At 39.1% G+C, this 144,179-nt stretch overlaps 1 protein-coding gene and 1 long non-coding RNA gene across 3 annotated transcripts; one reads left to right on the top strand and one right to left on the bottom strand.

Moving 5' to 3' along the window:
* Positions 1-39,230: 39,230 nt before the first annotated feature.
* On the bottom strand, positions 39,231-143,364 carry LOC122995258 (polypeptide N-acetylgalactosaminyltransferase 10-like). 2 transcript variants are annotated; one of them, XM_044370339.1, is made up of 12 exons: positions 141,528-143,364; positions 102,424-102,526; positions 100,951-101,089; positions 94,934-95,100; positions 75,755-75,940; positions 74,551-74,734; positions 65,130-65,247; positions 57,426-57,533; positions 50,490-50,711; positions 48,490-48,606; positions 44,078-44,227; positions 39,231-42,371 (listed from the first exon to the last, which is right to left on the bottom strand). In XM_044370339.1, the coding sequence occupies exons 1-12, from the start codon at positions 141,684-141,686 to the stop codon at positions 42,207-42,209; spliced, it is 1,818 nt and encodes a 605-aa protein (XP_044226274.1). In that variant the 5' UTR covers positions 141,687-143,364; the 3' UTR covers positions 39,231-42,206. The 2 variants fall into 2 exon arrangements, with proteins under 2 accessions (XP_044226274.1, XP_044226275.1); XM_044370340.1 differs by lacking the exon at positions 141,528-143,364 and adding an exon at positions 102,633-102,804.
* On the top strand, positions 113,903-116,022 carry LOC122995265. The gene is made up of 3 exons (XR_006406770.1): positions 113,903-114,095; positions 114,418-115,014; positions 115,143-116,022. It is a non-coding gene; the product is annotated as an uncharacterized LOC122995265 (long non-coding RNA).
* Positions 143,365-144,179: the final 815 nt, after the last annotated feature.

The following is a 144,179-nucleotide window of genomic DNA, read 5'->3' as shown; positions in this document are numbered from 1 at the left end:
CGTATTCAACTTACACAAATGTGGTGTGGGAACTTGAAGCCTCCAGTGCACAAACACTGAGAATGTACATGCTACATGCTAGAAGACATCTCGTGCCCAGCACTTAAACTTTAGAAATGACACATATTTACGTATTCATAGATTCTGGATATTTAATGAGATAAAAGGAGAAGATGCCATTTTAAGGATTTTTAACAAGGTGACTGAACATTTTTTATGGAAACACAATTTATTATTCCATGCAAATCATTTTTATTTGTCCTAAAACATGTCTGTAGGGGATCTTTACTAAATTTATTAAGAGTAGCCTCGCATGTTGACTTTGCACTGACTCTGTACTGTTCTGGCTCCAACAGCAGCAGCAGCTACAGCTTTAACTTCTTTGTGTCACACGAAAAACTGACTCTTTGAACTCAGAAAATGTAAATGGAAAGCAAATCTGACTGATGTTTGTCTGCGTGACTTACCAGTTGTTGATTCAACTTCATACTTTAAGTTCATTAAACTTGTTATGTCTGTTAACTTAGTTGGTTCTACATCTTCACAACTCACAAGACGACTTTGAACAAGTTTCTCAACTTAAGTTCAGTTAACTCACATTTTTAAATCATCAGGGGAACTTACATTTTGAAGTTGGACCGACATAAAATGGATTACATTGTAACTATTATATTTAAGGTAAGGGTATGGTTAAAACAATAATAGTTTTCTATATATAGCCATTCAGCGATATTGTAGAAAGTGTCAAAACCATTGATATTGGACTTCATTGAACATAATCCAGCATATCAGAGGGGATCTTCTGAATAATTTTGATGTCCATTCTCCATGTGACCCCCCCCCCCCCCAACCCATACTTGGCAGGTTGTCATGTTGGAGCAATTAAAGAAATCCAAAAATGCCCACTGATCTTATCTAACAGGGGCTAGAACCACTTCCAAGAATAAGTACTGAAAAAGATTCTACCTGCAAGTAGAAGTGAAGAAGTTAAGTATCTTCAGCTTCACAATAAATTGGAGCAACTGAGAAATTTCCAAAATACTCAGCAACCTTGTCCAAAAGGGGGTGGAAGAAACACCTGATGAAGAATTTCTCCCTGCCAGGAGAACTAAAGAAGTCATTTCAATGGATGGACAAAGTATTTTCAACTTCAATAAAACACAATAACAAACACAATAAAAGCCTAATGGACTGTTGTTGTATTTTCATCTGATTTTATGGTTATTACTATCAGTAGGATGTAAAGCACATAATTATGTTTGTGTGAAATGTGTTGTGTCAGACGTTATTTACACATAAATGAATCACAGTACTCATGCCTCCAAATGCTGTGAATTTCATCTGTTGTGAATAAATCTGCAAAAGTCACTGGCTGCTAACATTTGAGTAAAACGTCTCGCATCTCATGAAAAACTAAAAAAAACAAAAAAAACAAAAAATCTAAGTGTGCAAACAAGGCAGTACCTAATTCTTCTTTTATCTCTCATATTTATATTATTTGTCATCATGATAATGTTGTGAAGCATGTTGCAAAGTCTGACATCTGAGCAGTTAAAATGTGTGTGTCAGTTTATGAAAACACAGTCAAATCACACTTCCCAGAGTTTAGTACAGGTGTGAAAGCACCTTCATTCATTCGTGAAAGGGATTAGAACAGTCAGTCACACAAAGGAAACATGTCTGCTTACCAAAAATGCCTGTGGGTTGCTGGGATTTTATCTGTTCTCCTTCCAATCTCATTCTCCCTATTTGATTCAGAGAATGGAGGTGGCAGTATTTGTGGCAGTAAGTATTTTGTTATCAAAAATAGTTTTCATTGTGGTGCAGGGAGAATATCCGTCCTTTGATTTTTGTTTTGAAAATAGGACAATCCTCCCCACAAAAACACTTGGGCAGTGGGATAGCTACAAAAAAATAATTGAATTGAGTTTTGGTGAAACTGTGATTAGACAGTTTTATATCAGCTGGGGATTGGAAAGGGTCTTGAACAAAAAAGAAAACAGAAAACCACCTTTTCTACCCAGTGTGCTGCTGTCAGTCAGGATTCAGGTGCCCCATGGAGAAGCTTTGTTGTTGTTTAGAGCTCTTGAATTTGCTGGTGGAGCTCCTACAGAAGCAGACAGAAAGTAATAAAAGGCTAATATATTTTCTGCTGTGGAGTCTGACACTGTTAAACCCTGGAGCCCTGTGTTACCTCCCTGTCCTGTTCTTCATCTCCTCCAGACTCTGCTCCTCTTTTTACCTTTTATTCTGTATCTATCCTTCTTCTTTATATTCCTCTCCCTCTTTCCTGCCTCGTCATCCTTTCTCCCATCCGCCTCTCCCTCTGTCCGTCTGTCTCTGCAGTTACAGTGGGTTTCTCAGAGCCCCCCTGGCTTCCAGTTATCAGGCATTTATTCTCTAATCTCTCCTTCCAGGAGCAGCCTTGGTCTGGCTCCATATGGCAGACAGCTGATGTGGCAGCTGGCCCTTTATCACAGCACAGAGCCCAGCCAGGTTACACACCAACACACATCTCAAAATGCAAAACCCACAAATGCATACACACACAAACAGACAAACACACACATAATTATTAACACAAGTATGGGCACAGCTCACCTGCTCTTCAGCAAGGTCACAAATACACAAACAAAAACACAACTCTGAAGGTTGAGATTTCTGTCCAAATTGCTTTTTGCCAAGAGCGGCTAAAGTACATCGGCCTTTCCATGGACAGGAAAGTTGCAATGCTTCACTGCAAAAGCTGTGTTGTTGGTCAAAATGTCAAGTCAAGTCAATTTTATTCATATTATCCCAAATCACAACATATGTTATCTCAGGGCACTTTTTCCACATAGAGCAGGTCTAGACTGTAATCTTTCATTTACAGAGACCTAACATTTCCCCATGAGCAGGCACTTGGCGACAGCATAAAAGAAAAACTCCCCTTTAACGGGATGAAACCTTGAGCAGAACAGGGCTCTAGGAGGGCGGCCATATTTTCTTGATCGGGTTGAGCACCTCAAGCCCAGTTGCACTGAGTCCAAATATAAAGTCTAAATAAAGCATAAAACTTGAATTACAATGTCTCCAAAAATATAAAACGAAGACATATAAAAGTGAGCTGACCACTTTAATGTTCAAATAAAATTTTACTTAAAATATGAGATGAAATATGATTATTTATTTCATGAATATTTCCTCACAAACCTTTTCCTCCATCATGCTTTATCACAAATATTGTGAAGACTATTGTCTTACCACTGCCAGTAGTCAGAGCACACCATCCTTCAATGGGCTGTGATTATTTAAACACATTTAAAAGAAGAGTCGAGTTTAAAATAGTTTTACTAATTGTTAGTTAGCTGGTGTTTTTTTTCACTGGACAAAGCATGCCACTCTCCAGGGTGAGGTTCAGCACCATGGACAGCGACAACAACCAATAGCACTGCCTATGACAAAATTCAGGACCATGGACAGCAACCATCTCCCAAAGTTCAGCAGCAGAAGGTGAAACTTTAACTGGACATAATTACAGCTGCAGGGCGCTTCATCTAATAATACTACATTACAAGAATACTCAGATATGGGGTTGAATCAGTTCATCAGCTGACTGAAATGCATCAGCACATGAACGCACCACAGCATAAAACAAGTACCAGCGACACAGTCACATTTCAGCCTACAGCAGACTGTTCTATTAATTTGTCAGTGGGATGAAGCATGAAAAATACTGGTATGATGATTGAACAGTCTTATAAAGGACATTTCTTATGTTCCTTTATGTTCTTACTGACAAGCAAGTTGGTAGTTATACATGTGTGTACTTCTGTAAGTAAACTTGATATGTCCAATACATTGTAAACCCAAGCACAGTATCCCTAAGAATAAGAATTTTTAGTGTAAATGCGGGAAGTAGCGTGTCCTTTATGTAGTGAGCCAAAAAGTAAGGGTTTGGAGTTGTTGTTGGTGGATGGCCATCTAGCCTAGTCTGATTTTCACACAGAAGACCAGAGTTTGCATCAAGTCACAGACCAGACTTTCCATAACCAAATCAGAGTGTTTTAATTGCCTAACCATAAAAATACCTTAATCATAGTTTATTTGCCATAAGCAAGATGTTTCCCTCACCTTGCCCATACCATAGTTGTCATGTGCAGATATGGCAGAAAGGAAGAATTTGAAAAACACTAGCATTTTATAGAAAAAAAACCCTTGTCATTGTTGTTAAAAATAGTCTAATACTGATGTTTTTGTATGGCAATAGGGTTGAATAAACCAATTGCAAGTCTCACTTATATAAAGAAAGTAACTATATACAATTACACATAGCTGCAGACATTGTCACTCATTAATGACTTTAGACACTGAGCTCTCTGGGATTTACCTTGCAAGGCAGCTGGATTTGCGAGATCACAACATCATGAGATCATGTGAGAATCCATCTTTCCAGGCACTTGTCTCCAAACCACCGGTGGTTTGGACCAATCAGCCTCATATGAGGATTCTCGTGTGATCTTGTGAATCCAGCTGCCTCACAAGGTAAGATGGTGATAGACAGATGGTTCATCCAATCACCTGCCAAGTAGTTTTGAAAGTATCTGCCCTTTTCCAAACAGTTTCCATGGACAACTTCTCAGATGGTTCTGTGTTACAAACCATCTAGCGCGTCAGGTTACTCTGGGATGTCAAAGAAGAAAAACTCCCCACCTTTAGTTGACACTTTATCAACATTTTGATCACACATGTGAAAGGGAAACAAAAACATAGCATATGTTTGCCTCAGCCTCAGCAGAGATTTTAAAAAGACACAAACAAACAAAAGACACAAACAACCATATGGTTAGAACAGTACTTACAATTACTCTCATTCTCATGTATCAGTACAAACCTAACCTAGAGATTACTTTTATATGTTCATATGCAACATTGATAAATGACTCATTTCTTCCACTTAAAATGGAATTTTGCATTCAAAGGTTTTGCGTCCTAAGCTGCAACCATCAGGTTGACCTTTTTGCATGACATTTAGAATCAAAGAGCTTTTTCCTTTAGTGAAAGTCACATCTTCCACACACATCACAACACACAGATGCTATTAATAATGCCAGTACACCTCTTACTTTGCTCTGTGGAGAACTGTGCACACACAGTAGAGCCATGCAGCTCACTCGTGTCCTTTATTACACATCTGTTTGAAGGTGCCTCTCATTATTCTCCCTCCAGGCAAAGAATAAAAATAAATACACAGAATGAAATAACAATATATTCTCGCACAAAGAACAGAATATGGGGTAAATCAGATGTGCATGGAAGAGAACAATTACTTGAATCACTGAGTCTTGTCTGCACACAGGCAACACTCTGTCCTCTTGCTCTGTACAATATCTGTTTCCATTTGTATGAAAAGTTCTGCTGAAGTCTATTTATATGAACTCTCCTCTACAACAATCAGTAAACTGTTTTCTGTTTTTTTCTTGTGCCAAGTTTCACATCTGATCACAGATGTGTTGGTATTTAGAAACTGGCAAAATCCAGACAAATACATTTGCCCAAAAGTTAGCAAATAGAACAGATGTTAATTGGTGCAGAGCGACTGAATGGAATTACTGTGTTTGGCCCAAAATCACATTTGCTTAAATCACCAGTGATGTGACAGCAATGTGTGATCTGTGGGGAGAAGTGTATTTTTCAGACACCTCTATACTGCTACTGTTGATTTTAAATGTTTATAAATTCAGTTTTTGTGCAAAATGTATTTTTTTAATCTTTTTGAAATTGAGGTTATTATAGTGTTCCCTAACTTAAAGTTGTAACCCTTAAGACTTCATTGCTGGTTGATTTGGTGACACTCTGTTGTAACTGTAACCCCATTTTAATGATAAAGATCCCAGAATGGCCTTCAAAATGTCACAAATATCGACTAATGTTGGCAGCAAACTTGCTGTCAGTGTCTCCTCTGTCAGAAATGCAACAGAAGAAGAGCAATTTTTGTATAGGCACACAGTTACACAGTTCAGCCAAACACATGGTCTTCCATATACAACAGTCTGTAAATAGGTGTTGTGTCGGTTTTCACAAACCACAGTTAGAGCCTGAGGTGATCAGCTCTTCAACAAGAGAAACCATGGGATAAGGGTGGAACACTTTTAATGTAAATCATCGCCAGGAAACATTCAATAAGCACTAACAATAGAAACCTTGATATAAAGAAGATATTAATAGAAGAAACCTTGAGCAGAACTGGAGTCTAGGTGGGCAGCCATCTGCCTTGAACGGTTGGGTTGAGAGAGAAAGAGGGAGGGAGGGGGAGAGAAACGCAGAGAAGCACAACAACAACAATAATAACAATAACAACAACAATAATAACAATAAGTGGTAGCAGTGGGCAAATATGACTAATAATAAGTACACAACTCCAGGGAAGATGCCAAGTTAGTAACATGCCTCAGTGGTACATGACTACGTACAAATAGAAAGGGAAAGGAGGAGAGAGGAGCTCAGTGCATCATGGGAAGTCCCCCGGCAGTCTAAGCCTATAGCAGCATAACTAGGGGCTGGTCCAAGGCAAGCCAGGGCCGGCCCTAACTGTACGCTTTATTAAAACTGGAAAATGGTTCCATAGGAGAGGAGCCTGATAGGAGGAGGAGCCAGTTGAATGATGACATGTATAGCTACATGTCATCACTGGTCAGATTTGGCAGGGGCTCAGAGAAAACTACATAGTTCGACATTGTCTTTGCATATGTACACTGACTCAACATTAATTCAGTGACCTCTGATTGGCATAATTGGGAGTCCTTACCGCCAACATAAATAATGATTTTACCATATTTACACATATCCTTAGTCAGCAGTTTTAAATGGATTCTATGTTGCCTACTCTGGCCCAAGGGATACATTTGACTGTGGTCACCAATGTCACTAACTTCATGTTTCTCACAATGGAGCTGCCAGTAATCAGAGTTGGTTTCTCAGCAGGTGTGTTGCTGAGTGGGGAGAACCTATTAGAAACATGGTTGGTGGTGAACTGTAGGCTTCTGCTTATAAGGCTATGCTTTCTTTGGACAGTCATCAAGCCACCCTGGTTTCCCTGCTGCTCAGGAGCTATACTGGGTCAGCCCACACTAGCTACTGGGGGCTGGCTAACTACAGTAGCTAACAACTGATTTTCCATGTTGCCGAGCAACGCTTCCAATTCACTGAGCCTTGCCTATTACACAGCAAATAAACTACAAAGAGTATATTACAGAGGAGGCTGGTCCAGAGAGGTAGAGGAGGTTGCTCCTTCTCTGTTTTTTGAGAGGAAAGAGGTAGACCAAAATATAAAAAAGAATATTTGAAGAATAGTTGAAATAAACCATTACCAAATTTTAGTATCATTTATAAAATATTTTTTTCTCTCTTCTCTGGAAAAAATCCATTATTGAAATTCTGATTAAAGTGCTTCAACAGTGATACCTGCAGGGCAGGCAGGAGAAAGGGCAGTCTGTGTGAAGTGGTGGTGGGGGCAGTGGGGGGCAGGACAGGCACCTGCTGTCCTCCTCAGGGCGGGACCTCTTACATCAATCTAATGTACTTCATTTTTTTTCATGGTAATATACGATTGGCCAAGACACGTAAAACGATGCTCCAAGGGAGGACGTGTTCCTTAACCAGAATACAATACTGACATCACGTTGGTCCAATGATAGTTTCCAGATTTCATCTTCAATTCTCTTCCACTGTAAGATACGTGAGTGTGATGAACTGGTAAGAGAAGAAGACCGGTAAGATATAGGTAAATTGATGGAGTAACGTATTAGAAAATAAATTACAACTTGCAAATTGCAAACCATATTTTTAAACACATCAGTAAAACATATCTTATTTAAGTCCTTTCAGCAACCAAATTTCCTTTTTTCAGATTTACATTTTTCTTTATTTTTTTTGAGCAGTAAATTAGCTAGCTATTTGCGTAGCCAACACAACAGTTAGCTTTAAGCTAACAGATTTGGACTGGGGGGCTGCCACCGGGGAGCGGATGGAGAGCTCCCCTCCGCAGGCGCAGACTTGGGCCTCGCTGCCTCAGCTGTCTAGGCTGCTGCACTCCGCTCTCAGCTGAGATTTACAATGGTATATGGCATGAAATATTATTTCCTAGTTCCATTTTGTGATTATTAGGTTATATTACTTTTACTAAATAAAGGTAAGACTACACACTGCTCCTAAGTCACGTTTTTTCAAGCTGGGTCCAGGGACTAAAGCAAAACAGGGAATATGCCACTAGAATCATATTAATTTACAGTTCATTGAATATTATCTGAATAACAGGCAAGAAATTTATGAATTGCACATTTGCCAACATTTAGGTTTCAAAAATAGGGAGGTTTTTTCAGGGGGGGTAGTAGCCTAAAGCTCATTAGGCTACTGTAAGTACAACAAAACCTTCACGAGTAGAAAGCCAATGAGTACTTTATTAAACCACATGGTCAACAAGCATAAACACGTAGAAAAGCAATATTTTCAACTACTTTGCCCGCAATGTCCCATCCACCGCCGGTATGTTTTACACAGCGCACCACGAAAGCGCAGGCAGTCTTTCATCCTGTCCTCTGTACTCCACTGCTGATGTGATTCAATGCCTGCAGGTATCGCTTGTAGAGAGAGGAGGTACTGGTTTGTCTCAGCCAGCACAACCACTATACAATACCAGTAACAGGTTGTGATAACGAAAAGGAAAAACTATGAAATCAGGAGATTAACGGGAGTAATTAACAATCAGGAGCACTGAAAGAGAATGGGTTCAAAATACATGACAATCGGGAGTGTTGGCAGGTATGGAATTGTAATCATGAATTTAACTCTTCATATTTGCAATAAACACAATTTTGCAATCAGCCAAAACAAACATTTAATCCAGGTGTCAACTTCCTCTTAGTTTGGAGGGCAGTTAGAAAATGCTGCAAATAAACCAGACTAAAATAAATCCTAAATAAAATGTGTCATTGGAGTAGGCCATTAAATCCTTAAATCATAGAATTATAACATTAAATCTTGTACTTTTTATAGCAAAATTCAAGGCAACATCTCCACTCTGCTCCTTTCTCATGCTCCTGGTGACAAGAGCCACTCTGCCTTGTGACCTTACAAGATCCATAGAAAAGGTGAGTATTCATAGCTCAATTTAGTTTTTTTTCCCCAGTGCTTTTTCAATCACTATTAAACTGCCAAAGCTTGTTGATATTTTACTAGCTAGACTTCCTCTGACCTTACAAGAAGACAGCCAGCCCTTACTCTTCTCTTGCTCTTGTAAGTGAGATCTTCTCACAGCCAGAAGAACTCACAACACACTTCATTTTTGCTTTATTTTTTAATAATTCCAGAATTTCATGGTTTTTGTTTTTCCTTTTTAAATCAGACATTGTTGCGTAAAATTCCCACTGTAATGTACTGGATGTCTTCATAGGTGCTGAACACTGACCCACTTCCTGTTACACTTCACACCCTTAATAAATACTCCTCTGCATTAGGCCTATATGGTTAATCTGGAAACAATAGGAATACAATTATTGTTTTTAAGAAATCTCCATTGTTTTACTGATTAATTTTTCATTGAGCATAAGAAAGTAGAGATAAGTAGCCAACTAGTGTGAAATAACATGACTCCGCTGGTTGCTTTTCCTCCTGTCTTCCCCAATTTTTTGAGTCACCAGCTGCCACTGGTGTATTACATGTGCCATTATCACTAAACGAGGCAGAGGAATAGCTAAACATATGACACACCGAGAAAGACAGAACAGGAGAGTGAGAGGGAGAGAGGGAAGCCATCTCTAACTGCTAAGCTAAACTGCTAAGTTAAAGTAGCTAGCAGATCTGAATAGTGTGTAACCAACTATGGGATTAGCGAGAAAGTTGCGAAAAGAAGGAGAGACTTAAGAGTGCTTGAGCAGAACTTGTGCAATTTTAAATGTACAGCAGGTAATTATCCGCAGTAATGAAGAATATAGCAAAATTAGCAAGTTGAGAGCAGCAAAAACGCTATCAGTAACACATGTGGCAACCGGAAATGAGGCAATATGCTTATCGCAGCAAGTTAGGCAACTAATACGATGTTTCATTATTTGACATTGTATTACATGAACAGACTTCAATATGACCCACTCTTAAGGCCGTTTTATCAAATCTTGATTGCTTCATCATCACTTGCTGATGGAGTAATTTGTTCTGCTACAGCTGTTTAGCTCTATACTCACTGAAAAAAGATGATTAGATAGACATTTTAGGAAAAAGGAAGCAAGGGGACATCAGTGATAATAACCACTGCTGGTGTACAATAACAGGAGTTGAATGAGGGATAATGCAGAGTCTGGCTCATTCAGCGTGCTGTGTTCACGCCTGACCAGCAGCTGTGAGGGACAAAGACCACAAACCACAATGGAAAACACAGAATCCTTAATAACTGTAATGACTGTCCCTGTTCTGTATGGCAGCTTATGCATCAATTTGGGAAGCGGTTGGCAGACTGACCCAAGCCACACAAACAGTTTTGACTCTGTGAGGTTTAAATGATGGTGACGCCACAGCTGCCAGGATTAGCTGTTCCATCACCTCTGAGGCCAAGCAGGCTAAAAATAGACTCTTTTTTGATTGTATGAGACTGCAGAAACACACATACTTTGACCAGTGAATCCAAGGGAATTGGACTGTTCTCGAGTTTAGAGCTGATATTTATTTGTAGAAGACCGTGAGTGCCCCTTTATTTCATATACTTGTACATCCGTTTTCAATAATGACCTGTTTATTGCACTGCCATTTAACCAAAAACTTTTGCTAACATTAACTAAAATTTTGTTGCCTAAACTTAAACACACCTGAGACTCAGGAGGAAAACACCGGTCTCTGGAGTCAAAAAAACAACAACAACAAAAAACAAAGACAGACCTAAAAGAGAGTAAATATTGGACATACATTCACCACGTGGACAGAAACACAACTCCAAATGAATAACAATGTTGCTCTGTAACTACTGGATGTGAAAATAAACAACTATTTGCTATCGAGTTCAACATATCAACTTATCAACGAGGTGATGAAATGTCAGTTGTGGCCAAAAAATCAGTTATGTTTAAAGGGGACATACAGTATTATGCATTTTTTAATTATTTATTATTATTATTATTATTATTATTTTCTATTATTTATTTCCAGGTCTGTATTTTTTCTGGGGCTCTACTCTACTGGAATATCTTTGCATGATTTATAGTTTAAAAAAAAACAACCTTATTTATCTCATACTGGTCCTTTATGCAGCCCCTCAGTTCAGCTTCCGTCTGAAACAGGTCGTTTTTGCTCCTGTCTCTTTAAGACCTGCCTCCCATTGAGCCCATGCTGCTGTGATTGGCCAGTTCTTGGAAGCTGCCCATTGACAGACTTCGGAGGCTACGTCAATAAACCATGCAATAAACTACAGTAGGATTTAACTACTTTTTTTTTTTCTCTTTTTTTACTTTCTCTACTTAGCAACAAAGGCTAAAGATCGGATGGCCGTTTGTAGGCATGTGCGAACAATGTGACTTGTTAGCAAGGTAGAAAAAAATGTTGCAAACTAAGCTTTCAGAGCAGGCTGAAGCTTCAGGCTTTTGACCTGCAAGGAGCATTTCTACATACTGTATGTTCACCTCAAGTTTTGGAACCGGAACCATGTTTAGCATCTGACATCATAACAGTATATAAGTAACCAAAAACATAACGTGTCCCCTTTAACTACTGTAGTTGACATTAGCAGATTTTGTAGAAAAATAATAAATATGATAATTTTCTCATGTCCTCAGTATTGAATGTTCAAAAACTAAGTGTACTCCAAGATTACATTTTGTACAACGTCAGCATCACTTTCTGTGGACAGGGTTGGCATTACTAGTGATGTATCACCTGGTTGTTTTTTTCTGACAGTCATTTTTCAAGAAGAAAACATCACCCCATGTAGCGCATTAATTTTCCTAATTTTACTCCTTCTTATAGCACCCAACCACCCCAAATTTCAAATTTCTTAAAGGGCCGGCAGTGATGGTGTGATGTTTTGAAACATCTGTCTCACTTTTTTCTTTTTAATCTACTTCCTCTCTCTGTTTATGAGGCGGTGACATTTGGAGACGAAAACCTATTATGATATAATTTTGAGACATCTGTTGGTATTTGTCTTTGATTATCTCTCTCTCCCTCACACACACACACACACACACTCACACACACACACAGACACATGCATGCAGTAGCTGCCATTGTGAATCCAGAGCACAGCATGGCAATCCGTTAATTACATAGCTCCCAAAGTTCAATATTTCTGAGGCCATAACTACAAAGGAAAGAATGAAATGTATAAATAATGAATTCGGCATTCTATGTGATTAAAGCTGAATTTCAAACCAATCAGACGGTTGTTGCGGCAGCTGTCTGATTATCATTCTCAGACTTTTTTCTCTGGCTGGAACGTTGCTCGCTTTCCTCAGCTTTCATGCTTAAAACTCCAGGGAAAACAAAAGTGAAGAAATAAAGAATAAGCATGAAATATTTGTTATTCATGAGTTCATTTTATTCAGATTTCCTCCTGTGTGATAGTTCTTGGTCTAATATGGTTTCATGCAGCCGATCATCTCGAGTGCAGCTCTGCAGTTAGTTTTTTTTGTTTTGTTTTTTTTTTTGCCTGTGAGAGAGAAAAACAGACGACTTTGAACTGCTTGCACAGAAAGTGCAAAACTCTTTCACACTCACTCTGACTCACAAGGTCGCACACACAACGAGGAGTGTCAGTCGCAGGCCTGCATCACTTGACTTAGATGAATAATAGATAGCAGCTCAGTTTAAAACACTTTCTGTTTGCACTTCGCCTCTGTCCTCCCACAGCACATGACTGTCTTTGTTTGGAGCAAAAAATATATATTTCAAGTCAATCAATACGACTTCAGGCGTTTGCTTTTCTTCATGCCTTTCCTCTTGCTCTCACCGCCTCCCTCTATCCTCCTCTTTCTTTTTTTTTCTTCCTCTCTGTCTCTCCCACTTCATCCACAGCAAATCTGTCCCTGTATCATTCCCTCCTCCTCTGTTTTCTTCAATCTCTCTCTCTCTCTCTCTCTCTCTCTCTCTCTCTCTCTCTCTCTCTCTATGTATATATATATATATATATATATATATATATATATGTACAGAATGGTTGAGAATGACCAAGCCAAGATCCTGTGGGACTTCCAGATCCAGACTAACAAGCTGGTGATGGCTAACCAACCGAACATCATGTTGATTGACAAACAACAGAAGAAGGCAGTGGTGATAAACGTAGCAATCCCAAGCGACAGCAACATCAAGAAGAAGGAACACGAGAAGCTCTAAAAATACCAAGGGCTAAAAGAGGAGCTAGAAAAGATGTGGGGAGTAAAGGCAACAGTGGTGCCAGTGGTAATTGGAGCACTGGGGGCTGTGACCCATAAACTGGGAGAGTGGCTCCAGCAGATTCCAGGTACAACATCTGAGGTCTCTGTCCAGAAGAGTGCAGTCCTAGGAACAGCTAAGATACTGCACAGAACCCTCAAACTCCCAGAACTCTGGTAGAGGAAGACACACCACCACCCCCATGGAAGGGGGGTGAGAGGGGGATTTATATATATATATATATATATATATATATATATATATATGACTCAAAGTGTCAGGTTTGTATTATAATTAATTATTCAGACTGATGTTTACATATTAAGAGGAACAAATGCAAGTCTCAAGTCAATGTACGAGACAGGTTGTAAAGGAAGTCTGAAGGACCATATCTGAGGCTTTTCAAAATTAAATCACATATACTTTACATTACGTAAACCATTTCCTGAAGTCTACCACAAATTTTGAGATGATATAACATAAATATAAATTAATAGTACACATTTTCCATTGACAAATTGCTGCCCAGTTTGTAAAATTAAAATTAATTAAAAAGTAAAATCAGACTCTGGTTTTATATATGGATTATCAATGCAGTTTAGAGACTGATTTTATGGAATTATTGTTCTGGGGGGGATTAGTATGATAATCATAACTTAAGCCATTTTCCATACTGTTCGGGGCAATTTTTACATTTGAGAGCAGTATAAACACACTAAACACAATTTGTTTAGCCTGAAACTTTATAACTTTTCCAAAACGAAAATATGTCAACCTTTTATGTGCTGTTGTTACACATTTTTGCACATAGAGGGTGCTCTGGGTTAAATTTGACCTGTATTTATTCAAAAATCACCAACAATGTTGTTACATTTGTGGTGGAAAACTGTCCTTCCATGAATAGGCCAGTAATTGTGCAAAGAAAACATTTACATCTGTAAGAGATAGTTCCCAAGGGAATACATAAAGGGAGGATCAGCAATGTCATATTTTAATCTTCTGTGTGTGATGAGTGAAGGCCACTAGGCCATGTGTATTGGGAGAAATGTGGAAGAGGCCAAGTACAACTGACACCTGTTAGAGAAGTGTGAGACACCTTTGTTTTCTGTAGCTGCGTCATGTTTGGATTATTACCAAAGTGTTAAGATCAAGCAAGGTGGGCTTTAGCAAATAAGCACCACATTAGGAGGGGTTATGAGAGGTATATAATTTAATGTTTTATGATTTTTCATTAGGTTCTTTATCCCGGGATCGAGGCTTCGGTTTGCTTTGTATTGCTCTTTATGCAGAGTAAACCTATTCACATTGAACTCTACCAGCTTCCAGTGTATTTCTTTGAGTCTTTCTCTTATAAATTTTGAGTTTAATACTAAGTTGTGGGTGACCTGAAGATTTATTGGCCCATCTGAAGATTTCCCACAACACATTCTTCACACTTGATACCATTTGTTGAAATCATGATGGCTGTTTTCCTGTGTTGGGTAACAACCTCTGTGTGTGTGTGATTTTTTTCTCTCTTTAAACAAATAGCTTAAAACCTAAAGAATACACTGTCTCTGCTCAGCCAGGTCGCCAGAATAGAATGTTGGCATTGTACGTTTCTGCAAACCACAGAAACATTGAATATCTACGTTTCAACATGTGTAATATGTATTATATCAACATTTCTACAAAACGTATCATCTCAACATTTCTAAAGTGACGTAGTTCACATGCGATCTATATGAGCTGATCTTTCCTATTAGGAGGAGGAGGGGTCGGTGGATGGTTGGGAAGTTTCTTGACAGCAAGTTGGAAATCAGCAGAGCACAGTTCGAGACCACCTCAAAACCAATGCCCGCTTCCCGTTTCAACCAACAAAAGCGGGTGGGTGTTTTTAGTGAGATGTCAGGACTTTTGCAGCCGTTTTTTTTATTTTTTTTTATTTTATTTTAACCCAAACCATGATCTTTCCTTTACCCTAACCAAGTGGTCTTTGTGCCTAAACCTAACCAGACCTTACCCACAGCGTTGTCACATAAAACATAAAACATCATTATTCGACAGATAGAAATGTTAATATGCTACATTTGTAGAAATGTTGCTATGATACGTATTACATGTGTTGAAACGTATATATATTCAACTTTTCTGTGGTTTGCAGAAATGTTCAATGCCAACGTTTTGTTCTGGCGATTGAGTTGCTCTGCTCTCTGAAGGTTTAACTGTGGACTAATCACCCACTTATTAATGACTAACATGGTATTTTTAAAATAGTTTAGACTGATTTAAAAACATTTTGCGTTCATTAAGGTACACATAAGTTATGTCCTGGTTCAGGGGCTGGTTCCTCCTGTAGGGACACGGCCCATGATATGCCATTTTCTAATATAGATGTTCATGCCAAGCTGAGCCATGAGCAACAGTGACCATTCAACCCACACTGGCACAGTGCAAATATTATATCCACTGCACAACACAGCAAGGGCAAAGAGTTGTGCAGCACGTGCAGCTAACAAAGCTTTGCTAAGTCTATGATAGAGACATTACATTTCCTTTAACGCTTTCACAATTAAAGTAAAGCCAAACTTTTAATGTGAGGCAGCAGCAGGAAACAGGAAATGTTTGGTTTGTATCAGCAAAGTAACTTAAAGGCATTGTGATGAAACTTTCCATTATGACTGTTGTCTAACAAAATTATTAGAAATGCTATGTTATTAGTTATTGTGCTTTAATTTTGAAAATTGAGGGTCATATGTCCCTCAGTGTCCTCGATGGAAAATAAGTCATTGTGCTTCTCCAGGAATAAGATGGTCTAGTCTCACAGAGTGCTACCTTAAGATCCTCTTTGTTATCTTGTTGCTTTGGTAACTTGCTCTTAAATGGTGAGTTCTATGATAAACCATTTTATATTTCTACTTCTCTGGCAAAAAGTGGTTATAAAACTGCTCACAGTGAGGTCTGTGGATATTATAGAGTTCATTGCTTTTGTAAATAAAACCACATCGTTGCTGTTGCATTATCAGAAACACTGCAGCTTTCTCTCAGCTCAGTAAACAACAGGTCAGTGGAGCCTTCTATCTCAGTAAACAAATAATGATGTTCTTTGTTTAGAGGCTGATGAAGGTATTAAGGCACCAGTGGGGAAGAAATAAGTTCATAAATGAGAGGAAGGCCGGCTGTGATCTGCTCGGTGTGAAGCAAACAACGCAGAGAGAGGATGTGATAGATTGAATTTGCTGCAAATAGAGTGCAAGGGTCTTTACTGTCAACATCCCAGATCCAAGATATTTTCTTATTTACCTCATACCGGCACTCAGACAATCATGTTAAACATCCTGACTGCATTTCCCCCTCACCCAGATAACAACATCATGGCCTTTGTGTGTCTGAAGCCATCAGCTGAACTGGTGACACTGATTTTAATTCTCACTACACATGTCACATTAAATATTCCACCTCATGGCTCCAGTTACATCTTATTACCTCACCTATGAAGAAGTTTGAAATAATCAGCTATTTGATGTAATGTAAGACAATGATGATAGAAGAAGGGATGGAAATAAGACTTAACTTCCTGTTTTCATTTCATCTCTAAGATTTGAAAAGACATGAAGGGATATATTAGGGGGTACTAACTACAGTAATTTCAAAGCTGCTGTGTCACAATGACAATGATAGTATTAGTTTAACTTAACAGAAAAAGGTCTGTACATGGGGGTTTGAGCACAGTCTCTTCCTCATTACTCAATGAAGTCATTGATCTGCCACTCAGAAAGTCACACTGTGGCAATAGTGACAGACTAACTGAACAAACCTCAAAAACACAACACACACACACACACTAAACACTAACTGCTCATTACTGCCTCAAAGCTTTAATGAGACAGTTTTACTTGTTACTCACTGGTGAAAGTTTTCACATTACTTTGGTGCTGAAGTGATAACTATTTTGATAATAAATTCATCAGGAAAGTCAAGCAGATAACAAGAAATTGTCTGAAACCAAAGGCACCAAACCCAAGCAAATGGAAGGACACAAACTTTATAAAATGGAGATGATAAATCACAGGATTAAGAATTTAGCTAAACTGTTTAATGTGAGAAGGAAGAGGATACAAAAAACAAATATTACACAATAATATAACCTGTATACCTTAAAGTATTCCCTGAGCCAAACTCTTTCATTATTTAATAACGTATTTCATTTTTTCTCATTCAAATGTATTATTATTGTTGTTGTTTACTGCTACTTTTTTTCTTTTCTTGTGGGTTTTTTTTTGTTTGGTTTTTGCTTTTACTCTGGGGTGTAGGGATCATGGGGAAGGGAGAAGTATAATTATTGTAAAACTGTTTGATCTTTTTTTAAAGTATTATAAGGGATCATGACTAACAAATAAAGACTATTTTTTTAAAAAATAAAAAAAAAAGAGTACGTCATATATCAAGCAACAAGGCAACAGTTTTCAGCTACTCTACACTATACTTTGAGCTAAAATGCAAATGTCAACATGCTAATATGCTGCCGTTTGGCAGGTATAATGTTAACAATGTTCTCCGGCTCAGTTTAAGATGCTAACATTAGTTAATTAGTTCTAAAGTAAAGCTAAAGACAAAGGGGCTGTCATTATTTTGCAGGTATTCAATCATAAACCAAAGTATTGGACAAATTAAAAACCTCATGATGGCACTAGATGAAAAGTTATCAGGATCATCAAAGTGACTACAGTTCATCCCAAAGGGAACAGGAATGTCTGTGCAAAATTTCATGGCACTTCTCCGTCCCTAAATAACAATTCTTTCCCTCCGATTTATGCACCATGTCATTACATTATACATTTTACTAATGAATATATTAAAACTAGATTTTGACACTGTAATTTAATGGAGCATATGCTGAGACAAATTTGTAATTAGTCAAATTACCACAAACCACACACAGTGATCCTCGACTCTCAAATGTTTAAAACTTGAACTTTGAAAAAAAGTAGTTTAAAACTTACAAAATTATAAAATCCTGACAATTTTCCTGTACACATTCTACTGGTTTGACTATTCCTTTAACAGGATGTAATATTTTGTATTTTAGATTGCCGGCAATGTTGCAAATCACTGAGCTATCTATCAGTTGTGTTATTTGTTAGCTCTGCTGTGTGTTTCATTGTTTTTTGTAAAGTGTTTTGTGTGATAATGCACATTAAATCAATTTTGACTTGACTGAGCTGAAGAGGCAGTATGGTCATGTTAATAATCCTGGTTGTTTTATGATGATTTATATCAAAAGACACCAATGAGACAAGACAGAATAAACCTGGAATGAAAAGTCCATTTCTCCCAGAACACAGCTGCTTGTCGCTGTTCACATCATTTTGTTGTGGCTTCCTGTTAGCAGAGAACTTTCTCTCCAGTGCAGAGCCAGCGCAAGGATTTCTTTTTTTATTCTTTTTTCCCAATTAGTAGTGAAGGGGCGATATGATGGATGCATTTTCACTTGGACGTCCAGACAGCAGAGCTTTCAGCCTGACAGTCCAATAAACAAGGGGTTGAGAGGCTAAAAGCCATCTGACAGTTTGTTCATCATCGCCATCAGAGAGTGAGCAACCCCACGCTGTGCCTGTAATCATGTGACAGGATCCCCTCACAGCGGCAATCAGACACAGAGTGATTTCAGCCACAAGACTCACTGTTCTCCTTCAGACTCCGCACATCTCTTCACCTCCATCTGTGATCACACAAGAACTGAGCAGAAACTGCTTGTTGAAGTCAATACATGAGTGTCTTAAGCTGCAGTTTTCTCTGCAGAGCCACCAAATGGCTGCCACAAGAAAATTCTAAGTCTGTTGAAGGGAGGAAAACAGCTGGATCAACTCCCAAATTTTTACCGTCTATTTTGATATATTTAGATAAGTTTGGTCATCCAGTGAGCTTGCTTATGGAGACATAACGACATTTGAACCCAACTGTTTTCTCAAAAGAAACACAAACTGCTGGCACTATACAGCATATGCACATTGTTTCCTATGTAAGACCCATATCATCATGTACAGTAAGGGTGGGCAATCACAATATTACAATGTGCACTCCAGAATGATATCGTTTTCCATGTCATAATTTCTACGGTCGCTAGATGCCATCTGTTGCTCAAACGTGTAGGTTGTTTTTGAGCGACAGACATAACGACCTATTGTTGTTGATTTTCTTGGGAAGAAAGTTTTGGATAAAGCTTTTCACTGATCATGAGAGGAATTTTTATTAAAGAGGAGAAGTTTTATTCAAGGTCCAACTGAAATCACAAAATCCTCAATTTATGCTGTTAAAAATCTGTATCCAATTTTTTTTTTTATTGTGATTTGTACAAAAATAACTATTATTATTGAAAGGACAAAGAGTGTCACGATCTGCTCAGCCATTCTCTTCCAGTCCACCAAAGACTCTAAGCCTTTTCCCCCTGGACTGTGTTCGAGAAGGCTGATTTGAGTTGTATTTTTGAGTGTGTATCTGGCATGATGTTATTTTATTTGCCTTTATTAGTTAGTCTGTCATTGCTTTCATTCTGGTCTGTACTCACACAGCTTATACTTTTTCTTATTTATTACAGATAAGAGAGGTTGTAGTGTTGTTTGCGTATTGGAGTTGTATTCATGTGTATTCTGTGGTGGTTCTATGTGTGTCGGTTTATTATGAGGAGGATTATGTTTTTCTGGGTTTCGGGTTTTCTGCTGTTTATTTTCCCTCTTTTGTCCATCTACACACCTGCCCTGTATCAGCCTCGTTAGCTCTGCTCCCTGTGTTCCCCCCCAGCCAATTGGCTCCCTGTCTGTTCTCCTGTTTTGTCACTTCACTCCCGTCTCCTGAGCTTCTCCGCCCATCTCCCCACCTGCATCTCATCTCCTCGTTAGTTCAGTTTGTATTTCAGCTCTGGTTTTCAGTTCAGCCTTTGTTCAGTCTGTTCGGCTCGTCCTGTATTCTGTTTTCATCTGCCAGCTTTTGTTTTTGCCTGCATTATCCCAGAATAAAAGAAGCTTCTTCAGATTTGCTTTGCCTGCTGTTCTGCATTTAGGTCCATTCTCTGCTATTCTTTGTGATAAAGGGTCTTTGGAGATGTATCAGAAATGCTCCTTTAGCCCCCAACCCTGCTGTTGAATGTGTTTAATTGACAGTTAAACACAAGGGAGCACACATCTGCTGGTAATTGTAGCTTACAAGCCAATGATAGACAGTGTTTTGCAATGATATTCAAGATATGACCAAACTATTTAGCATCTAAAATGACATTTTCACTTAGGTTTTTAAGCTGTTCAGTGTACTAGCTGACTAACTTACATAATTAAGTTATAAAATATTATACTATTCTGTCCCGGTGGATCCAAAGTCCCATCCAACCAAAGTCATGTGTTTTGTCGCAGCTGTTAGCCAATGATAAAATGGTGACTACTTTTTCTCAGTAGAGTGCACAGGACAAAAAAAGCCACTTAATTTGGACTTGAATAATTAACTTAGATGTTGTTTTGAGACACATTTAATCTAAAAATACATGTCATCTATAGCTGCGTGTACTGAGAAACAAAATATACAACACCTGTAACCTGTACAAGGCTTTAATTTAGTCTTTTTTCATTCCTTCTTCTTATTTATATCTGCATGTTATGTGACTGTTTTTTCTTCCATAGCTTTTATCATTGAAAAGGAAAAGAAAGGCTTCTAAAAATTTAAAAAAAGACAAGTGAAATATTTGAATGCATGAAGAGCAACATGCATCAAAGGAGGTAGAGCAGAATGAGCAGAAGTAAATGAGGATCTGCATTTTTTGTACTGGGATTAAGTGCAGCTTTCACTCAAAGTTTCATAAACTCTGCAATCTGAATCAACCCGTTCTTATTCCCAAGTCAACAAATACCGACTCTTTGTCACTCCCCCGTGTGTCTCATGATAGGTACCCTTTGGCATCTGTATGAGACGCACCGGCCTTTCAACTAAATCCAATGTAAACCCCTCCACGACAACATTAGAAACCAAGAGCAACTGCTCCAGCCGTCCATTGAATCCAATGTTAACCTATAAGACTCTTTGAGCAACAGTCCCATTGGAGAACCAAGGGTGGGCAGACCCGTTTTCCAGACATATTTTCCTCACTGTCAATTCTCATGTTAAAGGGGTCGTTCATATTTTTTGAAGTGGGGTTGTATGAAGTACTTATCCATAGTCACTGTATTACCTGCAGTAGATTTGGGTCGACACACCCCCAGTTTGGAGAAGCAGAATGGAGTATCGGCACAGAAGCTAAGCACTGTACTGCTGTGGACGTGGGCAGCAGCAAAATGTATTTTAGCCACCTAAATAAAGGATCAGTTTAAGTGTATGCTATATTAAGAATATTTTCTCTGCTTTACCTTGCTGTCAGACAGCCCTTCCCTTTGGCACTACATGTTCTCAACCGTAGAACTTCCATATTCCTACACATGCTATGAACTGTATTACGCCACAGCAGCACTCTGTGACCCAAACAGCTGATCTGCGGCAAGAAAAAAGAAAGAAAGAGATGTAGTTATATATATACAGCAAGAATGTAAAAAGAAGAGGCAGGAGAGACGTGAAGGGAAACAGACAGATAAAAGGAAAAAGTGACAAGTAGAGAGACCAAAAGAGAGAAATAACAAGAGAGAAAATTGGTGGCAACAGGTGAAGATCAGACAGAGAAATAGAGACACAGGAGCGTTTCAGGTGGATAAAGTATGAAATAGATAAAGGCAACCAGACAGATAAAGAGACTTACAGCTTCATTTCCACTTGCAGGCCTTCATGCTCAGTTCAGAGTCACCGCTCATATCTAATTTCCGTGGATGATTCTTCACAACTACCTCAGAACGCAGCCAGTTTCTAACTCCAATATAAACTGACAGCGACACGTGTGGGCAGAGCAACAGTAACAGAAGATGTCACATCCATTTTTGTACCGTCGCTTCCCTTCAACTTGTGCTCAAATGCATTTCAGTTCTTCTAGTTGGTGACTGAATTGGGGGCGTCTCCTTGAATACCAATCAAGTTGGCTCCCTGTTTCTTTTTCAGTGTCGTGTGTGTGTGTGTGTCTCTCTCTCATGCTCGTGCTGCCTCAGCCAAGCTACTAAATTTCACTAAAAGTTGAATGATGCAAGGGTTAGTCATGTCAGTGCGGCAAAAAATCTACATGTAGGCATTCAATAACAAGTTCCATCTAGGTTGCATGCCTTAGGATCCAATTTGTACCATTAATCCATTTGGTCAGCGTGGAATTTTGAAAACAAATCTATCATCAGATCTGAGGGACAACACAACCGTGATCTTAGACATAAACAAAGAGGTAATTGAGAAGGGTGTTTCTCTAACCTTAACAAATTGATAATTTTAACCCAAATCATAACCTTTCACTAAATCTAACCAAGTGCTTTTTGTGCCTAACTCTAACCAGACCTTAACCACAGCGTTGTCACATCATAAAACATCATTATTTTTTAACAGTAATTTGTAACAGTTTTGGAAATCACAGACAAACGATGCTGTCCTGTTGGTTACTGCTGATAGTGGCGCCTGATTAGAAAATTCAAATAACATATTTGGTCATTTAATTTGGAGGACTTATCAAGTTGACAAGATCAGCAATAAACTGCAATGATTTACCCTGCTATTCTTCTGTATGCTAGCAAAACCAAAATAAATACACCAATGTTTCTTTGTGTTACCCGCACACAGGTCTGTTGACATTCTTTTTTTTTTTTTTTTTTTTTTTTTTTTTTTTTTTTTTTTTTAAAGGGATAGTTAGACATTTTGGGAAATGTGCTAATTCACTTTCTTGATGCAAGTCAGATAAGAAGATTGATGTCTGTACGATAAATATGTAGCTGGAGCCAGCAGACGGTTAGCCTAGCTTAGCATCAAGACTGGAACCGGAGGAAACTGCTACCCTGCACACTGTAATCAATAAGTCTTGCACACTAGGTGGGTTAATGCACTCCAAAGTTTACACACGTGATTAATTTCACTGCAAACCGTGTCATAGCTTAAGCCTGCCCTGACTGCCTGACTAGGATTTGACCTGAGTAAGGTAAAGTAAAGAAAACGAGTCTGCCCCAAGTCAATACCCCTACATTTTTGCCCACTACCAGTTCACTTGTCAGGGCAAACTAAACAGATAAAGAAACCCCTCAAAAAACTTATAAGCAAACAATGAAAATGGTCCAAGAGCAGCTAATGGACCACTGATGCTCTGCATGGAAACAAATGTTAACAATCTTAAGAACACTTTATTACACAAATATTAAAATACATACTGATTAATTCTTAAAAATTACATGACTAAACTTTAAAATACCTGGTACGTCAACCTACTTTCCTGCCGACTACCAGCAGGGATCAGCTCAGTTCCTGCACTCTTGTCTTCCCTGCACGCCAGCATGGATTGAGGTGTGCACCTACCTCACTCTACCGGCCCGAACCAACACTCGCAAACCAGCGTTCCTCCTGCAAGTAGCCCTATATCCGCCAAACCTCACTAATTGGTGCACCTCCCCTTTTTTTTTTACTAGGTGCCACCTGACACACAAAGACAACAAAATCCGTCTACCAGTAGCTCTAAAGCTAACTAATTGTTATGTTATCATTTTGTTTAATCTGTTCAAAAAATGAATACATAGTGGTATCAATCTTCTCCTCTAACTCTAGGTCAGAGAGTTTGAGACGTTAAACTATTCCTAAATTCTGCTGCACAGCTTTAATTTGAGTTCTGAGCTCAAACTTGACTACAGTCTGAACCTGTCAATCCTAACACTTGGACAGCAGCATGGATAGATTGTGAGGACTGTCATAGTACATCACTGCACTTTTTCATCTCCCTCTCTCTCTCTCTTTCTCTCTCACTCTGCCCACATCTCATTTTCTCTGCCATCCATTACCATCCCTCCTCTCAACAACTCTGCTCAGCAATATATCCATCTGCTCATCCCTCACTCTGCTCTTCTGGATTTTTTTGCCACTTCAATCTCTCATCTGTTGTCCAATTTATACTTGCTTTAATAGCTTCTGGTGATAATAAACCAGTAATAGCAAGCTTATTATCGCTGATTTTAAAGGGAAACTCATGGAGTTCAAGCTGATGATAAAATAACACTTGAGCACTGAGGATACTGGCTGTGCCCTAAAGCAACATTTTATCTTTTTTTAAAATCTTGCCTGGATGATGTTGCACGTTGGTATTCACGCATCAACACATGACATTATCCAGTATTATATTATCATATAGATAGACCCTATGAGCAGCTGATTTTCAGAATAATGAAAAGCTGAATAGAAAATATATTGCACTACTTTTCTAAGTATTCTGTACAATTTTTAAAATGAGTCAGTTTTAAGTTTTTTTTATTTTTTTTATCCTAATTCATTTATCATCTGCAGTACAGTAAACTGCAGCAAAGTTGAAATGTTATTACCTGAATTAAATATTTTGTCTTTGTCATTCAGAAGGAAATTATACTGACTTAAATTAATATAAACTTAATATAACCACTCCATGCTTAAATTCAACCCTTACTTTAACCTTAATGTAACCCTATCCTTTAAAAGATGTTTTAAAATTAAAGGATTTTCCTTGTGGGGACCAAAATTTCGTCCACAAATTGGAGGTGTGTAACCATAAGAGTGTGTGAACAGGTTTCTGTCCCCACAACTTGATTAATACATAACACCCACATATAGACACACACACAGGTTCAAGCTCACCAACATATCAACATACCATTAAGGGTAATTGTATGAAAAGATATTGTAAATTTTAGTTTTAGTCAACTAAGGCAACTTTTACTAAAAGATTAAAGATAGTAACTAACATTATGGACAAAGTTCTTCAGCCCTTAGAGACTGATAATATACTGACACGTCTGTGATGTGATTTTATAATCTTAGCACAAAAAGTAAGGAAATTTGTGTTTGGTAGATTATTTCTTTGTTGTAACAATGCTTCTTGGCAATAAATCTTCTACCGTTGCCAAATCTTCTCTGCCAATGCCAAACAGCTTATTTTGCCATTGACTCTTGTTTGGTGTTTGGTGCATTGGATGATTGAAGTTTGAAGAAACAAGACATATTGACAATTTAACAATTTATTCATTTAACAAACAGGAGCCTCAGTAGCGTGTGGAAGAACCATACACAGCCACAACAGCCCGGCACCACCTCCTCATGCTGGTTACCAGCCTGGTCACAACCTGCTGTGGGATGGCATCCCATTCCACCAAACACAAATTTCCTTACTTTTTGTGCTAAGTTTATATATATGCGGTATATCTATTGATAAAATACAAATTTGACAGTTTTTGTTATTACTGACATTATCCATTTACAACAACCAACGCAAGAGGGGCACTTGTTGCACCACATATATATATATATATATATATATATATATATATATATATATATATATATATATATATATATATATATATATATATATATATTCTGGAAATTTCGTTTGAAAAAATGGGTTCATCATATAGTTGCGGACTAGACTATTATATGTTCACAAGTTGAGCTATTCTTTTTGACTGGAGAGTGTACCACTGCAACAGCGGCTCCTAGAGAGTGTTGCATTATGAGTTGTTTGTAGCCTTATTGTTGCTACACTAGCGAGCAACTTCAAGTCCATTTATAGGGTCTCTTTGAGAGTCAGCCAGCTGTTAAAGTGTTTCTTTTGCTCAGTTTAACCTGAAGGACTTTTTCACAGCTCATCTAACCACAAATTTATGATGAGTAAAAACAGGTCCAAAGTGTCCCCCAACGACTTTACTGCAGAAACAAGCCACTGACTGAATCATCTGTTGAAGTGCCAAGAATTACTGAGGAACTCAAAAGGACTAAAAGACAGTCTGAAAAATGTTAACTGCTGGAGAAAATAACTTTGAGCCTGACAGGAGAGAGTGTGAGTGTGTGACTGATAAAGAAGACGACACCCAAATGGAATGTACATTCTGCTTTAATGGAAGTATTTCACTTTAACAAGAGAAAAGGCTTCAAGGATGAGGACTCTCTTTAATAATAGGATTAATAGTGTCTCAGGGAAACTTTCCCAACGGAACTAGTGTGAAAGTGTGTAGCTTTAAATATTCTTTTTCCAAATCAGTAGTTGGAAATGGAGTGATCGTCTTATAATTAGGGATGTTTTTATATTCAGGCTAATACGGTAAATCTGTGGAAATTAGAAAAAAATAAAATAAAGGAGTTTCAGCCAATGAATTATGTTTAGTAACTTAACACCAGGCTGAAAGGCAGTGTTTAACTGCCCTCTTTAGCTCTGACCACACCCGGCATCACTGTGTGTGGATGGGTGGGGTTAGAAAGTGTGCGTTGTTGCACCTGTAACCACACCCAACAGTGATGTCACAGTGTACTGATACACGCTGGTGTACACTTCTACATCACTGCAGTAAGGTGTTAATTTACTCTTTGAAAATCTGAGATTTTAACTGTTATTTCTACAGTTATTGAGATAATATTTGAATTTCATAGTTTCAAATACAACATGCTTTCTATATATTCTATACATTTTCAAGAAGTATGCGAAACTGAAAGCCTGAGACCGATTCACCAAGAAAAATGGATAAATGGGCCACAGAAGGTTGAGAAACTTTTTAATTTAGTTTAGAAATTTTACTTGAAATTGAGGACTCAGTTGAGCTCATTGTATAAAAGCTCAGTGATTATGTGACTGATCTTGAGTTGCAGGAGTTGGAGCTGCTCTATGAGTAAATCTCCATCCACTTACTTTCCAGGCACTATTTAAATGTCAAACTACTTCCTATTTCTAGTCGTGTCTCCTCTTAATCCTTTCATGCTAAGGAAAAGGATTACTCACTTCTCCAGTAATTAGCATATGTAGACATCATGCTCGCTTCACAATATTTCACAAGACTCTGTTCTGTGTATACAACCAGATTCAGACACAATAATGCTCTTGTGCTGCCACCTAAAACTTTATCCCGGCTCTGCTGTTTTTTAAACAGCCAGAACGGTGATGAATGTTGTTGTCATTTCTCTACATAGCTGCAGCTCTAGCAAGAGAAGAATCAATGCATAATCACTGGAGACTCATCCTCCTCTTTGTATCCCTGCCCCAGCACAGACACAATGACCAAAGCATAAGAATCATAGTGGGGCCCATTCATCAATCAAGCACCAGCTGAGGAAAAAAAAAAAATCCATTCAGCATCAGTATTTCAGATCGTGTAATGGTTCTAAAAATAATGTTCTGACCTTTTTATTTAATCAATGCAGGGAGATAAAACTCACTTTTCATTCTCACCCGCCGAGCTACACAGTTCTTAACGCCTACGCTGCAGTGTCAGAGGTAATTTGAGGAAACTCTGAGGAAACTTCAGACGTTTAGAGATGAATGTTTGCATCAGGGATGTAGCTGTTTGTTCAGTTCATACTCTCAGGTGTTTGTTTGCTTTGCTTTGAAGGTTCAGGTTAGAAAAATTCCTTTCAAGCTCTGTTTACACCAAATAAGACACCTTTTTAGAATGTGATTCTGTACTCCTTTAGGTGTATTTTAAGAGGTTAGGTTGCTGGTGAGGTCTTGTCCACAGACAAGTTTGAGAGCATATTGTTTGTCTTTTCCTCTTCTCCAGTTTGGCCTTCATGGTAAGCAAGCTTGTTCAACCACAAAACTGCTTTTTGAAATCGCTTTTCAAAGGAGGGGGGTTTTATAAAGACAGTTTTGTTAAACAGGAAAGATGAAAGATTTCAAAAATGCTGCATGAATGCAAAGCTGGAAAAACAACCAGGCAAAGCTCCAGCTTGACTGTTTTTACTAATATGTTTGATTGAACTCACTTTGGGAATATGCATCACTAAGGCACAAGATCAATGGACGTACGGGCCAAGGTGCATCCAGCTTTCTTAAAGCCACTATGTGTAGAGGTTTGGTGTGATTTTAGAATCTTTTAAATAATCCTGATATCATTAGCTTTAGCTTTAGTTACTGTGTTGTCTATCACATTGTCTTTTTTGTATCAAAGTGAAGACAACCGCACAGTAAGCACCATGATTTTAATATATGACCAACATTTTGATCACCCTTGGTCTTTCTCAGCTTAGTGTGCTGTGGTCTTCACTTTGATATAAGCACTTAGATCTTGCTGTGCATTCTCCAGACTCTACATTGTCTTTGTTGACCACTAGTCAGAATTTTTCTACACATACTGTAGGGGCTTTAAACCCATATTAATAGATTTTTTTTTTAATCCACATGGAGGCAATGCAACAAGCCACTGGCAAAAAAAAAAACGTGAGCAAACAGTTGCGTATTCACACAGCCAACAGACATGGAACAACATCAGCATTCATTTGGGGTTGTAATTCTGGATACCTGGTAAATAGAAGTCCAATATTTGATCTCCTTTTAGCTCTGTTTTGTTCTCCACCAGTTTTTTCAGTTTCACTTTTCACTGAGTGTTTTTTTTCACTGACAACAGCTGCCCGCTGCACCTTTTTGTCCACTAAGAAAAAAAAAAGATCTAGAAGCTAATATTATGAGGCAATTGCCATTCTACAGATGGAAAATAGTCAACATTTTTAAAAGGCATCTATCAGCATCAGTGCAAAGAGGTAGTGATGGGTCTCTGAAATGGTACCAAAACACAGTGTTAGACACAGATGGCAGCAGTTTAGAGGAAAGCAAAGCAAAATGCAATGTACCACATGCAATCTGCAGCATGGACTTCCATTTCTCCATTTGTTTTTGATTGGTGTATGAACTACATATAAGAAACACAATCCTTGGCTGAAGTTAAAAGACTTTTTTCTTCTTTCTTCTGAACACTGATGTTGTTCTGCTGTTGTTTTCTCTCCACAGCTGCTCTCGCTAACAATGAATTGATGAGGACACTTCAGCTCGAGTTGAGTGTCATTTTGAATTTCATGGACCAGCATCTGTCTGTCTATCTGTGGAGCTTGTTAGTTTGTTTTGAAGCCAGGTTTGGTCAGTGATGTATTATCTCTCAGACTAAGGCTGTATTATCCTTCACTGACCCAAGACCAAGATAACAAGTGGAGCAGAGGGCTGCAAGCTGAGAGAGAAGAAAAGGAAGAAGACAGGCCAAACACAATATAATTTAGTCCATAGCTTTTCTTTGTTGCCTCTTTTATTATTTAACCTGACACTGAGACTGTCGGCTTTTTTCTTCTGGTTTTGTTGCAGTGAATACAAAGGGCTGTTATGCTATGATAGTCAGACATGATTATAGAGTTTCCTTTTGGACAATTGTCTACTGAAATGCCAACTTTGCTTTGAACACATTGATTTTTATGTTTTTAATGTTGTTTTTGTCAAGAAGTTTGGAGAAAATCACTGTGAGTTCAGAGGCGCCTGTTTGTGGAAACTGCCTACTTTATTGTATTTTTCTGTAGCTTCATTTTCAGCAAGTTCTCCAAATTAAAAGATAAAATACATCACTGGTCCATGCTCTCCAGAATGACACACAAGTGTTTTCTGATTTGACACCTCCATCGACATCATTGCTCTCTCCCTTCCAAAACTGTTACATAACACTGTTGAAAAATACAATATGTAGATATATGATATAAAGATACCTTTTTTGATGTGACAGCACTAAGATTAATGACTCGTGTTGACTTAAATTGGTGAACAAAAAGCAATCTCCTGTGTAAAAGTCCATCCATCACTACGACCTCCTCCTTACACAGACTTTGTCGCTCTACACCTGATTTTCCTCCTTTGCACCCGTCATAATTCCTACAGATACTAGAGGGCTTCTGTCACTTGAACATAAATATTCAGTATATTTTGGGGCACAAAATGAGTCTGAATTATTTTTCAGGACTATAATATAGTTAACAATATTTGCCTTTCAAATGGACTCTTGACAGTCTGATGAGATCCTGCAACACATGTGGAGTTAAAAACACAAATGTTCTCTAAAAGGCTGGTTGATGAAAAGTAAAAATGGAAGGGAACTACTTCTTTTTAAAAATGATTTCAAGTAGAGCAGCTAATTAACTGAGCTGAGGAACATCCATGTTCCTGATGGCTTAGTCATTGAAGACCCTGGTCAATGATCGACTTGATCGACTTCTCAGTCGATACTGTTTAGGTTTGACCGCTGATGTTGTTTATTTCGAGTCTTCATCCGGTCCAGGGTCATTGAAAGGTTCAATGATGTAGTTTTTCTCTCAGCTGTTACATGTGATGTGATGATGGTGTGATACACCACTCAAGTTTTCTGTCTTTAAGGTGTAGCAGCAGAGATCTTAAGGAAGTGCTGTCTTAAACCATATAAGAGTAGGAATGGATTCACAATTCATCCCAGTTATCAAAACCAATTAATTGGAAGTACCCAAAGAAAATGCATCTGAAAAGTCTGTTGTATACAGTAAACATCCACTGCATTAAAAATCATATAATGTTCTACTGCAGTAAGTAGGACAAAGTTGAACCAGCTCTATCAAATCTAATGGATGTTTACAGCAGACAGTTTAAACAGTTCCTTCTTTGTCTGTTGGCTAATTGGGTTAAACTCATGATTTGATCTCAAAAAAGGAAATTGATTAATAATGTTTTCCTTTTAACTGCTCTGGTTTGAGGCCAGCAGCCCGAGACCTTCCCTACACATACCCCTTTCCTGTCTCTCCCACGATGGCAGAAAAGGCCAAAATAATCTTGAAAAAAGCAAAGTAAGTTCCCCTCACACAGCCCTGCAGCTGAATCTGTCAAAACTGCCCTGCCCTCGGAAAGTGTGTGCAACCAGAACTGTGACACGCTGTCATTGAAACATGTTTCCATTTTGCTGCGTAATTGGAGGGAGCTGTTAGACGAGAGAGAGAGAGAGAGAAAGAGAGAGTGTGTATGTGTGTGTGTGTGTGTGTGTGGGGGGGGGGTATTAGTGAATTATGGGAGACAATTGGATTGCCTTTTTCTTTTTAGAATGGTGCTGAGCGCAATGAAAAAACTTAATGGATATCTTCAGTGGAACACTGTGCTAATGTAATTGTGTGATCTCTGTCCCTGTTACAGCTCATGAGTCTGAGGGAATGCTGATTATTTGCTAATTAACTGGGAATAAATATGAATGGGAAAACCATTATGCCGAAAAAATAACCTCTGCTGATAATATCAATTTAGTTTGCATACACTGAGAAATATAAAACCAGGGTTTCAATAATAATACATTTAATAAAAAAGCTAAAAAACACAATTTAATTAGTATTTACTGCTAAACTGTTCTCAGTTTACTATGATTGTGTAATTATGAAAAGCTCCAATAACATATAGGATATAAAGTGTTCTGTACCAAACTCAAATGTTCTTCCTCTTTCAGAGCCGCTGTGACAAGTTGAGCATTATGTGATATCCCCAGAGACTCTGAGAAATGGGCCAGCTTGCAAAAGCAATATCACTCCAGCCACAAATAAATCACTGAAACCTGAAAGCTATCAGAGTTAGTAGGTTGCCGAGGGAAATGATTATGGGATTAACATTTGGGGAAAGTGTGTTTTTGCGCCATCAGTCACAGAAGCGATTAAAGTCATACAAAACCAACAACAAGAAGTGACAAGGGGAGGAAATTAGAAAGCTCTGGGCAGCAGACGTCTATGCCGAAGTTATTTAGAGGAGACGATCGCGGCTGGAATGAGCTGCCTCTCCATCCACCTGGTGCTCTGTCATCTCCGCGGTGGATGGGTCGCTGCCTCACACAAATTACAAACCTCTGAAAACAATCTGTGGAGAAAATATGAGAAAGCTAACATCCATTTTTGTTAAATTAATGAGATTTGTGATGTTTGGTGACATTTTACAGGATATTGGTTTTTTTTCTTGTTTTTTTTTCCCCCATTGCATTGTATTGGCCAGCCTGCCCTCACAAGAAAAACGACAGTATAGGTTGAAAATTCAGCCAGCAAAAACAACCTGTAGTTACGTTTGAGTGACAGACGTCATCTGGCGGCCGTACTAATTATGACCTGGAGAAGTGATGCAATTCAGATTACAGGAATATAAAGTGACCAATTACCATAATCAGAGATGGTGAGTTGAGTGGATGGCTAGATTGATAGATGGCAAAAAGTGGACTTAGCTTCAGGAGACCGCTGTTTGCTTCCTGTTTTCAACTACGATTGTTGTGGTGTTTACTGTTGCCATGACGATGGAGGGTTGCCTAACTTTAAGGAAGTAGTAACTGTAACCCACACCATGTTTCAAGTGGTCATTTTAACCCAAACCATGATCTTTCCCTAACCCTAATGTAAAGTGTTTTTTGTGCCTAAACTAACCAGACCTTAACCACAGTGTTGTCCCACCATAGAACATAATTATTTTTTAACAGTGGTGTGTAATGGGTTTGGTGAGCTCCGATAGAGGCGGCGTATTAGAAAATGTTCCTATGGGTTGTTCTGGAGTGCATGGTACAATCAACCTATGTGGTCCTTCAACCATGAGGATGTGTTGGTATTGGCTATTGCCTGTACTTGTGCACAGCAGTGATATGAACGCCAACGTCAGCTCACTAGCATGCTCACAACATAACAATGCTAACATGCTGATGTTTAGCAGGTATAATGTTCACCATGTTCACCATCTTACTGTGGAGTGTTATTCTCCATCAGAAGTGCTTGTTGGATGGTCGGATAGTTTCAGAGACCTCCACACCTGTTCCAACGTTGGATTAGAAGGGTTGTGTATGGCCATTTCTTAAGAAACGGACAATCTGAAATTCCACTTCCTCCTTGAGAAGGAAGCAGGGTTTGAACTTTTCTCTCTAGCTCTCTTTTTTCATTCTTGACACAACTATTTCTTTCACATTTCACCTGAACAATCGAGTCTGACACCATGAATGCCTTCCAGAAAAGACTGTCTGAAAATATGCACTGTTCTCTATGATGACCAACTTTTCACTCCACCTTTTAAGAGTAGCTGTCAGGAATAATTGTGAACACTTTTTTGATTACCAACATGTCGTACTAACTAGTTTCGATCAACCATGAACTGCCCAAACACTTGCTAATAAGCACTAAACACAAAGTAAAGCTGAAGCTGATGACAATGTCGTTAGTTTTGCAGGTATTTTGACCTGATGATGCCGCTAGATGGAGAATTAAGGAATCAACCATTCATCCTGAGCAGGACATGAATGTGTGTGACAAATTTTAATGGCAATCTATCTATAGTTGTTGAGAAATTTCACACAAAATCACAAATGTCAACCTCATGGTGGCACTAAAGGAAACATCACTGCATCACCAAAGTTGGTAAGTTTATCCTCTGAGTACTAGGTGTAACTGTACCAAATTTCATGGCAGTTAATTTAGTAGTTGTTGAGATAGTTTGTTCTGGACCAAAGTGGTGGACCAGCTGACATAATGACATTGATATCCTTTGAACTTGGCTGCTAGTGTGGCTGAAAAGAAAGAAAGAAAGAAAAAAAAACAATTTTAAAGAAGAGAGTTTGGAGGAAAATGGTTTAAACTGTATTTAGCTTTTTTTCCCCTGTTCTCTTCCTCTCTTTTTAGTGAGCTGCAGAAATATTACATGTCTGACCTACAGACTATTTTAGTACACTAGCTCATTACTCACCCATCATGCCAGAGAGAATTTCAGCTGTTGTTTTTGATGTGTTGCCTTGAAAATGTACTGTTAGTGGACCATCTTGATGACAAACATGAGGCCTAGTTAACAATGTCAGCTTTCAATGTTGGTCTGGTGACGGAAACGTTCACTACGGTGGCCCTGAGGTGCAAAACATGATGACAACAGACGACGATATTTTGGGAAACACATGTGTTTCCTGAAATGTTGCTGTGTTTTGTACCTCAGGGCCACCACAGTTCACTTACAGATCTTTTTTTATTCCTGATAAATGTGTCGGAGATTTTCTGCGCTTTGAGTTCACTCTGACACAAATGAAAATGAAGAGATTTAAGATTTGGTCTCTCCAACACTCGTAGGCTGCAGCGAGATCTCATTCTATTCTTCCGACACGACCTTGTCACCACTCTAGTGAATATAGAATCTGCTGAGTATGGAGCCACTTGGTCCCAGTAATTCTCTCTTTCATCCGAGCCAAAGGTATTGCATACAAATCAAGACATGATAGCACACCTGCCTCTCCACTCAAGAAAAAAATGTATCATTGGCAGCCATTTATCCATCCTGCCACGGGAGGGGATGGGAGGTTTTCCACCACATCCTCCAATTCTAATATTTTGCCCTTTTGAACATGAAAGGAGAAACAAATGGGCTCATTGTGGGGACTTGTTCTGGGTTTGGATCTGACACCACTATCATGTGGACGTCACAAAGAAGCTGCTGCTGATTTCACTGAACTCTGGTTCAGAACCTAAATGAATGGTTGTAACAGCCCTGTCACACCTACATTTATTACAGCAAAATCTGCAACACATCCAATTTTTTTTTGGTGTGAATTTGTTCACATTTTTCTTGAAATTTCTTGTCATTTGCACAGTTGACCATTAACACACTGTCCCAATCAGGGCTGGATATTGAACCTCAATAGCTTTTTGGTGCTGGAACGGGTAGCGCAAAGTATTGAGTATCGAAAACATGATCCAAAATGTCTAGTTGGATTTGTTGGATCATACTTTTGTCAGTTTGTTTTCTATCAATTTCTTGACTGGCTGCTTGTGTTCAGAGAAAAATTTGATGTTTGAGAAACTTAACTTGGCTTAAATAAAAAAAGGAGTGTTAGAAAAACACTCAAAGCAAGGTATCAAAAAAGTTTAGTTTTAGTGTTGGTGCAGAAAGTTAGTTATCAAATTGGCACTAGCATCCAAAAATGTCAAAATATAAAGCCTTGACCTGAAATGAAATGAACCTGAATATCAATATCAAAATAGCAGAAATTTTCCATCTTTGTTGTGTTTCTTTCACTTCTTCTCTGGCAAAATAAAAATTACAATACCAAGGTTGCGGGGGATGGTTTGCTAGGATACAGCATTGAGCAGATGGTATAACTGCATTCTGATATGTGGTTTTAGTTGGTTTAGCTATAGTTTGTAATGTCTGCCTATTATTGCAACCTGCCACTGTAACTAATCCCTCAGTCCAGTATTAGAGGACACTTTCAAATGTCACTTATTGGCCTGTAATGATTATTTCCGTTATTCATTAGTTTTACTTTAAGTGCTCACCAATTTTATGTCACTCACGAATCAATTATTCATGAAGAGTACTACTCAGCTTGTGAAAACAGTTGTGCTGCATAATGTCTTCTGTGGCTTTGAACAGAAAGCCTGTGTTGAAACTGATGACTAAAAAGTCAGGATATCTCTGCCTCTGCTGCATCAGTTTTGACCATTCTTTTGTTATTGTGTCTCTCATGTGTCCTCCATCCTTATGTAAGTGCAATATAAAATCACTGTATGCCTTGAGTACACTTTGAACCCACGGTGCAGAAAGTCTATATGTATGACAAATCCCGTCCAAAGTCCATTTTAAATAGCAGCAACTGGAAAGTTTTAGAGGAAGACAGGGAGGTTTCCCCCAATAATGTAATCAAAATCATTTATCCTTTGGCGGTCTGGTAGCCTACTGGACACACCAAGAAACACAACATTTGCAGTTCGATTCTGACCTTTGTTGCATGTCATAGCCCTCTTCTCTACTCTGCTTCATGTCTCTCTGCACTTTCTATCCATCAAATAAAGGCAGAAATGCAGAAAAAAACCCTCTTCAGTTAAATCTATCAAGTGTCTGTGTCTATTCCACGCATCCTCTTTAAAACAAGTTTTGGAGTATTTTTATTCTAAATTTAACAGTTGTAAAAGAAATGAGTATTGAATAGATGTGAATGTGATGTTTAAAAACACATCAACAATTTTCAGTTTTCAGAAGTATGTCTTCACACTGATTGGTCAGTCTGCAATTTCAGCTCTAAAATGTTTTGGTTGCTGTCATCAAGTGAAATTGGCAGCAATGAAAAAGGAAAATGGGGAAAGAGAAATGTTCAGGTTTTCTCCCTCTTTTTTGTAAGAGGTGAACACTGATAATGTGACACTATTTTTTGAGTAAACATGTGAAGCCACAGGTTTTTACAGACATTTTTTCTTCCACCTGGACAGTTTAGACTTTTCAACCACAGCCAAGACTGATAATGAAAGAGAAATCAACTGTCGGGCTGCATTTAGTCAAGAGTGACGAGGGCTTATAATGGACATGACTCACAAACAAACTGCGACTGCAATGTTATTGCTAATTTTAGATGAAAAATAAGAAAGAATCTCTTGGTTGGGCTTCATTTATCTCAGTAAAAGACACACATTAGAGAGGTTTTCATCCAAATATAGAAACCTTTTTTATTTTACAATTCCAGCAAAAATATCATACAATTCCAGTTTAGTTGTACAGTTTGTTAAATATCTAAATACACTTTTACAGTTGCAATATCAGTAGAAAAAAATATTGGATTTTTTTTTTTTTTTTTTTTATGAGATACAAAATGTACACTTCCCTACACATCAAAATTGCACACACATGTACACAACATTGTGTGATGGGCCAACGTTGGCTGTGGACATTAAAAACCTTTGCTCTTATAAAATAAGATTTGTTTACATTGCTTGCCAAATTTCAGTCTGACCACATCATGATGGGGGGGAAAACAACTGCCACGTAAAAAAATTATAATAAAAAAAAGGGCAGCACAGTTACAATCACCATATCCCATTAACTGTGGAAATGTATTGTGAATACTAAAAGTAATGTGTGTATTTTACACATTTATATGGGTATCAATAATATTTTCTTGTAGATAATACACAGTGATATAACAGGTTTTTAACGCTTCACCACAGTGGATAAAGTTCATGGAATTCAGTAAATGTGAATTGCCTGCATGAAGACTTTTAGCTTGATCGAGGTCGAAATTTGATGTAATAAAAACACATGTGCAATTGAAAAGTACAATGTACTCTGAGAACCAAAAAAAACCTTCACAAGCTTATTCAATTTAACAAACTTTACTTCCAGAGATACACTTAGCAACACTTTGGGACATATTTTTGGGCAAAGGCCCCAGAGAAATCATTTAAGTGCAGTGAAAAATTCTTCTCTTTTTTAAAGCTCAAATGAATGGTCTTCTGAATTGTTGCTTAGAAGATGGATTTTCTGTAGAGCACAGTAATGGTACAGAGGTTCATGAACACTTTTTAACTTTTATATTTTACTCCAAATCCACTAGACCACTCCCACAGAACAGTTCATTATCAATACCATCTGCTCTTGTCAGTTCAAACAGGATGGTGTCACTGTTGTTTCTTGATAAGACTCAAAAGTGAGAGAGCTGCACAGACTGAACACTAGCTGGAATAAATTAATTCTCAAGGTCGCTGTATTGTCAACCAGAGCTTTTGGCCACTTAGAGCAGAGGAACTCATTTTATCACCTTATTAAGTTATTGTGGCAAACGTTAGCAAACAACATTACTGTCCATTAACACATCCATCAGACAAGAAGCAACATTGTCATTGGAGTTGTGTTTCTGGCCAACTGGTGAATATGAGTCCTATATTTACTCTCCTTTTATCTGTTTTTCTCTCCACCCACTCTTGAGAAAAATATCACTCTAATATCTGCTAAATACTCCGCTATGTTCACAAGCTAGTTGCTAACTTTGTCTGTCTGCTGCTGTTGATGAGAGCTATAAGACTCAACCATATGTTAAATGTGCCATAAAAACAAAACTGCAAGCCACACCTTTTCACATTACTTGTAGTAGTTTTATATATTGTTAATATAAAAGAAATAAATTACTGGAGTTTAAAGTTATTATTATTGCATGTTAGCTCCTGAAATTGTTTTATTGTAATGGAAAAAAATCACCTGGCAAGGCTACAAATCCTGATGCGACCAAACGCTGCCAAAGCTTCCTGTATCAGGGAAAAGCACTATATAGCAAACTAGCTATACAACAGATGTTAACAAGCTGAAATATTGTAGTTTCATTACTTTTAATTAAATTATCATCATAATAAAACAAGCTGCTCAGTGTGGTATGTGTAAGAATTAATCTCCTTTTTTATCAAAGGATTAGCTGACAGGAATCAAATTACAGTCAAGAAATTGGTATTTGTGGCTGTGGCAATGCTGCACTGTGAGATGTACAGACTCAGGGAAAACCAGATGTTATCAAACTGTTCTGCAGGATGGATGTGGGAAAGGAAAAACAAGAAAGGAGACTTCTACGATAGCTACATCTCTCAACAGGTAAATAACTCTTTATATTTGAACCAGTGTCTCTTTTCAGCCGAAAATGTTGCCTCGTGTATCCACTGCCCTACACAACTTTGTCCACAAATACAGTGTTCGTATTTAACAGTCCTTCACAATAAATCACATGATTTGAAGGCCCAGATTGCACTACTGATCCGAACAGGACTCTGTTCACTTTAAAACACTGTTACCACAGTGACGTGTCAGAGAAAAAGAAGTTAACTGGAATCAGGGTGTAAAAAGATCAGAGGCGTGCTCTGTTTGGTCCTGTAGAGGAAACCTGGCTACAGCAGTGACTCAGTGCTCTGAAGCAGCGATGCCTGGTCACCTCTTAACAATCTGACAATGCACAAGCTGTCCAGGCGTGTAGCTTGAAGGTCTCATGGGAAAAAGACACAAAAACACTGAACTTAATTTAAAACTCTGAGCTCTTTCATTGGGAGTGCAAAGTCAGGATTTTCGTTACAGACTTAGACAGTTGACCATACTTAATAAAATGGTAACAAATGAGGTGTGAGACTGCCATTTGTAGCCAAAATCATATATTATCAACACACATGATACATTTATCATGAAGCCTTAAAACATGGAGGAAAAAGTTACGCATATACTGTTAATTACCATTTTCGTAAACTTTTTTTCAATTTAAACCTCTGTCACCTCTGAATCAGATGAAAAACTTAATGGCAAAGCAAAGTGGACACTTGATTGAAGGGACATCGTGACGTTCAATTAGCAAGTGTAATAACGGTTGAGCCAGCAGACTTCAGCTTTCAGTCTGAAGGATCCATCTTACTGACAGGAGTTCAGATCAATCTTTTTTATTTGAACTGTAGCTGGCCAAATCATTCAGTGTCATGGTGGGTTTAAGTACCAACTATAAACCCAAAACTAACGTGTCCTCAATCTTGCTTTAGAAGAGGAGAGTTCCTCCTCTGGGTGACCCAGCACTGTAATTTATCTGAGTGTAATAATACATTTCTATTTTCAATATATAACATTTTAATAGATGAATGTTTGGACATGTTTGATAAGCTAATATCACTTTGCATTGACAGTTTCAGTGCTCAATAATCTCTTGGCTGCTCTACTGAATTTTGAGTCTCACATTTAAATTACTAACTATGTAGATAAGTCCCTCTACTCATTGTTAAAAACATCTAAAATATAAACATCACCACATCTACTGCTGTGTTTGACAACTCTGCGCTCTGTGTAAGAACTAATGATTGGCATTTTTGTGAAGGATTCATGTTTACGATCACTAACAAGTCTTGGCAGCGAAACTGTCCATATGAGATTGATGTTTGAGTTGGCAATGATAAAGTCTGCAAGTCTAGCCCACATAATGGTACTCGATCATAATGGTACTCAATGTAAAATTTGGAAACTAGCCTAATTTGTAAGTAAGAAATATCTCAACCAATGTATTATCTATGTATTTTAGAGAATACGACTTTTCTTTTTGGTCTACAACTGAAATCTACTGAAGCACAGTATCTGGAACTGCTGATTAAAATGTCACACACTGTACATTGTTCTTCTTCACAAAATCGGATTAGAGAATCGGTGCAAGCGACAGACCAGAACATCCCAAAACATCACATCAAACAGAAGTCCAACACAATTTATCATAAGCTGAACCACAGGATCAAAACAAAGACAGAAGAACATTTCATTTAAAAAAAGAAACTAAAAGTTGGATGGAAAAAAACAGGAAAAAAAGCAATGACAATTCCCTTCCCCCATAAAAGTACTTTGGATTGAACGGGTGGGGGAAAAAAAACACAACAGCAACATGTCATGAAGTTCTTCTTAGGGTTCACTTTTCAAGGCAGGAGAAAATATGGTGGAAAAATGTCTCTTTAGCTCTATTCACAGCCAGCATGTTACATGTGTGTTCATTTAGAAAGCCGTACACGAGTCACAAAGCCAGTGGTGCCTTCAATGTCCTGCATCAGAGTCCAGGTCAATCCATGTTCAATTCCAAATGAGACTTTGGAGAAGATTCACTGTTTTTCAGGAAAAGTCACCTCGTGAATGGAGTGAATTGTTCCCTACATTGCTCTGGACACTTTGGACCACACACACACTTTCCTGCAAACACACACACGCCTACATCTAGTACTCTTCCAACAAGGCACTGAGATTTCATTCAAGTTTAGCATCACACAAGTGCTTTATGCATTTTAAACTTCCACATTCATCTCCCAGAGCTACCTCGGCGAGTCTATTTCCCCCCCCCTCCCCCCATTCCTCTCTCCTCCTGCTCGCACTGTACGCTAAAGTGATGTGTCAGCTCAGCAGTCTGCCAATCAGGCGACCCTGCTGCATGTCCGCCGGCCTGCCAGTCACAAAGCTAGTCAACTCACTACTACGCATTATGATGTGACCCTGCGCTCGGCCGTCTGTGACGAGGTTGTTCTGGCGACTGAGTGGCAGAGCCGGGTGGGGAGCAGCAAAGGGCAGACAGAAACAAGAGGTGTGACAGCAGCTCCCACCTCCATCATCACACCACCATAACAAACAAGAAGCCCTTAGCCAGTGTTAGTTAGCCCCCAAACCCTGGCGTTAAGATACTACTCGCACAGTGACAAACCTGCAAATGATAAGTACACCGAGGAAAAGTAGAGAATGCAGAAAAAAGGATGCGAAAGAAATATCCATTAAGCTTTCTTTGTCAGCTTCCACTTGCTACATTTGAAGTAGCTCTGCCCACATCTGCCACAGAGAGGAGAAGAGCAGATGAGGAGAGACTACCAAGCCGAAAGGGGAGGGAGGTGGTAAAGGGAACAGAGGGTGAATGATGGTTGTAAAGGAAAATCAATTCACTAGGTGATTTTCAGAGTGGTTCTGCCTGGCTTCACCCAGCTGTCAGGATGACTTTGGCTCAGCAGGAGACCCCCCCCCCCCCCCCGCGCGCACCGACCCAACTGCCCACCCCAGGGAGGTTGTCAGCGCTGGAGAGACATAAGGGGATTTGAGAGGGTGAATGGAGAAGGTGGGCAAAGGTGCAGTCATGCGGGCAGATAGAGACGGATGTGCAGGCAGAGGCGGACTGGGAGAGACAGGAGGAGGAAAGAGATGGAGACAGAAGATAAAGGTAGACTGACAGAGAAGAGAAATAAAATAAAAATAAAAAAACAAACATAGAGGGAAAGAATGGCAATAAATAAAGGCAGAGAAAATTTTAAAATAAACAAAAAGATTGAGAAACGAGAGGAAAGTCAGATAACAATCAAGCAAAATCAAGGAGTGAGGCAGACCCACAGCCACAGCGATGCCGTGACAGAACGAAAACATCTCACACACAAAGTCACTTTTAAAACTCAAACCCATCAGTCAACCCAGTCTTTCCTCTAACTGATGTGTTTAACCAACTTCCCCCGCGGTAATCCCATCCTGCCTCACTCTGAGAGCCCCAAAGAGGAACAGCTGTCACCTCAGCGTCAGGTAAACAGGGAACCAGAGTAAGTGTAATACCCCATTTCACAGCAGCAGCAGCAGCAGCAGCAGATCCAAGTCTGCGTACGTCATGAGTCTTTTTCCTCTTAAGACGCCGCGCGGGGCCTCAGTTGGCGCCCCGGTTGAAGCGCTCCAGCACGGTGGCGTTGGTTCTCTCAAACAGCCACTGCTGGCTGGGGGAGGAGGGGTCACACGTGTTCATGAAGACTCGCCGCTCGTTCAGGCTGCTGTCGATACAGCTGTTACTGACGGGGTGATACAGACTCTTATCCTGGAGGATGGAGAGAGGGAGAAAAAGGAAGAATGGTTAAAAGAAGGAAATAAATGTTTTTTTTTTTTAAATTTCCTATCTGGGCCCAAAATTACCCTACCAGTGTTATTGCAGGTTTTAGCCCATTTTCTTGCAATTCTACCTTAATCATGACCATTTTCCATTTGTCAAAGCATAAAATAATAAATTTGTTTTGTTCTTGTTCCTTTAGTTGGATGTTTGAGATTCACTGTGCAGAAGGATGTATGTCTGGAGTTTGTTTTCACATTCAGCTGCTGAAAGTTTCTCAACTTGTGCTCACCTTAAATCTGAGTTTAAGGCGTGTACCTATGAGCAGGATTTGTGACATCACACCTAGTTTGGAGCCAATCCTGGTTTAGTATTCAGTTAACACAAGTGTGATGTGGAAACTTGAAGCCTCCAGTGCACAAACTATGAGAATGGACTTTACGGTGAAGTAGGAGACATCTTGTATCCAGCAGTTAAACCTTTTAAATGAACAATATTTGCATATTCACAGATTCTCGATTTGTTAATGAGGGAGAAGGTGTAGATTTTTAACAAGATTACTGAACTTTTTGCGAAAAAAAAAATGTATTAGACACAAATTCTTATTAAAAGTAGAGTACCATCTTAAAACATGTCTGGGGATTAAGATTAAGGGTAACACTTTATAAATGAACACATACTTTTACTTAAACATGACAGTCTGACATCTAAACTTGGGTATCGTTTTAGATTTTATTGATTCTGATTCTTATTTGTTCCCATTCTGGTTAAATCCTATTTTTTCTGATAAATTAACAACAAATAATCAGATGTGTTGCCTATAAAATGTCGGAAATAGTGAAAAAATTCTCACAGCCCAAATTGCTGTCTTCAAATGTCTTGTTTTGTCCAACCAGCAGTCCAGAACCACAGTTTGCCATCACAGAAGACAAAGAAAAGCATAAAATCCTCACATTTGAGAAGTTGGCACCAGCCAGTTTTGGGCATATTTGCTTTAAAAGAGCCTAAAACGATTACTCAAACTAATTAACTAATTGTTGCAGCTCTAATAGTCACTCTTTCCAGATAATTGATGTATTTTGACAAAAAGGGGTAAAAAGTCGCATTAATCATGCACAAGATGAGTGTTCACTGTTTTTAAACTTGTTTTTTTACTGAGTTGTAGGTGCAAGTAATGGCTGACAGGCACTATGACTCCAACTGGGACATCAAATTTGTTGAACTGCAGAAAGAAAAGACTTCCTCCCTTGCATCAAAATCATTATTTTTGGAAAATGATTACATTTTGTTCTATCACAACTGTCTGGTCATTTTGCTTATGAGGGTTAACTGCTGCTAACAACCTTGTTTGTGACACTGCATTAAATCCCACAATTGTTACATAAATTCAAATGAGGCTACCAGTAAAGCATGTTTCTTTAATAACTGAGCTTAAATGCAAAACGCCAGCATCATAAGTTCCTATAAATATCAACCAGTGCAGTTTCAGCTTTAGGGAAGATTCTGTTCAAACGTGCAAAACTTTGAATGATTAAGCAGCCTTGGAGTCATTTATTTTAAAGCAATTATGTTTGCAGCTTTGCTGTTTTGTACTGTGAGAAGAAGGGAAGAAGAGGACAAAATGTTCAGAAAAGAGACTCAGACACATGGATAATATGTTCGGCTTTGACACTGGTGTCCACTTTCCCGTGGCGTACCTTTCTGTAGCGCCACAGCTGGTTGCCCTTCATGCCGTGACAGTCATACAGGGTGACGGGGCTGTTGTGTGAAATGGCATCGAAACAAACTTTTTTAGTGTGCATGGGGTCGCCCACTCGGATGTCCTCTCTCCAACCGAATGTGAACACCTGCAGGGAACACAACCAAGCTGTAATGTCACATTCTTCCTCATTTCATGTTAAAAAAGTTCAGAGCAAAAATTTTGTCTTTGAACCTTCCATTACCTTCAACTTCCTATTATTGATGCATGAATTTTATTTGCTTCTCTCCTTCAGACTGTGGATTTGACCCTTGCACTACGTTTTATTGGCTGAACAGGAATAAAGCTTTTTGAAATGTTTAGAAAGTTTAAAAAATGTTTGTGAGTTCAGCTAAACCATTGTAGCCTCTCGATATAGAATCCATTTTATAAAACTGAGTGAATAAAAAACATGTTCATCATGACTCGTGAAGGTTCCTGATTATTTCTAAGCAAATTACCCATCTTACAAAGCCTGAAGACTAGCTAAAACCTACAAAGACCAGACAGACCACACATAAAGACTTTCCACCAACTGGCATTGACTTTTTAGTCTTTAACGATCAGAAAGGAGCATAAATCTTATGACCGAGTGATCACACAGCTATTTTACCTTTTACCCTTCTTTTATTTATTTACCGGTACATCTCCCGCGGGTGACACACACGTTATGTCAATGGCCGCCAGTGTCAGTCACAAATATCAAACATGTTTAAAAAAAAATCTTTATGGGAACAACTGACAAAGATTGACTGACAGACGTCCGATTAGAATCTTTACATATCACACGCTAAACAATTTTAACTGCCAACAGTCAACACTGACTGACCCGGACTGGAAAAGACCCGCTCCAACTCAGTCTGATCAGTCATCACCCCTAAATCATATTCATAATCATCTCAACAGTAGTCTTGTGTGTCTCCACCTTAAGATGACACTTTTGACCATGTAAATTGCAGGTATATTTTGGCATACAGCATAAATGAAGAGTCTAATAAAAAATAACTTGATTATAATTAAAAATAAGGATGCTTGTTTTACTGCTATGTGATTAACAGCATGAGAGAACATTCATAACGTCGGTGATGAAGACTATGTGATACAGTCACAAGCTCCAGACAAAAAAAAAATTGTGTTGAGTTGCTTTTGTTTTGCAAAAATACTTTTTCTAAAGTCAAGAATGAACTTGCATGTTTTACTTTTAAGCTAACATGGATAAGATGTCATCAAAGTGATGAAATCATAACTGCTGCTGCAGCTTTCATGTTAACTGATCCAACTACAAATTAATTCATTGATGAAGACTATGTGGCATAGTTGAAAACTCTAGAAAAAGCTAGTAAAGTAGTATTAGAAAATTACAGTTCCCTTGTCCATGGCATAAATTATGTCATTTGACTACGTCCGTGAGGGTCTGCACGCAGCCAAAAATTTAAGACCATGCGGACTCTACCTATGGAGAGTACGCGCCAACAAATGTGTTAAAACTGACACAGACACTGAGGACGTTTTTTGTCAGATCGCTTTGGGAATGACTGAAGTTTCAAGTTCTGATGTTGATTTGTTCAATTTAAAAGATTGTTCCTTTTAATAATTGTGGTGTCAGAACACACATTTTTTTTTTTTTTTACTTATTTTTTATTCTTTTACACATTTATGCATTTTTCATGTGGTCATATGTCTCATCACAGACCCAGAAAAACACAAAGAAGTCAATTATGATTAATATTTTCGCTCTGGTACTAAATTTGTGTGTATGTTACGAAACATACAAACACTACAATACAAGTGCAATGCATACACTATACTGTATATAGTATATTATATGTTCTCCTTGTACCGTGTGTGTGTGTGTGTGTGCGTGTGTGTGTGTGTGTGTGTGTGCGGGTTCATTGCTCTTCAGCTCAACTAAGTTCTCATCTCATTTGCATCTATTTATCTAAAAACTGCTGAAACACTGTGATGACTCACCACACTCAGGAGAGTCTTTCATGACACTTTGATTGATGGTGCCCTTAATGATGGTCCCTTTTTATCTAATTGTCACTGTGCATATTTGATCTCAAGTCAGAGATGATAAATGTGTTTTGAAAAACAAATATCTACAATAATAATAACAACAATATTTTAAAAGATGTAAATTTAAAATTACATGATGGGAGTAGGAACACAGTTTTAAGTAACTAGTAAAATCCAGTTTTTGTATTTAATTTCATGGAGCCAAACAGGCTCAGATTAGACGTTCTACTTGTGTAAATGTGTCTTGATTACACTGAGACAAATTTGTGTGCTTTTTTGCATTTGTCTAATAAAGTAGTAGTAGTAGTTTTCTGTTATCTGAAAAGAAAATTAAAAAAATAAAGCCGTCTTTTAAGTCTCGCCCATCAGTGTCGTCCAAGTGGCTGTCGCTCTTCCAGCTCACAAAGACTTTCTGAATGAGTTCTGCTGCTCATCTTGTACCGAATCAAAAAGCCCTGACAAGGACAGCTGCCAGAGGGCCTCCTGTGATTTGCAGCAAATCCATTTCTCGCTGGCGCTGAATACAGATGGCAACTGTGACACAGATTAAACTACAATGCATCTTCAGATTAAAGCAATTAAACTGTCAGAGCTCTGAGGCACAGTATTTCAGCTGTGGAAACAAAAGGGGACATTCATTCAATTAAAGTTGTATTATGAGCTCATCTTAAAGATCCTCACTGTGACGTGTGAGAGCAAACAGACTCCTTTTTAGAACAATGCAAAGATAATGAAGCTGCTGGTGTGCATGTGTATCTATAAGTTCATTTGACATGTATGTGTTTAGCAGAGGAAACACAATTACTAACGCGACAACCTATCAACAATGGTGAATCTCTAGAGTGGCCTAGTGGTCTGAAAGTCTGTCCCTTAACCAAAACAAATAAATTGGTGGTTCAACTCCCAAACAACAATGTTCCTCCATGAACAGACATGTTTCTGGATAAAGTGTCCTTGCTGCTGAACTCCTATCTGCTTACTGAAACCCCTTGAACCATAAGAGTAGACGTTTTATTGTAACACTTGAGGAATTCAAAGTGACCCTTCAAAAATACAAGACGTGCCAGGTTGATATAAGGGCGAGAGGCACCAAAAGCTAAAATTTTGGACCCAATCTGAAACTGACCTCTTGAAAAGATACCTGAACCAGAAGTACATAAATTAATTGTCAAAGCAAAGAGACTCGATTTTAAAGGGACCCAAGGACAATCAAACATAATAAAAAAAACTACTTAAGATCTAGTTGAACATCAACACTGGCAGCAGTATGATGTGCCACCAATCAATCAATGAGCAGCGGTGATAGAAAAGAGAAGCAACAAGTGTCAATTTTTCTGCAGTTCACAGTTCAAACCCTCATTCTGCATCAAAAAACTTGTTTCCCTGATGATAAAACAACTCATCACATCACATATTTAGACCTGATAGCGAGTCTGCTCTGATCCACTCCGGTATTAGACATATTAACGCAGACTTGAGGGAAGCAGCAGATGAACAGGACCCAACCTGAACCAGATTAGACTGAATAAATTATATGAATTACTAGGAAATGAGTGGACCTCTAGTGCACAAAACTCTAATATTCCCAATATAACGCTGAAATCCCCCTTTTATATTTATAAAAGAAAACATTGCATGACAATTTCGTGGTAACAGCACACTGTATTGTCGTGGAATTTGTCTGAAAACAGGAAACACACATATGAAATAATACACAAAACACTGCTGGGTTGAAGATTAAAAATTATTACTGTACAATAAGGAGACAGAACACACACAGATTTGCATCAGTTCGTGTCAACGAACAAAGAGCAACCCTATTCTATTAGAGTTGCAGAAGGAACAGAGAAATGATCTGTGATTGGTCAGTGTATCAGCTTATATGATTACAGCCACGAGGTATACATTTACATGCACATATATGCTAGATAAGAGCCACATCTCCCAACGACACAGGAAGGCAAGAGCCTCAAGCTGTATGTGGCCTTTGACCCCTTAACCTGTCCTGTTTACTCCAAGACCCAGGATGTTATTTGAGCCTAAGCCAGAATGTAAAGAGGGGAGTTGGCCTCCTAAAGCACATTCCTTCTCTCAAAGACATGCACACGTTAACAAAGCAAACGATCATTGCACAACTTTGCACATTAAAATGATAAGCCAGTCCTTTGGTCTTTCATTACTTTGTTTTGTTTATTATTGTCCTGTTTGTCTTGGACTTATGTTGTCAACTTATGTCTTCTGCATTAGTTTAGACTCAATTTCTTCAGTTCTTTGATAAATAATTCAAAATTAAGCCTGAAGAGTTTGAACAAGGCTAATTATCTTTTTTTTTTTCAGTTTTTTGCTGCTCACCTGTCCATGGCTCCAGCTCACCTCCCCCCTTCCCTTCATACAGCCCTCCAGGCGCATGGGGCTCCCCGATACAAAGTGTTTACTCTCCATACACATGTTGTTGCCAACGTTACGAATCTACAACACAAACACACATAACAGCACAGCAAGTCATAAACAACAACATGAGGGATGTACAGCTGTTAATCACAAAGGACATCACACACAAAACCTGTTGAGGCAGATTCAAGTTTTTGAATGATCTCCTTAGCTTGCTTTATTTCAAAAGGCAGAGACATGCCAATCACACTCTGAATCACATTAAATGACTATTCTCTCCTCTCAGAATGCAATCAGCCCACGATTCCAGACAGGAGCCTGGTACGGCAGACATATAATTATTAGAACCAACTGGCCTTTCTTTTCTTGACAGTTTTCTGAGCTATTGTGAAAGAAATTGTTACTAATGATCCTGATCTTTTGGTTTGATGGTTATATTGAAATCATTTTCAAATGAAAAGCAATCAGTATCATTCTTTGAAAATTATGTAAATTCTAATTTTAAGTGTTTTTAGCTCATAATTAAAGGAAATATCAAAAATGATTTTTATATAACTGACAACAAATAGTTTTTTTAAAGCTGTAAAATCTAAAACCTAAAAATAAATACAATTTCAAATCTTTTTTTTTTAGCACTTTCTAGTCACTTTCTAGTCAAACTGAGGGAGATATTTACTAAACTTGGCGCAAATTATCATCAAGGGCACAAACTTTTGTGTCATTGCAATATGTTATAGTAAAGATATGAATAAAGAGCTACACTTCATCTGATTTGCATAAATTGCCATTAAATAAGAGCTGATGTTGAGCTGTTTTGACGTGCGTCGAGCATGGAAAGAAATGGAGCGCAAACCAAAGTGTTTTCCTGCTGGGCAACTTGGAATATTGGTTAAAGAAAAGACACTTTTGGATCTGCACGTGTGTACTGTATTCATCCCGCATGAGGAACAATGTATATTAGGAAATACTGATTAATTATTGTCAGATAATATTACAGTTAATAGCTATAACTGGCTGCCTCCTTAACATCAAGCTGGACTGGAGCCACTGTGAAACATTTAAAATCATGGAAAAAGTCGTGTGAAAAATAAAACTATTGAATTCCTGCTCTTTTGTCTTGTGTTGTGTTGCTGAGCAGTAATGTGTCTTTTAAACCGTGTGTCTCTCTCTGTCCCTCTCAGCTACAGTCTCTCTCTCTCTCTCTCTGTCTCTGTGGCTGATAAAACATTGCTGGAAGATTTTAAACCTGCTTTTCCCAGATGTTAAATTTCAGACAGTCTCCTTTGCTGTAGTGATATATCAGGTGCAGCCACTATTTCTAATAATTTCCCTCCCCCAATATTTTGCATCTCTAAACTTAAAACACATGTCGCGTGAACTCAAACGTGATTTTCAGCAGTGCCACTTTTCTCCTTAACCTCTGGGCTGCCCTTTATTAAATAAGGAGAAACACAATTTGTAAATCCTTCGTAAATATCTCCCTAAGTGTCACATCAACCTGAAGAAAAGGCTGCTGTGTTACACCAACCTGCTGAAGACGTAGACTGATTATCGACAACTGCAAAGTTATTTTTAGACCAAACCTATCGTTGAACACATAAATAAAACCCAAAATAATAAAATTGTATTTCAAAGGAACAAAATAAAGCCTTGGAGGCAGTTTCTCCCAAGCACGGAGTTTAATTACCAGCTGTCAGAAAAAATACCACAGACCAGGTGAGCTCCAGCTGCTCAGATGTCTGAAGAGTGTTATCATGTAGTCATGATGTTAAAGGTTAAGGGTTCTGACAAGCTTATTAAAGAGAACATTTTCTCTAACTGGCTGTACTTTTCATTCTATGACTCATTATAAAGGCCACATAAAACAAACAAAAAAAAATTGGTTTGGTCATTTCAGCTTGATCTAACTGTCTATGAATCTTGTAAGATTTCTGTCTTTAGGGTATGAGAGTTGACTGTACCTCTCCCCACGCAGCAGCAGGAGGCTCCACTGGTGGGTAGTGTTTGGGCAGATCCCAGGCCACCTCGCTCATGAACCACTTGAAGCTCTTGCAGTTGAGGCGGTTCCTCAGCTCCTTCTGCACTGTCATGTCTCCTGCCGACAGGTGGCGGTACTCCGGCCGACGCTGGTAGATGTATTCGGCGTACTCGTCCATCCACACCTCCGCCACGCGTTTCAGGTTCTGAAATCAGATTGAAACCTCCTGTTTTCATTTTAGGCATTTAACTTATTTTAAAAACAATCAAAGGATGTGATAGTTACATAACAATACACCTTACTGTGTAGATAAACATTAGGCCCATTGTTGAGACTCCCCTAAAATTTCATTTTGAGATTTTCAGGGGGTCCAACCTGTCAATTAACTGGTACCAGACCCCCCATGACTGCCTGTATTTCACACAGTGGTGATCTCTCTCTGTTTGTTGCTATGGACCAGCCCTTTCACATTGCACGTAGTCAATAAATCATTGAATCCATTGGTAAAATGTTGACTGGTGCAGCTTTAAATAGTTTTTCACAGAGCTTAGTTTTACTTCAACATGTCTACTCTCCCCCAAGTCAACTTCTTCTAAACAATGTTTTATCAGAATAATATCTCATCGGCAAACAGACACCCGGTGATTTATGTTAGCTTTGCGATGCTGAGGCATATCTTTGAGATGCAAGGATTCATCCTAGAGCGGTAGATAGAAAATAAATCGTTTGGTGAGGAGAGCACTGACAGGGTCCAGAAACAACAAAGAGTTAGAACTTTAACATACAGGATGACTGAAAATGAAAATCCTATGTCAAACAGTAAAAGCCACTTGAACTTGAAAGTCTTACAGTCAACTGGTTTGTTGGTAGATCTTAGTGCTTCTGGACATCCTGTCTTTAACACAGACTGAGCCATCATCTTTACATACTGCCTTATTTGATGTTTTGATTGATCTGACATTACGAAATGATCAAAGCAGCTCAGTAGAAAGGCAGCCAGTCATCACACAGGACCTGTCATTATGTCCTGGGAGGCAAGCAATGGAAAAAACAGAAGCAACTTGTGTCTTGTCATGAAAGCAGATCAAACACTGAACTAAATTATGTAGTAATTTACAGGCTGGATTCATAAAAGACAAATCATTTTTCTGTTTCCCTCTCCAGTTTCTGTTTCTCTCTGACAAGTCTATCATGACAAATGCAGCCTATTATCTCATGAAACAGTGAGCTGACTGAGAAATTGATTTCATTTGGATTGGGTTCAAATGACTGAATATCTCACACATAAAGCTCAAAGCTGTATTTCAAAAATGCTAGTAGTTCCCCAAAATGTCCACAAACAACATTAATGTCTTCATAAATTACTGGGAAAGGTATAAAACTTTATCTCCAAAACATTTCCATTGATGATTGAAATGAAATGACGCTGATGCTGTCCTTGGTTTAAATATTTCACTCAGTGTAAATATCATATAGCTTCATTGAAGTCTTGAGAGAAGCAGACAGAAAATTAGAGTTGCGATTAGTCGATTATTCAGTCAAAAGAAAATTAATCAGCAACTATTTTGATAATCAAATGATCATTTAAGTAATTTTTTATAGAAAAAATGCACAAATTTTAATTGTTTTCTTTGTCCTCTGTGATGTTAAACTGAATTTCTTTCGGTTTTGGACTGTTGGTCGGATGAAACAAGACATTTGAATTGTTTCAGTCATGTTTTACAAACTTAAAGGATAAGGCTGGTAATTTTCTATATTTTTGTTATTGTCAACAAATCTCAAGTGCAGAGTTGAATCAACAAGTATTGTGTGTGTATCCTCTTTGCCGTAGACCTCCATTGTTGACCAAAAACTATTAAAAACACGTTAGTGAGCCACACTGCTGCACTGGGTGACATGTTCCTCCATTATGAAGAGTTTGGTCACGTTCTTTTGTTTAGAAACGACTCCAAAGACTAATAACAGTGATCACGTTTCTGAGGACATGGTTCTGTTTACAGAGCTTAATTAGCTTGTGCTACATATCATTACCTCTTGACTTTGTACTGAAGCTCTTTGAGAAATTCACACGGTAGTACATAAATACATAAATTTACATACATAGTATAACAATGGTGGTCTACTGCACAGATATATCAGACTTTGGATACACAAACAACATCTGTAAATATATGAATTCATTGTTGGTTTCGCTATGCAAATTTGTTGACAATAATAAAAATATAGAACATTGCCAGACATATGCTTTAAGGATAAAATAAAAGGTTTAGGAGGTTAAAACAAAAAACAAAACACATCTATTGAATCAACACAGAAACAGAACCATTATTATGTCCTGGCAGTTTTGATGGTAATGATCATAGAAGTCTGGAGCACACAGGGAATCATTTTGAAGCAGCTTGTCTCTTTGTTTGACTCCATTTTAACACTGAGCCACCTGCAGGTCTGGTGTAAAGCCTTTGACAAGACATTTTCCTGGGGAAAATGATCTGCCAAGAAACTGTGAATTGTGTGAAATTTGCGAGTGAAAGATTTTGAATTTCAGATATCGATGCAAAGCTGAGAAGAAAAGTGTCTCCTTAGAAATATTCTAGAAATATCCTGAAACCAGCGTCCTTTATACTGTATATACTGCCAGTTAGTGTGGCCATTGTAAATGTTTTGAGCAAATGAGAGCGCTTGTCTTACATTAGTCATCATAAAATGTTGGCTGGGATGGGAGCTGATATTGTGTGTTTGCATTTTTACTGTTTTTAGGAGAGAGGTCCCTTTAGGTTTTGCATCTCTATTGCATTTTTTTTTGGGTCTTCCTTAATATTTAAATGTCTTTTATCACAGTGTTTATATTGTATCACAAATGTTTCCCCTCGACTACAACAAAGCAAATTTCTGCTGTGCATCTGTAATTCGATGCTTTTGCAGAAGACTTAATGAGGGCAGCTTGAAATAAAAAATAAATTAATAAATAAAATATGGCCAAAATACATAATTTAGTGTATATTTAAGCCACAAAATTATGCATTTAGTGGCTTTGATGCATCTGTCATTGATCTCTATCAATCATTGTGAAAGCATCCAATATCCTAACTTCAGAGCGAGACTACGTGAGTGGAATAAAAAAGATAAGCAAGCGACGAAGTCGATACAAGCTGTGAGCGACAACGTCTGCAGCGCAGACAGCTTCTTCTACAGGTTCTTTAAGCTCAGACAATTGCAAACATGAAAGATTTACACCTGAGCGATGGGAAATCCAACCATCTGAAGGCTTTGAGGTGTAAAGAAGTAAAAAAAAAAAAATTGCAGAGCCTGTCAGCCTCTGAAGTAAGGACGCATGTCTGGGAATACAGATGGTAGCAGCCTTGGAGGTATGGATGGTGAAATGAATGAGAATACTCTGTGCTCTCCAGGTGGAGTGGAGTTCAGTGGTTCTATATTCCTCCATGTTGACTGGACTCGGGGGGGATCCAGTAATGCACACACTGTGGATGTGTCTGGAAGGCCTTTGTTCTCAGTATTTGTACCTGCTGAAGGGACTCACCTGCTTCTTTATAAAATAAGTATGGCATCTTTAAGTGCATATAACGTTCTCTGCACATTAATGAGAGAATCATGAATGCTTACTTACAAGGATGAGACATGGCAAAAAAAAAAAAAAACCCTAAAAAAGCCCTGCATATTGAAACAGCACAGAGGAAAAGGAAGCATTGGGTTTAATTCTTACTTAAGGCGAATAATTTTTAGACCATGACTGAAGCTTTTCTTGGTGAACCATGAACAAAACCTTTAAGCAACCAAACTCTTTGTTGCCTTCCCTTAAAAAAAAAAAAAAAGAAAAAAGTACTTGAGTAAATGAGTGCTTCAGGTCCGTCAAGTTGGAGGACTGGCAAAAGATGAATTTTAAAAAAGGACATCCCGACATTTAGTTTCTTGTAGGAGTATTGCTCCCCAAAACACCGGACCCTACACTTCCCATAATACTACCTGCTTATCTTTTAAAACTCCACACCTTAATGTTTGTAATATAGGCTTTCAATCAAAAAATCTTTAATTTGAATGTGCTCTATTATAACAATTATTATTTAAAATGAACATAATATTCTCTTCTGTGATATTAAACCATGTCCAAATACAGTTCTATCTAACAACTGAGATCAAAATAGTCATGGTTCATTTTAGCCATGTTGGAATGTAAATATTATCTCAACAACTACTGAAATAACACAATAATCTGTATAAAAGTATACAACATCTGTCAGTGATTAAAATACCATAGATTTTGAAAATATAACTGAAGTTCAATGATCAAGCTGAACCCTTTCATTCTTCTGTTATCTCCCTGTCCATCTTATTCAGTCTTCTTCCACACTAAGCCGCTAAATCTCAAAATCTATATTTGCAAGGTTTTCTCGTCACACTAAAAGGCCAAAAAGAGAAGGAAAATGGATAAATGTGTTCCTCTTCCTCTTCCTCCTCCTCTGGTTCACAAACAACCAAATCTTTATGCAGAGCTCTCTGTCCACAGACTCTAAATCTGTTCAAAACTAAAGCTCTTTTCTGACAGAGTTCTGACATTTTCTTTTCCATCTTGAGTGTTACTTCTGTTGTTAGGCTGCCTTTATCTGCCGTTCTTTTAAAAGAGGCATTTTCAAAACATTAAAATAGTTTCTGTGAAAGGTATCTCCACACCTCAGACAACCCCTGTTTGACATCAGAAAAAAGCTCTGTTGTCTCGTTTTTGCAGAAAAAACCTCGGCTTTCTCCACCGTGAGCGTGATAACATGTATATTTAACAGCATGTCAGTGAGTTCAGTCCACGTTGTGAGGTGAAGGAAGAGGTCTTTGTTCATTGTCTGTTTATGACCACAAAAAGCTCAAATTTCTATATATGACAACAGTGTTTTTAATTCTCAACTACAGTCCCATCCAGTCCTGACAGATACAGTAACAAACAGTTTCACCACTCATCCAGTCAACTGAAGCAGATCCGTTAAAAGGGAAAGGCCTGGTTATGTAGTTTTGAAACTACAATGCAGAGAAGAACACAAGGGACTTAACAGAGTTAATCACAGCTTTGAGGCATGGTAAGTATTCTGGTATTGTTGTACCTGATGCCTGTGTGATATCAGCATTCAATACAGCCTCAATGAAGGGCTAATGGTCAGACAGACAAGGCAAAAACAGAGGCCAAGAGGTTTAATTACATATTCAGCTGAGCCAAACACAGCCAGGTGTCAGGCAGTGGCTGAGTCATGCATAATGAATAGCGTTCAGCTAGAGGCCAGATCAACATTTATTTTTTAAAATTTCTTACACTTCGCCCAAGTGTTAAAGCTCATGTAGAGTAAAGCAACTTCAAGTCATTACTAGAGAACTGTACGTTGTAGATTATAGATAATGGAGTCTGATATGTGTTAGAGCACTGCTCGTTAAAAAGGTACTAAAGATGTTTCAATTATGAGTGTCATTGTCAGTACGGTGTCCAAAAATGAATTTTAATGATGGTTTGAAGGGTGAATTCTTCACTTAGTGCTGGGTGATATGACTAAAAAATAAAATGTCAATTTTTTCAAGCTTGCAGTTGATTCATGATTTGAATCAGTTTTTGTTTGCCTCCAAAATGCAGGCTTGAAACATCATGTTTTTGTACATTTGTACAAGAATAATGAAAGACCTGCAGCACTTGCAAGGCTGTCATCATAATACAGAGAAAACAGGTTATCTCACACAGCTATTGACTGTCGGTACTGGATGCTTCAACTAAGTATATGACGGGCATCACGTTTAATAATCAGTTTCAGCACAGATAGAGCAGAAACATCCGCTCACTAATTGATATGCTGCTGTTTGTGTTTCTTGATAAGACATCAGCCTGATATCGCAAGACTGCAGCTAGCTAGCGTTAGCTACCCGACAGGTAGGGACAAACTGAACATGGCTAAATCTGGAAACTGTTCAGTCAACTCCCAGTGCTTCAACCAGAGATGATACCTCATCAACAAACATAAACCGAGAGTCATTTTCTGTGACTGTTAAATTCATCATGAGATAGTCAGAGACAGCTCGCCACCTGGAGTCACTACAGTCCTGTGAAGTGCAGCAGGTGCACATGTAGTGTAACTAATCACACCGATTTACTGTTGACGTTGAGACTGTTGTGATTCAAAACAGCTGATGTACCATCTACCACCTACGTTCCTTTTGACTAAAAATAAACTTTTCTGCATATTGTAATAACTCGATTTTCACAATTTTACACATCATGCAAAAACAAAAAATCAAATTAATAAAAAAGTTTATCACCCAACTCTAGTATCAGTTCTATTTTAGGCTGAGTTTCTATTGTAATCATCACTTGAATCATCGTGGTATTAGTTTCAATATCTTTTATGAAATAAACAAAAACAAAACAAAAAACTTATTAATGTCTTAATTTGAGAAAAAATAGTATGCTTTTGTATAAAACTCTTGTTTTAATTTGAGAAAAATAATTTAAGTTAAATGTTGTCTAATCACAAACTGAATAATAGGAAGTAGGAGAACTTTGCCTGATCTACAGTTTTCAATATTCTGTGCTCTAAATACATTTTGGGTGATGCCAAAAAAGAATCAAAGACTGAAAATCAGCCTCAGTTTTTTATTTTCTATGGCAAAGTTCGGAGATATTATGCAAATGCTTCTTCCACCACCCCAATACAACAGAGGTAAACAGGGTTTTGTGCCAAAAGTAGCCAAAACATACATTTGAAAGTGTCAGTAGTAACGTGTCTTCTTGTTTAAAAAAAAAAAAACAACCTCTGGGTGACCGACAGACCTCTCTATTTATATAATGAAACTATCAGCCTGATACCACTAAGAGAGAGGACATGTTAAAGAAGTGTTGTATCCACATTAACATGCATTAAAACAATCTGAGACTCACCCTGGCCAGGCTGACCCCTCCGGGAACTTTGTAGGGGACATACTTCCTGTAGATGTGTCCTACCCTGGAGCAAGGGATGTCCTCCATTCGACCACCACACATCCACACCTACAAAGAGACAGAGAGAGAGAGATTCAGCAGTGATAAAAACACTCATATCAAAGAGATTTTTGCTCATAGCAGCGAGATAGTGTGCATGAAACTGAACAGTGTGAATATTAGATGAGCTGACAAGGCCAACAAACGTGTTTGAATGGATAGCAAACAAGGTTAAGATGTAAAGAAAATGGAAAATATGGAAGGAGTGGGAGGATGACAATGTAGTAGAAGGACATGAGGTAATGCACAGTATATACAGAAGGTTGTGGGGTATGTTGACTGGGTCATGAATCCAGGAGGGAGTGATAAAAGGACGGAGAAGGTAAAACCAAGAAAAAGCAGAGAGTGAAAATAATTCATAGAAAGTCTGTACAGACAGACTCATGTTTACAACTGGAGATATTAATATATTTGGTTAGCAAATTAATGTCTTTAAAAAAAACTGAAGGTATTAATCTCAGTATGTTTGGCATTTTAAATTGATGAAGGACTTACAGTACATGATCGATCAAAATTGATGTAAATGAATTTTCTCTTGATTGACTAATCATTTCAGCTATAGCTAATTAGCTTACAGAAGTAGATGGAAACCAATGAACAATCCGTCCAAAAACTGGAGAGCATGCAGTTGAAAATTATTGGCAAAAATGTAAAATATACCTAATTTATAGTTAATAAAAACTTCACCTCTTAAAATCACCAATTTCATCCTGTTTTAAGTTGATTGTGCAGCTCGTGATTGTATTCTTCATCATTAAAATCTATTATATTCAATACAAACATGTTATACTTTTCAAAAAACATATACTGTAATGCAGGAAGCTTCTTGTGACTCTACAATATGATTCCTTCTGCTGAATTATTCATACTTTCCTTGACCTGCCACCTCACAGCACACCATCCTGCACATCCTCCCACACCCCCTTTTCCACCGAGGCAGTTCGAGGCCCAGTTTGGAGCCGGTGCCTAATCTCGAACCAGTCACATGACAGCTGGTAATGGCATACTTAATAGGGTTGGGTCGGTTTCCGGTTTTGCTGGTCCAGTCTAGTGTACGAGCTTAAACCAGTTTGATTTTATGTAAACTGAACTGGCTTTTATGCGACTGAACCACATGGGCTCTCATTATATTCAACTCAGGAGTGACTGAGTCACGTGCAAGACCAGGACCAACATTTTTACATCGACCCAACCCTAATACTTAGGTAGTAGTAGGCAGTATGCAGGACATACTTATTGTGTATGTAATAGACAGTACATTAGTATGTGATTTCGAACACAGCGAAACTGTAAAGCTATGATGTAGTCCGCCATTTTTGTTGTGCTTGAAGGTCTTCTTTTTTTCGTTTTATGGTGGGTGGCAAACAGCGTTAAGGTGCATCACTGCCACCTCCTATGTTGGAGTGTGAAATGCTTGAAGTTTGCTTGAAGTTGGGACACCAGAGATGTGTACAGTTACATAACGACTTGGGTCTCAAACCCATGGAAAAGTAAGCTGGTTCTTAAAAGGTTCGCAAGTCAATCCAGAACTAGAACTAGGTTGGTATTGGTGGAATGGGGGTACCAGATCTTGCAATCTACTCCTTTTTCTGTCATGACCAGAATCTCTTAGTTCTAGTCTGGTAAAGTTCTTTGATATAAGCAACATTTTTCAAGTTATTTTAGTAACAATTAGTCACAGTTTTGGCATACTAATGTTTTATCCAGAATGACTTGCAATGCAAGTGTCTTTCACAGTGACACAGGACATAGACTGGCCACAGGGGAAGCTCAGTGACTCAGTAACGCGAGTTGTTCTTTCCCTGACTGGTGTACTTTTGTTCTGAACTTGATAATTTTCAGTCAGTTTGTTGATATTCTGCATCACTCCCCTTCCCGATCCTCCAGAGTGGACATCAGCTGGCTGCTATTTCAATTCAATTACTCCTTGTCAAGTTTGTTGCACCACTCCAGCTTGGACAAACAGAAAAAGGGAGAAATAACAGATTGAATCCACCCTCTCCGCATCTCGCTATGGGGAAGGTGTGGCCTGCTGCACCAATCCCTTCTATCCTCTCCACCCCTGCACAGAGACACTTGAGCTTAATAACAGGGGAGCCTAGCTGCAGGAGGGATCAAGAGCTTGAGTTCAGTGCCAGTCAGATTAAATTGAAAGTCTTATCACTCACCTCTGACACACAACCTCTGCAATCTGCTCACCTAAAAACATGGATACTAAAGTCGCTACACCAAAGCACAGGTTGGCTTTTCCTTTCATTTAAAAATAACAATAAACTTAATAATCTTCCCTGCTTTAACAAAGAGCTTCTAGTCAGTCATTCTACAGTTGCCACATGAACCCATATCTGCCTACAACATTGACTGCATTTACATACACTTTATCAGATTACTCCTGACTTTCAGTAGTCATCTGATTTTTCAGATGTCATGCAAAAGAGGAATGTGGTTTCCTTTTCAGAGGTTAGGAGACAAAGACATCCCTGCTTAACATAGGCGGGTGATGCCAAGAGATACCAGATTGTATGGTCATGTATAATTGTAGAATTTTTGACCACTAGTGGTACAACAGAGCAACGTTTTAATGAGCAGGTCCCCATTCACACATTCATGCTGAAAGTATCATTCTACTGATCGACAGTTGGCGACAGTAACATGCTAAGAAAAATAGCAATGTGCCAAAAAGAAAAAGCAGGGAAGAAGAAAGACCGAAAGTTACCAAACATGGATGAAAACAATTCAGATTTAAAATGAATCTTTGCAAATGCTTTATGAGGAGGAAATGTTTTTAATACATTTGTTAGGACTCCTTGCATTTTGGTGAGTAAACTCCATGGGGTACCTTTAACAACATTTCTTAAAGAGTTTTGAAGTCTTTGCATCTAAATGACAAAGACAGGAGACAGAGAAAGTGTTATGGCAACTATAAAGCAAGATGAAAGAAACTATTGTTGTATCCAAAACCACTGAATCTAAATTCTGAAATGTATTGATCTTCCCTTCATGATGTTAGAGCTGTTCCATTTGGAACAATAAGTCAGTAGGTTATTTGTAAGGTGTTTGTTACTAAAGCTTACTAAGCAATAGAGCAAACATTAGTTCTTCTATATATTAGAATTTAACAGGGCTTTAAACAAGCATTTACCCTGCAAGGCAGCCGGAGAGATCAAGACGTTACAAGATCGCGTGAGAATCCATGTTGTCAGACTTCAAGTTATGTGCATGTGTCAGAACCAATAGTGGTTCAATCAGTGTCCTATGAGGATTCTTGTGTGATCTCTTAAATCCACCTGCCTCGCAAGGTAAGACGGTGATAGCGGCACTTGAACTTAAGGATGTCCCCTTGTACCGGGGACAGTAAAAGTAGCACCTGGGACACAATGATATGGTGTCTGGTGACAGTAGAGAAAACGCCAAAGCAAATTTCGAAATAGGTGTTATTTGGATGAACTGACCGTATATGGGAATCTAAATGGTTACTTTCTCCCCTGAAAAAACTTCAGAACTTAATAACGTGACATTTTAACAGTGAAAATACAACTGTTTTTAGCCTGGTGCAATTTAATCTCCACCATGATGCCATCGCTGCAGGTGTTACACTGTATTTGGTGACTCATCATATTCTGTGACCTGCCCTGTTATTCATCTCACTCCTCATGCCTAAACCGACCTAACCAACACTGAAGGTCACACAATCTAATGGGTCACCAAATATGGTATATCACCTGTTGGTGCAAATGCATTCTGGGATACCCAGTTAGCTGCCGATGTTGCAAAAAACCTGCGGTCAAAAAATGCTGAAGAGGCTGAAAAACATCAGTGGTAAAACAAGTAAGCCCCCTGAAGAAAACCAGTGGCAGATAAAAACCATGAAGATGTGTTGGTATCTTCCTCCCACAGCTCCCAGTCCCATCTACACTGCCTATCCAACACTCCGGTAAGTTAGCCAGCTATTGAAATATGGTTTTAATGCCTTGCTTAGCTATATAAAATGTGGTCCCTGAGGTGTCATATTATTATAATTATGTGTGATAATGACATGAGATATAGGGAACAAGAGAACGTCAAAGAAGAAGTTCAAGTTATTTCACCGGTTTTCTCCGACAGCATGGGAACAACTGTCATTCACAGTACTCGCCACCAATATGCACAGCTGCACATTTAAATCTGGACAATAATGCAACTAAAAGATTAGTGAGTGATATCTCAATCATCATTATTAAATCTCAGAGGGATGAAAAGAATGATTAATTTTATAGCGCTCATATCGGAACAGACTTTACAAACGGCTGCCAGATTTAGAATAAAATGGAAAGTGCACCTTTGATTGACATTTTACCAGAACGCAGTTGAGGCTGCGAGAATAATAACACAAAAAAAACTCCTTTGTGAACACCAGGAGATGTGAACAAAAAATACTGACAACCTTTTAAAAACAGGTGTGATAACAGAGCATTTTAAATCACTGCAGTCATTTGGTGCATTTGATCTTGTTAAAAACTCCTCTCCTTTAGAGGCGGCAGCAGTAAGGAGATAATGATGAGATTGATGTACACTTGATCTCAAACAAATTGAACTGAATGCTATGTTAAACTATGAAGCTACTTGGTGTTTAAAATGAAATGAAGTATCGAGAACTTCCCTGGTGGAGCAGAGCGAGTCAAGTAAGTGATGTGAGTTACTGAAACAAAGTTATTAAACTATATTTATTATGTAGAATGAAAAATGAAGAACTTCAATTTGGGAAAATAGCTATTAATTCAGAACAGTTGCAGGAAACTGAGGAAAAAATTTAATTTCAAGCCCTGGGTGATAGACGGTGATAGACAGATGGTTCATCCAATCAACTGCCAAGTATCTTTTTGAAAGTGTTTGCCCTTTTCCAAACGACTTCTCAAACGGTTCTGTGTAACAAACCATCTGGTGCGTCAGGTTAAACAAGCATTGACATTCAAGCTGAACCTGTTTTCTAGAACATATGACAATTTGATTTAATGTTAAGAAAAAGTGAATACAACCCTCTTACAAAAGGTGGCTCTGGCTGACAACTAACAGTTCAGTAACAATTCAAATACCGTCCTTCTTTGTTTTAGGGTCACCAAACTATATCATAGCTCATTTGCTCCACAGCTTATAATGCTGATAACTTTGACATGGTCTCAACTGGATCATTTGAAGATTCCTTCATGCCATGTGTGATGAATAAGCACTTTGTTAACTGCTCTTAAAAGTTGTTGTTAAAGTAAGAGTCACAATGTCTATTGACTAAACTTTGTTTAATCAACATAACGGATTTGGACTAAACTCGGTATTCCTGTTCAGCTTGAGTGTTGCATCCTTAAAGGGATATGTGTATGCAGTGCAGCTCCTCTAATCGATATCTGCTCTTTTACACTCCTGCTGTAAAAGTAAAAAGCTTCACACAGTGGATGAGATGAGTCGGTTCTGTTAAACAAGCAAATGTAAAAGCTTTTATGCATGTCATATATGTGGAAATAGTGTTATTCGGTATCAGTTAGCAATAGAGAGCAACAAAAAGGATATGTATTAATATAAAGAAGAAGAAGAAGGAGGTAAAACAATTTTGGCAGTAAATTTGATTTGGATGTTCAAATTTCATAAACAGCAAAGCTACTTCACTGGAAATTTCCCTCTTATGAACAACATTTAGTATTGAAATGCAGCATATGTCCAGTCCAATCAAACTACCCAGCAGTGGCCTTTGTGCTTAATTGAGTGAGACAACAAAAGTCCTTACTCATTCAAACCAGAATTCAATTATTGTGACAGACTGTTCTGTCTATCCAGAGCTCAGTGACACAGGCAGCAGAAAGTGTGTGTGTGTGTGGGGGGACTAGTTCTTAACATGCTGGCCAAGTCGCAAGCAGTTATGGCTACGCTATGGAGTAATTCATGCTGAAACACCAGACAAAAGCGTAATCTAATATGGTATTCTGAGTATGATTAATGTGTAGAGTCTTCGATGCAACAGAGCATTTTCGGCTCAAATGACTCGAACAAGAGTTGAAATCATAATGAAGAATGTCTCATGTTGCTCAATTAGCTATTTAGTTTAAGAGCTGCGGATAAACAAACAAAACATTTGGAGAGATATGGGACCACATTCAGCCTGTTAACTAAAAGGAGCTCTGGAGGAAACTTTAACATACATCATGTGGACAAAGATCCAAAAAGTGTTGAAACTCTGCCAGCCCCAATCTGTGATATAAACGATACTGCACAGTATGAGAAGAACATGAATAACAACAAAAGCCTTTTGAGAGGGGCTGCATATGTAATACTAATAGCTGTGATTACATTAACACAGATATTTTTTATCCCAAAATGAAGAAAATTAGCTTAAAAGACTTAATCTATACTTTATAGCACTTAGATAAAACAATAACTGTTACTATACTGAGTATATAGTTGACTATGCAAACAATGGGAACAGAAATATTGAATATTATCCATACATACATCCACCTTTTTTTGCAAAAAACAATTACATTTAAAATTTTGTGATTTTCTGTTAATTATATACTGTTATAATTTCTACTGTTAGGATGTTAAACACGGTCAAAGGTCCAAAACTTGAGGTGAACATATGTAAGCTCCCTCCGAGTCAAACGCCAGGGCTTCAACCTGCGCAATGTTACCTCTTCTTCCTCCTCGTGATGACATCAAATTGATCGCACATGCTCACAAATGTAAAACTTTAATAAAGTGACATATTAACAGTCCTGCAGTGAAAATCACAACAGCTTAATCTCTGCCATTGCTGCTTGCAGTTGATTGGTGCAAAATGCATTCTGGGATACATAGCTTTGGCCAGCTTCAGCCAACAGGTGGTGTAACTTCATCAGTCAGTCAGTCAGTCAGTCAGTGACAGACATGGTTGGAAGTCTGCTGAGGTGCAGCTTCTGGAAGGGGCTGGTATAAGATATAGTAAATGAGGAGTTTTTGAACTGCAAATCTGCAAAAGTTGAGCTCCAGAATATAAATATGGACTTGAAGCTGTGCATAATACACCCCCTTAAAACATTAAATTAAATTAAATTATATTAAAACATTTAATATAAACCAATTAAATATCGTCAATATTAACAAAATTGGCCGGATTCCAGACCTCTGACCTCTGTCTACATCTCAGATTTTTTTTCAGTGATTTAAATAGCTCTGGTGTTGTGCTCATTTGTTCCCTTGGAAAAACAAAACAATGTGGCAGGGATCAACATTGGGGACGTTATCATCCTGTACCAAAGCCAGAAAAATAGGGACAGAAAAACTGCCACAAAAATGACGACAAGTGTGGATGATATCAACGCAGGTATACAAGAAGATTTATAGAAATGATCTCTTATATTGGCATATTTCTTTCCGTATCCATATCCAATAATAGTATGTAGTATTCGTGCATACTTAACATAAAATGTACGACTCCAAACATAAAACGCTGAATGACCCACGCACTTCTTGTGATTCAAGTCACTGCTCATCAGAATTGGCACGAAGGTCACAGTGACACTATTGATTGTGATCTACACTACACTGCAGGGCTGTGTGTGTGGCAGTGCTCATGTTTTTGTTTTTTTTTTGGTTTTTTACCTTGAAGGAGATCTCGTACTGTTCTCCTCCCCAGATCTCCAGACCCGTGTCATATCCTCCCAGCTCCCAGAACCACTTCCTGTCCACAGCGAACAGCCCACCTGCCATCACCGGCGACCTGGAAGACAGAAGAGATACACACATGAAAAAGTTCCAAAATATGAGTTATCTGAACATTATTTAAAAAAAGAACAACAATAATATTTTAGCTTTATCACAATGTCATAATAACCAAAATCCCACAAGATGCACATCGCAAAGCTCTACTTCCATTAAGTTTCTCCTCTTGTTTGGACAGCAACATTAACTAGAAAGGCCTTTGTTTTCTGAACAAAGTGTATGTGTGTTTGTGTAAAGCTCACATGGACACAGTTTTTGCTTGGGTGTTTCTTAATGGTTGGTATGACATTGCTACGTGGTTTCTGCATAGCTAGGCTGTTGATAGATGTTTCTTCAGTTTTCAGGTAGTTTGCTACGTTGTTGCTACATCTCTGCTAGGTATTTGCTATGGTGTTGTGAGTGTTTGGTAGAGTGAGGTTTCATGGTTGCTGGTGTGTTCAGAGCGGGTCTTGGGCAGTTTCTGGGTCATCAGTAGGTGGTTGCTATGGTGTTGTCTTTGCAAGTGTGCGGTAGTCACACAGAGAGCTGGTGTTAATAGTAGTAGCGGTCGTGTTGCATGACAATAGGGAGACATACACTGGGTTTAAAAGCTTCAGTCTCATGCATACAAAGAGAAATTATGCATTTTACTGTTTCAGCAACATAGACAAAACGCAGTGAAACTGTAACAGACATAATGACAAAGGCAAATACTATTTCTAGATTTATTCTGTCTTTCTGATTCATTATTCTTCAATAAATGAAGTTCTAAGTGTGGTCACCCAGTTAACCTTACTGCGAATCTCCTGAATGAGACAAAATGATGAAACCACCGATATTTAACAGTCAACATTCAAGACTACAGGAGGTAAATATTTATACCGAGAAGATTTAGTGGTGTTTTTCAGGGTGTTGATCCACAGGTATTGATGAAATTTAGTTCAATAATGCCATGAATATTGTCACACTTATCTTTTTAACCTGGAACACCCTGAGCTCTGGCATTACATGAAATAGAATGTAGGCCTTCATAACTCAGATTACTGTTCACTGCTGTCACTTAACTCCTTGAACATTAAAGCCAGATTTGTACATATGACCTCATGCTGCGTAGCTCCATTTGATAATATAAACTGGCAAACCACAAAGACCTATTTCAGTTGTGTTATCACCTTTTACAGAATGTGAGATGAGTCAGGCTCTCTCCATAATTCTGTCTTCATCTTCTTTACTTACATGTGTTTAGCAAAAGCTTTTTTTTTTCCCCACCTCAGCACAGGGCAAAACCAATTAACCCATCTGAACCACTTTGAATTCTGACTGGTTTGACAAGCCCTGCTGTGCCAAACAACATAATGGTCCTCGGCTCAAGAGTGCAGTTGGAGATCTTCCATGGAGTGTGACTGAATGAAATGTATCGAACAGCCTTCTCATCAGGGCACCAGTGTCAACTGTTATTTCAGGGTCCCTGACATCACCCTGTCGGGGTTCATTTTGCAATAATGACCTACTCACTGTACATTATCCATTACGCAGAAAACAGGAGGAGCAGAAGGGAAGAGACAGAAAGCTTTTTTCCAGAGAGTATTTTTTTCTGAAATGACACAAGGTAGTCGAGATCTTGGTGGCTTTATGACTCCACTTCATTGACATACAGAGAAAAGAGGTATAAGATGAGAAACTAGAGGCGTCAACTTTCTCTCTTGAAATACTAAGTCAATCTTTTTTTTTTCAATGAGTCATTATGGTCTCAATTGCTAAATCCAGACCCTCAAATAAGTTTGCTGGTGGTCAGTTTGGAAATTATTGCTCTGTTAATAAGATTTGAAGACCTATAGTGGCTTTGATGTCTGCTGTGTGGGTGTTGATTGACAGCTGTGATTGACAGTTGGCTCACCTGCTGCTCTCCCCGGCTTCGACTCACACCGGAGTCGGACTACTGTTGCAATATTTAGTAAGTTTAATGTTACTTGATTATGATACTAGTCCTGTTAACACAATTTAGCTAAAGTAGCTAATGTTACCCCAAGTGTGCACTGCTCAGTGTTCCGAGTAAGCTAACGTTAGCTTCGGTCCGAGGTGGTGTTTCCAGAGCGTGAAAGGCAACACCCACAATCCTTATTTGGAAGGTCCTGGCTCCAAATGGAGAAGACCATAAGCTGCAGCTCTGGTCTTCAAATCAGCTCCAATGCCAACTAATCGGTGACGTCACACCTCATTACATCTATCTTTATATACAGTCTGTGGTTGTGGGTAACCATATAGGTTGCAGAGGCTTGCGGAGGAGCCAATGCGCACCTCCCATATCTCAACAATGTATTGTGCAGACCTAACCTGACGTGCCAGATGGTTTGTTACACAGAACCATCTGAGAAGTCCTCCTTGGCAACTGATTGGTAAGGGGCAGGCACTTTCATGAAATACTTGGCAGATGATTGGATGAACCATCACAGTCTCTTTACCATTTTACCTTTAGAGGCAGCTGGATTTGCGAGATCATGAGATCCCGCAATTGGTCCGAACCACCGGCGCATAACTTGAATCCTGACAATCTGCGTGACCTTGCAAATCCAGCTGCCTCGCAAGGTAGGTGCAGACCGGAGCATCATGCAATGTGATTGGGCTGCATAAACATCCAGTTGTCATATTTGAGCAAATCAAGGGAGAATTAAAGAGGAATAAAGTCAAAATGTGCTCTAAATTCAACCTGAATGCAACTTGATGCTTTCTTTTGTTTGTGATATATATATATATTTTTTAAATTCCTTTTACTTTGTACAATCCACAAAAAAAGAGATTGTTTTTGCACCCTTTATTCCGTGCTTCCCTTTGTTTGGACAACACATCTCTGAGAAACTTCTTTCAGAAATCTGTGCATCTCTGAAAATTACAATTACAATTTTTCATTTTGCAGACACTTTTATCCAAAGCGACGTACATCTGAGAGCTGATGCGACACAAGCAGGGATCTAGTCAGGAGAGAACAACATGAGTAAGTGCCATAAAGCTAAGTTTGAGTCCGATTTGGATGTAGATGCCAACAGGCGGCAGTGCATAGAGTGCATAGATTTTATAGAAGCAGATTTTTTTTTTGTTTTGTTTTTCCTCTACCTTTTGTCCATCAAGTGCAGAGGTGTTCGCGGAAGAGCTGGGTCTTTAGTCTTTTCTTGAAGATTGAGAGGGACTCTGCAGATCGAACAGAGTTTGGAAACTTGTTCCACCACTGAGGAACTACAGAGGAGAAGAGTCTAGCTAGAAACTTAAGGCCCTGTTGTGGTGGTGGTACCAGACACCTTTCACTGGCAGAGCGTAGAGAGCGGGAGGGAGTGCAAACCTGAATGAGGGAGTTCAGGTAGGCGGGAGCTGTTTTAGTTGCTTAGTTTGTATTTGTCTTGTCTTTTTAATAATGTATAGATAGACTAACAGAGATTCAGGCTTCACAAAACTGCTCTAATTGAGAGGACTAACAGGAAGCACAAATGTTGCCCTCAAACACTTTAAATATGTTTTTTCCACACTGACTAGCCTGACTGGGTCACAGTGTGTCTGAGCAGTTCATTGCACATGGCTGGTAACTGCTGTACGCTGGAGGAAGAAAACTGTAGAAAACACAGTCGACACACACACACACACACACACTCTTTGCCTCCCTGAAGAAGAGCTGAATGAAATGCTGTGGACAGACTTTCATCAGGAGACAAAGGATAAACAACAGTCGCTGCAGGGGGACAAAGGAATGATGTGTGTGTGTGTGTGTGTTTGACTGCACAAAATGTGGTGATTGCCAACTGTTGTATGGTTACTGGCGTGAGTGATCATAGCAAAGAGAGCGTAGACACTGTGTGGGCACTGATTTGTGGGGTGGATATTGTTAGCTCTTGTATGCCAGAGGGAGAAAACACAAACATACTTCACCTCCCTGGAGTTGTGTGGAATGAAACACACTGGCTTCGGGATAGACATAACACTGATATCTCACAACTAAGATGAAGCTAGTGAACATGAGGAGCATTTAGCCACAGCATGTTCAAGTTTAATTCACTGGGATAACAGCCACAGGCATGTTCAGCTACTGTTTGCCAATAAAAACTGTTAAGTTTTAGCATTAATGCTGGAACCACAGTTTTATTTTGAGCATATATTTGTTATAGGGGTCTGATACGTTTACTTGAGAAACTGTAATGTAATTCAAATAACAAAAGGGTTGACGCGGGCTTCCTGGGCCAGACACCAAGGCGTTGGATTATGCCTACCATACACTAGAAGACTTTGAAAAGACTTTTAAAAGATTCAAGTCTGACACTCTCGAACATCTAAAGACAATTAGTCATAAGGCCCTGAGTTTAGTCACAGACTATAAGAAGACTGAGGATCTTGCAGGGTCACTTTTTCAAGACTACAACTAGATTCTTAGATTATTTCCCATCTTGCTCCTGGTGGAAATTTACAAGAAGAAAAAACTGTTGAACAATGGAGCAGAAACAGAAGCAGCTTTTGGCCACAGCTTCACTGGTGTGTGCAGCGGTTTGTTCTGAAAACCAAGCCAAAAGAAAATGTAAATTAATTCAGTTATAATTGAACAACAACAGCTGTAAAGAGAAACAACAGACACTTCACGCTGATTGTTCCTGTTATTGACTCATCTTCATTTAACTTTTATTTTTACAAATACATTTTTTTTTGGGTGAGCGTTTCTTAGATCATATCAGCTAAGACGTAACACATCATATCACACTTCACACATCATCATTTTCCATGATGCATGGGAAAAACGAGGTGTTTTTACAACATTAAAACAGCTACACAGTTTATACAGTATTTCTGTTTGGAGACCCCACAAACTGTATGAAATATGAATTAAAGGTGAAACAGCAGCAGCTTGAATACAAAGGCAGAAAGTCACAGGTTTAATTCCTCCAACTGGCCTGAAATCATGTATGAAAAACCTGTCAATACACTGCAGACACACAGCAGCTGACAGAAAGAGGAGGTCATATTATACACAGAAATATTAGCTTTATCTGGGTGAATAAATATTAATATGACTTATGAAAAGGGAAGCTAAAGGGAATCGAGAATGCTGAGCTTTCAAATTTCATCGGGAGTCATTAATAACACCATCAAGCACATCATGTTTAATTAGGAAAGTACATTAAAAACATGCACACCAAGGGCGACCATTTACTGCATACTGCTGTTAGAAACTGAGTACAATTAGCTGATAATTAGCCTGATCGACCACCGTCAGTAATCAATACAAACATAAATTATTAAACCATTAATCAAATAAAAAACTAACAGCAGTCAACATCAGACTACCTTATCATACTTTAGCAGTTACCCAGAGTTTCTGTAGTGGTGACAACACACGCTGTGAAACGTTAAAAAAAATATACATATTAGCAGTTTGAATTAAATTGTCCTCTCTGGGGAAAATATTACGCCAAAATCCCTTTAAGAAGATAAAAGGTATCATATGTTGACAGTCTTCTTATCAATTCGGCATCAATATAATCTATAAAGATAAACTATAAACTTTTTCTGTGCAAACTTTACATTTTTCCTCGCATCAACCCGCTACTAGCCTCCGTTGCTTAGCTGTGCTATTTTAGTGGGAGAAAACCATGGGAATGAGAGGCAAATTTTTTTTAAAAGTTTTAAAAATTAAGATTTCTCACTAAAATAAGAGCTGGCGATGTTGCTCTGTTCACCAGCAGACATTCATGTTCCCCAGTGGATGAATCCTATTATTGCAACACCCCGAGGTTGACATTTTTAGTTTTTTGTGAAAGGTCTCGACAACTATTTGATGGGTCTAGACATCATCAGGTCTAAATTTCAGTTTTCCCAATGTGTTGGTTAATGACCCAATGACATTTCCATCAGCCTCAACTGAGTAAGTACAGCCTCACAGAGCTGCAAACATGGCTGTAAAACTCTTAGTCTTGTTTTGTTTTCAGTCAGTTTGAAGATGACATTACTGTTCTGACAGTTATGTTGACAGACAGAATGAAAGTAAACACATAATCACATACACAGAAATTCTGCACTGGCAGACTGTGGGGTAGTATCAGGGCCCCATACAGACTCCCTTTGATTACCTGTTCACACATACTGTGAGGTGCAAACTCACCATGTACCATAATGATGGTGGCAACAAATGTCAAGCAAAGTTTCTAAATATTTACTCCTGTAGTCTGTCAAAGAAACATAGAGAGAGAGCAGTGCAGCTCTGAATGGCTGTAATTACCGTCTCAGCCATTTTGATGTTACATTTTATTTTTTTCAAAGGACATCAGTCAATCAGTGTGTGTCTGTGTGTGCGTGTGTGTGGTGGTGGTGGTGGGGGGGTGATCAGGCCCACCACAGCTGTGTGTCGTTAGCAATCTTCATGATGGTGTTGGAGTCAGAAGTGGCTACACAGTTGTGTGTGTACAGGGAGTACAGCAGGGGGCTCACGACGCAGCCCTGGGGTGCACCGTTTTAAGGATGAGGGTAGAAGATCACCTGGGGTTTGCCCATCAGGAAGTCAAGGATCCACATAAACAGTGAGGTGTTTAATCCCAGATCATTGAGTTTTGTGAAGAGCCTGGAGGGAACTACGGTGTTAAATGCTGAACTGTAGTCAATGAACAGTAATCTCACATAGCTTCCTTTCTTGTCCAGGTGATACAGGGTGATGTGGAGGATGTGTGCTATGGTGTCTTCCGCTGATCGGTTGGGACGGTAGGCAAACTGTAGTGGGTCCAGTGTGCTGGCGTTGCCATTGGAAACACAGTGGCAAATTGGATTTGCATGGTGCGACTGCAGTGTGCAGTTCCACTGAATTAATATCGACCAGCATTGACTGAACTGACCTCAAAGGTTCCAAAAATACAGAACCATAAAAGAAAAATACAAGCCTAAGGCTGTGTATCAAACTCTCAATAGTTTTTGATTCCTGACTGAAATTAATCTGTAGTATCCAGTATTGAAATACGAAAGGTATTAAAATTGAACATTAAATGCATGGCCAGAATCTTAATTATGCTTTGGTCGTATATTTCTAAAATTGAGGTAATATTTCATTTGGGCAAAGTTGTTTATTTGACACTTATATTCCACACTTCTGTAGAAACAGAAATCTGTTTGTAGCATCGAGTAATAAAACTGTCAAGAATTGGAAATTGAGATTAAATATCTGGTTAGATTGTTACTTTTCTTATTCTTTGATTAAACTCTTCCTGATTTAAATCATAATTTTGCCAATATTAGACTTTTTTTTCTGAAGTAAAGCTGTTGTAAATCTGCTTGACTTTTGACAACATTTAACATTTGATAAGTTTGGCTTCTTTTGGTAAATGAAAAACATAGGAAACATGTTTATATTCCTCAAAGTTATAACTGCTGTACCAAATTTCAAGTATTGCATTGAGACATTTTGTAAAATTTCAAATGATACCCAGCCCAACATTTGCCAAGAGCACATATCAGTTTCTTCAGCTGGATAAAATCCCTGCTGGTCCTCCTTACTCACTATTCTTTGGCAAGTGTCAGTACACTGGGGGGAAAAAAGAAGATTTAAATCAATGGCCCATGAATATTCCAACTCGCAATTTAAATTTAATTAGAAATGGTCAAGTTGATATTCTCCATTTCAGTCTATTGACCTTGAGGAGAGAACATCGAGGCCTGAGCTCATCGCTGAATGAAACACTGGAGCCCGAAGGAGGGATGAGAGAAAGAGAGACAGAAGGAAGGGAAAGAGAAAGGAGGGAGAAGTGATGGCATTGATGAAAGAGACAGTGACATAGGCATGAGAACAGGGATAAAATCATATGCGCTCACACACACACACACACACACACACACTCCTCCAAGATGGATTTTGCCATCCCACCGTGCCTCATTCTCCGCTGCGGCAATGTCAATCAGAATGAAAATGAAAATCTTTGCGACTCAAATTGGATTTGCACTGATGAAGGTCATTTCATTTGGCAAGAAGAGCAGACTAATTCATGAAATGAGGATTGATTCTGACTGTTCTGCAGCTCATTTCTTCTTCTTTAGTCTCTTATCTTCCTTCAACATAGCCGTCCTGCCTGATGATACCTACTGTATTTCCCAGGACACCCAAATCGACTTTGGCATCCAAACATCGAGATGCGTTGTCTAAGTAATCCCTCAGGACTCACAAATGGAGTGTCTGGCATCACATACACAGTAATTTGGCTTTACAAAAAAACAAAGTGTGTCGCTGTTTATTTATTCTGTCTTACGTGGCTTTAAAAATTAAACTGTATGTGTGAGCTGCTGTGTGTTGAAAAGGCACACAGTGGTTGAAAGCTATCAGTCTTGTTTGCATTGGAGTAGTATTACCTTGAGATCTGATGTCATATAGTAATTTAGGTGCTATGGTGGAAAGTGTCAATCACTGTTTCCCACCGTCCAAGGTGACATCCTCAAATGTCCTGTTTTGTCACGACCAACAGTCCATAACCCAAATATATTTAGTTTACTGTCATAGAGGACTAAACATATTCATATTTAAGAGGATTAAATCGGAGAATGTAGCAGCAATTTACTGACAACTTCCCAATGATGAACTACACATGCAATTAAAACATTTTTTTTTTCTCCAAATGATGGATTCCTCATTTAATTAACAATCTGTTGAAAATTGTGACACACACTTCCTCACATGACAGTCCAAACCCCCAAAATATTCAATTTACAAAGATATAAAACAGATAAAGTCAGCAAACACCCACATTTAAGAAGCTCGAAGTAGCAAATTTTGGGCGTTTTACTCGATTCTGTAAATAATTTACTTGTGTAAACATGCTTAATTTGTACCCAAAATGTTGTCAGTCATTTCAACTCCAGCTAGGAGAGCAATATAAATATGTTTAATCATCTTATTACTGAGAATAACACAATATGTTTGTTTTCTCATGCTATAATTCCACTGAAAGTCAATAAACAATAACATCAAAATTATCACATAATGTGGATGTAATCTAATGGTGGTGACTATGACTCCCAAACTGCACCTCGGTCACTGTCTGTCCTGTTCAGTGCAGGTGAAATACATGATGTGTGTATGAATGTACTGAACAAAGAGCATGTACACTCAGCAAACCCTTCAGTGAATCAGTGTTAAAAGGCCTCGTTTAGCTCATTCAGTAGATCTCGGGAGTCACGACCCTTAATCCAGTTGAAGGGTTGTGACTCCCACCGGGGGCCGCTCTCGTCACAGACGTATTCACTCACGGAACAATAAGATAATCGAGATAAAATCTTCTAACAAATGTCAAATGTGTCGAAAAAGAACAACACTCACTCAAAGGGTTCACTGGGGTCGTCTTTCTGCAGCTCTGTTGGGATGGGGATCCGTTTATAGTACATTTCCCAGTCAAACGCCCCGCGCATGGCGTCCCCTGCCTGCGTCTCGTAGCCGAAGTTGTCATGGTCGATGACGTCGATCATCGGACACACGATAGTCTTCCTGTTCTGGGCGATTCGGTCTGAGAAACACAGTTGGGAGGCAGATGGGAAACAAAATGATGTAGAGCAACGTCGACATGACATTTATACCCGAACAATCCTCTGCACAGGTTACATTGTCTGGGAGCCGTGAGCAATTCAAACAAAGTCTTCCCTTTTTCTCATTTAAATATAATTTTTTAGTAAAAAGTTGAACCTTTTCAGGACTACACAAGAAGAAATAGTGGGCAGTATTTCACCTCAAGATAAAAAGCAAAAGCAGGAATGTTTTTTCTTCTTCTATCCTGTTAATCATCTCATTACTCCTCAAATTTATCTTGACTCTTCTTATCGAAACTGAGTGTATGTCAGTAAAAACAACAAAACAGCAATCATCAGTTTGTGATGTTTATCTAAAGATACCTGATTTCTGCTGATGAATCTATCATAACTCCAAATATGAAGAGAGTAATTCATGATGGAAAATGATTTAAACCTTCAGAAATACAGTAAAGTTGAAACAGAAGAACGTTTGAGAGTTCGATCGATTCAGTTAATTAATGATTTGATTATGGGGATAGCACCCATTTCTATGTGTGTCAGTGTGTGCTGGATGGCACTAGGGATGACTATTAACGCCATTATGCTACTACCACCGGCACCAAAATATGTGTTGTGTTGCATGTCGTCAGTGTGATGTTTTGTCACTAATTGTCTGTGACACCTGTAAACTCTGAAAAACAGCTATCGATTAAATTAAATATAAATGTCCTTCACTGTTTATTAGAGGCCACAGTAATGTCTTTGTTTTTGTCAAGTTTTGTCTGACTAAATGTCTAAAATCATAAAATATTCAAGAAAAACAGTAAATTTCTGCTTAAAAAATGACTGAATCAATTATTCACTTATCACAATAGTGGCCTATTAATTTTCTGTCGATCGATTAATCATTGCAGCTCTAATTACAACTAGGGTATAGGCTTGAAGTTAGAAGAAGGATTGGCTTCAGGTTGATTTTAGACATATGGTGCTAATGGGTTAGATGCTAGTATGTTCCTCACCCAGCAGTGGGGGCAGCCAGTTGACGTTGGCTTCACAGTGGGAGTCCAGGAAGGTAATGACTTCTCCTTTGGCAGCAGCGGCTCCCAGCAGGCGAGTCCTGATCAGACCCTCCCTCTTCTTGGTCCTCAGGATGCGAACTTTTGGCAGCCGCACCATGTACTCCTCTAATGCCACCTTTAGGTGCTCTGCAGAGAGAGAGAGAAAGAGCGAGACGGCGGGATTCAGAACGGTGAATTCATCACAATAAGATGAAATGAGATTGATGTCGTTCAAAGAGCACAATAGGTTTAAACCCACATCAGTTGAGTTGTGAGAAAGTTTTCCATAAATGGCGAACCATCACTAAACATACTCTGTTACTAGAGGGGGAGGAAAAAAAAGAGCAAAAGAAAACTAAACCATTAACTGTCACCATCAAACAAGACATCTGCCACTGCCACATGTTCACCACTGAAATGTTTCCCTCAGGGCTTCTACATCATCGCCCACCCTCACTCACACTGGGAAAAACTTCAGATTCTGACTTACTTTTCTGCACACAGTGATTTTTAAAATATCTTTACTGCAGTCATTAGACAGATTGTTACCCTAAAGAGAGAGAATCCAACTGTGAGGAATGAAAAAAGGAATGAAATCAGCCCCTCCTAACATGTGCGGCAGTCATAAAAAAAAAACAGCGGTTCATCCCAAATTGCAACGATTCTCAACATCTCAACGGACTAATTTCATAATGTTCTACGAGGGAATTGCAGATCCAGCGAGTGAGTCAGTGAATAAATCACACAACGCCAGTGAGTTGATTTTGCAGGCTTGTGCAACACATGACGGCCATGGTGCCAGAGTTCAGATCGAAGCGTCTTTCTCAAGCTGCAGTGACACGATAAATCCAGACAGAGAGGGAGATGTCAGCAAAATTGTCAGCTTTTTTTTTTTTTTTTTTTTTTTTGTATAAAACAGCAAATATACTGGGAGGTGAGGAAAAATAACGAAATTCAGGAAGAAAGGGCAAACCAGAAATTGAACGAGAGCATCAATCAGTCAAAGAAAGGACAATTCATAGACATTTTCTCCAATCTTCCCTCTGAGTTGCCTTCAACAGAAATCAATTCTGCCATAAATGGAGCCTGTAAATCTTTCTGCTCAAACGTCAAGTCAGTTCTGACAAGTCAATAAAAAAAAAAAAAACTGGAGCCAGACTCAATGCCATGTTTCATTTGCCGTCTGTGTACTGTCTCTGAGTTTCCAAAACTCTATCTGTCCAATCTATCTGCTAATTTATCAAACTTCATATGAGATAACACTATCCATCGTTACCTTGCTGTTTTTCATTTCAATCTCGATTTTTTTTCTCCAAAACCCTCAACATGTTGCTGACATTCATTTTCTTTTAACGCCATCTGGATTGGATGACTGAGTCTTGATAAAATACCATGACGCAACCCGACTGGCCATGAATGCTTCCAGATATAATATTATTTAAGGCTCATCTCCACCAGAGAGACATGACTCAGCAGTGTTTTTTTTTTTTTTGTTGTTTTTTTAACAGTACGTCTCCTGGAAAGCAAACAGTTTCTACAGTGACTCACACTCCAACTTCATCACATATGCAAAGTGACTCACGGAAACGAGCCCAAATGTCACTGTAAGTGAGCTGATATTTGTTTTTTTTTGAATATCCATTTTCTACATCATTACCCCATGAATTAGGCTGCTGTTATTTTCATCTTTGCATCATCAACAACTCCACTGAAGAGAAAGAAATGTTTGTCCATAAAACAGTTTTAAAGGATATGAAAGAGACATACAGTTGCATTGTTTGATATGTTCCTTCATTGTGATCGAGGTAGTTTATTCTTTTCAGGATGTCAGACTAGTAAAGCATGACTCACCTGCATGGAGTTACTCTTAAAGACAGGAAATACAGTGGCCGAGTTGTTATACAATCAATGTTTGTATGACAATGTAGCAATATGTCACCTATTTTAACAGTATGTCTGTTTTTAATAGTTTTTAGGATTAAGCTGACACAGATGTATAAACTACACTACATGAAGAGTATTTTTTGGGGGGAAACATTATATCCATCATTCAGATGTTCATCATCAAAAAGTTGTGTCAGATTGGAGTACTCAATTTCTGTTATGACCCATTAAACACATTAAACATTTTACAACATTTTGTGTGTTGTTCTTGCTAAGTGTCACGGTGCAGGCCCGTGCCCTCTACAGAGTAATGAGTGGCTGTCTGTGGTCTGGGAGACGTGAGGTTCCAGACCCGGTGTGGGAACCCTCCTTCACTACACATGGATTTAATGATGTTTTTCTTACTTTACTGAAAGCAAACAATGACCACTTACAGTGACTTATAACCAGCTTGTAATGTATTACATCTGCCTGTAACTCAGGAATTTCATTACTTTACTTAAAGCACCCAATGACCACTTAGAGTAACTTATAATCACATTGTAATGCATTATAAAATGATTATAAGGTATTACATCTATGCAATTTATAATACACTATGATCCTTGCAAAAAAAATGTCAGTATTATGATAGTTGACCTCAATAGTTAATATAAAATGCTTTATAAAGTGTTCTGATTATTGTTATAAGGCATTATGAATATTTATAGCTATAATTATATAGTGCTATAAGCAGATTATAATGCATTATAAGTATGTTCATACAGCAATACAGACATGGGCTTCATAGAAAGTGTTACCACTATTTATTATGTATTATAATCTACTTATTATGTATTATAATAACTCATCACAACATTAATATATGCGGTGGAACAATGGCCGGGGGGGCTGCATAGGGTTGGTGCCACCCTGAGAGGAAAGGGCGAGCCTTCACTTACATAATGTTGTAATAAATCAGCCCATAAGCAATTAACCATTAGGAGATTGATTCAGGCTAAACTTATGCCCTGCATGGGGCGCTTTTTACATAACCTTCCAAATGACAGGCAGCCGGATTAAACAATGAACATTTGCATTACATGTTCAGTGCAGGAGAGGGGGAGCAGGAAAGGTTATCGTGTCTAATTATGAACGGTTAATTTGACCTGAATAAATTGGAATACGGCTCCTCTGGTTTACTGAAAATTGGGGAGGCTATAAATCACGCTAATGAGAGCGGGCTGACGTCGGCAAACACATTAGTCATTATTAGAATGTGAAGTCCAGGACATGATGAGGGCTCAGACATCATCGATGTCTGGGTCACCTCCGTAGACCCCATTTACCAAACAGCTGAACATTCGCTGCCCTCCATCTGTTTCCGCTGCAGGAACGCGTCGCATCTTCCTCGTCAGCCGTTAATTAAAGTTCAATCACAATCAGTAAAACTAAGCAGAGAAGACACAGGAGTGAAGTGTGGGCAGCAGCTCCACAAGTATTCAACTAGTGGGATTTGTTGACAATTTAGAGTTAATAGATTATCTATTTTTAACCAGCTGCATAAAACAGTGAGTATGACCCCCACACCCTCTTTTTTTTTATCATTTCATTTTGGTTGAGGCGTGGGGAGCTTTTCAGTTCAATTAACCTCAAATTACAGTGGATCCGATATGGCATCCAGAGCTGCTTTGAAGCTGCTTTTCTGCAACTGTCATTAAAAAAAAAAAGAGAAAAGGATGCTAAGGGAGAGTCTGTGATGATATAAGCCAGTCTGGGGGGAATTTTAAAAGCACTCCCCCCACCTCCCACCTCCTCCCCCCCTCCTCTTTTCCCTTCACACAAAATACACAAAGCTTAAATAGTTACTGAGGCAATGATCAGAGATGTATTACAGATGTGCCGTCACGACGTAAAATGATGAAAGCAGCATTTTGATGAGCATGAGGAGAGGATGGACAATTTCATGTCTCTGCCTTCAAGCACTATCACACATTTACAGCACACACACACACACACACACACACACACACACATGCTACAGTGCTGCTTCACAGCGAATCCACAACACTAACGTCTCTATCAGGGCTGCTGTATTTCTGTTGCATATTTGAATTCTTTACTCTTTTCTTAAGGTCTTTTTTCTTCCATTTTCTTTAATTATGAAGTTTTTAAATATAAGCACCACAGTTTTAAATACAAATATTTAAAAAAAGGTTTGCTCTCTCTCAACCATTCAGTTTCAGAGGACAACAGGGTTGGGTCTTGTCTAGAAGTCCTTAAGCGTGCACCATCTGCATCCGCCCCACATCCAGTCTGTTCAGGTTGAGTAGGGTCCTGCTGTATCGCAGGTGGTCTCATGTATGTGTGTTAGTATGTCTTAACATAGCACACAAGCTGATTTGCTCTCAGCTCTGATTATATGGTGTCTAATCATTTAAAAATATACATATATATATATTTCTTGGAGGATTTTATGACTTTATCACATAATGTCAGTGGAAAGTAGACGGAAACGTGAGGAGAGAGATGGAATCGAACAATGGAGATTGCGATCTTGAGGCAGAATATCAGGGTGTGCTGAAAATGTGTCTTTTGACAGAAAACTGAGAGTGTGAACATTGACAATGACATGTACTGCTACTGTTTTTGACCTCGCCTGTTCATAAATTGGTGGAGTTGTCTCCCTATTAGGGTCTGTTTGGGTCAACCCTATTTTGTATTGGGTCTAATTTTTGAGAGGTTTGTTTTGAACGGGTTCTGACTGTTGGTAAACCCCCCCCCCCCCCAAAAAAAAAAAAAAAAAAAAACCTTGTTAAGCTCCAAGGTTATTTAATCAACCTTTGAGTTTTAAATATATTACTTCATCTTTACGTTTTGGTTGCATTATTTGTAAGGATCGGACTCAATAAGCAGATTAGATGTTGGGTTCAGGTTTCTATCAAATTCCAACCCTAGAGGACAGTCAGGAGCAACTTTCAAGAAACAGTAGCGCTGGATAGAAGTTTTTTTTTTCTCCTTTACCCAACAACAAACATCAGTATGAGGTTCATCTCAGGCAAAAGGCCATTACTAAGAAAGAGGACTGGAATACTCTGGAACACAGACTAACATTTAAAAGATAATAAAGGCTGTAAAAATTAATCAGTGCACTCCAGCCCTCTGTCCTTTCGCTGTGTAATTTGGTCCATAAAGTTATTCATATGCAAAAGAAGCTGATTTGCTTTAGAATTATGCTATCAGGTTATCAAGTGGTACATTTTTTTCAAGGAAGATCAGTTCACTGTTTCATTTCATTGCATGCTATTTTCAGGAATCAGGTTCTTGCATTTAAAGCAGGAAGGAAGATACCGTCTAATGTTTTAAATCTTTTTACAGAGAGTCAACGTTCTAAATCTGCTTCAAAATATTCAGTCAGTGTTTCTTTTACAATCCTTCATAAATCTGTGGAAGGATCTGTTGTTGGTGCTATCAGGTGGAAGAGTAAAGTCAATCCTTGGCTCACTGATCACCTCCGTATGTCACACAAGTCATGAAAGATGCCGATCTACGACTGGTTTCAGTCCGACGTCTCTCGGCCAAGTCATGCGAGACGATCATCTAATTTGACACAGTGACCAACTCCAAAGGCAAAATCTAATCCTGGTATGAAGAAGTCAAATCATCTTCAGTAGAGCATGACATGAAAGATAACTCAAAAAATGTCCAAAGCTAGATGCAAAGTACATCTAAGAATTTATTTAACTGCAAATAGTAAACAGTAACATTACAAAAGAGGAGAATACTGTAACATGAATCCGAAGCAACAACACGACAGAGGATAGCAGAGGCCCAACCGACTTCATAAAGACAGAACAGTAACAGCGGCAGAGACAGAGTCACTGTTAGTCACTGTTAACACGGCAGCACTGATGTTGTGTTCGCTCTATATCTCTGAACCTCGTCCTGTCGAGCAGCTCTCGTACCGCCGCTGTCGACTGCTGTAAAAATATCCCCACGGGGATTGTTAGTCCTTGAGAGAGTCATTGTCAGAGTCTGAACAGCAGCCTGTCGGCTCAGACCTGTGAGGCAGGTTTGCTTACTGTTGTCTGGTTTCTGTTACTACTGCGGAAAGAGGATGTAGGGAAAAAAAAGAAGAAACAAAAGAAAATTAATTGGATAAACAACTCTCTGGCCCGTGATCCTATATTTTATAATCCACATGACCCTAGAAAAAGAAAAGCTTTCAAGTAACATGTCAGAGTTCAATGTTCTTCAGTTCTCTATTATCACGAGCATGAGGGAAACTCTGGATGGATCATATAGAGATAATGAAGCGTTTCCAACCTTTCACATGAACTCAATCTTGTACGTCTCTCACCACCATGGCGGAATAACATGTGGTCCTGATCCCAATGTTGAGAAAGAAAACAACTGCTGGTGTGAATCCTGAATCTTCTGTTCATTATAACATGTTTTATACTGGTGACATTTATTTATGCGTTTTCATTGCTGGATGATTCAAAACATTGCTGTACTAGTCTATTGAGATTCTGTGAAAGGTGCTTTGCTCAGACATAACAAGTACCTAACAACTTATTTTTCTTCTATTCACTCCATAAAAGCAACTGTTGATATGAATACGTTTATATGAATGCCTTCATATAGACGTATTTCTTGTATTTCATTTTGTTGGAATCACTTGTGTTTAAGGGTCCTTTGGCCAACAACCTTGCAGAGAATTTATAATAGCGTTTGCACTTAACTGCTGCTCTTTTGAGTGTCTTGGGATGAAGCTTAGACATACTTATAGTAGAGTCAAATAATGCACATGGATTTTTAGAAGAATTCTTCCTATTGACATCCCTCCAGCGTCTTTTTAGCAGTACAGGGAGATTTTTTTAACTAAGATTAAAATGTTATTATCAAATATGCATTAGCCAAAACTGAAAAGAGAAGAATATAAGAATGAAATCGACAAACAGGCGCTGAATAAAGTTAAGATGATGGAACAAAGAGCATTAATGAGAAGAAGAAGACTGCGAGCATGGATGAGAAGCCGCAGAGAGCAGAGACACGGAGGCTCTGGTGGCATTAAAGCTCATTTTCACGGCCATCATTTATCTTGACAGTCTTATTTCTGCACCATCAGTAGACAGTCCATGCGGCAGACATGACATCGTCGTGTATCCTGGTTAATACAACACCGGTCTCCATCTTCTTGAAATCTGTGCATTCAGCTTATTCTTTAATCTTTCTTGATCCGTTATTCGTCCGTCTCTTTTAGAGTTGCTTCTTTCAACTGGCTGAACAACCAGAAATAGCCCTCTGCTCTCCAGGGAAGGCTATTAAAACATAATAACAAGTCTTTAGCTGAAACACCACCCTGTCTCTTACTGGCCATTCTTCTTATCATCGCTCATTTCCTGCATTTCTTTCTCCTTTTACTCCCGTTCTCTTTTAGCTTATGCTTAATGGTTAAATTGTGTTTATGATTGTTTTGGTATTAAGATTGCCCCCATTAAGCTGGCAGGAGGCCAGTTATTCCCACTATTATGGATGCTAATGACGCTCCTCAGGGAGCAGCTCCACTTCTCAATTTAAACTTCAATTAAACAGAAATAATAATTACAGCATTATGAAAACAAGACTAAAAACAAAGAACTCATTTCTGTGAAGTCATGTTTGTTCTACGCTTTAAAACATTGAAGAATATCAAGACTTAAAACTTTAAAACAGGGAGATAATGACTACATTGAATGAGATCCCGTTCAAATACTCTGTGACAAGCAAGCGTTTATTAAAGACATCTTTTCCCAGAATGCCTTTCTCTCTCAATTTCTCCCTTTCCGCTAACATGCCCGGACACTTACAGGTACTAATGAAGTGAGCATCCCAAAAGAATAGCTCTCATCTCCAAAGTACACTCCAATTAAAAATGAAGGGGGAAAAAAACAAACACTTGCTAAAACATGATAACATGCTCCACTGCTTCTCACTGCCTGTTGTGTTAAAAAAAAAAAAAAAAAGCCTTTTACCCTCCTGGCCCTGGAAATACGGCTTTATTAAGGAACAAAATGAGTTAAAGAAAATGAAATCAGAACATGACGGCACTTGTTTAACGTGTGAACAGTTAGGCTTAAAATTTCATTTAATTGACTGTAAAAAGCATCATTGTGTTTGAAAAGTAGGAAAGTTTCAGCAAAAACTTTATGAAGGACTGGAACACTAGAAAACTCAGATTTTTGTTTTCATCAATTAGTCACTAATTCTTTAAAATGTTCAAGAGCCCAAAGTGACCTTTGACTTCTCAAGTCTAAAACCCAAAGTTATTCAATTCACAATTATATAAATGGAACCAGAGCATTTTTGCAATTTTGCTTCATGAATTCCAAGTTGTTTTGTGTCTAATGATTAATCAAATAGTCATTTCAGCACAAACAAAAGATGACGTTAAGACAGGTGAGTCAAAACCAAATGCTGGCGCAAAGTTCAGCAGACATGTGATATGTGAGAGGTGGAGATTGGAGGACTGATGTGGAAGGTGTTGTGTGGTAATCACTAGAACACAGTTACTACCACAATACTACATAGATAGCAGGATAAAACAATCGCACTGTGCGCAATGTTACCTGCAGATCAACAACTTAATGTTGGATCATTAAGCATCAAATGTTGTAGCAGAGCAGGTTCAACCATTCAGGGTCATCACAGGCCCCAAGAGGATGATGGGAACTCTTGATCACAAGATATTGCTTTTGTCAGAATTATCCAGAAGCAGTTGAAGAAGAGTAAAGTGATGATAAAAACACCACTGAATAGGAATTTGAACCCCAACCAATCAAGTAACTCTCCAACTTTCCAGTAAAATAAAACTGTTATGTCCTAAAAAGTAGTTTCAACAAGAAATATACCACATTAAGCAAATATTCATGCCATTTCATGAGGCATTTACTGACCTGGCCACCAAAAATCACTGGATATTGATCCCTTTTGTGATGAACTTGAATGCAGCATCTACATATCCAATTCAGGAAGATGCATGAAGATGCGCTGGTGAAGGCTCGCTGTCAAAGCGCTCCTGCATCTTTGCAAGTTTGTGTGCTTGTTCGTGGACTACAGTTATCACGACGTGATCCCTGCAGGTTTGAGTGCAGAAGCTACACAATGTTCTAAAATCAAAAGCTTTCCTTTCATAGTATTCCATCTATTATATTTATCAAAAAGCTAATTCAATTCAGTCACATCAAAGCCATCAAACCAAACCTTTTCCCTGCGTTGGTTGTCACTGTTCATTCCACAATGCACAAACATTTCAACTGATGCAAAACAAGACAGCGAATTGAGTTTCTACTGAAAAGCTTTTTTGTGACGGGAAGGTGAATGTCCTTCCATGTCTGCGTGGTCAGCTTTAACAATGGGACACTGCAGGTCCCTTGTTGAGTCACTGCCACAACGTGTGTCAGCTGTTATCAGGGCCAGAGGTGGTCTACTGCGGTACTGAACACAGCCTCTAGTTTCTGCTCTACTCTATTTCAGCAGCATCACATAGTGGAGCATGTACCTGCGCGCCTATGTGGTCAGACTTGTAGATGACAGATGGTGAGCAGAGAAATCCGTGGAGAAAGTAGCCCATTAGCTGTGCTAACCTTGAAAGTATCGGGGAGGTTGGGAAACCGGAGCCAACGCTCCCCTGCAGGGAGAGCGAGGGATGAACATCCTCCCTGCACGGGCTGCGGAAATTCAATTACAGCCTAATGAAGAGTGAGCTGACCTCCCCTCACCATCACACACCACTCCTCCTCCTCTTTCTCCTCTCCCTCCTCTCACCCAGCTAAAGCTCATCATGTACTGTAGCTGGGCAGGTTAGCAGGTCTAACTGGTTTCACTGAGACTGCTGGTGTCTCTGTCCACAGGGCATTTGTGTCTCTTTGTCTTACTTCTCCTTGTCATCATTACACTGCATTCCTCTCATATTGCTCTCTTTCTATCCTTGTCACCCTCAGTTTCCTCCCTCATCTCTCTCCTTTGCTCTTTACTGAGCTCTGTGACCTGTTTAGTTAGTTTTTTTAAAGGTGCATTAAATGAAAGAAACAATATTTTATGTGTTTTGAGTTGGGCTGGACAATATGGGAAATTAATATCACAAAAATGACATTTGTCTAGTTCTGGTGTTTAATACTCAAAACATAGGCGTTCAATAGAGTGATTTACCTGTCCTCTAACACAGAATTATACCATTGTGAATTCATAGGGTTTTACCAGCACCGATGACTCACTACTTATCAGCATAATGTGAGAAAAGAGAGCTGTCATTATCGTGACCACTATTTTGCCAAATTTTACTCAGCTCTTATGTCGACTCAGGCTACACTGTGAGTGAGATAACTTGGTTCAGGTGTTGTACCAAGAACTGAGCCTACAGTACCTGATGTTCAAGCACTCACTTTTGGGCTATAGACTGAAATTACCATCACTGTGTTCACATTTTTCATCTTATCAAACATAGACAATGTCCTTGCAAATGAGATCTCAACATTTTACATCTGAAGCAAAAAGAAAAAAAGCCATTAATATAATGCGTGGTGACAAATGACCTCTTCATTACACAGTTCTGTTGGACATCTGCTCTACTCTAATTGGCTATTTTATTCATTCCATTGTGAAGGTACCTTTTAAATTTATGTCTATTACAGCCCGCCATCAATCGTGCCCAAGATCTGTTGATTTCGACCTTTCTCACTGATACAGGTTGATAGAAGTCATAAATTACTTACTTCCGCTTTAAAGCGTCCACCTCACCTCTCAGTCTCTGTTTTTCACATTATCTTTACTCCCTCCTCCTTCCTCTGATATCTCTCTGAATGTTGTTTCATGCGTCTTGATTGCTCAATTTCTCACTCTATGACTTAATTTATTCCTCGTACTCATTTATCACCTGCCTCCACACTGCACTGCACTTTCATTTTTACTGGCAAAACATGATAAACGCCATTAAAACCATGTCATACCATCTCAAATTGCTAACAACGCACTGGCAACCAAGTATATAGAACTAATTACACTTAAAAAAAAGAAAAAGTCTTATTAACATTTGGTGTTACCGAATGAAATATTTTCATTCTAATTGATCCCATCAGGCACTGACAGACAGTGAATAATTGGGCAGTAAATCTGGAGTCAGTGGCAGGTTTCTATCACAAAAGGTGATACTGCAGTGTGGCTCAGTGGTCCTGTGGAGAGGGACTGTCTCCGTCACAGACCATAGTTAACCATGATGGATACATCTGGACTCACACTGTCCCCGATTTAATGAAACTCTGCACCGGAGACATCTAAGCCCAATAACAGGCCAGAGATGAGATATGAAGGGAAAATATGAAGCTATCCTGTGATTGACAAAATGTTTTTCAACCTTGGTTTCTTTCAGAAATCTTTAGTAACATCACAGACACATGGTGTTCCTCAGCCTTGGCATTGATTTTACAAGTCTCTGAAGGGATGAACACCATTCTTCCAAAAGATATTCTCTCATTTGGTGTTAATGATGGTAGTGGAGAGCGCTGTCTAACACGTCAGTCCAAAATCTCCCATAGGTGTTCAACTGGGTTGAGATCTGGTGACTGTGAAGGTCATAGCATATGATTCACATCATCTTCATACTCATCAAACCATTCAGTGACCTCTTGTGTCCTGTGAATTGGGGTATTGTCATCCTGGAAGAGATCATCCCATCAGGATAGAAATGTTTCATCATAGGATAAAGGTGGTGACTCTTTGCAGTGACCCTTCCCTCTAAGGGGACAAGTGGACCCAAACCATGCCAGCAAAATGTCCCCCACAGCCTAACAGAGCCACCAGATCCCCTCACTGTAGGGGTCAAGGATTCAGGCCTGTACCGGTTTTTCCTTTAATTTGTCACCCGTCTGTATATTTTTCCTTACATACTGATATTAGGTATTTTCTTTGTGTTGCATGCATCTTAAGGAATGTAAGAAACTTTTAGTTGAGGCACCGTGTTCATGTGTCAATCAGACAAACTGGAACAACATCTAGTGTGGGGCCCTTAGGTGTGAATTCAGTAGCTTGATAGGAATGACGCCAAGATGTCTGACATGTTGACAGGTCCATATTATAACTCATCATACAAAGTCCACTGATAATGGGAAACATATGTTGAAGAGGTGGCAAGGTATAAAAGCTCCCAGCTCAAGTTGGCTTGTTGTTCATCGTATTTGCATGTGACAGAACCCCGCTTACGCTTCTTTGTGTGTCTCACTCTATTCGGATCATCAGAAATACATAGTTACACATACTCAGCCATTTTTTGCCCTGTATGAGACCAAGAGAGTGCTAACTGATAACTAGACCTGACAGGCAGCTGACTGACCAGTCAGTCCAAGCAGAAGTGCATCTGCCACGGGAATGTGGTTACGCCATCCTCATTGCATAATTTGAGATGTTGAACAGGGATGACAGCACATTAAACACAGCTCCTACACATGCTGAGGTAGAATTTGCAACTACGAAGGTAGAAATGAACAAGGGCAAAAAGTACAGCTAGTTTATAAACCTAGAAACTGACACAGAGAGTGACCAACCAAGCTAATTTTACCCATGTGTATACATACTCTGTGTCTTCAATCTGTTACAAACTTCCACCTTTTCTTGACTTCATTCTATACTGAGATCTAAACCAAAGCAGGATGCAACATGATGAGCACCAATGCAAATGCTTGAAAAAAACACCAATAAAACTGTCTCTAAGTGAGTCTTTAATGGTGACCTCATCCTGTACTAGTATGGCCTGATAATCTGACTGAATGGGCTTTTCGTTTGACTTCATTCATTCTTTGCTGATTTCTTGTTGGTAGGGGAGGTTATTTTGTCTTGTTTTGTCCAAAACAATCAGTAGTGAGTGACGCATCTGTCCTGCCGACATCATTTTTACCTGACATGTAACCAGCAGATTAAAACAACCCATATAGCTGCTGCAACCTCATCCATGCTTGTCACAGTAAAATCACAAGGAAGGTAACCAGGATGGTCAAACACGTTAATAAAACAGAAATTAGACAATATACAATATGCAGGCTCAGTGAAAGCAGTCACAAGCAGGTAGAGAATGATACCTGTTTTGTATTTTTGGGTGACATTGCAGATTATTCCAAAAGATTGCTGCACTAACAGTAAAGGCAGTCTTCTCTAGATCAGTTCTGGTTCGGGGTTCCTGAAGCATCAACTGGTCACTGTCAAATATGGACCAAAGTGCCAAAGCAGCAGCAATGAGATAAAAATTTCCCACTAATGGCTTCATATATAAATAAATACCAATGGTTATGATGTCACTTGGACTATTGTTTCTCCAACCAGGTGAACACCTGTCAGCGAACACAGATCCTATTTGAATCAATTGATCTAGAACTATGCTAGCACCAGTAGATGTGAACATTAAATCTAACCAATAAAGAATCACACATTTTTAAATGACTGCTCTCTTCTTTATAGTCTAAACTGAAGCCTGTATCAGCAGGATTTACATAATTTAAGAAGGAAAAGAGACGGCTTTTCTTAATCTAGATAATTTAATATTATTAATGGTTCTTTGGTAATTTCGTTCACCCTCAGAATCATCGGGCCTCAAACCAGTTGACCTGGATCAGCACCCATCATCCTCTTTTCTCAGTATGATGTAGATTTAGGTCAATAAGAGAAAAAAAGTGTATTATGTCTAATTGCGTTTGTGTTTGAATAATGCTTTGTGTATGACTTTAACATGTTATCTATGTGGATAGTATTCCACTTAGCATTCCATGCATAATCATCTGATGTTATTTCTTTTTATCCAGAGTAGAAAGATTTTGTTGTGTGCCTGGAACAACATCGCTGATTACAAAAAAAAGGAAAAAAATCCAGAGTGACAGTAGGAGAAAAGAGTTTTTTTCTTACTTAAAAACCCAGCAGGTGCTGTGCCTGCATTATATTATTTTCTACTGAGGCTACTGTGGGAGGAAAAATGGATCCCTCTGCCTTTTCTATGATGGATTTCTGTGTTTATGATTGTTGAATATCTGTAGGGAAAAAAAAGGAAAGAAACAACACTTGCTTTTTGATTGAGGGACTGACACTGAAACCTGACATTTACTGTTACCAACAATCTTCCACTGGGTAAAGTTTTTTCAGTCAACAGCAGCAGAGATTAGCAGGGAGAGCAAAAGGGGGTCAGTAACATGACAGCAAGCAGTCACTGAAGCTGATGGATCTACCAGAGTCAGATTTAGCTTTGTTGATCTGATCCCTGGAAGAGATGGATATCACACACACAGTCATCACATACAGTAGGGGAAAAACAGGAAGAAAGTGAGAACAGAGGAAAGGAGAAGGGAAGTTAAAGAAAAGAAAACTTGGGCTGCAACCAATGATCCCTTTCAGGGCATGGCCAGTATAATATAAGTTCATTTCAGCTCATTGTTTATCTGCCTGGCTGCAACTTTACTGTTGTGGTTCACTCTCAGTGCTCTCATAGTGTCATTTATGGCCACAGCAGGCATCTGTTTTCAGAGAAAAAGCTCTAAAACCCCCCTGTTCACTACCTGCTCAGCACCAAACAGCAAACAGACACAGTCAGCAACTAGCTAATGAACATAGTGGAGCATTTAGCAGCTTAAGAGCCAGATATTTCCCTTAGGAGTTGGTAGAGAGAGAAAAACAAAGCTAAAAGAGAGTGAATATTGGACTTATATTCACCAGGTGGACAGAAACACGACTCCAAATGAATGATAATGTTGCTCCATAACTGCTGGATGTGGAAATAAGCAACTGTTTGCTAACAAATGCAACGTCTCAACATAAAAGGTGATGTCAGTGTTGTGTTCACAACTTGACTGTGCTGCCCCCAAGTGGCCAAAAAAACTATTAATGCAGGTTTAAATGGCTTAAAGACAAAAGACAAAACGATGAAAGACAATAAGAAATGACAACAAATGAAAAAAGATGTCACATTTGCAAAGTAGAGACGTCAAGAGGAGACAAAAAAGAAAATTGGGAAATTGTCCGAGGGTAAAGATAAGATAATGAATAAGAGTAAAAGATAAAGAAAAATAAGCAGGAAAAAAAATTAGCATGAATTGTAGGAAAAATCTCACCACACTACAATGGACACACACAAAAACACAAAGAAGGTGAGACAGTGAAGCACAAACAAGAAGAGACGTCAAGAGATGGAACAAGGTAGACGTCAAGAAACAGAGGCAATAAAGATAAGAGATGTCAAGAGAAAGACAAAAAGGAAACAAGACGAGACAAAGAAGACATTAGAGACATGAAGGGGAAAAAAAACCAGCGGAGAGGAGATGGAACAGGGAGAGATGGAAAAAAAAAAAAAGAGACATTAAGGAAGATGAGGGCAAGTGAGGAGATAAAAACAGCAGGTTTCAGTGTTTGCATGTTATCTGTGAGTCAGTGCTCTGCCTGACTGAGCTGCTCCTGCAACACAGAGGTGAGCGTGGGTGAGAGAGAGAGTGAGGAACGCAGAGTGTTGAAGAGCATGAACACAGAGAGCAAAGAGGAATTGAGATCTTTTTTATATTAACATGAATAATAATAACATGAATAAAGACCTAAACATGGGTAGAGTGCATCAAATTTCTGTTTTATTTGCACGTTCGTAGGTGGTAGAGAAAACACAGGTGAGATTTTCTCCACATGTTATTCTGCAACTGAACAGCTCGGACAGAAAAAAATACATCTCAGCAAAACCGAGCTGAACTTATATTCCTTCATTTATGTGTTAACATATAGTTACAGTTGGTTTTCTGGCTCATGACAAAGACTTCAGACAAGGAAAGTATCGCTGTGACAGAAGAAGTGCTTTGAGATTAAAGGAAAGACACTTAGGCTGAATTCACACGAACACTGACACTGACGAAAGGAAAGCGTGTGTGTGAGCAGGAGAAATAACTATAGAAACAAAACTGTCCAGAAATAGTGAGCTACTGGGAAATTGCACAAACTTAAACCGGCATTAAACCTGCATTCTCTCTAATGGCCAGCAGGGGGAGACTCTGAAGTCTGACTGAATGGAAGTGAAAATGAACCTACTTCTCACTTGATTTATTACCTCAGAAAACAGTTTCCTAATGAATTCATGGTCTAAATCTCTAGTTTCAAGTCTTCTTCAATACAGCATGACGTTCATTTTGTAAATTATGGTCCCATTTGGAGTAAAATAGACGATAAAGCAGGGTATGCTTTAGGGCGTGGCTACATTTTGATTGGCAAGTCGCTACCACATTGACAACGTCGGTTAGGTTGCATAACCCCAGATTCAGAGAGTATAGCCGTAACTGTCGTTATTTCAGTGTGTTTTCAGTTCATCAATAATTTAACTGTAACATTTTGGTGGCCAAAAAGTCTTCAGTATTTCAGTATTTGGTTGTACTTAAAGACCCTCTAAGGAGTTGGATGTTCAGTTTCATCCAGTAAGTAAATTTTGTTTTAATAGTTTTAAGCCAGACTAGCTCTTTAGAACTTCTGAACAAATTTGTATCTCTTTTTTTGTGAAACTGGCAGCAACAAGTGCAGTAAGCAACTTGTCAGAAACAGAACATTTTGAATAACACGCAGCTTGAAAAGTGAAAAAGAAAAAGAGAAGCAAAGCACAGTGGGGCCGCCATCTGACCCACGCCTTGAATCTGACAATCTTTTATGCACAACAAGCCCCGACTGACACGTTAAGAGCTTCTTGCAGCACATATAGTTCTTCTGTTTGTGTATCTCAGTCAAACTGGATGCATCAAAACATTGCACAACTTTTGCTGTTTACATTTTGGGAAGACTTATGATGATGTCATAAGTCGGGGGAAACAACAAACTGAAAAATGAGAAGTCCACACTCCACCCATGACTTCTTGAACCCAGAAATGTTCTCTGCTTTAATAAAGTCAACTACATACAGCAGAGCAAGTACACAGAAAAACAAATATGAATCATCAGGTATCCTTTGAGTCAAACATGGATAGTTGTATTAATTATGCGTGTTCTTACAATGCCACTTTGCAGCGAGGTTATAATTACACAACATCGAAACTAAATCAGCACCTCAGAAAACATAACTGCGCTCTGAAAAAAAAGCATCACAACCAGTTGTTTATCTTCTTCGTGTCAGCTGCGAGATGCTAAAACAAAACAGCGTCAATTAATGCAGAAGGACATAAAGTATAACTGCTGGCTCGCATGCTGTCATGGAGCAGAGAGATTGTTAATCAACATCGAGGAACGTGCCTGGGATGATATATGAATCACACACAAACAACTCACACACAGACACTTATAGAAATATACCTCTGAATGTCCAATAAAAACACTCCTTCCTATCCTTTTTCTCTTTCTCTCTCTCTCTATATATTTCAGTGCATTATTTATTATCTAAGGAAATGGAAACGGGAGCAAGAAATCTTAATGTTGTGTTATTGTTAATATTTTTTGTTATTTTGTACTGTTCAAATATTTGGACAACTGTATTTTGATGCTTTGGCAACACTGTTCTTGAAACTTCCAATGCCAATAAAGCCCACTGAAATGAATTGAAATTGAATAGAAATGATGCCTCACTCCGTGGCTGTGAATCAGGCTTTATGATGAGTATCTTGTTCTCTCCTCCATTCAGATCCAAGCGATAATATTGCACTTGTCCTCCGATTTATCATGTAAGGGTTCAAAGCTGTACATTAACTCCAGAGTTCAAACTGATTAAGCCGCCGGTGTGAGAAAACCAATCTGCACTAGAGGCATGGTTTTTTTCCCCCCCTCTCGCTAACCTTGCTAACAGTAGCAGGGTCATAGAATGTCCTCATCATCACCATCTGTTGAGAGGTTACTGCAATCTTTCGCTCCGAATATATTAACAGGATTTTTTATGCAGCCTGTGAGGAGGTTTGAGGCTTCAATACTGTTCTGAAGTCTCAGTTTTGCAATTAAAAATACAAACCGTAAAACCATTAACTGCTTTGAACGTCATCATTAGCAAGAGTTTTGCAATTTTGAAGCAAGCGCCAACACATTGCTGCTAACATCACTCCTTAAAGACACAGTGAAAAAGAACATGTTCCCAGTTCTAGTTCTTTATCATAGCATTCAGTATATACCAGCAGTTAGCATTTTAATACGCTGATGATTAGCATGTAATATCTGACACATTATCACGGTTCGGTAATATGTGCACAGTTAGCGTGTTGACTTGCTAATGCTTTGTATGCAAAGCTGAGCGGACATTAGCATGTAAAGATAATACATTAGTATTCTGACCATAGACTGTATAAAAATAGTGCGTGACGCTGCCAAACTCCCAGCCAATCAAAAATGGGCAAAGAGGCGGGCCGAATGGCTGAAACAAGCCACCTAACGGCTGGCGGACCTGTCACTCAAAGAAGCCATGTCTTTCATTATGCATAACTTTACGGCTTAATAAAATTAGCTATAGAGACCAAAACCGTTTTTTGTACCAGGCTGTAAACATGTTTATTTCTGCAGTAAAGTTGGGCATTTTAACATGGGGGTCTATGGGGAATGACTCGCTTTTGGAGCCACCCTCAAGTGGCCATTCAAGGAACTGCAGTTTTTGGCACTTCCGCATTGGCTTCATTTTTCAGCCCCAGAGGTTGCCGCTTGATTCTGACATGCTAACATTTAGCATGTAATGTTTAGCATCTGAGTTTGCTTGTAGATCTTGCAGCTTTTATTGTAAACCTTTATACTGTAGACTAAATGCATGTACCAGTGGTCAATAACAAACCTCTATAATAATAGAAGTTGGCACCAGTGACAATATCCAGTAATTAAAAACAGCTTGGTTTGCCCTGATACACCACAGTTTACAGGCACATGTACATGTACACACCCATACACACACATTGTCTGAGTAGAGCAGTGAGCAATGCTAGCTGCTCTCTGGTCTAATAAATACTGACTCACCAGTGTGTGTGTATGTGTGTTTATTTCTGCTTATAACATGCAAAATTTAGAGCACGTTGAGATCACATTTGGGCCTCTGCAGAGTCTGGCAAACGCTTTTGTTCCTGAACAACTCATTATTTGTGCAACACAGTCACCAGCACTTGCAGACAATAAGTGTGTGTGAGCACTTGTGTGTGTTTGTGTGAGTATGAAAAGAAGAGAGAGGCAGAGGGAATTAATAGCCACACAGTCTGCAGCTGTGCTCATGTACCTGTGAGAATGTCTGTGCAAGTACACGGGCGTGGGTGTGTTTTCTAAGCAGTAAAGAGTGTGTGTTCTCTGTACCTTTGTCGCTGAAGTCATCGACCAGGATGATCTCTGCGATGAGCTGTGGAGGAGAGCGGTTGAGTATGCTGTGAACGGTCCTCAGCAGCGACGACCAGCCCTCGTTATGGAACGGGATGATGATGCTGGTGTTTGGCAGCTTCTCTGCATACAGCTTCTGTTTACAGCTACACACACACACACACACACACACATATGAAACCAAATGAGAAATATGAAAGGGAAGTGTCTCATCTGTGCTAAAAATAATAACCATATTTTTAGCCACACTAGCAGTGTAGCTACAGACAGGGTCGACCAGGTCGTCCAGTATAAAATATCTCAACAACTATTAAATGCATTCCAATTAAATTTGGTACACACGTTCATGTCACTCAAAGGTTTAATTTAAAGACTGATGGTGAACCCCAGTTCCCAAAATCGCATCAATCCCCTCAGCTATAGGACTGCAACAAAAAAAATCCATCATCAATTAATCTATTAATCATTTGATCTTTTAAATGTTAAAAAAAATGTGAAAAATGGGAATCACAATTTCTTAAAGCTCAAGAGGACAACTTCAAAAATGCTTGTTTTGTCCAAACAGTCGGACACCCAAACATATTCAGTTTATTATCATATTAGACAAAGAAAAGCAGCACATCCTCTGAATTAAGAGGATGAAACAATTTGTCTGATTAACCCTCCTATAGTATCGTGGATCAATTTACCCCATTTCAATTTTTGGGTTGTCTGAAATACTGGTTACCATCTTTTTTCCCTGATATTTGTTGACTTTCCCTCATTCGTAGTCATGACCTTTGCTGTAAAATGTGGACACACTGATGTGTTATGGAACATCTGTACCGTACTATGAAGTCTGCAGGTGAATATGACCCAGATGTTTTCATGTAGGTAAATAGTAATGTACAGTGTACTATACTATAACATATTAACATCATTGAACAGTGTAACTCAGCAAATAGTATATTATAATTATGGTTATATTCTATTTATTTTTTATAGTTAGTGTATTTAGCTATTGTCTATAATTTAGCCTGTAATTGTATTTATTTCTTTTACATACCTCATTGTTTTTGTATTTGAATTGATATCAAGTGGCTGCTGTAACATTTAAATCTCCCTTTGGGATTAATAAAGAACTCTCTCTCTCTCTCTCTCTCTACACGTATATATGTGTCTATCTATCTTAAAGAAAATCCAGCAGCTCTGCCCTTTTCTTCATTGTATTGTAATGTTCCCTACCAACTCAACCTGAAAATGTGTTGCTCTTTTAATAAGATGTAATAATGCATACCACCTGCTAGTTTGCCCTTCCATCTCTTTCTCTTCTTTCTGAGATGTCGGGGCTGAATCAGTAGAGACAGTAATTATCTCTGAGTCTCTCAGGCTTGTCTGTCTGCCTGAAACTTCCTCCCCCTCTCTCTCTCTCTGTCTCTCTCTGTCTCTCTATCACGCCATTCATTCAGTAAGTGAGAGTGAACTCTGCTGTCACTTTGACCAACGCACCAGCTTCCCTCCACCACCCAGTGCACCAACCCACATCCTCCGTCTCCCCTGCGTGACGCATCAACCCGAGAGTCTGCTTATCAAGAACTGTCACTGAACAGCAATAGTTGTATAAGACACATGCAATGGTGTCTTATACAAATCCAAATTTGTTATGTTTGGTTACGTTCTATCGTGTTCATTGACCTGTTCATTTCAGCTCCTGAGTCTAAAGAGCCGTTGTCTGTTGGAAAATCTCACTTTCAGCATATTCATTGTTGCATCAGGAACAAAAAGCTGCCAATAAGCAGTGTAAATGAGCCAAAATCAAACATTAATTGATCCATATTTGTTTGCAAAGTTCTACGTTCGATAGCTCAACCTCTAAAATCACCCTGCCGTAACAGCTCGGGCAAAAGTTAGGCTTTATTACCGGATATTTCCCACCTTTGTACTCTTTTGGACTCTCTGAGAAAATGAACAAAACACTGTCACTCAATCTTAGAATTATCCAGACAAAATGCTGCTGGCCAGGAGGCATGAAGATCTAAAGTGTCACATTTTATTCCACTGTGGCTTCACTGCTGGATTGCCGCTCCTCCTCGGAGTTCACCACCTTCAACTCTGTTCCCTTGACAGCTATAAGAGGGTACAAAGAATTTCCTGTCAAGTATTAATTTGATAGAATATGCTGCAATACTGATGGAGGCTGGATAGATGTATGTAGGATAGAAAACGTGTTTGACGGCTGATGCTTTGTAAGGTCAAAGAATAAAGGTGTTTTAGAAATATGAAAGGAAATAATTGAAAGAAAGAAACATTTAAAACTGCTTCCCACATGAAAGAAAGGGCAGGGTTAGGATAAAGGCTCTTGTCAGGTATAGTGGGAAAGCGCTGAAGGCTGATTTGTGAGGAATCAGCTCAGCAGGTTTGAAGCTGTTTAGCAGACGGTATTTATAGTGTTGCTGGTATGTTTATTTTCAGTGTTTTGTTCTTTAATGAGTCAGAGGAGAGCTGGAAGAAACCCAGCAGTCTGTGCTGCAGCCATAGGTCCATATGGCTCATCATGTCTCTACAGCGTCTGTTTTTTAAAACTTTATTCTGCTAGAAAAGATGGTATAAGGTTGGGTTTATTGTATAAGTCCTCCATGCCACCACTCCATGATACAAGAGCGATAGTGCCTTTTTGTTTGGTATTTATAACAGTACAGTAGACAGCTTGTCAGGCTCAGCTCTACACTGTAAGACTTGGTACAACTTAACTACTAAACCACTTCACTAAACCAGAATAGTCCCACTAGAGCTGCAACGATTAGTCGATTAATAGATCAGTCGATTAACAGAAAATTAACTGGCAGCTATTTTGATAATAGTATAATTATTTTAGTAACTTTTAAGGCAAAAATCCCAAACATTTGCTACTTCCAGTTTCTCAAATGTGAAGATTTTATGCTTTTCTCTTCTCTTCTCTTTTGATTTTTGACTGTCGGTCATACAAAACAAGACATATGGATATGGCTACATGGGCTAGTGCGAATTAAAACAAGGATTTTTCACTATTGCCTGACATTTCTTACAGATAAAACAATGAGTAAAGAAGATAATCTGCTGATTAATCGATAATGAAAATAATCGAGCCCTAATATCCTCGCTTAGGTCACTTAGGTCTTCCAACCAAAACCTGTTGGCCGTACCACGTGCCAAACTAAAAACCAAAGGCGACTGTGCTTTTGTTGCCCTTTTGGCACCCAGACTTTGGAGCAATCTCCCCACTTCCATCAGATCAGCTGAATCTGTTGACTGTTTAAAAAAAAACACCTAAAAACCTACTTTTGGCTTTCTCGTAACATTTTATAAATACAAGTGTGTGCTCTGGGTGATGACTGTATGCTTGCTGTGTTCGTACGTGTCAGATGTCTGTATGTGTTCTTGAATGTGTCTTTGTGTCCCGATGTCACTGTAAAGCACTTTGTAACCTGTGTTAAAAAAGGTGCTATATAAATAAAGTTTCACTTTCTTTCATGCTGCATTGGCAACAATGTGAACACTGCACGCAAGATGTCTCATCGTCTAAGAGGCAGGTGGTCAGGATATCTGCTCCCTATTTACATTCATAGTCCCCAGATGATGAAACCTTTGGATTTTAATGACATGGCATTTCCTCTATCACCACATATTTGCAAAGTCATTAATATGCCATTCAATCCATCCAACAGTTTCATATTGTGGAGTGCAATGGGGGTCATTGGCAGGGTGTTTCATTTCATCTTGTTTGGAGGCTCTCCCTTTTTCCTTATTGCGACCAGTGTGGTAAAACTTGACTTTCATCGTCCTCTATCCTCTTCCCTCTTCTTCCTGAGGAACCACTCGTTCAAAAAATAATCCCAGCCCCACTGCAGCCAAGAGTAAAAGCTGCTTCAGTGCAACAACAGCACACATCTATCATTAGTTTTTCACACCTTGCCCACAGAAGGGGACATCAATGACACTGATAATTGCTGTCAAGATCACGGTTTATAAGGACATTCGTGTTGCGCGAGGTGTAATCGGCTTCTGTTTGTGTCAAGATACATCTCTCGAGTGAATAGACTGGGCAGGTTGATAATTGGAACAATTGTTCCAAACAGCGCTTGTGGTAATGAGTTGGGACGGATCCAATATGGAAAAATAAAGATGTAAACAAAGCCATAAGTAGGTAAAACTGCCCTATTGGTCACTTCTACAGAAAGTACAAATCAAAACTAAAGACTGTCTGTTTTACATAGCTTGAGACCAAGTCCTTTCTATGTACAGGTCTACCAATCAAACATTGACACTGTATGGTTGTGTAAGGCCTGTCTGTCATTGTATTATTTATTTTTTTTCCATTGTTCTTGGATTGGTCATACTTTGAAAGCTGAATGTTCTTGATCTCTTGTCTCAGTGAGTCAAATCTCACAGCAGTCAATCCACACCATGTCAGTGTCTACAGCTGTAAAGACACTTATTGTGGAAACATTTTGAAATGACCCAACGATACCCTTTAGCCATAAATTCAGCCTTGTAAAGCTACACGGACACAATCCAAATTCAGAAATCATCATGACTCTCTTAAAATGATGGAAAAACAGCAGAAATGTATCAACTATTTGAATATCTGTCTCTATGTTTCCTTCTCTTACAAACTGATTTCCCAGGTCAGTCCTGCACTCAAGATTGTCACGCTCTCCTCCAATAGTCAATCTCATTTTTGGGGGGGAACAACAACCATCTGCCACAAAGAGAATCTGCAGATTTTCAATCCAACCAAAGACTGTACCAGGTGATTCATTTTTCCTCCGCAGTTGATAGGGTGCCAATCTGTGAAATAGTCTGCTGCAGTCTTTGGCTAGAATGAAAACCTGCAGTTTGTTGGCCCTCTGTGGCCCATTTCTGCCCCTGTTCATTCAAAATGCTCATACACACTCAGAAGATGTCTTTTTTTTGTAGAAAAATGGCAGTCTTGCCTGAGGTTACTGCTCACTTTACTAGGACATTTGAAAGGGAAGGTTTTTCATCTGGTCATCATTGCACAGTACATAAAAATGACTGATGTGGCAGATTGAAATGAAAATCACCAACACAGTAACAGTTGGAATTGCGCTGAGAGAAACTCAGTTGTCAACTATCGAGTCCTAAAATATACTCGTCTAAAATCTCGTCTAGGATTGCAGTGCAGTGATCTGCTCGTTCTGTCTTGTCTGAAACAAACCAAACTGCACTGGAGAATCATGGTTGAATACAGGGATGCAACTAACAATTATTTTCCTCATCAATTAATAAGTCAGTTATTTTCTAGATTAATTGATTAGTTGTTTGTTTAATGAGATGTCAAGAAATAATGAACAATGTCAATCACTGTTTCCCAAAGACCAAGATGTAACTTCCAACAGTCCTCAACCTAAAGATATGCAGTTTACTATCACAGAAGACTAAAGACACCAGAAAATATTCACATTTAAGAAGCTGGAACCAGAGAATTTTAGATGTTTTTCTTAGAAAATTAGTAGTCAGATTAATTGACTATTCATTGCGTTTTTTCCAGTAGTTTGGACAATTTTTCAATATTTACAGTTTATCATCAATAACTGTAATTGTGTCATTAAATCTGTATAGAACTCAGTATCAGTTATGATACGCTTATGTTGTCAGTATGAATTAGTAACTCAACATTTCTCTCACAGTGATTTCTTAGGTTCTTTTGAGTTCTTTTAGTTTAACTCCACATTAACAGTGTAGTAATAGCAATATGTATTTGCAGTTATAACTCTGGAGATACATGCACTCAGAGGAACCTTTAATAAAGCTGAATTTAACCTTATTGGTCCAATTTACAACTCTGTAAACTCTGTAAACATACAAACGTGTTTGAGGCATCACCTTCTGTTCCAGATTTTAATCTAAAAGTGGCCACACCTAAATACCTAATCCTTCTACTTCTCCTCACGTCTCATGCTCTCTCTCAACGCCTCTCCCTGCCTTAGACAAACACACACACACACACAACTCACTTTTGATGGCGGATGTCCGGGAGGGAGCGGTTGAGGGAGATCCTGTCGCTGACATAAATGTTGAAGCCGTTCTCCCTGTAGGCCTGGTCGACCCGGTCAGCATCTGTCAGGGGGAATGGCTTCCCCTGTTCACCGTTACCTGCATTAAACACAAACACACAGAGTTCACTATAAAGACCTCAACAATACCTCAGGGTACCAACTTTGCCAAACTTGTATCTCTACAGACACACGTACTGTACAGCAATTATCAAAAATCTACAAAACTTTTTTTTTAAGTATTAGCTTGTTTTAATTGTTTGGAGGGAGAAAGTTTCCCACTTTCATTTGGATAAGATTATGAACAAAATCGTTTATTTCTGAAAGCATATTAAAAGCAGTGTGCCTCAAGGTTGTCCTCACACAAACAGTCGGTGAGAAGGTTTTTTTACACTGAGACACTGAACACAAATAACAGACTGAACAACACAGAAGTCAAAATCAATGCTAATTAACGGTTTCACAGCTATGTTTGTCAGGGGCCAGACAGGTTTCAAGAACTTCGATGCCAATAAATGGAAATGGGGCCAATTCCATCATTAAATAAAAGAAAAAACAAGAAACTGACAAGAAGAACAGAAAAAAACTTTAAAACTTATTTTCAAATATAAATTCTAACAGTGTTCAAGACTAAATATCAAAAGTTGTATAACTAAAATTAGCATAGTATTAGTATACCAGGAAAAAATAACTAGCAAAGCACCTAAAACCAATGTCCAGTTGTGGGTTAGTTAAATCAGAAGTGATGCATAAATAAATAAACAATAATACAAATATTTGTTTACAACCATACTGTGTAAATCAAAGCCTGGGCGTTCAGAGCGAGGACACTGATGATGAAACATGATGAAATAAATATAAACTCTAAACAGCTGAACTGCTACAGACAGTTTTATATTTTTCGCTGGTTAATATCATGCAGATTCATCACAGGAGAACGAGGGACCTGTGGTTACCTGGAGAACAAAAACAACTCTCATCATCAATCGTTCACAGACACCCATGTCTCATTAGGTAGAGATGATCCACTTTCCCTCCTAAAAAAAGCTATCAATTGTAGAAAATAACTTTTCATCTTTTAATGGATCATTTCAGGGATAAACACATTTCAACTAATTTACAGTGTTTGGAAAGACTGTTTGGATTTCCCTGAGCAAAAAATAAAACTGACTTGGTGATTATTGTAGCAAATAAACAGTATTTATGGCAGCGGAACAGCATTGACAGCATAGATTTACACCGCTACTGCAGAGCTGGAAAGCAATACAACCCAGAGAAGGAATGAGACAATAAGTGAGAGTTAAATATTCAGATCTGGTGTTAAATGTAGGAATCTTTCTATATGTGAGTTTTGTATAACTATGAAAATTTTATACATGTTCTATATTTGGCAGAATATTTATGAGGAGTGAGTATGAGGAGCTTTGGACCAACCAGATCGAGCGGCGTCTCTTTTGATTGCATCGTAGTCGTGCCAGTCTCTCCTCCGCACGCCGTCTCGTCCCACCTGTGCGTCCTTCCCCATCCGGTTTACTCCCTGTAGACAAACACAAGCACATACAAACACAGTCATAAATGCTGTCATACAAGCAGACACACCCTTACATTTCTCCTGCATTGAAATCCGGTTGACAGGATCATACCAGTAGTTTCTCATTGCATTTCTGCCAGTCATTGTCCAAAAGCACCATCGGTTTTTAGAGTGATTTCCATGTAACTGTTGGGTTTTAAATAATATAACTGCACTATGGAAGTACACTTGAAGATATCTGAAACTTTCTGGAGATCCAGCAGACAATCCATCATTACTTTGTGGTACAAGATACGTTGTGACTTCATGGTAAAGTGCAAAGACACTGTGCTTTTAAGGCATCTGAGCATCTCAATTCATGGGCTACGTTGTGGGAAAATCTAAACAACAAGCAGATATGAACACTGTTATCATATAAATTTGGTCATATCTTGGATTGAGAGGGTTTGTCTTAACATTTAGCAGCTGATTTAAAAATCTCAAATGTCACAGTGTCTATAAATGCAACACATGCCAGAGTTTAAACAGTTCCTGCTTGCTATTGCATTATCACATGACAATAACATAATTGATAAAAATGTCACTAACTGGTAATTGTGATTATCGATGGCAAATTTTCTCTGCTAGTAGATTTTCATAGTTTATAATTAAATCTAAAAATATCTATTTTTCCCATTACCAGTGTTCATTTTTATTCACGCCCAAATTAACATGTTGGTAAATATTATTTATGAATCTCAGAAATCTGTTTGGCAGTGCAGTTAAAATTTCACATTCATTGAAGAGTCTGTCGGAATAGTGTATTTGTGCAATCATGTACTGTAGATTGAAAAACTGACTTTTTCCCCCCACTGGAAATTAGCTTGTGAATATGACATTTTTTTGCAGCTGAATCTCAAGTGTTGGACGTGTTTGAGTTCCCCATCAACCCACAACCTAGGAAACACTGAGAAATGTTAACGTAAAATATGCATCATTTCTTTGTTTAATAAGCTAAAACATGCACAAGCAATGGTGTGCACCTCTGAGAAGTGTTACATAGTTATAAAACAGGGCAGCACACACAAAAGGATTTTTTTTTCTGTCAGTATCAGTGTCAGTCGAGTAGCAGACTCTCACTATCCAACAGCGTTCTGCTGAGAGTTTATCCACAGAAAGTGTACTCTTCTATTTCATGCTTGACGACCCTGTGAGGTGAATATCAATGCTGTGACGCACAACTCAGCGGAGGCCTTATATACACAACCACACACATGCAGACAGATACACTGCAGCTCAGCATACAAAAGGCAGGGGCTGTTTTTTTCTTCCACTTAGTCATTCTACACACTCGGTGACTTTCAGTTACTCGGCATCGTGAATTACAGGATCACAGCACAATGGAGAAATAATTAGCTCGATGGGAGGAGGCAATTAGTGAAACACTTTAAATACAAATGGCACCACTGACTGCATGAAATACCATGAATTATTAATCAGACTGCTGGTTTAGAGGAATATGACACCGAATAACAAACTAATGCACAGTATATACACACAGAACTTTGGTTTGAGGACTATCGTTGCATGTGCGAGTGTGTGCGTGTTCTTGTATTTCAGTCTTTGTGAGGACCGTGTTGCAGAGTGTGACAATGAGGACATTTTCAAATGATTAATTAGGGGTCAAGACCTGGTTTTAGGGTTAAGGTTGGAGTTAAGGTAAGTTTTTTTAGTTAAGGTGTGAGGTACGTAGCATCAGGTTAATACTAACAGTAACACACAAAGAAACATTGTGGGGACTCTCGACCCATCAGCAATAAAATAGTCCCCACAACGTTAAACATTTATTTAAGGGTTAAGACTTTGGTTTAATGGTTAAGATCAGAATTATGAAGTATATAATTTATTTATATAGTTTATTTACTAAAAATAAGACTAACAATATGATGGGTGAAGTTATTACAGGGGGATTTAAAGTTCTGCGTTAAGGGGTTACCAAGTACATTCAGAGACCACGACATGACGACACCAAGGCCACCTCCTCAAGAATGTAACCACATGTTGAGGCTACAGCAGCATTTTTCCTACAAGTTTTTAATGCTGGTGGATACTGTTGATAGAGGAGAACATTAAGGAGGTTGAAGAAAGGCTCAGCTATGTGCTCCTTCTCAGTAATGCACATTAGTAAAGCCATTACCACTGAAAACCTTGTGTTTGCCATGATCACCCGCTTTCTATCAATAAATGAAAGAACAGAAACACAGTTACTATATAGGGAAAATAGTTAAGGCATGATACAGTGTGATTATATACGATAGATCTGTCTAATGTTGTGGTGGTAAAACTGCCGTTAACACCTTGTGTTGTATAAATACAGCTTAAAACGTGGTTTTTCAATGTTAGGGCTGCAAAAATTATACGTGTAGAATTAAGTATTAGAATTAGAACTCATCATGTTAGATTCTGCTTTCCTTTGAATAAAGATATTGAGATTGGATGAATTCAGGTAGTAGAGCAGGTTAATCTTTGCTGTTTTGATCTCTAGGCTTCTATTCATGTCCTAAACCTAAACCTAGGTTTAAAAACCTAACATACAGGTTTCACTAAACAGACGGTATAACCTTTGAATAGTTGACACTGCTAGCTAGCCCTACAGTAAACTCAAAGGGACGCTGCAGCTGGTTGCGTTACTTCTTAGAGTTTTCTCAACAGTTGAAAAGACGCTAAAGATGAAGCTACCACCAGCAGCCGGCTAACTTAGCTTAGCACAATGACTGGAAACAGGGGGAAACAGCCAGCCTGGCTCTGTTGAAAAGTAACAAAATCCACCTACCCGCAGCTCTGAAGCTTTCTAACTAACATGTTATATAATTTGTTTATTTGTTGGAGTATATCTTGGCTCTGAGCAAAGACTTAGACTAATGACTAATGAGCACGGCAAAGAAATAGCCCGGAAAGAGTCTCAATGTTTACTCTAAATTCTCAGACTCTTTCAATAATAGCTTTTATATACACCTCTGCATCTTCTGTCCATGCACAATCAGACTATCTAGGTCACCCTGATACACAAAAAGCCTTGAATGGTGTGTGAACATTTCAGTGTATGTGTGTGTGTGTGTGAATGATGAATATGTAACCTATTATTCACCACCCTGACTGGCCTCTGCTTTGACACAGAGATGCTAATATATATTAAAAAAATCCTTTCAGTTCTCCGTCCTCCTTCCCTCTTTTTCATCTTCTTCCCTCTCTCACCCCCTCTACCACTCTTCTTCTCCTATCTGTCGGAGGCAGACGCCCTCAGTGTGTCACACAAGGACCTGACAAGCAGCAAGAGTCCATCTGTGCAAATTTATACTAAAAAAGAAGCAAGATTGTGCCGCCCCATTTCCTCCTGATTAAAATTTCAGTGCACGTCGCCATGATATTCCTCTGGGGCTTTTCTTGCTGCTCAACAAGACCTTGAAAAACAAGACAAGGAGAGAGGAAAACTTCTCAGCTAATGCGTGCACATGTTTAGTTCTGTGGAAGCAGAATGTGGGCGGGCGTTGAAACACAAGAAAGTAATTGAGACAGACAGAAAAAGAGGATGAGTATGAAAAAGACAGAATAATCTTGAGGAACAGATGGGGGATATGATAAACTTAAAGTTGGGTAAGAAGAGTTAAAGACTTCTGCAAAGGAGAGACTCACAACACACACTCCCTTGAAAGCCAGTTAACCATCATTTCTGGAAGCTCTCTGACTTCATCTTCTGGGGCCTTGAATCTAAGTATGTGTCTAATTTAATGGCAGTGCATCCAATATTTGTCTGGACCAAAGTTGTGGACTGACCAAAGGACATTGTCATTGCTAGAGTAATGCCGCTAACATGGCTAAAACCAGTGCAACCAATGCTCATGTTATTCTTGGAAAACTAGAAAACAGTCATAAAAATCAATAACTGGACCTTTTGAATTCAAGCTGCTCATGGCAGACATTAAATATGCTTTTCCTCATTTTCAGTCATATATATAATGTTACAATGTCGGATGTTCGTATTAAACGTGGCCAAAGTCTCAAATAATGAGGTAAAGAAGTAATCCCTGTCAGCAAAAAGCACTGGCTTCAGACTGCTCTGAACGCTTGGTTTCCAACAGTTTTTTCTACTTTCAGCCCGAGCTGACATCAGTGGTGGTTATGGCATTTTTCCTTTGTTTTGGGGGTAGTCACGCCGAGCCATGATGAGTCGAGCTGGCACGCTGTGAGTGTTTTTCCATTCCACAGCAGGGGGCAAAGTAAAATAAGTTGTTTACCTGTAAGGGGTGTGCAGGTCGTCTGCAGCTCTTCATCTAACATAATCATCACTATGGCTGTTTCTGCTTGTACTATACCTCCCTGCAGTATTTCAACAGCTCCAAATATCTTCATATTTCAATGTGTCTACCGGTTTATAGCGCAGCGAATGAAGCTCTGCTAATTTGGTGAGGAACATGTTTAATTTCCGGTAAATTCTTCACAATAAAAGTCTCCCGTTATTTTGTCATTTAAAAGCTTTTAATATGAAACAGTGAAGCAGGAAATGTTGGGTTCTCATCGGCAGTAACTTAACACAACCCTGATACGGCTGTCCCATGGCAAGCTTTCGGAAAGCTGGCCAATCAGAACAGAGCAGGCTCATTAGGAGGGAGGCCTTAAAGAGACAGGAGCTAAGACTGCCTGTTAAGAGACAGAGGCTTAACTGAGGGGCTGCATAAAGAGCCAATATAAGGAATTTTTTGAACTGTGAATTAGGGCTGCTCAATTAATAGAATTTTATTTTCAATTACTATTTTGATTATGAAAACAAGATAATCAAGATAAAACTATTATTGTGCTGCATTCCAATTTGCAATAACACTCTCGTTTTGTCTTGAGAACAGAGAATCCCTTTTTTAACATTTAATTTTTGTTTTTCCATTGATTTACATTTAAAGTTCAAGGAAATCCACTCTTAAAGAGTGATTTTTAAAAGTTCCAAAAATGCATGCAGTTTCCAAAGTCAACGACTAATGGTGTTAATTAATCGTGATCTCAATATCGACCAAAATAATTGTGATTATGATTTTTGCCATAATCGAGCAGCCCAACCGTGAATCATGCAAAGTTACTCAAGTGGAGTCCCAAAGTAAAAATATGGAGCTGGAAATGAGCATAATAGATCCCCTTAAACTCTATAAAACGTACCCATGATAACTACAGCTATCCTGAAAATTCGGTCTTCACATTTGTTCAGTGAAATGTCACACAAGCGACATCACAGTCGATTTATAGGAGCTGATAACTGAATGATTCTTTCAAGTAAATATCATGTGAAAAAAGGAGCACTGCTGATCAGAAAACAGATAAGCACGCAGCCCGAGGGAGGAGACACTTTCTCCGAGAGTAAACCTCGATCGACACTACAATCAATCATTACAATTGTTTTTTTAAAAGATGTAACAGTAGAAAATGTTTAAAATGCATCTAGATCCTGATCAGCTTCAACATACACATTATGATAATACTAGCCCTAATTTATATTCTCGTACAACATTCTGCTACACTGTGCTTCAATATCTGTTTTTTCTGTAATTTATTGTAAATGTGTTTCTTTTTTAATCTGAGTTAATTGCACAAGAATTCAAACATGTACGTGCCTTGTGCCTGTGTAAATGGTAATAACATCTTTTGAATCTTTAATACATGTAGGCTACCAGATTCATCTCGATGAAAGTGCAATAGTTCATAGGAAATAAAGAAAATATTTACAAATGTCATGCCACATACAGTAATTATAATGTCCCAGCTTGAATCTTTTGTTACCTGTCACAACCCACACATTTCCTTTTAATTGAGTGTGTTTGTACCATACTGAGCATAGAGGCGGACAAGAGAAGTGGTTTAAAAGGTTTCTACTGACATTTATTTTCCACTAAAAAAAATAATTTCACTGTGTCTGAGAATACAGAAACTTTTATTTATTGATTCATGCAGTGTTGTTTGGTGGAATCTCATGTAACGAAAGAGTACACACAATGTGATGTGTGGGAAATACTGAATGTGAAAAAATAATGTTTACAATAAAAGCTCTGCAGGGTGCCTGTACATTAGTTCAATGATGCAATTGCAATAATGCAATGTAGTGGATGTAATACAAGAAGCGTTAACACAACAACCCCAGCTCCAGACTGCACATTCACAACCAACTCACATAAGCCAGCCCAGATGAGGCATCAAAGCCAAGCTGAAAATAAGGCAGCACCAAACACGCTCATCTGTTTCTCTGCTGTACTACACAGCAGAGTATTGCCTTCCTCTACTCTTCTAATCACCATCATCAGAAAACTGAAGCTCCATGCTGCCACAAACTCATTCTACTCTAGGCGCTTTTCCGCTCTATTAATATTCAAGGCGCGGCACAAACACACTGATAGGACTTTGGAGGGACAACACCACGATCCAACATGCACTCATTAACTGACAGGCCCCAAAACGTCTTATATGTGACATGCAAAAACAGCAACATCTTAAAAGCATACCCCAAATTCTGAAAAAAAGCCTTCAGAGTACTGAAGGTTAGTGCACTGAACCTACTCCTCCGCCCACATTGCTTCAAGCTCCTACTGTTAGCCTCACACAGATCATAACTGATAGTGCACTCAGGCAGTCCTTTTCAACTCGTAAAATGTAAAATATTAAGGTTTACTGACCAGGAAGCTGCCCTCAAACAGCCAACGAAGTAGTGAATATTTTGGGTAAAGTCTGCCTAAGATCACAGTCCAAGTTGTCAAATTTCAACTGACACAAAAAGTTCATCATAATGTGTGACTGTAAGAGCTTAAATCTGAACAGCATATCCACACTGCTAACAGGAAATACTGGTGTGTTCATGGCTTCCATTATTTACATCCTGCAGTGGCTTGTCCACTGGTCTGCTCAAAGTAATATGTCTGAATGACAACAAGATGATCTGTTATACAAAAATAATGGACTAGGTGGAGACGATTCCATTATTTTCTGTGTCATGATAGCTTGGAGTGTTTTTACTTGTATTAACTTGGGAACAGCATGAACAAGTTATGAACACAATACTGTCATATCATCACCTTTTAAGTTGATGTGTTGAGCTTGTTAGCAAACAGTTGCTTATTTCCACTTCAAGAAGTTATGGAGCAACATTATCATTCATTTGGGGTTGTGTTTCTGTCCACCTGAATTTAAGTCCAGTATTTTACTCTCTTTTAGCTCCTGTTTTTTTCTCTACCAACTCCTGAGGGAAATATCTGGCTCCACTATGTTCACCAGCTAGTTGCTAACTGTGTCTGTTTGCCGTTTTGGTGCTGAGCAGGTAGCATGAGTGGATTTTTAGAGCTTTTTCTCTGAAAATAGCTGCCTGCTGTAGCCGAAAACCATGCTATGAGAGCACTGCAAGTGAACCAAAGCTGTAAAGTTGCAGCTGGACAGCTAAACAATGAGCTGAAACTCGTTATAAAGTTCTGTAAAGCTGAGGGGACCTGCAGAGTCGCTGCTAATTCTCTGTAGTTTCATCACTATGAGTGACACATAAAATATAGATTAAAGATACTTTCAGTTAGCAGAGTGTTAGCTTAACTGTTTCCAAGTATCAACTGTCACAAGAACTTGCAATTTGAAATAACTTACAGAATAATTTAGAACAGTAGTCAAATTAATTAATGGACTTATGTGACTATGAGAAAACGTGTCCCAGTACGATTTCATCTGCCAACATTTCTCAGTCATTGTGACTGAGATGGAGCAGCATTGCTGAATCACTTGACAAATCAGTCCTGAAATGTGAATAACACCTGAATTAGGACAATATGGAGGACACTGAAACCGCAGTCAGTCAGTGGTCCATCAGTTTTCCTTCTGGTGACCTCGATGGAGGGATTTACAGATTACGACGAGCCTCTCTGAAACGCTGGCTGTCTAACCTCATTTCCATGCTGCTGTGGTCCTCTGTTAATCTGCCCAACAGCAGATTATGTTTGCTATTCAGTCAGATAGGGTGGGATTGGTGCTACTGCTGTGGGTTTAGGCTCTCAGCAGCTGTTGTGGGACATTACGCAGCAAATACAGCACCAACATGCTAGAGAGACATGGACCAAGTTGCTTTCTCTATCAGGCACACTTTCTTTGATTGATTCTTTGAGATAAAGAGTTAAAGGTTGTGTATTGTGCAAACTACATGTTTATTTTATCATTTTTAAAGATCAAGTTATAATTTACTATAATGCAGTCAAGAAAGGAAGACAAGCCCATTTCTCAAAGATTATTTCAGAAAAACAAAACAATCCCAAAGTGCTTTTATTCCAAAACTGACAATCTAATAAATCTATCTCCTGCTCTCAGTCCTCATAATAACTCATCAGCTATTAAATGCAAATAATTTGCTTCATTTTTCAAAGGAACAATAGTTTCTATTAGAGCCAGCATTGTAAATGCAAACATTCAAACTCCCTGGGATCTCCCTGCTCATGGGCCTCCATCTATGATGTCATTCTTTGATATGATGTCAGACGATGCCATCAGTGAAGTAATTATTAGGATGAAGTCTTCCACTTGTGTTCTAGACCTCATCCCAACCAAGCTGTTTAAATCCTGCCTCCATAGCCTTTCCCAGGTAACAACAGGTAAAATAAACTCCTCTCTTAATTTAGGCATCTTCCCCAGAGCTTTCAAGACTTCAATGGTAAAACCTCTCCACAAGACATCCAAGATTACTCAGAGATAAACAATTAGAAACTCATTTCTAATCTACCTTTCCTTGGTAAACTTTTAGAGAAAACTGTTTTTAATGGATTACTTGTTCACCTAACCAATAAAGGCATTTTAGGAAAACTCCAATCTGGTTATTGGGCAAACAGCACAGAAGCACAGAAACAGCCCTACTGAAAGTTGTACTTGACCTGAGAATTATTGTGGATGTAAACAACGTGGCTGTCCTTCTTCTCTTAGACCTCACTGCAGCATTCCATATAATTGACCACAAAATTTTAATTGACAGACTTGAGAAATGGGTGAGTGTCTCTGACTGTCTTTTAGCCTGGTTTCAGTCTTATTTAACTGGTTGACAGTGTTTTTGTAAGCTCGGGTGCTTATGTATCAGAGACTCGTGGTATTGAATATGGTATTCCTCAGGGAAGCATTCTTGGCCCAATGTTGTTTTCATTATATATATAGTATGCTCCCATTTGGAAACATTATTAACCATCACCATGTCATTGCCACTTTTATGCTGATGATACACAGTTGTACATCTCAATGACCTGCATGCTGTCATTGCCTGTCTAAATTACATGAATGTATGGATGGGTAATAACTTTTTAAAACTAATTGAGGAAAAAACTGAAATTATTTTAATAGGACCCAAAACAGCAAGAGAAAAAACATGCAATCAGTGCTTGGTGGTCTTACCAAGTCAGACCTTTTTTTAACGCAGAAAGATGCTGAAATGCTCATTCACGCTTTTATTACAGCTGTTTAGACTATTGTAATTCCCTTTTTACTGGATTACCTAAAAAGTATAAAAAAACTAGTTCAGAATGCTGTGGCCAGAGTTTTAACTAAAACAAAGAAAATGGATCACATCACCCCACTGACACTACACTGGCTACCCGTATCTTTCCAAATTTGATTTTTAAGTTATTTTACTTGTTTATAAAGCTTTGCTGCCTCCTACATCAGAGATTTTCCTTCATTTTATGTTCTAGCCAGATTACTTAAGTCCTCCACCGCTCCTCTTTTAAACGTTCCTTATGTTTCTCATAAAAGTACCGCTGAGGCTGTCTTCTGTTTTTATGACCATAAACTGTGGAACACACTGCCTCCGGATATTAGAACGGCAGCTCTCTCTGTGTTTTTAAAAGGAAATTAAAGACCTATCCTTTTAAATCTGGCTTTTAATTTGGAGTAATGTAATATAATTGTTTTTCATATTATTGTTATCCCTGGTGTTTATTTTATTTATTTTCAGTGTTTTGTTAGTCCAGTCTTGAAAAATTGTATTCGTTGCTGTCTATTTTTATTTTTTTTTGGTCTATGTTTTCATTTTGCTATGTGAAGCACTTTGGGCTGCATGTTTGTATGAAGGTGCTGCATAAATAAATAAAGTTGAGTTGAGTTGAGTATTTGGCAGTTCAAAAGGACATACATCTAGCATACTTTAAAATAATTAAGTCAAAGATTTTTATTTAAGTAAAGCAGCAGTAGTTGGTCCGCCAGACAGGGTATGCGGAGCTAACGCAACAGACTCGCTCTTCAACTCACTTGCGTGTGAAGAGGTGTACTGTTTTTTACGGTTACTGACGTCACACAGTTGACACTAGCTGGACCTCTGGGAAGGGAGGTCCAAAAGCACACCTGCAATTATTGCTTATCCCCATAGGTGCCACCGAAGAGAATGAAATGGCGATCTTTGACATTTTTACTTTAATATTTTCCACAAACTCAACTTGTTATCCTTCCTTGGCAATTTTTTCACTATGCATGTCTGTCATGTGTGTCAACTAATGTGCTACTGATGTCTTTATTCATTGAAGCCTGGTCATTAAAGTTAGGATTTTTTTTTTTTAAATCATTATTTGATCTGTCTGGCTAGAAATATGAACAAAAAACTGTCCTTGTCTTTGCTTAAGATGCATTCAGGCCCTTTGTGCTGACGCTGCAGTGCCATCTAAGGTAGAAATCAGGTGTTAATATTAGCTGGCTCCCACAAAGTTTCCAGAATGGTCTTTCATTTTTAGAGGAATAGTACCCAGGTAATATCGCTGTCACCCATGAATGATCACCTTAAAGGTGCTGGTGAAAGGAGGAAGAAAAATAAGAGCTCTGGAGAGTAATACAAGGGATTTTTTTTCTCTTCTTCTCCTTCACAAATTCATTTTCTTGCCTGCTGCCTGACAGCTTCAGCATTTAGGCTTGAATGAAGCCCTGAGGTGTGAAGTTGACAACTGCATCATACATGGCTGTGATTTACTTATCATATGTATCTATTCTATGTCTGTCATCAAGTTGTTCTGTTGTGGAACAATAAAGCATGTATTGTAATTTTGTTAATTTGTCAGAATTAGTGTTATTAGTTAAGAATTGTGGAAATTTCTCAATTCTAAGATGCATCATGATGCAGACGTGGACAATTCTGCATCCGCAGTGACAGAACTGACCCTACCATTAATTTCTAATTAACAGATTTTTTTGTGATTTTTTTGTGAATTACAGCCTACACAAAATCATAGTCTACTAATGTTGATTGTTGATTTTGCGGCCTCAGCTGGACAATTAAGTTGTTAAAGTTACAGTTACCTTTTGGAAGCAATGTTAATCTCTTGCACTGAATTGTGGGCGAACGTTAGGCTAACATTATTTTTATATATTGGGAGATATGGTGGAGGGAGGCAGAGATCAGCAGCAAGTGATAAAAAATGAATCCAGTATTTTGAAAGCAGACATCTGAACTTTATGAACTTACTGGGAAGCACGAACTGGACAAGATGCATGCTCTGTGGAATCTGCCTCACAAAAATATAATGCTTTGACAACTATACCTGCTCTCTACAGTGAAACCAAAGCCCAGGTAATGGAGTCAATGAGTAAAGATAGCCGAGTAGCGATTACATGTGATTCCTGGACTTCTGTCGCAACCGACTCGTATCTAACAATAACAGCACATTATATAAGCGAGGAGGATTGGCGGCTTTTCTCACATGTGCTGCAAATGAGAGCCGTTTATCACAGTCACACAGGTTCTCATCTGGCAGAGCTACTGTTTAATGTCATGGAAGATTGGCAGCTAACATATGTAGTGCTGGTGATGGACAAGGCATCTAACATGATAGTTGCAGCTCAAGTCGGAAAATATGAAATGCTTTGCTCATATGTTGAATCTCGCATCACAGCAGGTGCTTAAACTATCCGTGGTCTCCAAATCCAGCAGATATCAACATTCTTCCACCGCAGAACCACCTCGAACGACCATCTTCAAGTAAAACAGAACCTTCTTGGTCTACCACGTCATAAACTGAAAACCTATGTTACCACCAGGTGGAACAGCACATATGACATGGTAGAGAGGAACAACAATGTGCGATTTATGCCACCTTGCTGTCTCCTGAGGTAAGAAGAGGAGAGTCCGACCTCGGCACTCTCAGAGAAACATTTGTCAAACGAAGAGGACGCTGTGAAGGCAATGATGCCGCTACATTGATGTCAGAGGAGAGCAATCCAACTGTCTCATTGCTTTACTAAATACACAATTCCTCCAGAGCATGACAGACACCATTGGAGACTCACAAATGATCAGAGAGATCAAGCATGCCATCAAAGCAGATCTCCTTAAGCGGTACAACACTGAGGCAGAGAAGAACATCCTTCATACATCATCTGTCCTGGATCCCCGTTTTGAAAGAACTACCTTTCCTCACAGAGGAGAGACTTGAGATCTACAGAGGAGTGACTACAGAGGCTGCATCATTCCATTTTCATTTCAATATTAAGTAGCTACAATAAGTAAAAGTTTTATAAGACTGAGAAAAACAGTTATCCTGATAGATGTGAGCTGTTGCATTGACTGAGAAAGTGCTAACTGCTAGTTTATGCTATTCTTTCTTTTGTTCAAACACAGAATGAGTAGACAGAAGCGGATAAAGTGCCTGGGGGAACAGACACTCTAGAAGAAGAAACGCTGCCTGTGGAGGATGATAGGCCAACAACAGGCAAAGGAAAGGCCTATGCCAGAGCTGAGGAGCATATGGAGCAATACTGTAAAGCCCCATCTCTGCCTGTCACTGAGGATCCCTTGAAGTGGCGGCATGTTCATGAGGTCACATTTCCTCTCCTCTCCAGGCTGTTGAAGAGATATGTGTGTATCCAAGGTCCAAGCATGTATGCAGAGAGTATTCTCCACTGCAGGTTATATGGTTGCTGCAAAAAGAAGCACTCTCAAACCAGAACATGTGGATCACCTAGTGTTCTTACATAAGAACCTATGAATTCCCAAATGCTGAGCAGTGAGCAATTTTGTACTTGTCATATTTAACTTCTACTGAAAAGGTCAAAAGGTACATTTACATTTATACTGGGACAAATATAGGTAGGCTAGGCCTATACCATTTATTTTGGTTTACAAAGAATTGAATGTTAAGACATTTATGTTAACATTTTGATATTTTCTCTTATGAACAAGTACCAAATGAAGATACACTATCTTCACTATATACATTACACTATATAAACTACTTAGCAGTTTGGTGCCATTTAGTATTACTGTCCTGTTGTCGTGTTTGTAATGTTTGCCACATTCAGGAAGTTCCCTGTCTTAGAGCTGCTATGTGAAAACCTTATTTCTGTTGATTATAGCACACTTGTAATGCACTGTGAAGAATTTATGTTTTGTTTGTAATGTTTATGTTCTGAGGTGGGTCACACATATAATAGTATTGAAAAGACACATCTTTCTATATTATAGACTGTTGTAGTTTGATTTTTGAAAGCACGTTCTGAATAAAAAGGGAGTTCAGATTTATTTGACTGTATGAATTCATGAAGTAGCCATGTGCAGTAATATAGAAATATATATATAGATGTAGTTGCAGTGCTGGAGGAGATATTGTTCAGTGGTAGAAGGAGAGATTGGAAAAAAACAGCAAGGCTGGTGTGTGTTTTCTGGTTATTTGTCTGTTTTAGTACACAATCACACTGAAACATTACAGAAAAAAAATCCCATTCCGAGCCCTTCTATTGTTGTACACAAGATGATGCAGTCTTGAGGCTCGTGCTTTCAATACTGCCCCACTAAAACCTCAGGTGGATGGACCTTTTTCAGGGGTATGACCTGCCAACCTAGAAACCACAGCGAGATTTCTGCAGTCAGAAGGCAGGAAGTTCTTGTGTTCCTAAAATCCTTTCATGGAAATGTTTCTGTTGTGGGAAAAAAAAAAAAGTTAATTTGACACTTAGTTGTGGCTGCCTCAATTTCATGGAACATGCATTTTTTACACATGGCAAACAAAACTGAAGATAAACCCAGGACTTTGAACTGCCTTTGTTCGGAGTAGAGGAATGGCTGGTATTAGTGAAAGTGCTGTGTGTCTGATAAGAACAGAGCTGCCCATTCAGTCTCTGAGGAGGACGAATCAGACCGCCTTAGGTCAATACTTTCCCCTTCTGTTTCCTCTCCTCCTGCTGAGAGCCGACAGTAGCTCGGAGTGAGAGGAGGAAGCCTTTTTTCTGTTCTTTTTTCTTCCCCTCCCTGTTCTGTCAGATCAGAGACAGATCCACCTCGACCCCCAGAGATACAATTACCTGTATTTCCTGTTCCACCTCACCCTCTGCTCCTCCTTCTCCTCTACCTCTTCCTCTTCCCAACCACCTCGCAGACAAGTCAATTTGCCCTGACTGTCCTGGCTCCCCACACAGAAACATAAGCAACCAATTCTCGCTTTCTAAAATAGTACACTTTACTACTGTAGCAAACACAAGGCTACGCCTGCACCAATTGCAGATCCAACAAGCTGTTGATCCAAATGTAAAAAAAAAAAACACAAATTAGGCAACCATAGCAAAAAAGGAAAAAGTGGTTTCCTGGCAAATTGTCATCTTTGGTGACATCAGTTATTGCAGTTTTGAGAATGCTACACAGCAGTTTGGTGTGCGATTCCCCAACGTTTTGACTTTTCTCTGATACTATTCCTATCTCTGGAAGCAGGCAAAGGAATTCATTTGTTTTTAGATAAGTATCATCCTGAAGGTGTAATGATTCAGTTCACTCTATACTCCCACTCAAGAACCAGTATGAGTAGAGGGAACAAGACTAGGTCAAAACATAGTATATGGCTGGGCCGTGTATGAAACGCTAGAGGCCCAGCGTTTAATTTGAAACAACAGATACAGGAAATGGCGACACTCGGCCAAGGCGACTGACGACCTTCAGCCATTGGCCTACCAATGGTGTAATCAAATCACTCAGTCAGTTAGTCACAGACATTTGCGTTTATAGGGCTAGCCTCTGCAGTCCAGCCAAAATAAACTAAAACATAAGCAGTAAATTCTTAGGCAAAGGAAACAAAAGGGAAAAGAAATCTTCCAGGAAAAAAAACCTTTTGACACCATTAAGAAGACTGTGTGATAGTTGAAATGGTGTGATATCATTCTTAATCTGGACAGAAATATTGAGTTATAGAAAAACCAGTTTGGAGTTTTGACTGTGGATCTATTCCAAATCTCTGTCCGTCCCCTGGGCTCCAACTCTGTTGCTCTTTGCTGCTGAAGTTGTGGATCTCTGAGCAGAGACTGAGGCATTGAGAGGAGGAACCCAGCATGGCTGCCACACAACCTCTCATCTCCCGACCAGAGTCATCATCCACAGCTCTGCTGCGACCAGAGATACCAGGCAGAGAACTGGACAAAGGCTAGTTAGGGGTCGGTGAAAAAAATTGATTCATGGAAGAATCTCCTACGATTCTCAATCACAAATGTCAAAAATCGATTTTCTAAAGCACAACGGGCTGCGACGTAATCCCTTGGGGGCATCGATGTACGTTCACTACTAGTGCTTGTTTTTGCCAGTGACAGATTGTAACTGTAAGTGTCTGATAACATCATGGAAATCAACAGGGCTGTGCTGGAGACATTTTTTCAAGTGCACAAAATAAACTGGAAGAGGAAGCCAAGACCACGGGAACCAAATGCCAAAAGGGCAACTATCCATAGAGTAAGTATACCTAACATGTTCACATGCATGTCATTTCTTTACCTAGAAATGTCTCTGACTGATGAGTAATTACTGTTGCATAATTTAGTTCGGCTTCACACTTTCACAAATCAACTCAATCCTTTTCTCTCCTCTAGCCGATGCAGAATTGTGGCCTACTGCGTGGTGCTGGAGTGAGGCTTCAAAGGAGAGCGCCATGGTCATGGCAGTAGAAGAGTGTTGCCTAGCTGCATCGTTACTGCAAGCACCCCTCACACACCGGCACTTACACTGGGTTCAAGGAGGAAGAGGACATGTTCACGGTTATCTGATATGATTTCCGTATACAAACTTATCCCTCAAGTTGACTCTTCAAGAACTGTACTTTTGATTGTCAAGCTGAGCAGTCTGTTGACCCTGATCCATTCTTTATAATGGCAGAACATCTATTTGAGGCAGAAAACATCCTCAGAATTGTTGTTTTTAATTTGTGTACCAACCTATCCCATGTTTGATTTTATGATTTTTTTTTTATAACTGTATATTTTTAGATATTGATGCTGAACACTGTAATATTCCATCATGTAAATAATAAAATAATAGGATAATATTAATAATAACAATAGTACATCTGTGTTTATGTCTCTTTATTTCAAATTTCTGAATACAATCATTGTTATAAAAAAACTATATGCAATCAGTCTTATAAAAAGAGAATAAGAAATGCTTCACAAGAAAATCAAGCTGTTGGCTCAGTTCAGCTTCACTATTGTTTGAGCCTTGACATATGTCGAGCTAGTAAATCTGCCTTATCAGGCCTTGTAACAGGAGCAAGGTTGTGAAGTAGTCTTCAGCATGTTTTACGACAGGGTTGAAGCTCCGAGTAAACAACAATCTGGTCCTTTCTCCTCTTCAGGACACACTCCAGGAGGTTATAAAAGAATGCCTGCTTGGTGCTTTCATAGACGCATATGAATTTCACTTGGTAGTTTTAGATGAATGCAGATGTTATGAACACCCGTGTTCACCTTGAACACAATACTGGTTTATGTAAACATTTTTCTACAGTATCATGAGCACTCACAGATTCAGAATGACTGCTTGTCTCTTCCTTTCATTCAAGAACATAGAATTCTTTTCTTAAAAACAAACAATACTAACAGGGCTAACTTTGGCAAGTATGTGTCTGTTTTTTGTCTTTCTCCAAGGTCTATACAAAGATAAGTATGACCTTTTTTTTTCTTTATCTTACAGATACTACACAGTGTAAAATAACAACATAACAATTTAGACTGTGCTGGGTTCATTGCTAGACATTCCCGGTAATTTATCACATCTTGGCATTCCTTTGCTGTTGCCTGTGGTCTGTCAATGTTGACATTATGATCCATGATCGCCAGCTGGGTACGGGCCCTCATGGAGTCATATCTATAGTTGGTGCGACGTCCACAGATGACAAATTACCTACTAATAGTTGGTAGAAATATTTGTACAACTAGAAATAGAAAAAGTGTGAGTTTGCTAGCTGGGTGTGAAAGTAGCAGTGGTGTAAGTACTATTATTGTAGTGTAGACAGGAAAGCAGTGGTACTAGTCCTCACAGCAGTGGACATTTTTTTAATTTAGTGGGTGCTGAACAAAACAGGTAAATTTGAATGAAAAACATTTGACTTTGTAAACAAGGCATACCAGTGTGCTTGAAGCATGCCATCTGCTTTAAGTCTCAAGGGAGATTCTTGTCCATCACAACTCCTTTGAGAGCCTGGAAAGCAGATGAATCCGCTTGGAGCCACTTTTTTCTTATCTGCTGCTCTGGGTGATGACAGATATACTCAACACCATTCTCCTCTCATCTATGCACGCCGCAAATAATGATGCAGCAGTGACCACTGATGCACACAATCCTACAAAATAAAAGGAATAAAAAGTACGAAGTCCAGGAGATTGTTTTCAGCCATCCCTCTTTGATCAAGCAGGTCCACTGAATTTTAATGTGGCTCCACTATTTTCTCAACTATGCAACAGCCACATTTGCTGCATGTTTTAAAAAGTTCCATGAGCTTTGATTTGTTCACCAGCCACTTATTTTCAGCCCGTCCTCCTAAAGTATCTCTATGGGAGCTTCCTGAGCCAGAGCCAGAACCAGATCCTGGGGCTGGAAGGCAAGGTGATGCTGAGTGGTGCAAAACTGATGTTTAAGGGACCTTGACGATCCATCTCCCTGAAGCTCACGCTGCTCACTGTAGGTTCCGCTGCATCTCCCCATTGAGTCTGAAGAGACAGGATAACTGTGGAATTTATCACTAACAGCAGCGATGTCTTGATAATGGATTTTAAATCTAACATCAACGATAGTACTAAGCAGAGTTGATAGCTGTATGATGGAGTTTTTCCATTTACAAAGATGACAAGATAAGCCATTCAAGTCACTTGTGATACATCTTCACTGGCTGTATGCAGGATAGTTAAAAGTTCGATGTGGTGGCAGTCCGGTCCTTGTACACACAAAAACAACATTCGCTGAGTGTAACTCCAGTAATGTAGGAGGAGGTGAGAGGTACTATTCAGTTGTTCAGAGCAGGTGTCAGCACTGCTAACCCTTCCACTGATTGTGTCCTAGTAGGAGGCAGAGCAAGGTACCACCCTGATAATGATGGCTTGGTGTGGTTTGATGTGGAACTGCATTTTTCTTTAGGAAAAAGTGCTTTGGTTTAGAATTTCTTCTCTTCTTTGGCTGGCAGTAGTCATCCTGAGTATTAGCATCCATTAGTAGCAGAACTAGCCACAACTTCAGCCTTTCCCTATTCAACAAAGGTAGTCTATGAAAGCTGCGTGAAGTGTGAGACTGTCCAGCATTGGATTCACTCTCCTGGGGAAGCGCCGAACCAAAGTGCTTCACTGAACCTGCAGAAGTTCTCGTCTGGTTGTCACATTGGCGACCCAAGGATCACCGAGTCTGCTTCGCCATGTCCGGCCACTCTAAGGGAAGTTCACCTCATCATCAGCCATCGATCACCACAGAAACAGTAGGAAAATAACCATCTGTCATGTGTTCTGTTTGAAAATTGATGCGAAAGAGCTAGATCCTAAATTAAATTTTTTTGACTTTAGTTAGAATATCGGCCCCATAATCACACTCATTTTTGACAACCCTCGATTCCATTCATCCATTATTATTCTAGTTGTATATATGTGTATAGGCTTAGTTGTTCCCCATTCATCCCTATCCCTTGGTAGTTCAATAAATATCTTGATTTACTGCCAAGTTGTATTTGTGTTTTCTTTTACAACAGAGATGAAGATCCCTGTATTTAGAGTTCACAACTTTCAGACAGACTGATTAGTAAATTTTTCTCTTCAAGTGATGACTGGTGCCCCTTATAATTTTAGGAGTGCAAGACATTAATTCCCAAAGATTTACACCCCTAACAAAGGCCGTGACAGATTGCTGCTTCTTTGCCTTCTGCAGGCGTAGAACTGTGCTTAATTCTTGGATGCATGACAAACAAGCGAAAAAAAAAAAAAAACTAGCAATTTTCAGACTTATGTTGTGTGAACAGTTTCATCCCTTACAGGATGTTTATTCTGCAGAAAAACTGTGAGTCACCGTTTATCTCAACTGTCATCAATGCCAACAACAAGCTCCTTCCATACCTAAACCAGTCTGAAGCCAAAAAAAAAAGCAAGCACTCTATTAAATATGTTTTTGCAGGATTCGTGAGACTTTGTTTGACATTTATCTTAATCTTATTCCTCACAAACACTTTTTTTTTTTTTTAAATATTGAGAGGAATACAGCCCCACCAAAACTGGATCTTGGACAGATGTGTATGACAGAGCATATGTTAACCTGCTGGAGGCAACTCATCCAACTGTACTGAAGAGAAGAGAAATCACACCACGCCATTTAAATTGAATTTTAACACAAGACATAGTGTGATGGATGTGTACGGGGGCTTGTGTGGTAATTTACAGCTGTGTTGACGCTGCCATGATCACAGCCTCCTCTGGCTCCCTTCCAAACCCATCTGAGCAAAGTGCTGTTCAAATAAGCCCCTTATTATCATGTCTGAGGGAGAGGAAGCAGAGAAATACTGTACGGTGGCCATTAAATGCTGAGCCGTGATGCTGCCGGCTCGAAGAGCAGCTTCCTTCATTCGCCTCTAAATTAGATACCAAACCTCCCTCATTGTCCCGTGTGAAGCTGGATCCAAAGCAGAACCGGAGAATGTCCTACAATTGTAGAGTCAAAGTACAATGATTGATATAATCTGCCCTACTGTTCCCCGGCATGGCGCTGAATTTTTCCAGGGCTGCAGGCTACTCCTCTTGTACAGGGCCAAGAGAGACAACAGACAGATTTCTCCACTGAGAGATAAAAACACCTAAAAGATTTCAATCCATCTGTTATTTTTGAATTTTTTTGTGTATTTTGATCACTCAGGAGGGGAAGCAGAGGAAGAAAAGACATCTGTTTGCATGCAACATATGTCTTACAGAATAACAAAAAATGTAAACATCCAACAATGGCTCATTGGTCATAACCATCACTGAAACAACTGAATGGTGCTGCAGTGGGAGAGGAAAACAACCTTTCTGTTTCTTGCAAGGAGTCAGGACACCCGCTGACAGCTGTTTGATGCTGATTTATGGTCTAACTGTATATAAAGTAGTTGAAACTAGCTCTACCTCCAGCAGCTACAACAGTAACATGCTGCTCTAACACTGATGATTCACTATTAATAATCTAATGATGTCATATGTAATAATATATGGAAACATTTAAAGCTATGTTAAAAGTCTGTGTAACTGATAATTGCAAGTTGCTTATGTGAGCTGGATTTAGTCTCTTCTTTGTGTGTTTGATGTTTGTATTACCTGTCTGTTGTGTTTTATTTCTACTTAAAAGTTAAATAAAAATACTATCAGTCAGAGGGACCAAACCACTACTTTCACACTTTTTAAACTACATTTTTCTCTCTCAGCATGCTGTCTGATGACATCAGAAATCAAATGTTTTTATCCTTCTGAACGCCTTTACTCAAAGGCGGAGTGAAAAGCCGACTGTCACAGAGAGAGGGGAGGGGGGGACGGGGCATATTTTAATAACAGTGTTGCACTCGGTCAGTATGTTGGGTCTCTCACGTGTCATTCTGACGGCAGCGACACCACAGGCTAATCAGGGTAACCAGGCTAACTTGGCTGAGCCACGTCCGTACCGTCACGTTTCGGGACGAACAGACGTATTACAGTCTGATGATATATGAAAAGCATATAAGAGTGTATGATGAGAGTTGCAGGAGCTCTTTTATAGTCTGTTAAATGATTCACAGAAAATTGCCAGCTTTTCAAAGCAGGATTTGCTGTTTTGCTTTGTTATATTTCATTGTTGGTTTTATATATTTTGTTTTTTTAACTGTTTGCCAGGGTAAACAACCAATTTTAAAATGCGTCACTTTGGGCTCTCAGAATCCTCATTCCTGACATACAGTACATAATGATGAATCTGGAAAAAGCTGTTAACAAATTGATTAAAAAACAAACACGCAGGTCAAAATGTGAATGATCTGTCTGGATTTCAAAGCACTTGGCTGGTCACCCTGTCATTATATGAACACCATTATCCTCATTACCCCCATCATCCACTGAGTGTTTTTGCGACTAGCAGCCAGCAGTGTGTTGAGCCCCCTCCCCTCCCCTAACCTCACCCCCTAACATATCCCCTGGCTTCCTCTCTGTGAGCAGAACTCCAGGCTTTGTCTCTTCATGTTGCCACCGGGTTCGGCTGCGTTCAGCGTGGGCGGCCGGATGCCACCGAGGGGACAGGGGACAGATGTGGTTTACATAATGATCGGCAAATCAGTTATCTCAGCGGCCCTAATCCTACTAGCATCCCTTCATACACCTCCCCACGGCCGCCACCTCGACCCGCTGCGCCAGGCTTTACTGTGCCGTGCTGTGCTGTGCCGAGCCAGAGAGCCCGAGGCATGTTGCTCCTTCCCGCTACTAGTTAGGAGGAGTGAATCAATGAGCCCAGCAGGGAGAGCTTTTACAGCTCTACTGGAAGGCAATTATCAACATTTGTCAGTGAGGGGACGATCAGACCACAGGATGATAGCTCGGGGTTCAACACACAACAGTCCAATATGAGAGGATAATGTGAAACAAAGTGGGAAGAGGCAACGCTTTGAAAACTGTTTGAAAGATCCACATTCAGTGGCTGCTTCATAATGGAATAACACGATGTATAAATGTACCAACTTGCTTCGACCCGCTGCCTCACATCAATGCTGGGTACAGAGATGAATGACAAGCACTAGTTCACCTGAGCAGTAAGGATATGAGCAGAAATGACTCATCAGATTCAAGATTCAAAATTCAAAAAAGGAGATACATCCCTGAAAAGGTGAGTTCATAATTGCGGGTTAGCCATGCTGAACTTAACAGTAGTAATGACATGTTGAGTCAATCAATATATTAGTCAGTTGACTGTATTACTAATCAAAAAATATGCAATCAATTCATGAATTAGCTCAGGTTACTCTAGATACAGTATATACAGACTTTGATATGAACAGTTTTCATTGGAATTACTGTTGACACAGTTTTTTGGAAGGTCATGCTGCTTTTTTCATTCTTCCTGTCTTTTTTTTTTAAAAGTAATTTTTCAATGTTTTGAGTCGCCATATGAAATCCAATTCACCTTCATTGCACTGGGGTGGCACCAAAACTTTCAGAGACCGATATGTCAAAGCTCGAGAACAGAAAACTGGAACTTTCTGCACGGCTGTTGTGTGTGTTTTTTTTTTTATTTACCCCTTTGAGAAAAAACAGTGAGATATTAATTGCATCATTTAGTAAACTTGTTATTACTATAGTCACTCCAAAACCTTGAAAAATGACATTTTCAAAAGGATCCTGCAAAGCCCATGCCATCAAATCCAAAACATTTGGTTTTCCCAAGAAGGAAGCAATTCATGGAGCAGTGGGTGAAAAACAATCACTTATCCTCTCCTGCCTTCACAAACATCCAGCAAACCCACATGCAGAGCAAAGGTCTGAAAACACTGAATGACCCTCTTTGACCTTCCTCCCACAGAGAAGAGACTCGACATGAATGAGTTCCTTTCACTCCATTGAAATGTAATCTTTTGTTGATTTTTTTTTTTTTTCTTAGACTACTTTCCAAGTTTGAACCACTGCCAATACATTTAGAAACTCAATGACGGTGGTGACATCTTGGTGACAGACAGAGGGTTTGAGCTTAAGGACCTGCCGTCGTCCCAGGGCCGATAAAAATAGAATAGAAATAGAGAGGATGTAAAATAAATTTGGTCCAAAAAATGTTACAATGAATGGCGATGAAAATGAAACTGACTGCATGTTTTGGGTAGTACACACAATTCTTATTTAACCTTGACAAACGTTAGCTAGACCTGAGATGTAGCTACATGTCTCCCAGCTGCTACAGCTTCAGTCTGAACCATTGACTGTATATAAATATGGACAACGTGTCTCCACTTCTTGTCGTTATGAAAAAGTGAAGCCAAAATATCTCCTTTCTGGGAGCTGCTATCTTGCTTGTGTGATGTCATTTGGAGCCAAAGTCTGCAGAGTAGAGTTGGAGGTTTGAGAGTGGCTGTCAATCAGCTGTCAATCATGACATCAGACCCTCTTTTTTATATCATCAAATAACTAATTAAAAACAAACTTATCAGGAAAAAATGAGTACTTGGACAAACATCAGCATGATAAGAACTACCTAAAAATGACAGAGACCATCTTTGGTAAAAACAAATTTATGTGACTTTGATTTTTTTTAGTTTGCAGCCAACCACCAGGGGGCGATTGAGATGCTTTGGCTTCATTTTGAGGAGCTGTCATGACGTCCATTTTATGTACAGTCAATGGTTAACGTACATTTTTACTGTGCCAATTTTATGCAGTTTGTAAAAAGTGTGATGCTAATCGCGTTTAGCGCGTTAGCATGTTAGCGACAGTAGCATAGCTCTCAATGTGGTAGCTCTCCACATTACTGTGTATTAATGTGTGTTAGTATTGTTAAGTTAGCTAAGAAAGTTAAAAGCTATATCACTATGATGAAACAGTACATGAGATTTGGGTTTATTAAAGTGACTAAGGAAGAGGGACTCTTAAGACAGAGAGGATCATTAAAATGTTTTATCAGGATCTATTTTATGTATCATACTTACCGGTTAAAAGTCTAGTGCTCCTTGAAAGCAGTTTTTATTTCATCCGTTTTCATCGCTTTGCATGAGTCCTTATTTGTGGCGTGACTGATTTAGTAATATAATCATTTAATCTGATCTAATCATTTATATGATGTTTTATTTATGTTAAAGGTCACTTTGAATCATTTTAACTACTGACAATGTAAAAAAACTTTTAAATTTGGAATGGTCTACAATCGTTTCGGGACAGCTTCGATTCCGCAACGATGGTGAAAAAAGCCCTGGCAGTGTGGTGGAATTTTTCGACAGCTGAGGAGGTGAGTTATTTTCCCCGCAGCATGACATGTTCATCATGACTTTAATTCACATGTGTCAGTCACACAGCGGTAGTTGAAAGCAACTACTGCGAATCACATTTCCACAAGCAGCTACACAAGTGAGTCACCAATTAGCAGTGTGTCACATTTCCGAGAAGCTTGACACCCAACACTTCTCTATAAATTACCTCTAAAAGCAATTTAAGACATTTTATGGTGGCATAAAGATATCAGGTAGATGTTTCCTTCACCGCTCAAGCTGCCTTTCCAGTACAATGTGGAAAAAGGTAAAGTCTCAACAGTAACGGTAGATTTGTTGAACAATTCTGCAAACAACAGCTTCACAAATGAACCTGACAGACTCAACAGAACTTCACCACAGTACTACTTACTGCATGTCTATTGCAATTTGCCTCCATTACTTTGCCCAGCACCTGTGCCTGTCTGCTTTTTGTTTACTTACAATACGTCCATGCTATTAATAAGTAACATGAGGCAGCCGTCCTTTGGTTTTGACTCTGACTGTGTCCGTTCTTCAAATTGAATGCCAAATCATACAATGGAGTAAATGCAACAAAACAACAAATAGAGGTTCAAACAACAATGTTTCTCATTATGTTTTCCCGCAACACAAATGAACACATTTACCTGACTGAGGCAGAGACAAGGAAAACATTTTGTTTCTCTACAGTGAGTCTGTAGTGATTAATATCTAGCCTATGGTTTCTTTAGGCCCAGAAAACACTAACAGGTCAGTCATGTCAGCACTGATGGCTGCAAGTATCATACCAGATTCAGTTCATGGGAAGTACAATTTCAGTGAATTTACCTCTGGAATTCTTACAGGTTTAACTTGATGAACCTTGACATAACACCAACTCTGTTTTCATTGCACTGGCTCCCTGTCTCCTTCAGGACTGACTACAAAGTCCTGCTATTCACATACAAATCCATCAACAGACATGCACCTCCCTACCTATCACAGCACAAACCTCCACCTGCAGCCTCAGATCTGCCAGCAGCTTGCACCTCCAGGCCTCCAGTACTACGCTCCGCACCACGGGGGATTGAGCCTTTTGTTCTGCTACACCACGCTTGTGGAACAGCCTTCCAAACCTGTCCGTCCATCCAAGTCTATGCTTCAAATATTTCCCCTTGTATTCTTTTTTGTTGTTTGTTTGTTTTTTTTTTAAAAGCACCCAAGCTAATTTTTTAGCTTTTTTAGCATGGTCCTGGCCAGCATGTTTGGTAGCTCATCAACCACAATAGTTTGCCACCCAGCTTGGGCGTCACCTTGGGCTTTGGGAAACAATGATCAAGATTTTTATGGACCGAACAACTAATCGATTACTTGAGAAAATAATTACTAGAACAGACCTAGATAGTAGTACTGAAATTGTCTGTGACTGAAAAAGGCAACTACAAGTACTGGATAAGTATTGTTCAACTGAAGGAGTTCGGTCCGATAATGTTTGCTAAGTCTAGAAGAGTCACATGATTAAATGATTTTATCCCCATTCAAGTCAGCAGAGAGCTAACCGGAAGTTGGATGCTTGGCCAGTGGAAGTCCCATAGAGCATGCGCAGTATGCGTTCATCCGGCCAGTACGGGAACGTCTCCACAGACACCAGATTTAAAAACTCTATTTACTGTGAAATATAGAGAGATTTATCTGTCAGTGATAGGCTTAATCAGCATTTTGTGAACTCGTTTGGCAAGAGCTTGAATGCAACGGACGTTCATTTATATGTAGGAGTTTCGCACTGCAGCTTTAATTGCTCAAAAGGTGACAGGACTATAGGTGTGTTATCCAGTGTGACTCTGCAAAAAGAAATCCATCCACCGCAGTGAGCAAACCGGCAGTTGAGTGACAGCAGTGTTACTGTTGACATTAAACTGGACTGTTCCTACACTGCATCAGCTACCACCTCAGCCATCTCTCTTGAGCTTTGGAAAAAATCCCAGCATTTATAGCTCGTTTCATTTACCTTCTCCTCACCCACACAGCTTGTCTTTTCACGCATCATTTTACACCTCTAATCAATGCCAATGAAAATATTTTACAACATGAGGCGGAAAAAAAGGAAAGGAAATTTCCCCTGACTATGATCCAAAACAGGGGGGGGAGACGGTGTGTATGTGTGTGTGTGAGCATGTGTGATGATCAAAGCCTCATAAATGCTAACAGTGACATCACCTGCTGTTCTTACGAGTATCTCGGTAAGGAAGGCCACGGTCTAGCAGAGCAAAAAATGCAGCAATTTCTTCGGGAGACAGCACGTCAATCTTCAAACAGCTGTTCAGAAGTGCTAGTGTGGCTGCAGTACGATTGCTGCAAAGCGCTGTGAGACTACAAAACGAGACCGACTACCTCATTTCAAACCTTTCCTCTGAAGCTCTCTGAACTATTGGAGACATCTATTGCGCCATGATCTGTCAAAATGAAACACAGTCACACTTCACAGGGAAGCGGGGCAGTAGTAGCCTAATGGTGAGAGAAAAAAAGGTTTCATTCTGGGAAGATGGTAGTTTGAATCAGGACTGTGGGGGAGTGTGGATGAGAAAAGTTGAACAAAGCCACTGCTGAGCTCTCGCATCACTAAGTTTACACTCACACACAACAGGAGCAAAGCAGACAAAAACAGATTATTCTGGGTTATCAGAAAATTAAACTACACTGGAAACATTCACATCACAGCACCTGCTGCCACACCCGGCTTTCAATCAGCAGGTTTTTTTTGTGTGTGTTTTTTTTTTTCCTCGGATTTTCTCAGCTTGTTAATAGCAGATAAAGAATGTTTATGATACTACTTCATTAGTAGTTTTAATTGCCTTCACTGTAGGGCTGTTTAACTTAAACTCTGTCCATCAATAAATGCAATATTTTCATATATTTCAAGATAAATGAGATGATTGATAGCATGCTAATGTCGCTGCATTGGGGCTACAGCTGAGTGCCAATTAGCTTAGCTTAGCTTAGCTTAGCATAAGGACTGGAAACAGGGGGAAACAGCTAGCCTGACTGTCTCTAGCACCTCTACAGCAAAGTAATTCACATGTTATATCTTGTTTGTTATATACGTACATAAACCAAACATGTAAAAAAGACAACTTGTGGTTTAATGATATGATAAATCTTTGAATGCTGGGCAGCATCAGCATGTTTTTTGAGGTTCAGTTTGATGGGATCTTGTCACATCTGGAGTGTTTGTATGAACAGGGGATCAATACTACAATTGTTGCTGGAGCTTTGAAACCTCCTTATTTATATGTCTAAAATTGTTCTGTTTTTCAAAATAAAATAACAGCCAATTGCCAGTTACTATATTTCAAAGTTTGTCTTCAAGGTCAACGACTTTATTGTGGCTGCAGCTAACTATTATTTTCATTATTCACTCATCAACCATCTATTGAATGTGCTGTCTTGCTATTTGTTGATTTGTTGATTGTTGTCATGCTATTTTGTGTGTCTTATGAGCTGTCTTTCTCTGTGTAGTGCAGGCTCTGTTTGTATCTGCATCTTTTCACTGCTTTTATTGTTGATTGTTATTTCAATGCTTTTATTGTTGATTGTTATTTCAATGCTTTTATTCGTAACGTTTGTGCTTCCACAAACCGAGAGACTACAGATGAAAATAAGCCTTTCTAGCTAACTGACATATTTTCAGAAATGTTATTACTATGCACTGTGGCTGTCAAATAAAGTAATAAAATAAAAATAAATACATTTTAAAAAATGATCATTAATCTGTAATAATTTTCTCAATTAATTGATAAGTTGTTTGGTCTATAAAATGTCTAAAAAGGGTGAAAAATGCTGATCACTGTTTCTCAAAGCCCAAGGTGCAACTTCAAATGTCTTGTTTTGTCCAACAGTCCATAAACCAAAGATATTTAGTCCAAAGACTAAATAAACCAGAAGATATTGACGTTTGAGAAGCTGGAATCTGAGAATTTGCATTTTTTTTTCCTTAAAAAATATACTCTATCGATCGACTAATTGATTAATCAACTAATCGTTGCAGCGCTATTGTTTACACTATCTGACAAACAGAAAAAAACAAAGGTAATGAGAGGAGTTAGAATACAAAACAAACAGAGAGCATCAATGAAAGGATCAATCATGAAAAACATCACTAGTTATTATGAGTAGAGTAGATAAGTTCTTCAATGACTGACTAACTGATTGGAGGTAAATATTTTGATATTTTTATATATATTTTTCCAGTTTTTTAATAATTTTAATGCAAATTTTTAATATTTACTTTTTTATCATATATGATAGTAAAGTAAATATGTTTGGGTTGTAGACCAGCAATGTGGAAACATCTACAAAGGCTGTGGGTAATCATAACAGGAATTTTTCACTATTTTCTGACATTTCATAGACAAAATGATTCATTGATTAATAGAAAAAATAATCCAGATCAATCGATAATAAAAATAATCATGAATTGCAGCTGTTTTCATTGAATAATTCTTAATTAATAATCTTCCACATACTACTCAAAGAGAGTAACCAAATTACCGAGGAGCATTTGAACGCACCGCAGTGCTCAAAAGGTGCTTCTCAGGTGTTAATGAACACAGCTGAGTGAGAGTGTACAAACAGAGGCAGAAACCTGACTTGGGTTAAATGGTTCATCAACTGTTCTTTCTTTTCCCATGATGCTCGGTTGATTTAAACCGTCATGACTGCGGTTTGCCTTTTCACCTGATCTCGACTGCTGTGCAGCCAGGCAGGCGATGTGGAAAAGATACCGCTTTGTCTTTTGTACACATACTCACACAACGCTTTTATCTCATATGCACAAAGCCCACAACAGACTGCTTTTTAAATGCTGTGGACTCCGAGAGTGGGAGCTACAGAAAGACACACATGCTACAAGTATCAAAGCGTACCGCTGGAAGAAAAAAAAAAAAAAAAAAGAACAAGCAGAATAATCTCTCTAGAAAACTGCTGTGTCTCCCTTCAGAAAGATAAACTAATCATAGGTCAGGTGCTGTGGTCGACTGTAATAAACTGCTGTAGAAACAGCCATGATCTAACAGTAAGTTACTATTCTTCCTAAATATAGTGAAATAGTGTCTGTTTTGATGCTTTTTGGGGCAAAAACAAGAATAAATATTAACAGCAGGCTATCATAAGATGTGGTATTTTTAGGGCAGTAATGAAGAGACAGAAGTTCATCATTACATTCATCATAACATCATACTGAGAGAACAGAATTGCATTTGTGCATCTGGTTAACCCATTAGTGACTACATTTCATTTTTGCCAATGTTAAATTGGTATAATCCTGGCTAGCACCTGACAGGCACGAGAGAGCGTTTTCAGGAATTCAACAGTCTTTAAATAAGTTAAACATCTTCATATGACTGCTCAGTGCTTCCCCTTTTGTTTACTGCTTTTGAGGGGGGGGGGTTAAATCAGCAGGTGGCAGGAAAGACAACTTGGCTTGGGTCTTGAGGAGTTGTAGCATTTATTCACTGACAAATAGTCTAAACTGAACAGTTTGTGGTAGCAAGGATATAAACACAGGAAGAAGCTCCAAATACACAAGGTAAACAGTAGATGGGCTGCATTTATATAGTGCATTTCTAGTTTTTTTTACACCACAAGCCACATTCACCCGTTCACACACACACACACACACACACACATTCATACGCAGGTGGAAGGAGGCTGCCGTGCAAACCTGCTCATCAGGAGGATCTAATCATTCACACACACACACACACACACACACACACACACACATTCACACACCAATGGACCGGAGGAGCTGAGAATCGAACCGCCAATCTTCTGATTAGCGGACGTCTCGTTCTACCTCCTGAGCGACAGCCGCCCCGTTTCTCTCACTCAATTTTCATTCTTGTTTCTTTCCCACTCAGTGAGCTGTGAGCGTACGCCAACCTTCTGCCTATTAAAGTAGAGGACGTTTGAAGGCATTACCAGTTGTCCGATCTCTAATGGTGCTTTTATATCATTTTTGTTTTGTTGAATAAAGTTTCTGTGCAGTACTTTGCAGCTGCTGTTTCGCTGGTGACCACAGCTGCCGGTAGTTTACTACAATTTGACAGGGAAATTTGTTAGATTAATTCAACATGGAAAAAAGGAAACACATTCTCACAGCTGACAATAATATAACTGATCACAACTTGATGTGAAGAAAGGTTGGGGTCCGTTCACCAGCTTGCGGTTAACAACATGTTCTCAATGATAAGAGTTAAATCGGGGACATTTTTACAGCTCAGGGATTTAGCTGATGAGTAACAGTAAAGGTAACAGCAGTTAACAATAGGTGACCTTTAATACCTGCTTCATCAAGATTACCAGCGGCTGATAATGATGAGTGCAAAGGTCAGAGCTAGAGTTCAGATGGAAAACAGAATAAACACGGTTGGTGGCTGACAGAGACTCAAATAATACAACATGAGGAGTTTTTTAGTGAGCAAACGATACAGATAAATCTAATTCTAAATCCACTGACTTACTCTGACAGCCTTTACAAGTCCAGTTGTGTAGAATCACCTTGGTTGCTTGGGAAGCGTGATGTAATATTGCTACTATAAGCATAGATTTGTTGACATGAATTTCTATATTTATATATTTCAGCTTTCCTCGTACACATTTTTCAGCCATGTTTTTGTCTTTCGGTCCACCACTTGGGTCCAGACTGAAATATCTCGACAGCTGTCGGGTGGATTGACATGACATTTTGTGCAGACGTTCATGGTCCTCACAGGGTGAATCCTAATGACTTTGATGATATCCTGACTTTTCATCTAGTGCAACCGACAGGTCAACATTTGGATTGGCTAAAATATTCCAGGAGCAGGACTGGTCCTGGTCCCAAAGGCCTAGTGGAGCCTATAACTGCAACATCGCGGTTCAGTTCCGGCCAGGGACTCTCTTCCTGTCTGCATCTGTACTATAAGTTATGTGATAGAAGGTCAACTGCCCAAAACTCTTGACATGACATACCTTTGGAACCAACTGTGCAACTTTTATTAGGCTCCTATTATGTTTCTACACAGTTTCACACTGATGGACATTTATAAAACTACTGCAAGCTCTGCATCTTTTCACTTTGTACACACACAGATTTAGTCTGGTTATCTAAATACCTGTCTCCAGGTTAGTGACTGCGCATATTTGAAGCAGAGTTATGCTGAAAACTAAATATACTCAACATATAACAGTAGAGTGTATCTTATTCTCAGAGAGGCTCAGCACTGTGAGGCACAGAGCAGGCCTTCAATTGGTGTCCGGGGATTAGCTTAATCATCTGAACATAAAAAAAAAAAAAAAAAGCGGCTCCATAACCCACGTGGCTGTAATTAAAAGCCTGACTCCTCGCTCCGTATCCACAGGCTGTCTGCTGCACCTGTCCCTCATTTGGCTCTTCGCACTGATCTGGGCCAGCGGATCCCTGACAGGCATACAGAGCAGCTTCTGCACGCGCTCAGTCTGTGCTGCAGCCAGCAGCGAGTCAACGTCTGCCTTGTGTGAGGAACCTGGGGAAGGAAACACTCTCCAACAAACTCGGCCTGTGAACAAACACCTCTTTTACCCGCTCGCTCTGCCTTTTTTTTTTTTCCTCCTGAGGTGTTTTATCCTCCTCCCTTCTTCTTCTTCTTCTTCTTCTTTTTCGCTCGGCTCGGACTGATAAAGAGCGACGGCTTAAGTCTGCGACGAGTAACTCCACTTGTCTTTGCGAATGACTTTCACCCCTCAGTCTCCCTTGTTTCCAGAGGCTTAGCACATTAAAGATAAAATCTCATTTCCTAGTCTAGCAACACAGCTAGCCAACAGCTCAGTGAGACTGCATCAGGTACTGACAAAGCATCATTGGGATAGGACAGACACATCATGATCGTCACATTACCGACTGAATATCTCTGCAGACATAACACATCAGAAACATAGTGTGATATAAGCACAATACTATAATAACATGGAGCAGTCAGACCATCATTGGGTCCGAACACATCCAAAATATTGGTTACAATCACTGGATGCAAAGGAAAACTGTGTCAAATCAAATCAAATCTTTATTGTCATGTGCTCAGAGAACAGTCGGTTACACTGTACAAATAATTGTTACTCTGCACAACTTCTGTTCACCGTAGATGATTAAACAGAGTTGAGAAATAAATATAAAACTACAATTTAAACTTAACACCTTAAACTTTCAGAGATAAAAATACAAATTAGATACAAAGCAGAAAGGGCTTCATCTAAGAGACATCTAGATATGATTTGTAGTGTCCGTGCACATCTACGGCAAATACTGCAGCCACAGTTGAAGCAGGAAGTCGGTCTCATAATAAGCAGTTTAGGTTTTCATCTTTTCTAGATATGTAACACGGTGGTTTATTTAAAAGCTCATGTTTACTGATCGGGTCTTTTTAGCAACATAACAGCATTAGAGGTCGAAACAACAAAAATAAAATACGAGTTGTAATAAACCAGATTTATCTTCTATTAAAAACATAATTTTGCAATTACGAGCAAACATTTTGGCATCTTAGCGTCACGATCACAGAAGAAGCGTTCGTGCGTGACTGAAATAATTCTGGGATGTAACTTTCCTTTTCACAATTATGAAAAACGCTTTGGGCAAACAAAAGTTTCAGAGGTCAGAGTGATAAAAATACACAGAAAACACAGCGGTGTAATAAACTCTAATGAACTCTCACGACTAAACCATGATAAAGTGTCTTAATCCTACTCTCCCAGCTTCTCTAATTGCTCTTTACCTCACAGGATTCATAGAGTTGATGCGATTTTCTTAATTGTAGAGAGTCCGCGTTCCCCTCACTTGTTTGCAGTCATATGAGGAAATTCACTGCAGCCTGAAATGACTCCCGATTTCCAAAATGCGCCTTGAGGAAGCTTCATGCATGTGTGGTGCAATCCACATGAGCTGTTTTTTTTTTTTTTTTTTTTTTTTTGTGAGAGCAGCTTAAATCCGTTCAATTTCAATTTTGTTTCTGTGCACTTCGGATTCACGCTTCCTGTAGGTGCAGCCTCCAGGCCTCCCGAGCGCTCTGAAATCTCTGCCTCCTATTGGCATGAAACATCATTCCCTGTCTCCCACACGATGTCAACAGAGCAGAAAGGAGAGATTTTTCACAGAACCACGGGCTAAACTTGTATTCAACTTCAATGTTTATCAGAATAGGAACCAAGAGGAAACAGACGGGGAGCTGCAGGTCGAACGGCTCGGAGCTGCTGGAGGTTGAAGAGGTAAAGCGGGGACCGGGACTTACAGATGACTGTACTGAGGCGTCGGAATCTGGCACTTCATTCGTCTCCTGCAATTTTATTTGAACGGTGAGATACATGTCAACTCCTTCTTCTCACCTTTAACACATTAAATAAACTGCTAAAGGAGAAACCAAGTGGCTGCATAGTTTTTCCTCCCAGTACTATGAAAATATCAGCTTTTCTCATAACAATTTAAGCTATTCCATCGAATTACGTCATCGGGTCCGATCCTGTCTCAGCACACGCTTGCAGCCTAATTATAGCCAAACATGTTTTCTTCAAAAGGATTTGAATGGATAAAAAGAAAGCAAATGAATAAAAGCACCGCCGCTGTGTTGATTTTTGCCTCGAAACGACAAATGTCAGACTCTCAATGTTTTTTTTAAGGCCTGTGGGAGCCCTGAAAGGCCAGAGGGGTCAAACAAATATCTGATTTGCATAGTGACCGTGGGGCAGGAATACATCACAAGCAGACAGCCAGGGAATTCAAAAAAAAAAAAAAAAAAAAAAAAAAAAAAAAAAAAATCAGACAGACGCACTGGGGGTATTTGTTAAAAAAAAAAAAAACAGTTTGTTCTTGTGACTATTCGCCCAACAAACTGAAGTTCAACAATCCGCAGCTTCTGAGGCAGAAATGAGAAAAGCTGTTCTTGTAATAGATTCCAGTTGGGATTTCTCCTTGTCCCAAGATGTTCTACATAGACGTCCTTGTTTACTTTGAGCTCTGCTCATTAATAAGATCAGACTGTCGCCGGCTGACCTTCTACTGGCCCTAACAGCGGTATATGTAAGTGTGTGTCTCAGTGTGTGTGTGTGTGTGAGTCAGCGAGGGCGCTGAACGTGCGTAAGAGGCGAAACACACAAGGTCCTGCGGTGATGAATGTGCAGTAATCCAGCCTACAGTGTGTGGCTCATAAATGTAGCCTCCAGTGTACAGAAGCCCGCATGATTCTCATTTTCTGCGTGACAGGGCCGTGAATCTTTGCCAACTTTCCTTTCGAGAACACACTTTATCTTCTGGACTTCTATCAGACCTGATCACATCCAGTTAGTGGAACAAAAATCCACCAGCGAGTTTTTACCCTAAAAATGGAACCTGACCTGACTGTATATATATATATGTATGTGTTCAACCTGGCTGTACTGCCTGGATCTATTTCTACTTACTATTTATTAGGGATGCACGATTATATCAGCACGTCATCGGAATCAGCTGATAAAGGCTTTAAAAGGCTTTAAAATTAAATATCGGCATCGGTCCAAAATGAACATTTCTGCCGATTTGTCACCGTCTCCTCCACCGCCTGGCGGAGAGATGTTGTATGCATATCAGTTGCTGTAACTTAAAAGATCAATCATTGATTCGTGTTCTTAGTTGATTGATTAATCAATCACTTGTGTCAGTTCCATCTGCAACTGCATCAACCAAAATCAAATTGACTTGAAAGGAAGGAAGACATAGTTGAGTAACTTTACTTTCACTTTAAGGCAGCTTAGTTTAAGTTTGGTGGGATCAAACCGAGCTTTGACCTTGACGTCTTTGTTGATTAACAGCATTTAAGAAACGTCTCAAACCTCCGCTAACACACCTGCAACAGTACTAGACTTCTCTGCTGAGGTTAAAATTCAGGCTTTAACTAAGTTCAGGCACATTTAATCCTGCAATGTGATTACCAAAGTGTGTGTTGCAGCACCCAGGGGTGCCTTGAGGACAAGCAAAGGGTGCAACAAGGAAGACAAAACATTTACATTAACTACATTCTCATATTACAAGTATCAAAAATGGAACAACATCTAAGTTACTATATGAGAAAATCCTCATTATACATGCAGTTATACCACAGCCAGGACTGGCGGCAGTTCAAAGTTGCTGGGTGTCATAGTAATGCAACACCCTTTCAGACACACACATTTGTCTGTATGCAAAGCAGTCAGAAATAACTGAGCTCTTAACAGAGCAAGCCATGGAAATCCCTCTCAGCCCTGAACACAGTCTGACACGAGCAGAAGAAGTAAAATTAGATTTTACAGTGAAAAGTACTGAGCTAATAGTTTTTCACGGCAGACGAGGGGAAGCTAGCTGTCCCGCAATGCCATCTGTAGGGGAGAAACCGTCACATGTAGCAATGCTGCCGAATAAATTCAAGAGGCATCTCGAGAAAACACATCCTCTGATCAGATCAGATGTGGAATACCTCAGTGACTAAAAGAGATAAATGAAAAAACAAAAGATGCATTATGTCCGTTTGTATGTATTTTGACCTTGAAAACCTCAAATTGTAAACTAACTAACTGCTTTTGAACACTGCATTTAACCAACTAGCATGCTTAAACTGTATCAGTTTAGTTCAGCAACATAAACCTGCTGACCTCTTTTGGTTCTTCAGGATGAAACATGCTTAAAATATCTGAGACAACATGAAGTTCAACTGATCTTACAAAATTTGGTGATACCTCCCCTCTGTCTGTTCAACTAAACCTGGTTGGGGGAAACTGAACATCTGTCAGGACATGCATGCGTCTGAGCCGGCGCAGACACTCTGTCCAGCCGCTCAAACAGTTAGCTGGATTGCACAGCGGGCAGTAGGTCAGATTTTGTGGCCTCTTTTTTTTAATTCTTCCCGCTGCTCTCATCTTCTCTAACCTCCACTTAACCTGAACTGCTGGAGCAGGCAGGAAGAAGCTGAGACACACCTCTGCTTCAACGGGCGTCCTTAATAACAGACTGGAAACGTGCAAATTACCTTTCTGTCACTGTCACGGTGGAGGAAACTCTGAGGCAGCTCGTGTTTGCTAGAGCATTATGAAATACTCCTTCAGGCGTCGTACGCACGGGCGCATGATTACGGCTTACTTGTAGCCGCTGTAGGAAGGCACTCTTATGATGCGTTCAGGTCAGAGTTGTACCTGCATATCTACATCAATTTTGCTCAATTTGTGAAACAATTTGTTGTCAGAAAGCAGGTGCATTTGATGTTAGTAAGTGCAGAGGCCCTGTATCACAAAGTAAGGCAGATATACAGTTACACCTTCCTCTAGTACAGAGGAATTTAAATACAAGGTCTGCTTAATGAATTCCCACCTCATCAAAAGGTCCAGTAATTGCATTTGTGCACTTCTGTATTGAAAATGTTTGATATTACAGATATTCTGCTGAGGTCTTGACATCACGACTTCATCTGGTTCAGTTTTGTGGTTCTTCCCTCCATGTTTTTGGGATAGTTTTGCTTAAAATGAGCATGTTATAGTGGCATTTTGTATTCCCACTCTTCATTGTGGACACTGTTTCATTGTAAATCAATCACAGTAATGGTCTTGTACTTTCCTCGGGTAAAACGAACATGTATTTCTCAGTCCAATCATCCTTAAATGCATGTTTTTCACTGTCAACCTTTCATTTCTTTGTATTGACTAGTTTTGAACATTTTACTTTATTATCCTTAGCTCCTACATTCAACAACAACCATGCTAACTGTGGCGACTATGGACGACGGTGATGTGATAATGATATGTCACTTAAAAGTGGTCCACTTTGGAGAAAATTGGCCTCATTTTTCAAATCAGCCTGTATGTCTTATCAAACCGCTCTGGAAGTTGACAGCTTGTTATCAAACCGTTTGCTAATACGTAACAGGCTTTTCCCGGGCCTTATAGATGTTCTTAATCCCATTCATAACATCTCTTGTCATGTAAGATATCAAATCATAACTCAAACAGAGAAAAGTAATCCTTTCCGGAGAAGATCTGTGCGGAATAAGGAAGCTTTATCATTCCAACAATTCAACTGGCAATTTAGCCGTAGCCCCTGATTACAACACTGCAGACTTTTGATGGGGACGTGTCAACATTTGTAGGCTATAAATGATGATCCGATAATGAAAAATTATTGATAATAATGATATTCTTGGCTTTGTTCTGCTTGAAGAGCTGCATGTCACATTGGTACATTTACCAGAACAAACTCTCGCTAACTGAGCTCAGCCTTCACACTGAATTCCTAAAATTATTCCAGTCATGCAAGTTTGCTGCATTTGGACAATCACTACCGCCACTCCAAAACTCACACTTACACACATGCACATATACACACACACACACACACACACACACATAACATCCGTGAAAGCCTCTATTCAACAGATTAAGGCTCATTTGAATTAGAGGAGCTGCTATTGTGTGCCAACTAGGGCCAGTTTGGTGGGATGCTTGAATTTTCTCAAAAAAAACAAAAACAAAAAACAGATTTTTTTGTAGAGTAAAGTGACAGTACACACAAGTTTTATGACTAGCATTGATGATTCCCTTCTTCTATCCTGCTGGTACCAAAATATCTGTCTAATATTCAAAAACTTATTATCTTAAAACCACATTTAGCTTCTTTTTTCACCTTTTCTCTCTTTACTAAAACAAAGATGGCAACCGGAAACGACTCCTTATCTCCTTCCCTGTCTTACACAAGAAAAATATGAACGCACTATTAGATAAATGAGCCTGTTGCTAAAATATTTTAGCAGCCGATGCACGATGTGAGATGTGAGATGAGCAAAGAGTAACAATACTTTGGTTGCCATCTCAGTCTGGTTGAAGGAATAAAATCACAACTTCTTCATGTTCTGGCTGGAAGAGTCTTTAAGGATTTCAGATGTTTTTTTGTCATGGAGAAACAGAATATTCTGTGGTTCCAGGATCTAATAATGGGATGATTTGCTATCCTTATATGTTTTATATCATTGTGAATTGAATATCTTTTGGTTTTGGTGACTATTGCTGACATTTTTTAGACTAAATATTTAATCCTACAGTAACCAACAGATTAACTGGCCATTGAAGCAGACATAAACTGAAACCATGGATGCACAGAATCACAATATAACTGTACATAGATGAGCTTTAAACGTATAAATGATAGATATGATAACGTGGAAGGTCATAATCTGGGTGTACAAAACAAACACAAAGCATCTTGCATATATCAGAGAGTGAATACATAGCCTAACCACGAAAACTGCCCCCCTACGAGGCTGCTGACGCCTGTCAACCTGTGAACGCAGCACAGCCTGCTTCACATATTTGACAACTTCCTGAAGTCCGTGTTATCATAACTTCGCTGCGACGCCTAGCTCCGGGTTAGCTACGTGGCTCCTTATTCATTCTGGTCGGTGTACCGGACGACCTGCCGTGCTGACACTGTTTAACAGAAGGTCCATTTTGTAAACCACATCACTCAGTCACCCACCCACCTACACACACACACACACATACATACACAGGGTATGGGAATGTAAAGGTTTATGGTATCGAGGGGGGTAAACTGTTGAGGCGAACACAGACGTTGGGAAGAACACAGCGTTTCAGCCGAATAACAACCTCTGCCTCCTCACTGCAGCAACCAAACTAACACTGGAAGTATTTCTGCCGGATACCGTCACCCTCACCACACGGCGAGACAACCGACAAAACAGCGGATAGCCGAGAAGACATCGCCGCTCCTCTGAGCCGAGCCGAGCCACCCGCGGCCGAGCTTCCCTTACCTGTATCGGAGGGATGCCGCCCGGACCATCCACTGTGTCGGGCGAGTTGTCGAATACTCGGTCCCTGTATAAAGACCACAGCCCAACGTTTGGGAGGAATAGAAGAGCCGCTATGAGCAACCCGGCGAACTGCAGGAGCCTCTTCTCTTTCCGCCTCATCTCTCCGGGTGAAAGCGTGTGAAGCAGCAGCGGCGGCGGTGGAAACTAGCGAGTCCCGAGCCCTCGCTTTGCCGAGCGGAGACAACTTTCACTCTGACTGGGGGGACGGACGGACACCGGCGCTGTGACGCTCAACGGCTGCGAGCTCCGCCGCTAGAGGGAGCGAACCACTTCGCTACCAGACAGAGCGGGGGCGGGGAGGTGGGGGGAGGTTCAGCCAACACAAGACTTGTGTTTTTGGAAAGGATGTTTTAAATGGAATGTAATGACTCTGTAAAATCTGTTGAGTTCCCCTTATGCAATAGCAGCCAGACGATTACACAGTAAAAATAGCAAAACAGTCAGAGCAGAGCGGAACTAAATTATCACCTAAACTCACAGGCCTACATGTCCTGCTGACAACTTCTGCTGCCTTCAAATGCACCTCGGAAATAAGACAAACACTGTTTTATATTGGCAAAACCACCTGTATAGTAACTCAACCCTGAAAATAAAGACAACATACATGTAGTTTAACATGCCAGCATGCACATAAAATCATTATGTTAATAGTTTTAAAATACTTGGAGATATTGTCTTAAATATTAATTAAGACTGGCATTTCCCTTAGGGAGCTGAGATTATACAATAATATAATATTGTAAATCTTAATTCATATTTATAAAATAATGTCTTGTGTTCGGCTGACAGCTTCTGCTGCCTTCAAATGCACCTTGAAAATTACATAAACGCTGTTTTATATGGGCAACCCCACCTGTGTCCATCCAGTACATCTGCCTTGAAAACATGACAAACTGACTTTTAACTTACCAGCATGCATATGAAAATTTCCATTTTTGTTTTAAACTTGAGACTGAGATTATCTTAAAAATGTAAGGTAAAAACTGCAGTGCCTACTGTCAGATCTTATTGGATGAACTTTCCTATCACTGGTAGTCTTATTTTTGCACTGAAAGGCAGACTCCATTAATGGTCCTGTGTACAATGAGTGGATAGAGGGTTTGGATGGTTTAAATGGAATGTAACGACTCTGTAAAAACTTCTGAGTTCCCTTTATTTAATAACAGCCAGCCAATTAAACAGTAAAATGGGAAAAGAGTCAAAGAGAAACTAAAGTATCACCAAAAGTTTTGTCTGACTGACAACTTCTGCTGCCTTCAAATGCACCTCGGAAATAAATAAACGCTGTTTTATATTGGTAAAAACACCTGTAGGCTTATATCCCATAAATTCACCCTGAAAAAATGACAAAATACATTCAGTGTCACATGCTAGCATGCACATGAAAATCACTAGATGTTTTTTGTTTTTTTTTAATTAAATTTGAGACCAAGATTATCATAAACATTTAAGGTAACTTGCAGCACCTGCAGTCAGATCTTTCTGGATGGACTTTCCTGCCACTGTTAGACTTACGTTTGCACCAAAACTGTTCATAAATATGACATTTTATTTTTTGTACTTTCTATTTAGGGTGTGGGGCAAACTATATGGATGGATTAAAGTCACTTTTTCATGTCATAAAACCTCCCTCACCAACACTTAGTGGCCAAACTCCAACAGGCGGCTGCTATGAATGAATGGGGCAACAATTTGGGGAGACAAAAAAAAAAGTGCCAATGGATATGGCAATGATCCATGTACTGTACTGGACAGTCAGTCATCTATGAATGTTGAAATGTGACCTAATGTGTATGGATGACAAATTAAATGAAGAAAAAAAAGATGTTTCCATTCCAACAAGTCCTCCAAATTAAACAACAAAACTTCAGAACCCTCTCTGTCTGTTATGGAGAAAGCAGAAAGCTCTCTGATTAAGGGTAAATCAGCATTGCCATGGTCACCAAGGTCAGAGGAGGCTTTCCTAGACAACACAAATAGGTGGAATGTGAAGCCAGAATGTGTTGACAGTGACCTGAACTAACACGGGTAAAACGCAGTGCCTTGTTTAGAAACTAGTGAACCAATTAGACTAATTTTTCATATTGTAGGCTGATCTACTTAGGTCAGACCTTCAGGGGGCAGAACGGAAAGAGACAGCATCTGAATTGCAGATGACTTCGATGTTCGCTATTTCAGTTCTCCACTTGGCCAAGTACTACGATAAACATTTTCAGCTTTAAGATATCAAAGGCTCGTGTGCGCTTTTCTCCACTGAGGTGCTGACCATCGCTCAAAATATCCACAACACCTGTAATGTCACTTTAGGAAGTCGCTGTCACTACTTTAACCCCAGTCTGCGCTGTCTGAACTGCACTTTGTCTGTCAGAGAAACAAAAGATGTATTTTTAGTTTGAAAAACAATATAAACATAGTGTTATGCAGTTGTATATTATTGAATCATAATGTTTACTCTTTATGACTTGGTTAGGGTTAAGAAATGATTACTATTTGGGTTAAAATTGCTACGTTATTATGGTTAAAGAAGCTCCTTCGTCATGGTTACAATAATAACCACTTGGACGTATGGTCATGGTTCACAAGAAACCATTG

Source organism: Thunnus albacares, chromosome 13, assembly GCF_914725855.1.
Source record: "Thunnus albacares chromosome 13, fThuAlb1.1, whole genome shotgun sequence".
Taxonomy (NCBI): Eukaryota; Metazoa; Chordata; class Actinopteri; order Scombriformes; family Scombridae; genus Thunnus; species Thunnus albacares.
This window is presented reverse-complemented; position numbering and strand designations above follow the sequence as displayed.

Bases quoted from the DNA above. Each gene is read 5' to 3' on its own strand.
- LOC122995258 (XM_044370339.1), bottom strand. From the start codon at position 141,686: ATGAGGCGGAAAGAGAAGAGGCTCCTGCAGTTCGCCGGGTTGCTCATA. The intron at 101,090-102,423 runs GTTGGTCCAAAG...TGTTTAATGCAG, and splicing joins AAGAGACGCCGCTCGATCTG to GTAACGGTGAACAGGGGAAG. The intron at 44,228-48,489 runs GTGAGCAGCAAA...TGTTCCCTGCAG, and splicing joins TGAGCTGGAGCCATGGACAG to GTGTTCACATTCGGTTGGAG.